We start from the raw sequence: 144,179 nt of genomic DNA, 5'->3' as shown, positions 1-144,179 counted from the left end.
TTTAAGAGCTTAAGTTTTAAAAGTATGCAGCTTGTCCAAATAAAATGTGCAGTCACCAGGTGGCTCCCTGAATTTTCACTGGACCATTCCTCTGCTGAGGGTGTGACTTAGGTCCGACTTAACCAAAGGCCACAGTGCTCTTCCCTGTGAGAAAATATTGTTTGTAAGGCCAGGAGAACCACTCTTGGCTAATTGGTGCGCTGATGATTGCTTGATGACCCTAAGATAAGACATTCATACTTAGCAATCCCAGGGCTCTTGTCTCTAACGCCAAGACAATACAAAGAATTAACACGCTCCAATCTCCAAAGATTTTCATTTGACAAAAAGCCTTAGGCAGGAAAAGCCACTGAACCCTTCTTAGACTCTCAGTGTGTGTTGTGCATCGAGTTCAGTGCAATACATATCTGCCCTGTTTTGGAATTCCATGATCCTAAACTCTATTAAAAACATCAACAATGGAGCTTGAGTGTGACTTCAATGATGGAGAGTGCTTAATATACACAGGGCTCTGGGGGCAGTCCCAATCAATCAATCAATCAGTCAGTCAGTCAGTCAATCGATGGCAGAGCACACTACTAGTTAGAATGAAGATGACTAGCCACAGTATCCCTGCAGAGCTACAGCCCAGCCCTCTGAGTGAGACTTGAGAGACAGGATTTTCACAGAGCTTAGACTGTGGAATGAGACTTCAAGCTCCAAATCCTGGGCTTATATCCACAAAACCAATGTAGGCTGTCATCTGCACCTACTTTTAATAACTGTGCAGCCTTAGGGGAATTCAAGAGAGCTGTTAGGAGTCTGCCTTTCTTTTTCATAGTGCTATGAAGAAGGGAGTCCTTTCTTGCATAGCAGCATAGAGGTTTCCAGACAATGTGGGTAGCCCAGTCCAGGTTGACAAGGCCTATAGAGTACCATTTGCCTTATGGAAGATTGCAATATGTACCCTTAATCATCATCCTTCTATATGCCTACTCTTGCCAAAAGGAGGTGGTGTATATGGCTCTGTGTGTGTGTGTGTGTGTGTGTGTGTGTGTGTGTGTGTGTGCTTGTTTGTTTGTCTTTTGCTTCTACACTTGAGCTTGAGTTGGCAACTTGGTTTGACAATTTAACTGAGCTTGTAGAATGGAAGGACAGCTTTCCAGCTGTTTGCCCGAGGTTTCCAGGATCCCCACTTGTTTCCTCTTTCTCATTCATTCTTCTGCCAGTGACATGAGAGGCACTGCTGTTGGTCCAGAATGGTCCATGAGAAGAAAAGCCACACGTATCCACCACCAAATATACACTGAAGAGCAAAACTCAAGATAGCCCAAGGAAACCCAGACGGGCTCTGCTGTGTCCTGAAGGGCAAACAAATGCATGAGCCTTCACAGTCGATGGCTGTATTATGTGGCTGAGATTGAGATGTTTAGTTACACAGCAATCTGTGTAATATTGGGATGTGTCCATATAAACATATACTATACATAATATTGAAATGTGTATATCATAATGGAATTATATACTGTGCATGTAAATTTTGAAAGCAAAAGATTTCAAAGAAGCATGAGCTGGTGGGTGGGATCTATGGGTAGGAGCATTGAAATGGGACCCCAGAGTGTGTTTCAAAACACAACTGTCAGTGTAGGTAGAAACCATAAAGGGCTTTGATGGCAAAGCTAAGGAGCTGAGCTTTTTCCATTTTTAGAGATGACCACTGAGGGTCACTGGCATGTCCAGGCTGAGCTGCCAGGTGATGACAGGCAGCTTTCATACAGAAGTCATGCAGGGCGACACTTAAGGGTGCCTGTCATACTGTTTCCCATGCCCCCTCGAACACTCCTCTGGCACAGGCCATCCTGTTGTCTGCCTCTTTCCCTGCTAATCTTTTCTTTGGATTGTGACATTTTCAGGGGTAAATTCACTGTTCAGAAACCCCAGACTGTGGTCCACATAAATACAATAGATGCAAGGCACAAGTGATATGTGCTACGTCCCCTGAGTCTTGTGAACCCAGTGTCTTCAGAAGAGAAAGGGGACAGGGATAGCAAGAGAAAGGCAAAGGCATTTTGATGCTGGTGGATGAGGCTTGCGAGTGTCTACATCATCCAGATTTCTCGTGGGCTGACCTACCTGTGGCAGCTGTTTATGTGAAGATGAGCCCATGTGTTTTACTGAATGAAGAGTATGGAACTTAGGAAGCCTAGGACTTAACAGATCAGTACTGTGTGGGCAGCATTCAGTTCTCATGATCCAGCTCTTCCTTAAAAACTAAATAGGAGGGAGCCAGGACAATGAAGCTGAAGGCCCTTAGCATATCACTGTTCTGGCCATGAAACCCCCGCCCCAAGTCCTGCTCAGTTTGAATTCCAGTTCCCATCAACAAGTTGTATTCTGGAGAGGAAAGAAGTCATCACCACCGTGTGCCTCAGTTTCCTCATCCCAAGTCAAGAGTGGAAGTGTGTCTCTTTCTGGCTTTCAGTAATCATGGTGTGTGTGGTTTCGGTCAGTTTCTTAGAGCTGTCCTAATGAAGTATCATAAGCTAGGGCACTCACAGCAATGAAATTTGTCAACAAATCAATCCTTCTTCCGGAAAGAGGCTGCTCTACTGGTTCAGCTCTACAACCCTGAGCAGCCTGAATGCCTTTCTCCTACCTTGAGTTCTCTGAGCATTCTGTCTTCCCATCTTTCCGCTCTGTCCCTCCGCTGCCATGACACCTGCTTCTACCACCATGGTACTGCAGCTGCTCCTTCCCCAGGCTCAGTGCTGTTGCTGCAGCCCATCTCTATATGCTGTCACCCACTGCCTGTCACAGCCCCTCACCTTCCTCCATGCTTGCACCAACTCAAGAACCCTCTGTAGAAATCACAGTAGTGCATTTGTAAACCTGGCCCTGTTACCCCTTTTGGCCCCAAGGTCACTTGCATCCAAAGCTTGACAATCTGCAAATCAGCAAGCTTGACCCTTAGCTAGTTGAGCTGATCAGTCACCTCCAGTCAGGACTGAGCAGTGAGCAACTGTGTTGCTGAGGGGATTTAAAAAGCATTTATGCTTTGAAATCTGGCCTCTTCTGCTGCCAGGAGAGTGAGACCAAGTCTGTCTTCTGGAGGATAAGGGACATGTGCCATTGCCCAAATGACAAGTTAGCTTCCAGCCTTGGTAACCATCTGAGACAACCCAGCATTAGCTGAGGCAATCTGGCCCAAAAGAGCTACCCAGGGGCCCTGACAAATTAACCATGCCTTAAATCTCCATATTTGGTTTGGCTTTTTAGACCTGACTGACTCTTTTCAGGGTTCCAGTGGGATAGCTGTATCTCTGAGCCCAGAACTCACTGCTGTGTTCTGCAGCTCCCTTAGGATGTAGCATCCTTGCCTCATACAGGCAAGAACATAAGCATTTGCCGACATTCTTCCCTGACGTTTCTACTGAGTTCAGGGATCAGTTAGTGACTTACTTCCTGCAGAGGCAACTCTAGACACCCAAGAAAACTAGAGTTGAAACCTGAAGTTGACATCAAGGTTGTCGCACTAAAGCCTTCTCTGGAAAGAGCCAACAAGTTCAGATGCCTTGAAGATGCCACCATCAGGGCTGATTTGCTCCAACTCCAGAGATTTAACATATCTGCAACCTAGGCTCAGATATTGCTGAGAAGTGACTGGAAGGAAGGAAAGCATACCAGTGCAGATGAACAGAGTTAGGGATGGCTCAAAGTAAAATGGGGAAGTTATCAACTAGTTTCCATCAGCTAGTTGGGTCGATCAGCCACCTCCAGTCAGGACTGAGTGGTGAGCAACTGTGGTGCTGAGGGGATTTGTGCTTTGAAGTCTGGCCTCTTCTGCTGCCAGGCGAGTGAGACCAAGTCTGTCTTCTGGAGGATCAGGGACATGTGGGGAAGGACCTCCAGCAAACTTACAAGGTTGAACATGAGAAAGTTAAGATTATCCAACCAGTAAGATGCTAGGAAGGCAGTCATGTGCCATTCTGACATTCTTGGGTGCCATCCACTGGTACTCAATAAAAAGCAGGGGCAATGGGAGACTCAAGGTCTTCATGAATATTTTCAACGAGGGTCTGTGAAGAAAAATAGAGTATCTCTGGTGATTGTGTACTCATTATATACTAGCTACTGTGATAGTAGTACACATAGCAAATGTTTATGATTTTATTTACCTGAAGTCCAACAGAACAAGCCATGAGTGACAGGAGACAGGATGTGCCCTGCACTTCCTAGTTCAGCCCCACCTCCTTCATCACACCATGTCCGTCCACTCAATTGATCAAAAGAAAACAAAGGCTTTATGGGAGTTTTACGTGTATGAACAGCACAGACAGGTAACCCACATCTCATTGGTGGAAATCAATTACACAATTAAGCTGCTGCACAGATCACCATCAACAAATGAGTCCACTCTTGTGCAGGCGTCGTATGACAGATCAGTTGCCATACCCAGCTGGGGACTCTGCATGGCACTCCCTCCATGTGGAAATTTAGTAGCAGAGCCTCCTTGGGTTAAAACTACACTAGACATTCCTCAGCTACTACCAAGAAGCAAACAGACTACTTCATAGCCACATTAAGACACATTTGATACTTTGCTACATTAAACTGTATCACTTAGGGTTTATGTGCCATTGGTAGGCCTACACTAAGAACACATGGCCAGCAAAGATAAATGATGCACTTTGAGGCCAATGGGAGCTTACATTCAAACTGACAAGATCTGCTACACTCACTGGAAGATGTGTGGACAATGCTTTCCTATGCTACACTTACATGTACATCTACATATTTTTATAGAACATAAGCATATACACAGTTGATGCTTATATGATAATTCATACAACATGCTACCTAGCAAAAAGGTGTGTGAAGAAGTCAAACTCCTTTGGGCTCTAGCTGTGGGGAAAGTCTGAAGAGAAAAAGTAAGATTAAAAAGATTGCTCCGGGGCTGGAGAGATGACTCAGTGGTTAAGAGCACTGACTGCTCTTCCAGAGGTCCTGAGTTCAAATCCCAGCAACACATGGTGGCTCACAACCATCTGTAATGAGATCTGATGCCCTCTTCTGTGTGTCTGAAGATAGCTACAGTGTACTTATATATAATAAATAAGTAAATCTTTAAAAAAAAAAAGATTGCTCCGACTAGTTCCATTGTGTTGCTTTCAGTGGAGATCAGATTCTACGAAGCATTATTGTTGATAATGAAGAGCTCATAGCAGCAGGATTTGTGTGAGCATTACCAAAATATAAAGGACCTACTATGTGTAGTTCTGAGTTGGGTGCTGAGAATCAGCAGTCCCCCAAACCTTGCCTGTTCCTATTCCAACACAACACATAGGTCTGTGCTCTATGGCCGTAAGGTGGTATCCAGGTAGCAGCAACAGGAGAGCTAGCTTCTGTCTGGGGTTAAGGTACTAGGGAACTATAGCAGGTTCTTGGGATTCTGAGTGAAGGGATATAGGGCAGTTGATAATTTGGGGTTTAGGAAATGTGGTGTAGTATCAAATGTATCTTAACTTTAACACCGAGGAAGTGGGGAAAGACATCTTGAACCTTGACAGGAATATTTCACTGCTGAGGTGCTCCCACTGAAACACTTAGACACCCCACCCTAACCCACCCTGCCACTTCTAACACAAGAAGAGACTCCTGACTTAAGTTCAGCCAAGACAATGAAAGTTTTTCCTTCTAGCAGGGGCAACCCAGGTGTGGTATTCTGAAAATCTTCATCCAGGTCGGCTGAGAGGAAATTGACAAGTTAGTGGAGAGGGACACACAGGAGCTGGGTGCTTCCTGCTGTGGAATCCACATCCTGCCGCCAGAGTCTCTCCCCTCAGATGCTGTTTGCCCACCTGAGCTGTCCAGGCCCCAAGTCCCCAGCTAGGCCAGAGGAGCTATGGACAGCTGCACTCAAGGTGACGCCAGGAAGCTCTCCACCACCCCTGGGGGCTTCGCATCACAAGAAGGACTTTATTTCCCTGACTAGGGAGGCCCTGTTTGTCAGAGACCCCAGGGAGTTGATGAGGTAGTAATCTGGGTCATGCTCTCAGATTGATGAAGACCTGAGAATGACCACAGCTTAGAGTCACACACAGCCTTCAATTTTTCTTGACCTCATGGAGAGAAAAAGCCAGCTGCTGTTGACTGGGACACTTGATGTGTCAATCTGGTTTCTCTGTCCCCAGCTCCCTACTCTGAAGACAGAGGTGTCCCTAGGCCAGGGATTATTTTCATGGGAAACAGTGCCCTTCCTCAGGAAGACCTCAGTGTAGCATATGGGGACACCATAGAACAGCAAGATGTTGGCACACATTGTAAACACAGGCTCAACCCCTTCCTGATCGGAGTTGACAGGGTCAGAGAGCTTAGGTTTTCAAAACCAGTTTAGAAATGCTGAATGGGAAGAGGCTGGACATGCATCTGGATTACTAGAGGCACAAGGACAAGTCCCAAGCGAGGCTCGCTGTATTTTATCCCTTAAAATGCAAAGGATAAACATAAGTCATAAACAAAGTGCGGTGTTGAGTGTAGTGAGTGGGGAACTTCATATATAGTTCAATTTAGCTGAAAAGAGAGAAGACGGGGAAGCTATCTATGTTCATTTGTGGAGACTGGTCTGAGGTCTGTGATTCCAAGAATTGCTCTGGGGAGCAATTGCGCTGGGGAGTTGCCATGTGCAAACCCAACCCAGATCATGCTTTTAATTTACAGTCTCGGTATTTAGAAAAATGGCTGGGATACTCTCAGCCTGCACTGGCTTGCAGATAGCAGGGACCTCGCTAGTTTCTCCTTTTCACGCTGGCACGCACGCATCAAAAGTCCAATAAATAAAGAAGTTAATGTTATCCTTTTACTGAGAGCTGGAATTTCAGTTTTGGCACTAATGGGACAGAGTAAAATCCCAACTCACTTTGAGCATCCTTTGCTGATCACGTACAGCTGCTCATGAAGGACAGTAAGGCTTATCGCCCAATTCCAGCTTCCTGGAGCTCTTCCTGGTGATACTTGAACATACCAAATAGTTTGTCTCTGGTTCTCGGAAGTGTCAGGACTAGCCACTTCTGCTGTGTTTACACCAGGCACTGAACAGACACCAATCCATTGAGGTTAGCATGTATCATTTTCTTACTATCCTAGCACTACAGTGCCTGGCAGAGACCAATCCAGGGACTTCTGAAGGTCACTCTGAAGAGTGCTGTTGGTGCTGGGATCATGATTGTGATGGACTTGATGATGCCCAGAGAAAGGGCATGATTCTGTCTAGCTCCAGTGATGTTTTGTGTTCAGCAATTTCAATTCTAGAAGACTATAAATCATTTTTCCAGCTGTTTTTCTGGCAAGTTTTGTACTAATAAGGCAAAATCATTTTTCTGGGAGTTTTGAAAAGCTCTGGTAATAGAGGGTTTCAAGAAGCACTTAGGTTTTGATTATTACTCTGAGGTGTTGGCATGGGAAGTGCAGACAGGTGTCTATCGAGGCCACTGAAGCATCCAGAGGAGCTAACCGCAAAAGCCAGTTAAGAGCAGCAAAGAACAGAGCAGGGATCAGTAGTCCCATGTTCTTAGCCCTGCTCAGTTTCCACAGCTCCTTACAAGAGGGGTCCTGGATCTGCCCCAGCACATTCAATTAATGTGAGTGGGAAGTAGGGACTAGCAGCCTTCTGGCCAGGCACTTTGTTTTCTGTCACCAGAGACAAATCTTCCAGTGGACCACTAACATTCACCTCTGAGTTCTGAGGGAGTCAGAAAGATTCTCTCCAGATTCTGTTGCCTTCCAGAGTCATAGTCATGGAGGAGGGCAGAGGAAGTCTTCCAGCAGAGGAGGGCTTGTATGGTCACATAAATACAAAGAGAAATATGGAAGATGAGAACCACTAAACCAGTCATGCAAGAGTTCTCTAAAGCCCCAGCCTAGTACTGTATGTCAACATTTTCAAATGTTCGTTGTCCCTAGGGTCTACTGTGAGTTTTATGCTTTTGTTATTTATTAGAGATTACAATCTTTGAGACTCAGTCATCCAAGTGCTAAGATATAAATACACATGTGGCCATTAAGAATTGCTGATCCCAGGGTTGGGGATTTAGCTCAGTGGTAGAGCGCTTGCCTAGGAAGCACAAGGCCCTGGGTTCGCTCCCCAGCTCCGGGAGGGGGCGGGGGGGGCGGGGAGAATTGCTGATCCCCTCCCCCAGGGTCATCATGTAATTCTGAAGATTCTTGAGAGCTTCCCTTCTACACTGTCTTTGCAAAGCATTTTCTCAATCTCCTCCACTCACAGGAATAGTTTTTGAAATCTATTAAATGGGTCTCTAGCCAGACTTTAGAGATTAAAATGTGATAACGGATGTGAGGGCATTCTCTGAAGGGACAGGATGGAGCCGCATGCTTAAGGAATGGTTCTGACACCTGGCAAAAGGTCATGTGGCCTTTGCTTCCACAAAGTGTTTCTCAGTGCTCTGCTGTACACTGACTTTTCTTTCTTTTTCTTTTTTGAGATGTCATTCATTTCACAGAATAATAAGATTAGCACTGGCCTAGCCCCACTTCCTAATGGAGCTGATCACTTGCTGATTGTCTGTAATTAGCAGCTGCTCCAGGACACCCTGGGAGCCTGCCTCAACCCCCTGAGAGGAAAGGGACTTCACAGGAAGTGCAAGCTGCAAGGAAACCTACACTAAGTTTCAAAGTGATTGACGAGAAAGCCTCTTTCAGGACAGAACACTTGGGATTTGTCATTTTTAGCAACCATTACATAAAGGGGAAGTGACATGAATTCTATAACATTTTGAAATACATTTGATCTGGTTTGCCACTGCATTCACTTGAAATGTGTGGAACAGATTTTATCAGTTCTAAGATCTGTTTGTTTGGTTTTGTAAATTTATATTTTGTTTATTACTTTTGGGGAGTACACATCTGTAAGGGTGGATTTACACATGCTGTCATGCCCGTGGAGGTCAGAGAACAACTTCTGTAGTTGGTTCTGTCCACTGACCCTCTGAAGGTCCAAACTCAGATTTTCAGGCTCAGACAGCAAGTTCTTTCGCCCAGTGAGCCATTTCACCAGTCAGACTCTATTCATTTTATACCTATTACAGTGATGTCCTATTGACAACTGAAGGACCCTTGGCCACTTTCTGTACACTTTCATGTCAATGTAAAAGTACCTAAACAGAATAAATTAATTAAAAATAAACATAAAATAAAAAATAAAAGTACCTAAATAATGCTGGCACCCGAACGTTGATGAGATACCTCCCAGAGGGGGAAGGGGCATCCTCAGTCCACTGGTCATGTTGGATTTGGTTTGAAGGCTCTTAGGTATTATTCTACTCTTCAGGGATCCTGTAACTAAAAGTTGACAAATCATTGCTTTCATGTATGCTAGCCTTTAAGATGATCTTGGATACAAAATGTAGCCAAGTCAAGAGGCTGGAACCCAGAGATATACAAGGAAACATGGCGTCTAGTCTTACTTCATGAAAGTCCATCATGGCTCCAGGCTTCTCCGATTCCAGAATCACCGAATTACTGCTTAGATGAAACAGCAGCGTGTGTTCCCAAGCCCACACACTGTCTTTCTCAGTACTAGAGTCACACTGGTAGGAAACTGTATTTAGGAACGTAGAATTCATCTGACACCAACGTGAAACATCTAGAGGTCACACGGAGATGCCAGCCAAAAGCACCAGGAATTTCAGAAGAGGCAAGCTAGGGGAAGGGAAAGCAGAAAAGCATTGAAAGGCTCTAAGACCTCATAAATGCATCAACTAGAGTTTGGGAGTATAGCGCAGTGGTACACACCCTTGTCTTGCATGGTCAAAGTCCTGGGTTCCAAACAGCACAATAAAATATATTAATTAAAAATAAATCAGATAGCATTCTGTCTCTCTCCCTAATATAGCAAAAACAGAAAAATGTAGAACACTGGTCAGTCCGATGCCCCATCTCTCCTGGACCCTTGAGTTTCACTACTGAGTGTTCCTAATGTTATGGTTTCATCATACAGAGGTTACAGCCCTCCCTCAGTGAAGAGCCAGTCAAGAGTCCAAGGTTAGCCCAGTTCACAGTCTGTGGTTGTCACTTTCTTCCTTCTAAGGGGCCTTAGAAGGATAGTAGGACCCAGTGATGGAAGAAGGATTTCACACGGAAAAGCAATGAAGTCTCAGCTTTCTCTTTCTCTTCATTCATGAAAAAATTAAGCAAGGTTCCTAAACCTCCACTACCTGCCAAGTGGATCTCATGTTGAAAGAGGAGTACATGTGTATGTTCATGTATGTGTATAAGGGAATCCACGAGTGAGGAGGTCTGAGGACTTCAATTTTCACATTCAACCTTGTTTGAGCCTTCAGTTTTACAAAATAGAAAATTCTAAAGGTAAATAATGATTCTAGGTGCCAGCATTGTGAATGTAGTCAGTGCTACTGGCTATGCACTCCAAAGCAGTCATCAATAATCCACCCTGCATTCCCAGCCTCCCTATGTCTTTTGGGCAGCCCAGAGAGCATGATCTTTCAGGGTAGAGCCTGACAAGCTGAGAGGATGCTGGTTAGTGCCAGGTGGTATAAATAATTTCAGTGTGGATCACTTAAAGACACTTGGTGGCCGAAATATTTGGAATGATAAAGAAGATCTGAAAGGCACTATGAGATCAACAAAAGCCTTTGACATGGCTGTGGAGATGCATTTATGAAGAGAATTTGCTATGCAAGCACTGAGAGCTGAGCTTGGCTCTCTGGTATCCCCATGTGTGGTAGCTTCAGTCTGCAATCCCAGTAATATGGGGGGCAGAGAAGGGAGAACTTGTGAGCCAGCTACCTTAGCAAACATAGTGATTAACAGCAAGTAATATCATCTCAAAACAAAGTGGAAGGCTAGGAGAACCAACACTCAAGTTTTGCACAAATGTGTGTGTGCACATTTCCACACACAAAATACACACAGAGAGGGGGGTGAGGGGGGAGAGAAAGAGACAGAGAGACAGAGAGACAGAGAAAGAGACAGAGACAGAGAGACAGAGACGGACAGAGAGAGGGAGAGAAACAGAGAGAGAGAGAGAGAAGAGAGAGAGGGAGGAAATTTTAGAAGTTTGAATGATTGAAAGGGAAGCATTATTACTTTTTTATTCTTGTAAAAAATATTGCATCTTAAATGTTTGAACAATTGAAATGTCAAAAAAATTCATGTTTTCCTCAACAATGCAGACAAGAGTTATTGAGTCACAATCCACATCCAAAACAATACTAAAACACATGTGGGCCAACTGTGGTGGCACTTGCCTTTAATCCCTGTACTTGGGAAGCAGAGGCAGAGCCTGTAGCTATCTGTGAACTGGAGATTTGCTGGTCTATATAGTAGGTTTCTAGATAGCCAGGTAGACATAGAGAGACCCTGTCTCTACAAAAGACCTCAGATGGGGGCACAACTAACTCAAGTCATGCTGATGCCGTAGACACTACTTTTTAAGACAGCTGAGACTAGAGGAGACCCAAGTGGCTCAGATTGTCATTTTTCCCCAGTATTGCATCCTGGAACGACACCTGGAAAGGTGGGGCAGAGAGAAGCCACTTTGCATAAGATAAACTGCAGCTGACAAACACAGGTAACCAAACAGGAAGAGGCAAATGGCACAGTCTCTTCTGAGGATCTACAAACTTGTCCATGAAGAGCCAATGGACTATGGAGAACCCACCCACAGCCCCCATATTAGTTACAGAAGCATTTTGAAGCCCAAGTCCCCATGCAGAGGGCATGAGTGGGACAGGGCAAACATCTCCCCACCCAAACTCAGAGCCAGCATCAGCAGGCATGGGAAGGTAGGATCCCTTGGGAAATGTGTTCTCATAACTAGAAAGGACAGTGACTCTACTCTTTCCACCAGTGTGGCAAAGAACCAGAGATGTCACATTCAGGTGTGAGTGCCGGTGACTACGTGTGTGAATGGGAGAGCCAACGTGTAACAAGAGAGGACATGTATGAGGGAAAAGAAAGAATGTGTGTACAGCAGAAACTTTCCCATGAGTTTGTGAGGATGCGTGCACACATGACGATTAATATGAGTTTCTTTAAGTCTATAAAGTGAGAAAGTGTGTGAAAGTGCTGGCAAGTATGTTTGGTGTGAGTATGAACATGGGTGCAAAAGTAGAAATATTGGGGCTGGAGAGATGGCTCAGTGGTTAAGAGCACTGACTGCTCCTCCAGAGGTCCTGAGTTCAAGTCCCAGCAACCACATGGTGGCTCACAACCATCTGTAAATGGGATCCGATGCCCTCTTCTGTTGTGTCTGAAGACAGCTAAAGTGTACTCATATATAATAAACAAATAAATCTTGTTTTAAAAAAGTAGAAATATTTACACTTAGTGCATATCTATGTATATGAGCATGTGTTTATGTCTATCGTTTAGACTTCTGCATAATATGCAAGGGTATGCATATTACACCCTATGTGTGAGGTGTATGCTTGTGTGTATGTGTGCCTAACTTTACTTGAATATATGCATGTGTGTATGTGAATATGTGTGTGTTTGTATAGAGTTGTACATTGAACATGTGTGAATACCTGAGATGTGTTTGTGTTTCTCTATGAGATTTTGCATGTGTTATGTCGGCATGTAAACTTGAGTGTCTATGTGTGAGCATGCATGAATGGATGTACAACATACCAAGTGCTGTGAGTCTGTGTACTTGTACATAAGTGTACCTGGGTGAGTATGTGTATGCGGATGTGATGTACACACCTGTGCGTGAGTGTCGGTGTGCACTCAGACCTCTGTGTCTACACCGACCCAACCTCCCCATCATTGAAGAAAGCATGCGGGCTGTCGCACCTCCGGAACTGTGCCCTTAACTCATCTCAAGTCATGTGAAACACTCCTGTCACCCTTCTTTCCGTTTCAAAGCAACCCCTTCAGTGTAGCTGCATCTATTTGGAAAAGGTCCCGCTCCTTAGGTGAACCCTGTTTGTCCCTGTGACCTGTGGGCCATGGACAAGTTGTCCAGCCCTGGGCTTTAAAATAGCCGAGCACAATTTCCTCTGCCCACAAGACAATTCTAGCCCTGTGGCTTCTCACATTCGTTCTCAGGTAAACATACTGTGACAGGCGTCTATGGGAGACCAACCCGAGTGGTCACAGCTGTGCCACATCCCGGCGCACCCTGACACCAGGCAGAACAGGAATGTTTGCTGTCACCCCAGGCTGTGGGCAGCAAATACCTTCCGGCTTCACCAAGGAGCACTGCTGTGCAGAGGGCCCCAGCCATTCTTGCCTGCTGTAGCTACCTTGTTCCAGTGTTTATGAACCGCGTGTGCTGAGTCTCTTGGAACACTCAGTTGGATTCTGAGTACTGGATCTTTCCAAACTCTGAAAATACAAAGTCCTCAATCTTCATAAAAATTCAGTCCTTAAAATAAAAATGTACCAACTCACTGGACAGCAAGCTGAGACCTCCAGGTTGGCCAGCTTACATAGGCATAAGCATACAGTCAAGTAGTGGCAACTGCAGTGAAGTCCCGGCAGCCAGGGTGGCGATCTTTAGGATGAGGCTACTCTTGATGCAGGTCAAACCCCAGGGTTGTGCTATGTGTTTCTTGTTCCATGTGAGTTCAGGGTAGAACTTGCCAGAAATCCTTAGTAAGACAAATAAAACATACTCTCTAACTTCCGTTTCCTGGGAATTTGTAGTCAGGGGTTCTCCTGGGTCTTGACATAAGGAATGGTCATACTGGTCCAGCCAGTGAAGAGTAGAGTAGCTAGGATCCAGGAAAATGATTTCAGTTTGAGCAAAAACACATTAAAATGAAGCAATCTCCTCAATGTTGACTTGAACCACTGAGACTTCCCAATGTGAGGCATCTAGAAAAATGGGAAGAGATGGCTTTACTGGGTCAAGCCTCCCCCCAGCTCTGTGCCATTCATGGGAAGAGATCCAAGGAAGGGAGTTAAGATGCAGATCTACAGGGCTCTTCCTCCCCACAGAAGTTAAGACTGCAATGGACTCCATATTCCTGGGAAGTGCAGGGATCACGCCTCCCAGAGATCGCTGTAGTTTCTCCTCTCCTGTTGTATGTGCTGCTCTTCCAATGTATGCCTCACACTTTTCCATGACAGCTAGGGTCTCTTTGTCCTCTCCCTCTGTAATTTTTATGGATAGAAGGTGCCAGATGTAATAACCTCCTTGATCTCTGAGGTTCAGCTCTAAGAAATGGCTTCTTTGCACCTGGATCAATCTCTTAAGATCTGGGGAGTCTGGAACCCCAAGATACAAAACCTGCTAACTCCAAGACCACGATGGTGGAGTGGCCATGTGAAGACAGACCAGCTTCTGGCTATGCAAAGATTCCAGTAAAGGCACCAGACAAGAATGTGAGCTGTATCCATGCTATTCCAGTCTTTCCTCCATTTAAGAGCTAACTTTCAGCGCAGAATCTCCTCCATTATACTTTATGACAAGACTCAAGAGCTCTGGGAGTTTAAGATGTGCCACTGTTTTAAAGCTTTGAGCATGTTTTCTTTTTCCTTACAACCATGGTAACTAGAGCAAACTTGTGTCTGATGGGTTCCAAGGGCTTCATTTCTACCTGCTAGTGGTAACAACACTTAGAAGTTTGTGTCTTTGAGTCAGACATTCTATCCTAGAAGCAGACTGTAAAAAGTCCCCATTGGATGGTTATATGTAGATGGAGAGCATGAGATGTGGGAAGGGGAGACCATAAATATCTCCTGATAAGCACATGTCAGGACTAGGCAGATGGGTCAGGAGTTGAAAGCATTTACTGCTTTATCAGAAGACTTGAGTTCAGATGTCAGCACCCACATTAGGTGGCTCCCAATTGCCTTAGCACGAAGGACTCACATACTCCCTTGCTCTCTGAGGACACACACGCACACACACACACACATGTATGGCTTGATTTGGTTCAGTACTGTTCAGATTTGGAGCCCCTAGGAAGTGATTGGATTACAAGGGCTCTCACTTCATGGGTGGGTCAAATCACTAGTGGGTTCATAGCTGAATAGACTATGGAGAACTGGGTGAAATAAGTAGGTCACTGGGTGTGACCTTCAGGAGTATATTTTGCTCTTCATGTTTTCTTTCACTCCTCAGCTACCAACAGCTTGGTTTTTTAACACCACCACCACCACCACCACCACCACCACCACCACCACCACCACCACCACACACACACACACAAACACACACACACACACACACACACACACACACACACACCATCCATAATGTACTAACTCACTAGCACCTAAAACAATGGGGTCCTGTGATCATGGGCTGAACCCCCAGGAACCACAAACCAAAAGAAACCTTTCTTCCTTGAGGTTCTTGGGTATTTGGTCACAGAAATGGAAAGCTGACTGGTACTGACATTGCAACGTTAACTATAGCTTAGGTCCCAAGTGCATACCAGCAAACAGTGCATTGAGCAGTGTTAGGAGCTGTGATGAAAAGACAAAAACAATCCATGAGAGAAAAATGAAGAGGGAGGGGAGGAGGAGGAGGAGGAGGAGGAGGAGGAGGAGGAGGAGGAGGAGGAGGTTGTCCTGTCTAGCTGGCAACCTAAACTGCCCTTGCTTTTCATCACCTCTTGCTAGCACATCATCCTTTCTCTTTCCCTCCACCTCCCAGTCTCTGTCAAACTTCACTGGGCTCTGTGCGGGTCCCTGAACACGGAACAGATGCTTACATGAGGCCTTTTGCAAAGTCTCCTTCCACTATATTGACTCCATCCTGCCCAGATGTTCACTCCATCTGGCCCCTGTTTAATATGTCACTAACTCAGATATCTTTGCCTAAAGCTGCCTTCCTCCCTCAATTCCCTCCATCCCTTTAGCCTACCTAATTCTTTGACCTAGATGTCACCAAGACCACACCTTCACTGCACTCCTTCTTCCCCCAGTGGCTCTGCTACCCCCTTCTTCTTAGAGTCCCCCCAATAAGTCCCAGGTGTCTGGAGTTCTATCTCTGCCTTAGCCACTGCCTCTCGGAGCCAGCTTTACACTGAGGGAGAGAGAAGGAGAGATGTTCTTTGAATGGCATTGCCTCCTCTATGGATATAGACCCATTTGTCCAGAGCAAACCTCTGTATAATAACCAATAAAACTGTTAAGATACAATTGATTGAGCACTTCAAAAATAATCGGAACCTAGAATGGTCATGTTAATTTACATGATCTTTGCTTTTTAATGCCAAATGTCTGGTTCCGGAGATGTGTTCAGGCCTCCCAGAATCTTGTTTACCTAACTAAATATGGGAGGCAGTGGTATGGAGCCCAAGGAGATCACGTGGACTACAGCAAACAGTCAACAGATGCATGCTCTTTATTTTGTTTTTTAGTCTTTTCATATGTTTTCATAAGCTGTGCAGTCATTTTGTTTAGAGGTTACTCCAAAGCAGACTTCACAGAGGCATGACTCCTAAGTTAACAACAATTTGTTGTCTGCAAGGCAGGGCAGCATGCTTTTGAGGCAAGCACATACACTGTGAGAGCCTCTGACAACAAGGGGCACCATGGTCACTGTCCTTCCTTCTGCACCTCACAGCATCTTCATAGCCAAAATATGGGATCAACGAACTCTGTAATCTCTATGTTACTTTAAGTCACACACAGCTGTCATGCTGACAAATGCCTGTAATCCCAACACCAGACAGCCGAAGCAAGAGGATAGTGAGTTCGAGATCAGCCTAGGCTACATAACAAGACCCTGTCTCAAATAAATTAATACACAGACAGACAAGACAGACAGACAGACAAATGAGCAAGCATGCAAATGGCTCACATACAGTTGGGGCTAAAACACCCTTACCCATATAAAGAAATGTCCCAGTTGTTAAAACTCCTCAAAGAACCTAAATTCTAGGTCCTCCACATCCAGGTCAAGTGGGTCACATTCACCTGTACTCCAACTCCTGGGAATCCAGCATCCTGTCCTGGTCTGCAAAGACAACCACTAACATGTGCACACATATACAGAGAAAGAGATACACAGATAAAAATAAAATGAACATTTCTCTGTGTTCTTTTTCCCCTCCTGTGTTCAAAAGCCTATTCATATAGAAAAAATTAATAAGCATATTCAAAGACTCAGATTTTGAGACAACAGTTCTAATATAACCATGCTGAAGTAATCTTAATTACTGAAAGAGTTAATTCAACATTCAGAATTTCACCTACAGATAATCAGGCAAGAATCAAACATTTGATCCTCTACCGCCTGCCCACTAAAAGGCTCTGACACAATTCAGGCCCCATAGACCTAAGGCAATTACTTTAGCATGTTAATTAATTCAGCTGTAAATGCAACAATGATCACGGCAAATGGAAAACGTTAAGGAAAAAATAAGAGTAATACAAAACTTCTGTTCTTGGAGAAAGTTTTACATTGTGGTCATGAAATTCATGCAAATTTCTTTTTCTGAAAAACATGCTTTCTTCAACGTAAGCCTCTCCCTCCCTGCCTTCCCAGAGTGGGCTAGAATCTTCAGGCACAGGTATTTGAGGACTTCTGTGCTCATAAGCCCCTTCAAGTACATTAGCTCATTTCTACTTCTGGGCAGGAACAACATCAGGTCCCCTGAGAGTCATCCACTAGTGCCAGAGGTGGGTATAGGGCTGGAAGCCAGGGCCTCACATATGCTAGGCAAATGCTTTCCCACTAAGCCGTTTCCCTAGGCCTGTGGACTTCTTTTGGAAGTAACAGGCATTTCATTGCCCTGGAACATGAGTTCTGAGTTACATGTGATTAGAATGAACGGATGTTAGACATGGTGTGTGCCATCCATGAGCATCTGCTGCAGTTCCTCTGTCTAGGAAGTTTCTCTTTCTAGGGTCCTTTGCTACTTCTCTAGGAATCACCTTATAAATGGAGACTTAAACAATAAGCACTTGACCCAACTGCTAATTTTGAGACAAAACCCTAATACTTCTGTCAAGGAGTCAATGTACTTGCAAGCAGGTGGTTCAGATGTTTTATTTAAATCCAGCTCTGGTGATAACAGACTTGTATTCCCAGCACTGGGGAGACAGAGGCAGGAGGATTTTCTCAAGTTCTGAGTCAACCTGTAATATATAGCAAGTTCTAAGACTGTGCACTTATTTTTAAAAATGTAAAATAAAAATACAATAAAGTATCCATCATTTGGCCTTAACACAGACGAGACTTTTAGGAAGAGGGAAGCATTCTTCCAGAACTGCTCGGGGATTAGAAACAAAAAGATAAATGTGAAATTCGTGAAATGTTCAGCTTAGGTGCCTATGCCCAATGTTTATCTAAACATACTGTGACAGGCAAGGTGTGTGTCCTGTCTGTTATCCCATTGCCCAGAAAACAGAGACATCTGAGGCTACATAGTGAGACCCTGTCATGAGAGAGACAGAAAGTCACACAGACACACAGAGAGAAAGCATGCTGATAGTATGTTGGTTGAAATACATTTTTGAAAATTGCCCCGGCACACGGCATACAGACCTTAAGAAACGGCTTCCACATGCCTGACTTATCCAAATGAGAGATGTGCCCGTGGAGTCCTAAGCTTCCCGAATGGCCACTACTCCCAGGCTGAAGCTCTCTGTGATTGCTTTGTGTTTGAGTTTTGATACGAATCTCATCAAGCGAGCTTCTCTACATCAAAGCCACAATTTTATACCTTCAGTTTGAATTGCCTGTGATGAAGCCCCTCTGAGACAAAAGAAGAAGTAATGAACGGCAGCTCACACTGTAACCACAATCCTAGAAATATCTGCTGTCTTCTGCCGGCCTAGGGGCACCAGTCATACAAGTGATCCACAGATATCCATGTAAGCAAAACATCCATATACATTACATACATACATACATACACACATACATACATACATACATTTTTAAAGAGTATGTGTGTAAAAGCACATGATGAGTTGAGAGACAATTGCTCAAGAAAAGGGAACTATCCAAAGGAAACCCAAAAGAGATAGTTTACCAGGTAAATTGCCAGGTCCCTCATGAGGTCAAAGGACTTTTCCATGCCCACATTTTTCTCTCCAACAACATCCAGATACTCCCTAAAGTGGGGGATGGCCCACAAACAACAGCACCAGGAATGACAGGTGGCAGAGTCCAGCTGTCCTTTCTGCAGCATGTGTACCCACACCCCAGCCCCTGCCAAATGCATCCATGCTGTGTTTGATGGTGGTGTGCCAACATTGATTCCAGCAGGCAGAGCTGTAGGACAACAAATAATTAAGATCAAGGCTTATGGAGGAAAGTGACAGACGCATGACACTGCCTCCTCCAAGGATGCTATCCTGAAAAGAGAACCGAGATTCACGTGTATAGCTCAACTTCAAACATAGGCACCAGTTCACTTTTCTTTAGCCTATTTGCACACACATACACAATCAGAGGGACGGAGAGAGAGAGAGGAGAGAGAGAGAGAGAGAGAGAGAGAGAGAGAGAGAGAGAGAGAGAGAGAGAGATGCAAGAAATGCATGTGCATGTAAGATAATCAAGAAAGTTCCAGAACAGGTTGCCTTGCAGCCTGTGAAAGCTGCTAATCAGATTAACAAATGATGCTGCTTTCTTATTTTCTCTCTGACAAATGTCTGCCTTATTATGTAAGTCAGTTAGATGGTAAATTTCATTGTAAAGTTTAGTCAAATTGACTCTGAGATGACCGCCTGTTAGTCACCAGGTCATCAGTCCTAGAACTCAAAAGCTGTGTGTTGTACATGCACAGTAAATATAACTCTGTGTGGGTATTTACCTTGGAGAGAATGCTCCAAATCACCTGTGAAGGCAAAGGAAATGCCTCCAGTCTGGCACCATTAACAACTGTATTAGCATAGAAATGCCTCGGGTGACACATTTTGTACTGCTAAGAAGTGGGAGACTAATGGTGTTGAGGTCAAGAGAGAGAAAAACCCGGTTCTTTCTGGCAGGAAATCAGTAAGTAGTACAAGCCTTCCCGCCCCTGAACACTCAGGTGACCCATACAATGATATAATCTAGAAAGATAGGGAGAAAAGGGCATGCAGCCTCATCACACCGCCCAGGTCAAATCACAGGGTTTCTGGGATGCATAACCCCTTCCTGCAGACCTCCAGACAGACAGACAAAGAGAGAAAGCACTGCATCTCTCTAGCAATGATTATGGATCTGTCGTTTAGCCATGCCACTGTCCAAGAACTCAAAGAACAGGAAGGCGGCAACACCTGTTCTTCTTAGACCAGCCAGGTCTCAAACTTGTCTCTGATGAGATCTGAACAGAAATCTTCACCTCTGCAAAGCATAAACTTGCAAATTGTGTGCAGGCCATCTCTGTTCTTAGTGCCTCCATGGTACTGAGATCCACCTAACAAAGGACAGCACAGCTCTCAAGGACTTAACATGGGCAGCAGGTCATTGTCAAATGACCTGGATTCTTTATAGATCCCTATAACAGCAAAGACATACAGGTTCCCAGCAAGACTCTATTGGAGAAACCTACCTTAATAAAACAAAGCAATTAGATTGAAAAAAATACATCTTTTATCCAACCCCCTGTTCTCCCCAGCACTAGCAAATCTATGGAGAGGATAATTACAAAGTAATACCATACAACCATAAATTAGTACAACAAATTTTTGGTTTCGTTTTCAAAATATTCTCTATCAAGCGCACTCCCTGTTCCTCAGTTGGGTGGCAATACAGACTTTGAGGGAATAGTTCAGGTTTTGGAGGGCCACATGAGGTTCTAGGCCATCTCTCTCTGTTTTTTTGAGGAGTCATTTAAATGTGTGAACAACCCCAGCCACTTCGGCTTGATCCCGACCATTAAAACCTCTGAAAATGTCTATAATGAATTAAGAGGAGTCACTAGGCAGTGAATCTAATTGGAAAAGATTCAGCTATAGAGATCCTCAAATAGCTGAGCAAATATTACCCTGTGTAATTGTTGTAATTCACTCTTATGCTTTATACCCTGTTAGTGCCCTAGGACCAACTAACTTCCATAGGCCAGAGAAAATTCCACTGAAAACAAAGCATTGTTTCCTTAAACATCACTTCCTGGTGCTGAACCATAAGGAGGGATAACTGTCTCTCCCATAATAAAATCTCCACATAGCTGCTCGTTTCAGGTATTCACAACCTGCTCAAATCTGAGGTTCTAATAAATCATTTTGCTGTGTGTTTAGGGGTGATGCAGTATGTAAAATGGAGCCCAGGACCTCCTGTGTGCTAGGCAAATACCATACCACTTACCTACACCCTCAGACTCTTAGTTATTAACCCTTAATAACCTTAGTTAATAACCCTTAGTTATTAAGGATGGAACCCAGAACCCTGTGGATTTGAGGGCAGCCTGGTCTACAAAATGAGTTCTAAGCCAGCCAGAGCTACACAGTAAGACGCTGTCTCAAAACAAAACAAAACAAACAAAACAATCAAAAAAGAAAAGACGCTCCTACATTTTACATTTCCAGTGGAATCTGAAACAACTCCAGATATTTGGAATTTAAAATTCATTGAAATTTTAGAGTTCTTGCAGTTTTCCTGACTTAGGTGACTGTTAACACTCCCCAGGAGTGCTAACTTCCTGGGGAAGTAGGACAAGAAACAATGGAACAGACTGTCTGACTCTGGCTAGCTCCTGCTCCCAGGTGCCTGTCCATACACCGTCTCTCCCTTGCTTTGCAAGGAAACAGGTGTCTCAGCCCTCGGTCATCTAGGAAACGGGCCCAGAGGGAAACTCTCCCCTTTCACACTGCTGTGTCTGCAGAGGCGCTGTTGGATCCTGCAGGGCCCTCCCTGTATCCTCACATTCTCATTGAAGACTTGTCCTCTCCCTACAGCAGAGCCATGTGCCTGCAACTGTGCTCCAGTCTTTAGATGGAGGATCAAGGGGACAAAATTATCCATGAACCTTCTGGAAAGGGAAAAGCTTAGAGCCTAGAGGCTTTACAGGTAAGAAGACTTATTATGTAGATAAGGTAATTAAAATGTCTAGCATTGCCAAAGGTATCAGAGCCAGGTACGAGCCTATACGAGGATCAGGATGGGTACCCAGCCCAAGAAGATGCTTTAGCTTTAGAAATGAGTTTAGTTTTGCATCACCCTTCCATTCTCTTCAGGCTCTCAGCAGACTGGGTGATCCTGACTTTAGCGATCTCTTCTCCAAACGATCTCACAGACATACACAGAAAGAATATTTGCTGCTCTTCACATTCCTTAGCCTTGTTAAGTGAGCACGAGTTATTACTCATGACATCACAGAAACAGACAAACAGGTCTCACACAGTCCAGATATATAGACCCATGCCTGTATGAGAGGGTGACATATGCTCAGGGATGGGACAGGGGGTGCTCGAGAGCAGCAGCAAACAGCAATGCTGTGCTCACAGCCCTCTGCACCCATCTGAGGGCTTTCCACTCAGCAACACACAGGGCTTCACAAAAAGCTTGTGAGCAGTTTGGAAGGAGAGGACTTTAAGAACCTCACTCCCCTGCCCCCGAATCCCTGCTGTCTCCTCCTGGGTTTGTCATCCTTATAATAGTCCCCACTCCCTTAAGTGGGGGGGGGTGCATTTAGCAGGAGAATTGGATGTCAGTATAGAAATCAATATGAAAGTTCCTCAAAAATCTAAAAGAAGAACTACCATGCAATCCAGCTGCCCCACTCTGGGGTCTATACCCAAAGGAACTCGAGTCATATCCATGTTTGCTACTGCATACTTGCTAGAACCTAGAATGGAGGAAGCTGGTTTCCCACTAATAGAGGAATGAACAAAAGCAATGTGGTACACACAGAAAAATCTTATTCAACTGTAAAAAAGAATGAAATTATGGCATCAGGAAAAAAGATGAAACTGGAAAGGAAGAGGAAAGAGAGGGGGATTGGGAGGAAGAAAGGCAAATATTTCAAGTTTTCTCTCTTTTGTGGAATCTTAGTGTACGTATGTTATGAAAGAGGAAGAGAACTACTTGAGAGAAGAAAGGTGGCTGTCAGGAGGAGGAATACAGGATAAGAAAAAGGAGAGGGAGTCACTACAAAGAAAGGGCCATGAGATGCTACATAAAAGATATTTGCAGTTTACATAACTGATAAAAGAAGAGTATCTATGAAATATTAATAAGACAAGGAACAATTTTTTAGAAAAAAAAAAGTTAAGGTAATCAGAACTTCCTTCCCAAAGTGACATTTGTGTTAAGGAAAAATGAGCATGAAATAAGTAATAAGAAGAAAGATAGCATGCCGGTATGGAGTTCAGAGGATAACTTTCAGGGGCCCATTCTGGCTTGTACCTACTTGAGCCAGACTCTCTTGTATTGTCTCTGCAGCTCTGCTCTATGCACTGTACAAGCTGAGCTGTGGGCTCCCATGATTCTCTCACTGGGACTGCAGATGAGCCTACTGGCACCTCACTTTTTGTGGGGATCTGAGAGGGAACTGTGGGAAGTCAGGCTTGCATACCTAGTGCTGTCATAGGTTTTTATTGCCTCCTGCTGTTCCAGGAACACCTTTCTTTTGCCTTTTTATGACATGGAGGTGGGGAGTGGAGGTGTCAGAAGGGTTCAGATTCTTTCAGTCTGTGCTGGAAGTCCTCAGCCTGTGGCTCCCTCTTTTTTTTTTTTTTTTTTTTTATCTGTTAAGCTACATTAAGCAAGTAAGAAGAAAATGCATTGAGCCTTATATCCCTCTTCCTGTTGCCTAGAAACAAAAGATACCATCTTGGGACCCAAACTATCCACTTAAAGGGGATCAAGGAAAAAAATAGAGGAAAATTCATGATGGTCTTGATCTATCCAACTCTATATTTTTTTAATATGAAAAACTGAAATGTTGGTAATTAAGCCACTTTTTTTTGGTTCCTGTTACAGTTCCTAACAACTGTTAATCTGTATACACCCGAAAACAAAATTTCAAAATTATCTATGTGGCGAATAAGCAGAAATATACTTGTTAAAGGAATAGTCTATGCATAGCTCGTCATTCATTTTTTAGTTAAAACAATTCACATCTTATCATCATGTATTTTTGTTGTGATATTGTATTACTCCCCTTCCCCACCTCCCCAACTTCTCCACACCCCATGCACTCCATTCCCAGCCACAGGTGCAGGATTAACCCAGGGCCTGGCACTGTACATGCTAAGCAGATGCTGCCAGTAGGTCATGCTGTTTGATTAGTACCCAAGAAACATAGGTGTTGCTCACAAAGTACGGTTTGAAACCCAATAGAATTGCTATCCATACTGAAACACGTGACAGTCCACTTCATGCTAAGACCTTGGATGGAAAACCATCCCGTTGTGAACAAGTCAGTGTCAGTTACACAAATAAGTACACACTCAGAGGAAGCATGGCTTGGATGAAGGCTGTATACAAGACAAGTGGTGTCATCCCCAGAAGCACATTAGGAAAGTCATATTTAAATTTTCCCTCTGTCTTCTCCCCCTTTTTCCCCTAATTTTTGAACAGTGTTTGCTGCACCATTCCAAAATTTCACCCCATACAAATTCCTTTCCCATTATTGCCTGTGAACTGAGGAGTGTATGCTTTGGCCAAAGTCCAGGGGACTTTCCCAGCAGGAGGCCAGGGGTTCAGGTAAGCACCTAAACCATAGGCTCCCAGGAAACCAACTCTTCCCTTACTTAAGAGAGAAAACTTAAGTCACTTCAGTTTTGGGCAACTTTGTGCTTCCTGCTTTGAACTTACTGGGCAGCTTACAACACCGAACCCTGAACAGGACACTTGTGGCTTGTCAGGACAGACAGAATCTGCAGGGGACAAATCTGCACGAGTATGTATGACATCAGGTCTGCTGCAGCCTAAGTCAATTTAGGTAAATAGAAACTGCTGGCTGGGAATCAGACAGGAGGGTGCAGCACCCAAGGCGTGAGCCCTGTGCTCCAGGACAGTGACCACAGTGGTGTGTGTGGTGGACTGGCTGGTGCGGCCGACAGTGATTTAATACACATCTCTACACACTAAAAGACCTCAATAAATGTTGTTGACTGACTGCCCAACTGGCTTTGACCTCTCCTGAAAAAAGGGTGGGGGCACTAAATAAACTTAAGGTATTATCATAATAATACCTGTTGGCCAAGAATGTCCTCAAGATGAATGAGAGCCTTTTGAAGGGCAAAATGGGTTTCTTTGCAGAATGACACTAGGCGAATACCAACTTCAACCTCATCTGAATGGGAGCTTCTATTGCTTCAACTCTGCCCTTTGCTGTATGGATACCAGCCTCCTAGAAAGGCAAACACTCTCCTCCGACAGCTGAGTCAAAAGCTGACCTATCTTGACACTTGTGATTTGCTCTGCTATGATTGACTTGGAGCCCTAGAATGGAATGGATCTTGGACACTTTGTCATCTACCCAGGATAAGACTGCCCTGGATGCTTCTAGAGGTGGGTCCCGACTTCTCTATCCCTTCCCCCAACCCAGCCCCAGCAAGAGAAATTTTCTACAGTCCTCTACCACTCCCAGGAAACCATGCCAGTCAGCCTCTTTTGTGCTTGACCCTAGTTCTCCAAGAAATGATTACTCAATTCCTTGTTATTTAGTCTTCTTGAAAAATGGAGACCAATGCTCCGAAACTCTATAAGAGTATTGAAATTCACACACACACACACACACACACACAAACACACACACACACACACACACATGCAGGTTAATTTTCCAACTTGGGGCTTTACAACTTGATTGCTGTAATGAATTTCAGATAAACTCTAGTCCTTCATATGCATTTATCTTTTCCTAATCTTATTTTGTTACCTCCATCTTGAGCTAATTCTCAGTTCAAACCGCAATTCACAGCCATTGAAAAGAGCAAAAAAGAGAGGCATGATACAGATCCCATAACTTTGACCCAACACTGGAGTTTCCTTTTTTTCCCTTTTTGCAAGGAGGTGGGGTGACCCTGTCTAGATTGGGGACCTGAAAGTTGAGCTGATCATTCCACCATATGCCTGGTGATTCATAATTCCTAGTCTAGCTTTCACCTTTATTAAGAAGCCTTGATTTTTGTGGCTTTCTACCAAGTCTTGGAAAACAGTTGAAAAGCAAACTTGTTAGACTTTAATTATGTTGCTGAGAAACCCAGTATTTGATTTGTATTAAATTATTTAAAGAGATGTGGGAAATACAGGCTTTATTGCTTTCAGGGTTTTTTTTTTTAATTTTATAGTACTTTTGGGGGATAAGGTATCTTCTAGAAGGAGCTTGAAATATTTGAGAAAGATCACTCTATTAGAGACATCTGATTTCATTTCGTATGGTGAATATACCAAGAAAGATGTCTAAAAAAGAGAAACTTTCCAAACATAAAGATTTGTAACTCCCAACGCTGCTGTGGGACACAGAACCCCTCTTCAACTCTCAGCCCAATCTGCCAAGGAGCAAGGGTCCCCCAGGAGGTTTTAATGACTAGGGCACAGGAGCAAAAGTAGAAACAGGAATAGCTCAATGGCTTCCCTCACTTGCAGGAGACTTGCACAGACAGTCAAAGGGGTCATTCATGTGCTGTTTTGCTAAGCTATTTCACTAAGCCTTTCTGGAACTTTTCTATTAGTATCCCCCACTTTCTCTGCCTTTAATAGACTTCAGAGGAGAGATCAGAAAGTGTCTTCTGCGGACCCTGAAGCAGTCTGGCTCAGAGATTCAGGCTCCTTATTCTCTTCAAACACGCCAGCCTTGGTGGTCAGCTTCTTTATTCAAATGTTTCTTCTGCTATTTTATGTAATCTGAGAGAGCTGCCAATCTCAGTTCCTATAGCAGTTCCATGGAGACCAGGAATTCAGGTCATTTGTGTCCCCCTCCTCTCTAAATACACTCTACACTAAGGAAGAGAAAAAAAAAACTTCACAGACAACAATGAAAACGTGAGTTATTTCTACAGAGTCATAAAGTGTGGGTGTTTGGGAGACAGCATAGTTATGCCTGACATTGTGGGTCTGACTTCAGTCTCTGAGAGCAGACTTCCTGGTTTCAAATCCAAGATAGCCAGCCAAATGTTGTATAGTGTGGGTGAGTCCTCTACCTTCCTGGCCTGTATTTGTCAACTGGATGTAATAACAGAAGAAAGAATAAAGAGTTTAGGAGCACAAAACCCACTGAACGGTGTCTGAGGCCACGAGTAGACAGTCAGAAAATTGGGTTAATGGCAACTTGAAAGACAGCAGTGACTTCAAAAGCAGCCCATAGTCTAGTGCTTGCCTTAGGGAGGTCCAGGTAGATCCACAGCCTCAGAGATATGAAAATGGCTGGGAAGCAGTACAATCACAGTGTTAGTCTTGTACCTCTGAGGCCCTGGACTCAACCCCAGCATCACCACAAAACCAAATGCACAGACATATTCTTGGTGACCAAGGATGTATCTCAGTGGTAGGGTGGTAGGGAGGTTGCTTTCCTACCATGTTCAAAATACCAAGTACAAGGGAAACAAAACAAAACAAATCCCAGTGACAATGAATCCTCCCTAGGAAGAATAAATTGCTCATTTTCAATAGGTTCTGAACAATTACTGTGGTTACTAATATACACCATGCATATACAATCCCACAACACTAGGCATGGGCATGTGTGTGCTCACATGATCACATTTTCACTGCCTATCCTCTAGAAAAGATTTGATTTACACGCAAATCACACAACCAGCCAATTAATTACACAGTTGGCCTAAAATATAACAAGCACAACTCATTTCTACAGTGAGGTTGCTGGGGTTCCAGATATATCAGCTTCCCTTGGATCAATGTGAGTCCCCGACCCTTGTTGTGGAAATAGTTGCATAGAGAATAGGAGATGCAGCTCATTGATAGAGCACTCTCTGGGCACACATGTGCCTCTGGTTCTGTTAGGCACAGCAAAAAGGAAAACAAATAGCCATGAGCAAGAAGCGAAAGGAAGACGGCGCTCTACCTGTGGAACTGAAAGAACTGAACTGAACTCTTTCCTCTGTGGTTACGGAAAACTCATTCTCTAAATCACACATCACTCATTTTTCTATTTTTGAAGTAAGCCCACAATATAGAATTATTAACCTATTCCTTTTGGCATTATCATGATATATATATTTTTTTCAGTAAAAAATGTTCTCCATCTGTGTTTTGTCTCATACATTTTGTTGAACAATCCTTGTACTGGATAGCAAGTTGTCAACAGGCAACCCTGCTGGTGGTTCCCTAGTCTGTCAGCTGTTCTGCTGCCTGGAACCAAGTAGGCAGTTAGCTAATGCTAGCTAAAATTTAACTTTACAGAGCTCTGTATTAACCTATCTTTGATGAACCTCTCCCTCTTTCCCCTCCTTTTCATCTTCCATAAAGTAAACACAGCCCATAAGGTAACTGACAGGAATAAGTGTCACAGATACTCAAGAAACAGAGAGGTAACCTTGCATAAACAAAGTTTTCAGTTCTTCCAAGAGAGGCAAAAGCAGAGAATGGACTGAGACAGGGCAAAATCAGAGGCAATGAAAGGGATTCCAGACAGGTGTGTATGAAAACAAACACCACACTAAATTTTTGTGTTTTGATTCATGTTGGAGCACATGATACACAACAATGTCATTTACTACACTTCAAATCTGTATGCTATTCTGGACTTTAAAGCATTTGTTCTTTCAGTGTAAAAGGAACCATAAATTTACTGAGTTTGAAATTTCAGAGCAACATTAGGAATGTAAGAGAGGGATGTGAGGGCGATCTGGCTGCGACATCTGTCACCCCATTGATCGCCAGGGTTGATTCGGCTGATCTGGCTGGCTAGGCGGGTGTCCCCTTCCTCCCTCACCGCTCCATGTGCGTCCCTCCCGAAGCTGCGCGCTCGGTCGAAGAGGACGACCTTCCCCGAATAGAGGAGGACCAGTCTTCGGTCAAGGGTATACGAGTAGCTGCGCTCCCCTGCTAGAACCTCCAAACAAGCTCTCAAGGAATGTAAGAGAGGACCTGGAGAGATGGCTTGTTAGTTACAAACCTGCATTGTTCTTCCGGAGATCCCATTGCAATTCCCCGCACCCATGTCAGATGGCTCACAACCTCCTGCAACTCTAGTTCCAGGGGCCTGACACCCTCAGCTTCTGGGCACTACACTTACCTATACACACACACACACAAACACACACACACACACACACGATTAAAAATAAATTCTAAAAGAGGAGGAGGATAACCCCTCCCCCAAATCCTGTAAGCCAAGGCAGACGGTGTTAGATGCTGGAAAACACAAACAATACATCTGTGTCTAGACAGAAAGGCACAGTGATGGGTAGTCACACAGCTAGAGGGCAAATCAGAGGACACCAGGAAAAGTCACATCACATTGTGCATGGCCTTTCCTTAGGATTTATTCTAGTATTTCAATCTTAAGCAGATGAAATGACTGGGGACTAAATTTCTGAAATTTTGTCAGATTCCTGAAATATATGTGTGTGTGTGTGTGTGTGTGTGTGTGTGTGTGTGTGTGTATCTATGTATGTATGTATATTCATATAATGTACATATTAATCATCTCAGCCTTCTGTGTCATGTCATGGCTTTAGCCCTGCTCATTGAATCCTTGCTTGTTCCTGTTGCAAGAATAATCCATCTGCAGAATTAGTTTTTCCAGTTTTTAGGTCTTTAGCTTTAAAAACAAGCCCTACTTTTTTTTTTTTTTTTTACCTTTTTATTTTTGAGTTTTTTTTTTTTTTTTTTTTACATATAGTTTAATGTATTTTAATAGCAAGCTTACAGGAATGGCATTGAAGACAGACAACATTAAAAGCATGTACTTGCATGTAAGACAACTCAGAAACGTATAGTGAATGGAGGAATGTACTCTCTGATAAAAATGCTTCAAACACCATTTAGTTGTCGTCAATAAGAAATTTACTTATTTTTAAAAAATCCAAATGCTGGCATTGTCCAGAAAATTTTAACAGGTTTATTTATAATTATTATAAAGTTGAAGTGTTAAAATGTGTTCACCGAAACATTTTGCTTGCATTGACGCTTTAGATCTTGAATTTATATTAAACATTCACACACGAATGAACGTGGAGAAAGTGCCAATACCTGATTCTGTCCCCTATGTTTCCACTTGCAATCATAAACATAGGTACCTTTGACACCAAGGAAAAAATATCTAACATTCAGAACTACTGATAACAGGAAGAAGTGGAAAAAAATTTTTTGAGAATGAAATGTTTACCATCATAGTGGACCCTTAAGCTCGTTCTGAGCGTATACGGCGTGCTAGCTGGATATCCTTTGGCATAATTGTTCCAGGTTTGGCATGGATAGCGCACAGGTTGGTATCTTTAAAAGGCCAACCAGATAGGCCTCACTTGCCTCCTGAAAAGCACCAATAGCTGCGCTCTGGAAGCGCAGATCGGTTTTGAGGTCCTTTGCAAAGTGGACTGATTCACGGAGTCTGATTTCACAGAGTGCCACAGTACCAGGCCTATAACGATGAGTTCTCTTCACCCCTCTAGTAGAAGGTGCACTCTTTTTTTGATGGTGTGAACTTTTTTATTGGATTTTTTTTTTATTTATTTACATTTCAAATGTTATCCCCTTTCCCGGTTTCCCGTCCATAAACCCCCTATCCCATCCCCTCTCCCCTTCTTCTATTAGGGTGTTCCCTCACTCATCCACTCACCTCTTCCCACCTCCCCGCTCTGACATTCCCCTACACTGGGGGGAGGGGTTGAACCTTGTCGGGACCAAGGGCTTCTCCTCCCATTGGTGTCCAACAAGGCCATCCACTGCAGCTGGAGCCATGGGCCTGCCCATGCGTACTCTTTGGATGGTGGTTTAGTCCCTGGGAGCTCTGGTTGGTTGGTATTGTTGTTCTTATGGGGTTGCAAACCCCTTCAGCTCCTTCAATCTTTTCTCTAACTCCTCCAGTGGGGACCCAGTTCTCAGTTCAGTGATTAGCTACAAACGTCCACCCCTGTATTTGTCATGCTCTGGGAGAGCCTCTCAGGAGATAGCTATATCAGGTTCCTGTCAGCATGTAGCCAGTTGTTTCCTGGGTGCTTTACCACTAGTGGACTTGCGGGCTTGTCCGAGCCATGGTACAGGCACCTCCTTACTTAGCCCCCTTCTCCTTTGGCTGGAGCTCAGCAAGCGAGAGGCAGCGCTGGCGTTAGAGAGCAGCAGCGATGGAAATGGCGAAAACTGTGAACACCGAGAAATTTTTATTCTTTAATTTTTCTTTGGAGATAACTTGAGATTTACCAGATAATTACTGGAGCAACACAAAACGCTCTCATATACTCTACACTCAGCTTCCTTAACTGGTAAAGTCTTGCTTACAGAACCACAGACAATTATCAGACTCAAGAAATCAATGTCTTCTGTCCTTTCTTCTTGAAGAAGTTGGTTTTTGGTTTTTTGTTTTTTTTTTATTCAATGTTAGGGCAACACTGTTTCATCTCACCAGTTTTCCCTTTAAATGATTTATAATGATTATAAATGATTATAAATGATTTCCTGGGGCCAATCTAAGATTACACATTAGATGAGGTTTTTGAAATGTTCTTTCATTTTTTCCTTAATTTCTGCTCTCACTGAGTATGAATGTTTCACTTATGGGAGTTTGCCTCTGATCTTTGGTTTGTTATCTTCTAATTTAACTTCCTTTATATTTACTCGCTGAGTTTTTAAAGCGGGTGGCTGGCTGCAATGCCCTTTAGCAAAACTCCCCTTTCTTGCTTCTGGAGCCTCAACCTCACCCAGGATTTTCTTTTCATGCAGATGGGATAAGAACTGAGGGTGTATGTGCTGGGCAAAAACATCCCATCCTCACTCTAGCATCCTATTCTGCTCTTTAACAGAGCTGGTCGGTACCCCACACGATGCACCAGATAAATGGGCTAAAATGGTTTCCTGACACAACCCTACCAAAAATACTTAAATTCTGAACCTTGCTGGGAAAATTCTGGGAAGGGACAATTCTGCAGCATGAAAGTGGATGGTGAGGGAAAGAGGACAGCTTATGTTGTCCTGTCACTGACTGGACTGTGAGGACACGATGCACTGGTCTCTTGTTAGTCATGTAGCAGAAGCCCAAGGCAGAGCTGCAGGTACTGAGCCAGAGCACTGATGTCAGTGAGGCTAAACTGAGACAAGCAGCTCTTACCCTCTAGTCTCCATAAATTAGGAGGGGAACCGCACCGGGGGAAGATGCTAGCCAGATGTTCCAATGGCCTCAGTTGGCCACATCCTCAGCCTGCTACATCTCTCTTCTTTTTCTCTTCTGCTCAAGTCTATCTGCATAATTGCCACTTTTCGTCTTGCTTATATGTGAGTGCTTCTGTCTAGACTGTCTACTTTCTCTGACCTAATGGGACTAAATTGTCCTTGACAACTTTCCCACTTATTTGAATCCAGTGTATCCTTGTCTGGGAGGTGAGGACTGAGATTCCCCTCAAGTTACATTTCTGCCGAGGTTTGAATATTAAGGATGGAAATGATACGAACAAGTTTACGTTTTTAAAGGATTCCCCTGTTTGCTGGTTGAGGGACAGGCACAGAAAGACTAGGCCCACTTCGTAGGTACTGAAATAGCCCTGAGAACCAAAAGATGATGGATGGCTCAGATCATGAACTTCAGTGGAGCTGACAGCAGGTATGTAGGGTCGGCTGGTTGTGCTTGAGTATAGAGTATAGAGAGAAGTAAAGAAGGCTTGGGAGTCTTGGTTCCAGGAAAGGTAGACGAACTTGAAAGGATATACCATTTTATAAAAATAAACACTGGGGGACTTTCAGAGACTGAGCCACCAACCAAAGAGAATACAGAGGCTGGACCTAGGCCCCACGCACATATGTAGCAGATGTGCAGCTTGGCCTTCATGTGGGCCCTGAACACCTAGAGCAGGGTCTATCCCTAAAGCTGTTGCCTATCCATGGGATGTGTTAGTCTAGCTGGGCTGCCTTGACTGGCCTCAGTGGGAGAGGAAACACCTATCCTTGCAGAGACTTGAAGTTGGGGTTGGAGAATATTAAGGGGGGCCCACACACTCAGAGGAGAAGGGAAGCAGGGGATGGGGGAAGGATTGTGGGAGGGGCTGAACAGGAGGGGGCCAGTGAGTGGGATGTGAAGTGAATGCATTAAAATAAATAAAATAAACGCTGGGAAAGAAGGAAGGCAGGGCATAGAGCTCACGCAACAAGACATCAGGAGTTCCTCTAGAGCATGAAAGAGAAACAAGCATGACACAGAGGCCGTGCACAGGCAATGGTCATCTGTTCCTTGCTCTAGGCACTTTCAACTGTAGGTTCTTTGTCTCTTTTGTCACTGTAAATCACAGCACACACACTGTGTTGTCTGTGCACTGGAAAATCTCCCCACTCTTCTTTCTTGCTAAAAGATTCCCAACTTTGTTCAAATCATAGGAAGAGACCAGCCCACCTTAGAAATAATAGAAAGTGACCAGCGAGATGACGCATCCGGTAAAGGGACCTGTTGCCAGGTCTGATGATCCAGGTTCAGTCGCAGGGTACCACATGGTAGAAGAGAGAACTGATTCCCAATATCCTCTGACCTCCACACATACACTATGACGCATGCTCATCTACATATGTACACACACAAATTTTTTTTAATTAAGTTTCCGAGAGTGAAGCAGGATAAGCCAGCACTTGGCTTGGGATAAAGGGGTGTTAGTTGTGAATTTTCTCATCACCTCAGCAATCCCTGAAGACCCTCAAGCTGTAGACAAGGAAACTGGGGCTCAAAGATGAAAACAGCTCAGTGTCATACAACCTAGAAAGGGGCAAGCCCATCTCACATTCGGATTCCATGTGACACGCAGCCTCCAAGACCCTGATGAATTCATGGAAAAGTTTCATTTCCCCAAGCAAAGGCCTAATTACCCCCTTGGCATAACTGTCTGGGACATCTCAGGGCACTGGCAAAATATGCCTAGTGTGGACTTCTTGTCCTTCTCCCCCAGGACTCAATGACAAGGCTAAGTATACATGTTACTGGGCAGGGATGTCCTTCCTTCACCAGAAGCATTTGTAGTGAGCTGCCACCTTACCATTCCTCCCTCAGGCCATATCCACAGATGTCGAGCTTTTATTTATAACTACAGAGAAGAGCCCAATGGGGGGAAATGTAACTCTTAAGAAGAACTTAAAATTTAATGTAAGATATCCACTCTCGCCAGTGAGAGAGAGGAAGCCACCAAAGAACTAAACACAACTGACCAGCTCCAAGGAGGTCTATAAAGAGTAGGCTTTTAGAATGTCCTCAGCTCTGGAAAGAGCCTTTGCTCGAATGTGTCCTCTTGTTATAGTAGTAGGAAAGGTTTTGCCTTAATGACTCAAACAAGGAAAATTTTAGTGGTAAAATTAAAAACATATTAGAAATCCACTTCTCAAAAGCCTACATCAGTGACTTGACAAGCTTAAGTGAAGTCGTTTCAGTTTATGTATGCAGTGCTGAACTGGCCCAATGTAATTTCCCTAAAACTGTGTTTTCATTAAAGCTCCTCCCAAAAGCAAGAATGCATTCCAATTATGTTCACTAACATTCTTTGAATAAGGTGGCTTTGAAGCTGCCCTGGCCCTGGTGGCTGTTTTTAGATGTCATGGTATATCTCTGGAAATAGACTGCACCTTCTATAGGCAATGGGGATGCTGAGAAGACTGACAGAGACACTATTAAGGCCAAGCAAGTAGCTAATACCGTATACCCAGCAGACAATTTGAAACACACTTTACTATTACCGCCATTAACTAACCCTAACCTTCTATCTTTAACTCTGCCACCTCTGTGACAGCAGATACGCAGGTAAACAGAAGCAAGTGTCCCAGATCTGTAGCCATGTCCATAAACTCATTTGTGAGCTGCTGGCAGCAAAGAGATGAGATAAGGTGAGGTGGCGGGGGGAGGGGGGAGCTGCTAATGGCTGGGCTCCCAGAACCCCATCTAGTCACTGTAACCCTTACAGATTAGTGAAGAGGAGGAGGGAAGCTTAGGAGAACCGAGGCAGAGGTCAGTATTTCTGGGCTAGCGAGACTGAGCACACTACCATGTAGCACCCAAGAACTGGTATGTGAGGCAAGGATCGGGACCTACGCCACCATAGTGCTTCCTCCACCTCACACGCTGAGTACACATTGATTGCTCCCTGGCTAATCCAATATTTATTTCGAGTGTGCTTATTAAGAGTTTTAGCATGTGTTTGGTGTCGTTGCAGGTCCTGGAGATGCTGCTGTGAATGAGGACAAATAGATCCCACAGCTCGGCATTTTTTTCCTCAGAAGAGAAGCAGGATAACAAACAACACGAACAAGCAGAGCAGAGAATTTCAAATGGCGACTGCTTCCATGAGGAAAACGGGAGCAACTGAACAAATAGTGAAAGACAGATCAAGGCGCAGAAGGCCAGCTGAGACACGGTGGGAGGAAGTGGGCCCTGGAGCTGGGAAGAAACTGATACACCCATGAATTTCTGTAGGACAGTGCTTCCCTACCTTCCTAATACAGTAACCTTTTAATACAGTTCCTCACGTTGTAGTGACCCCAACCATAAAATTACGTTTGCCGCTACTTCATAACTGTAATTTTTGCTACTGTTATGATCCATAATGTAAATGTCTGTCCTTTTTAATGATCTTAGTTGACTCCTGTGAAAGGGCTGTTAGACACTCTCAAAGGGATCCTGACCCACAGGTCGAGAACCACTGATGTAGCTCAACCTCTTTGCTCCAAGGTCACTTTGTCCTATTCTTAGAACTGGACTAGATGTGAGCAACTAACATGAGAAGAATGGAATAAATTTTCAGCACAGGTTGGATTCGTCTGATGAAAGTGAGGCACACTGATTTGATAGATCAGCAAATTCCCAGGGAAGATGGAAGTAAGAAGAGAAAAGAGGGGATCGCCAGGAAAAATCATGTATGATTACTGTATTTTTCCCATGGAGTTCTGTCAGGCTACTGAAATGTCAATCATGCAAGCTTAAAACTGTGACAAGGCCTCTGGCAAGCCCTAATAATACTACTTCCTAAAGTTCAAGGATTTGCATAGTTCCTATCACCTGAGTAGGGGTAAGACCTATGACTTGCTTCTAACCAGCAGATAGTGATGAGTGTAACGACCATGGTTACACCACATTGCTCCTGAGCTTATACCCTCTTGCTAGATGTTGGGAAGACCCATCTAACTAGGAACCAAGATGGCCTCCAGCCAACAGCCAGCTAGAAACTGAGACTCTTAAACCAGGAGATAAGAAATCAAATTCGGTCGACAATCCCAGGAAGCTGGATACAGATTTGCTCTGTAATGGAGCCCTCCAATAAGTTCTGTCTCTCGAGACTTGAATTCTTCTTGTATGACTGTACCCAGCTGGACCACAAATGTATGCCACAAGCCACTACGTTTGTCATGGCTTGTTGTAAAGTAAAATGAAATAACATAAATGGCACCGGTGAAGGTTGACGAGGGATTCAAGTATGTAAGTAAAGAACCAGGTGAAAATCCCTCAGGAGTGGCCGAGAAGTTGGGGACACAATGGAGAATTTGCACAGTGTTACTTCACACCTTTCTTGTGATGGGAAGACCCGATGAGATGGTTAAGACTTGCCCCATGGTCAAGAGAAACTGAGATAAGAACCAGCTCAGATGAATAGAAAAATGCACAGCCATGGTACCAGATGGAGATTTTGCTTATAATAAAGCATGACTGTAATAAAATGATCCATCAATATGCTATTTTTCAAAAACCAAAGTAATAAGAGAATATAAAATGGTAAGTTAATTCCCCCTCACTTCCCTTCAGACCCTCAGTCCCACTCCTGAAAGATTATACGCTATGGGTCTGCAAAATAGCCCAATGGGTAAAGAATTCAATCCCTGGGACCCAGATAATGGAAAGAAAGAACCCCACAAGTTGTTTTCTGACCTCCAAATCCACACTGTTACACACACACACACACACACACACACACACACACAGAGAGAGAGAGAGACATAAATAAATAAATAAATAAATAAATAAATAAATAAATATGAAGATTTTAGTTATTACAAATGTAATGTATTTTTCAGAAATTTTCTATTTTCTTTCAGTACAAGTTTGATCCCATGCTCAGTCTACAAGGCAACAATTTTGTCCTCCCTTCGGCCAGCATCACTCACTGACAAATTTTAATCTGTACCCATTTACTAATAAAAACAATAGCTAGTCTTGTTGTTTTTGGTTTTGTATCCATCTGAATTTACATGACCATCAAGGATCTGGGATTCAAGGTAACACGTAGACATATTGAATGGACACCAGTACATGAGAGGTAGAGGCAGGAGGATCAAGAGTTCAAAGTCATTCTCAGCTATACAGGCAGCATGAAGCCAGCCTGTAAGGCCTTGCTGTCATCTTGTCAACCACCTCAACAATATTTGAAGTTTGTTTTTTTTTTATTCTCAAAAGTCTCATTGCCTGGAATAAGATTAGCCTTTGTAAGAGCAGGTGTGTCAGGTACAGAGGGAGCATCTCCCAGTGTATGGTGGAGATCAATATCAGAAAGACTGCCACCCGCAGGTCCTTCTATAGATGTCCTCAGAAAGCACTAGCACTTCTCCAGCAACTGTCACCTGAGAGTCTCTGAAGAATAGCCCTTAACTTTCGCTTTCTAGTAGAGGCTCCACCCAGTAAGAACAACTCAACAAGTTCTTCTCATATAAACCAATAGATTGAAGGAAACAAACCTCACAGATTTATAGAAGGGGGGAGGAAACGTTTAATTAGCATGTATTAGTTTTCTGTTCCGACCATGTGTAGTAGCTTTGATGTAGCCCGTGAACTCGCAAAACTGTTGACTCACGGTAAGAAAAACATACAGGGACAGCAAAGGAGCTACTCAGGTCTCTCCCGCCGGGGCAAGACGTTGCCAAAGACTGGATTATTTTTTAAATCTATTTTTGCAGTGAAAAGAACCCACAGGCATCTGAATCCTGGCTTCCCAGCCCAACACCTCATTTCTGCCAGTGCATGGAGAGACCTACTGAAAGGGCTCTTCTGGACTGTCGGTGGGTGTGAAGCGAGTTGGGGGGTGTTTGGGTGGCTTTTGTTTTTGTTTCCTGGCTCTCCGCCTTCCGGGTATTTCTCTTCTCCAAAGGACACTCTGTCCCCACCACAGCTACTCCTGATCATCCCCAAACACAAATCCAGATTCACTCTGTAAAGATTCATGAGTGAAGGCTTGTCCTGTATTTTTGTTTTCCCCGGCTATAGTCTTCCTGTGCCAACAAAAATGAGTGTATTCGTGTTTTATTTTTAAAAAAACCTTTTTACAAATCTTCAGTGGCTCTTTGAGTATAAAATATTCATACCTTGACTGCAAATTATGGTTGGGAACATAACCACTCAACGAGTACTTTTAGTTCAGATTCATTTCGGATTCATACAAGCAAGGGAGGGAAACCTAGGAAACACAAAGTGTCCTTTGAAGGTGAGAAATCCTGAATGAAGAAATGAGAGGAAGGGGGTGGCCATTCCCAACCCAGCTGAACGCCTTTACAGAAGGCAGAGTCAGAGTCATTTAGGGTGGTAGAACGGGCTTTGGCAACCAGCAAAGGTAGCTGCAGTATGGGACACCCAAATTGAGGAACTTCCTGGGCTGTGAGCCCTTGTGGACTCAAGGTAAGCCTGCTCACTCTCCCTGTCTCTGCTGCATCTTCCCCCATCAGGTCTTGGGGAGACTCTTCTGAGCCTCTACCGTAGACAGCTAGGAAGCTGATTTCACTACAGATTTGGATGCTGGGAGAAAATGATCCGGATATTCAAAACCCACTCCTTGGTTTCCGTGAAACGATACCTGTCAGGTCTGGTTGCAAATCATTTTGTAAATGCAAATGCGATTCCCCCAAAGCTTTAGGATCTTCCCTTCCCGGCCATCCTTTGAAGTGCTGTCAGATATTTTCACAAGACTAATGTGGCTTTGCTCTGAGCCTTGAACCTTTTAGAGTGGAGGATTTGCAAATGGGACGTTTCATTAGACAACAGTTGGAAGGGATTATTCTACCATTTCTGAAACCCACTAGACCAGGAGAACTTTGATTGGTATACACATTGTAAGAAGCACTCCTCCAGGATTTGAGCTTGCACTTGCTGACATTTTATCTAACTGGACTCAGCCGTAGTCAGAATGGTTACTTGCGACTGGGCTTCAGAAATGGAAGAGCTTTTGAACTGGTTTGATTTAGAGGCCCAGTAAGTGTCAAGTTCTGTTTAGCCCATCTTCTTGCTGTGCAGTTGCACTCCTTCAAGGTTGCAAACAGGATCAAGCCACTATTACGAGTTTCTCCCATCCCTCTCTGCTTTTCAGAAGAGCACAGCACCTTTCTTCCCAAACCTCCTTAGGGGAAGAGCATGCTTCTGAATTCTCGCTGTGGCCAGAGGCTGAGGTCACACTCAGGAGGTCAAGCCCGAGACCCAAAATAGCTGCCAGAGCTAGAAACCCTGGGCAAAGGCTTCTTCTGAGTGAATATCAAGGGCAGAGCTGTGCTAGCTAAGACAATTACTCCAGGAGAAAGTAAACTTCAGTGGGGATTAAGAAATAAGTAAGGATTGTCCTCACTGACATCAGAGTTTTCTCACAGCGCTTCCTGGATGCCCATCATGTCTCAGTACCCAATTTGGACTTAAGCCCTAACCTCTGATGTGACTATGTTTGGACAGGAGACTTTTAGGAGGTAAACAAGGCTAAATGAGGCCCTGAGGGTATGATCCTCATCTGACAGGCTTAGCAGCCTGACATGAACAGAAAGAGAGAGGGAAAATATCTGCCCAAGTACACACTCGAAAAAAGGACCACATGAGAACGCCCCCTGAAGGAGGAGGCCCCCTCCAAGCCTCCTGCCAGAACCCCATCATGCTACACCCTGATTTCAGAATGTTAATTTGCAGTCCCAGGATATATGAGAAGATGTGTTTTATTCTGTGTAGGTGGTGTGTGTGTGTGTGTGTGTGTGTGTGTGTGTGTGTGTGTGTGTGTGTGTGTACAAATGAATTCATGCATGGGTATGTGTGAGCAAACACAAGCACTTGTGTGTGGTAATAATAGTAATCACACCCAGGTTTTATTCATGCTAGGAAGCACTTTACTATTAAGTTACCAGCCCAGGCTTGGTTTCTTGGAGCAGAGTCTTGCTATGAATCTCAAACTAGCCTTGAACTTGAATTTGCTATATAGCCCAGACTGGTTCCAATTTCACAATCCTTTTTTCTTCCAAGTACTGGGATTGCAGGTGTCTGCCAGCATATCCACTTTTCTTTCTTTCTTTCTTTCTTTCTTTCTTCCTTTCTTTCTTTCTTTCTTCCTTCTTCCTTCCTTCCTTCCTTCCTTTCTTTCTTTCTTAAGTGTAAGGAATAAACAAAAGAAGAAGTGGAGGGAGAAAGAGGGAGGGCAGAAGAGAGGGAAGAAAGGGGAAATGAAGGAAGGTGGAAAGGCCAAAGGGAATTGGTGAAAACAGAAAGTTCATGACAGCTAAAGCAGGATGCCTATAGATAGATATGTGTGAACAGGACAAATAAGGCTGGCATGGGTCTATTTCAAGGAATTAGAATGAGGCTTATACCATATCAAAGGCCCTGCTCCAGCTAGCCCAAGATAATGTAGCTCTTGTTCCTCATTGAGGGTAGTCACCTTTCAAAGGGTTAAGACCTAATGGTTCAGTATCTGAGCCTTAGAACTTCAGCTAGTGAGAAGATAAAATGTTTTCCTATCAATTCAGTTAGCCCATCACTGCATCCTGCTGTGCCAATACTGATAATAGCAGGCAGGTCCATTCTTTTTCATTTGTGTTGTCTCCTCCATGGGCCTACTCATTTCCTACACCTGATAGCACTATTTGTCTTGATTCTAAGGGTTACCGATAGTTCTCTTCCAGCCATCCTAAGTAAAACCAATGATCTTCAGCTTCTCACTCTTCCCGACACTACATAGCACCTCCAAGATGGGTGTCAGACTAAGGGTAGATACCTGCTCCATTTTCTACAGATAGTAAGGAAGAGAAGGAAATCAATTTTCCAGATTCCAAGCTCCTCCTTAGCCCCCTTGCTGCCTTGAACCTAGAATATCCCAATGCCTTCCTTTCTTTTCATTCCCAGTACACTCTGGCGTTGTGTGTTCTTGATGTTTCTAGTGTGGTGATCAACTACTTCTAGTGGTCTTCTTGCTTCCACTCTCAAGTGCTAGGATGACAGGCGTGCACCACTGTGCTCAGATTTCAATTCAGCATTGTTGATGTTTCTGACATGGCAACCCAAATTGCCATGTATGGGTGAATGAATATATGTCCGTGGCTATTAAGGAACCAGGTCACATTCCATGTTTTCAAGGAGCTTTTTTACTTAGAGGATGTGCCCTTGTTCACTTTGTCAACTTGACACAGGGTAGAGTCATCTGAGAGGTACACCTGCATTGACAATTGCCTAATTTAGATTAGCCTCAGGGCATGTCTATGGGGGACTGCCTTGGTTATTAATTGATGCAGGAAGGTTCAGCCCACCGTTGGCGGTACCATCCCTACACCTTGAACTGTATAAGAAAGATACCTAAGCTTGAACCTGTGCAGGAAGGACTCAGCAATCCTACCTCTAGTTTCCTGCTTTGAATTCCTGCCCGCACTTTCATTAATGATGGATTGTGACTTCCTAGTGAAGGCCAAAAACCCCACATTTTTCACTGCAACAGGAAAAACAAGGACAGCCTAAATCCTGAATCCATCAACTGCTATGGAAAGAATATACACACACACACACACACACACACACACACACACACACACACACACACACACACACGGACACTTCTCTGGAACAATTTATTGTAAATACCAGTGTATTTACCTTTGTAAGTACTATATAGTAACTTACATAACAAAAATTTCTTTTCTACTTTTTTGGTGGTGCCGAGATTTAACCAAGAACCTCATACATGTCAATCATGTATTTTACCCTCAAGCTAAAGCACTAGCCCAGAAATGTATTTTCTTACCATTCTTGAGACTACATTTCTGAGGTCATTTATTGGCAAGGCTAGTAACTTTTAAGGCTTCTCTTGGTCTTGTAGATTATTGTCTTCGGTCTGTCTTCATACAATCCTACTCTGTGTTTATCTTACCACCTCTAGTGAGGACACCAATCACACCTGTTAGGACCTGTTTTAATGACCTGTGTAACTTAATTCTTTCTTCAAAGGCCTTGCCTCCAAATCCCCTATCTCCCCATGAAGGAGATGGGTCTTTGGTACCTGAGTTTCGAAGGAATGCGATTCAACTGATAACTATATGCATGCTTATCACTCTAGAAAGGCACAGATGCCCACACATTATGTACAAAGTATGTATGCATAAATAAGTATCTGCCACTTTTCATAACTAATAACAAGGTTGGCAAATGAAAATAAGGATTCAAAACTCTAGAACAATGTATAAATATTCATACGATAAACTTAGCCTTTAAAAGACAATATGCAGCTTGTTGTTGCTGTCTGAGGTATCGCATGTAGCATGAAGTATATGAACTAATGCTATTATGTTGGAAGAATGAGACCTAGTATTATTTAAGTTAGTTGAAGTTATGCACTACTGTTTCTATATGGCAAGAAAGAAGGGGTGCTGCCATTCCCTATAATGAGAGAAACGTCATCCCTGCTGTGGCTATATCCCCACTGTTATTCTCCCTCCTCTGGAGCCATCTTCCTACCCAAGGGGGAGAAGATGTGTCTAGCCCTGCAGAGACTCGATGCCACGGGTAGGGGGATATCCAGAGAGCCATTATCCGGTCAGAGGGAAAGGAAAAGGGGAGATGAAGGGAGGGACTGGGTGAGGAGGGGACAGGAAACAAGGAGGGCAGTGATGGGTATATAAAGTGAATAAATAAATTAATTAATGGGAAAAAGAAAAGGAAGAGGCTGGAGATGGTGGCACACATTTAATTCCAGCTCTTGTAAGGCAAAAGCAGATCTTTATGAGTTCAAGGCCACTCTGCATAGTGAGTTCTAGGACAGCCAAAGCTACATAGTGAGACCATGTCTAGAAGACCAAAAGAAGTAAGCAACAATAAAGAATGAGTCTCCTTCTGCCAGCAGCTAGCAAGCGCCAATAGTTTCCTGTCCTGGAGAGAACCTCTCCCATCTACTCTAAAAATTGTGGCTGGATTATCAAGTGCAGACCAGCAGTGGTACCTGCACAAGACTTGTATGTAATCAATCACTCACCAACTGTTATCTTCAACCATGAACACCTTTAGTTTAAACCACCTGTTAGGCTATATGATAAGCCCCAGGGAGGGGCATTTACTGACAGAGTCCTGAAGAAAGGAATGTCTGACAAAGAGCTGATGAAGGACCTTTGGGGACAGAGAGGCAAAGCTCTCCAGACATCAAAGGTATTGCCTAGCAGAGAGGGTCCAGCCCACCATATTGACACAGTTTCAGGGGAACGATGGTGCAGATGGGCATGACTAATTTAAAGAAAAGCTGAGTTTCCCCAGCCAGTTCCTGCTCGAAGTGATTTCAACATTAAGTACTGCAGTGCCTTGACCTTTTCTTGTAAACGTTTAAATAAGCTAAACCGTGCACTCAGAGATGCCCAGATATACTGTAGGTGCAATACAGACCACAGATTGTTTTACAGTAAATTTTGCATGATTCTGGCAGTGAGAGGGTCCATTCCCAATCCCTTTTCTAGCACATTTTCTCACGGGAACTAACACGGACCGTGCAATCAATGGTTTACATAAAATTGGAAGTTTTTTTCCACCCTTAGAAACAAAGGCCTCCCTACCAGTTACTTAAGAGGAGACACCAACCTCATTATCTACCCATCAATATCTGCGCATGTCCACCTGCCTACCTTTAGTATAATATTCAAGCAGTTGTTTATCCCTCTCTCAACTCCCAAATCCATCCAAAATGGTAGCCTCGCTGTGACGTCTTTTGATTGGCTGTTGCTGGAGGAGGGAGTCCAATCAGTGCTACTTGAGAAGATAGGCTATGCACAGACCTCAGCCATCAGAATGAATAGCTATTTCCCTGTATAGGCCCCTGGAGATTTCATTATGTGAGTTGTTCTGAATGTGGCTTTAAACACGCAAATCCCTTCAGTGCTGCTGGACTCAGAATGGAATAGAATAACAATCAAAGCTCAGCCCCTTCTTTTTGTGCTCCAATCATAACGTTTAAAACATGGCGTGCGCGCGTGCGTGCATGCGTGTGTGTTTCAACTAGAAGACACATTTAAGACTTTACTTACCCAACGCCGTCCTCAATAAACTTAGGGAAGCAGCCCTCCAGTGTCACTGAGTTTTTAAAAGTTACAGTGATTAATGTCTAAAACATAAAACTCACTTATGGGAAAGGCTAATGGAATAGTAATATGAAAGGGATGGGGGAAGAGGGAGGAAGGGAGGAAAGGAGAGACAGAGACAGAGAGACAGAGACGCAGAGACACAGAGAGAGAACATTCTGAAAGGTCTTCTGACTGACTTCAGGTCTCATTAGCCTCATGGGGATCTAATCAAAGGCTTAGGGTAAAAAGTAAATCAGAGACGGGGGAAGTGAGAATTTTTGCAAGGAAGGGAGAAATTCCATCAGAGTTTTATGGAAATGGCTCTGAAAATGGGATGCTCCTGGTCACACATGGAGAGGAACTGTCAGTACTGGTATTGTGGCCTCTCTCTCTCTCTCCCTTTCTCTCTCTCTCTCTCTCTCCCCTCCTCCCTCCCTCCCTCCCCTCCTCCCCTCCTTTCTCCTCTCTCTCTCTCTCTCTCTCTCTCCTCTCTCTCATCCACTCTCCCAGGCTATGGTCTCTGTCTGTTTCCATCCACGCTCCCCCGCTTTCTTGCTTTTGGGGGAGGCAGATCCGGGACTTCTATGGGGATTTTATCTTTAGTTCGCATTCACATCAGACCCATCACCTCACCAAAAGTCTAGAAGCAAGGTGAGAAGCCTTACCTTCTCCAGAGGAACAAGGTTCACCATGGTTCAGATCTACAGTCTGTTCTCTCACCTCTAAGAACTGGAAATGCATCGTTCTAACGGCTTCTGCTTGGGGTAGGCTTTTCTCCCTTTAGTCCGTGAAGGAATTCATTGCTCAGCGGTATCTCAGAGGACAAGTGGTGCTCTCCATTCTGTTTCTTGCTGATGACATTCCAGGGGGCACTGGCCCCACCATCCACACTGCTAACGTTTGAGGAAGATTATTTCTAGGTTACAAAGCTTTCTGGAAAACTTGCTTTAATATACCTAGATGCAGTTAGTAGAAGAATTTTTGGTGGCTGCGGGTGACTCACGAACCATCAATTTAAAATTTCCAGTGTGGAAGTTTGGTTCCATCTTGAAGGAGTTGGAAGGTGTCGAGGGCCTCCACACCCTTAAAGAGTACAGTTCTGAGACCCAGTGTCCGTGATGATATTGGTTTCATTGTATGCCTGCTTGTCTCTCCCCGGCACGCTAGCCATCCTTAAAGACATTCAAGAACCAAAGCAAAGCCACATTTAAACCTCACAACTGAAGGTCAGATGCCTTTGTGATTAAAGAACCCAGGCTTAGAAGATCTTTCTAAGCCCTTTCCATCAGGAAATGGATACCGGGATTTAGGAAGAGGATGGAGGCCCCCATACTTTTCGTGGTTAAGGATATGGTCTGATTACGACCTTTATCCTAGTCACTCAGCACTAAAAAGGTCTAGGAAATTAAGACCCTCAGCACCAGCTGCCAATGACCACAGGAGCCCATATTCCCCGACTCATACTTCTTCCTTAGTAGGGACAGCGCAGGAGCCTACTGACCTCTGTATCCCAGAAGCCCAAGCATAATTTAGCCTCAGTTGTCCATAGTGATCTCCTGCTTGATGCTGGGCCCTTTTTTCATACATTCTACCTCATGTGCTTACTTCTGGGCTAGACTTCCTTGAGCCAAAAACCCTGCTTACATTTGAAGGAGTCCTTATGTAATGGTGTACTTCTGGGGAAGCCAAGACCTTTGACCCCCAGTTTCCCATTTTCATTTCTTTATCTTTTCCTGTCTCTGCTGGTTTGGAATTTTCAGGAGAGACAGTTAGAGGCCTAACCTACCACTTCCTTTAGAACCAGACTGTCTCTATCTGTGCCTAGTGGAAGCCTGAAAGAGTGTTCCATCCAGAATCTCACCTTCTCTATTTGAATTAGTATTGTCCTACATGGTGACTTCTAAGAGTTTAATATGAAGCATATTTATGTGGTTTTTTGAGCTGGGCTGAGGTAGGCAAACCTCTTTATAAGCTCATAGTTCAGAATTGGAAATGGGTCATCCAGGAAGAGTCAGGACTTACCTCTGGAGCTGAGACAATCCCTGAGGGGCTAACAGCTGAGGGTAGCTTGTGGTCTACAATCCTCATGGAATGGTTGCTTGTATAGTAATTCCTCTATGTCCCCAAGCAGTGATTTACCCTCTGTCTAGTTAAGGGTCCAACTTCTCCTCCCAACACCCCCCCCCAAGGAAGAATCTTTCCAAATCTGTCCTGACTTCTCTCCTCTGTTGGTAATTTCAGCATTCAAGAAGAACCAAATCCTCTAGGCACAGGTTTCTCTGGGTGTCCCTGTAGTTTCCTACGAGTTGGGTGACATTCCCAGAGAGCTTAGCACCTAGAATTGAGTTCCTTCCATTACCTTTGAACAGACATTTTCCTCCACATGCGAGGCCTTTAGTCCTTCCCTTTCAGACTGGCAAACTCTTTTCCTTCCTTTAGAGACTAGTTTTCTTACCAGCCCTCAGGCAAGAGGTACCTAACACTCTCAGCCCAGGACTGGTAATCCTGGGCTGCTATCTGAGGGACACATGACCTCCTTACTGGGATCTGCCATCATGTGGTGGTAATCTTTGTTTCCGGTCCACTCCCAGCTCAGTGACCTCTTTGAATGTGTCTGTGGTACTCATGAATCTTAACTTTGTTAGGTTTCATGGCTATTCCACATGTGATGAATGTGGCCTGAGTTACTATAGGAACACAGGCAGATATGCCTTCAAACGAAAGCTAAGGTTACAGTGAGATGAGGACCGGTTAGTACAGAGCTTCTGTGTGGTACAGAGCAGATGCTCTGTGGTTCTTCGTCAGAGATTACTCTTATAATCACTTAGTTCCAAGTGGCTGACACTGGCAAGGCCTTTGACCCCACAAGAGCCTTTAACCAATGATGTCATTTAAGCCTCAGCTACTACCCAGAAACCCCTTTGGGATCAGTCTGAACTTCTCAGTGGGACTTTACTCAAAATGGGTAAACCATAGGCTCCTGGTTCCTCCCCTCATCTTCACCCCTGAGATCCTGACAGAGATGTTAATTGTGTGGCCAAAGAGCTACGGATCATGCATGCTGCAGTGCAATTTAAAGTACAAGGTCATTCTTCACGGCTCTACTTGGAAAGACTCCAAGACACACTTTTGGAAGTAAAGGCAGGTTGAAAAGTGATAGGTGCATTTCAGTTCCACTTAAGAAACAGATGCAGAGAGGGAGGCTATTGGGGGAAAAAATGATTTCTTCATGCTAGCCTTTGTTCTGCAGTCCTGACTTCTGTTTCCAAGCAATGGTCAGAGTAGGTCCTAGTCCTGGGGACTTCTGCTCCTTCTCATGAACTAACAAAGTAGAGATTTCCCACCAAAAAAAATGCAGGATTTATGAAACAGGAGGCTGTGTTACTTGAATAGAGACCATTGCAGCCACCTACAGTAAATCCAAGTGGAATAATTATTAAGAACTGAATTCTTAGCGCAAGGCCCTGGGTTCAGTCCTCAGCTCCGGACAAAAAAAAAAAAAAAAGAACTGAATTCTTCTCTGCCATGTATTCTGTATGAATGTCTATATGTATGATTGTTTGTTTGTTTGTTTGTTTAAAATAGTGTCTCTATATGTAATCAAGGCTGGCCTATAACCAGCATCCTCATGCCTCAGCTTCCTCATTATCTGATGGGTGAATCCTCAAAAAGGTTTGAACTCAGAGAAGGCTCCTAACGTTCGTCTGAAGCAGTGGACATAAGAAATGAAGTCAGCTGACTCTGGTAGCTGAAAGGCTTTCTAGAAAGGTGGATGAAGGACATTTCGTGCAGATTCATGTCCCCTAAAAAGCATCTCTTAAAGGTTGTTTACTATTTGGGAGAATTGAAGATGGGAAAGACTGGGACGCACTGCTGAAACATTCAGACATTTGGCATTCTAAGACCGTATGACATCAGGAATAACAAGAGGGCACTGTAGAATGCAGTGAAATGTTTAGAAAGAGCTGGAAATAGGAGGAGGCTGAAAGTTATTGTCAGAAAAAAAAATGCTGAAGTTTTCAAGCCTAAGGAAAGCAGTGGAATTGAAGACCAGAGCTAGCTCATAACTTGTTTGCTAATCCTGGAGCTGAATTCAGCCCAGGTCTCAGCACAGCTTTTATGTTATCCACAAAGAGAATCTTTTCAAATAGGTAGTGGCATTTTGGTCGAATAAGGTTGTTTTGGTTCCCGTGGAAAAGACAGATTGCAGAATATAGTGTATTTTAGCTTTATGTAACATGTAAGAGATCTTGCATAGGAAACAAAATGTCATTTGCGAGTTCTCGGTATGTCAGACAATGGGCTAAGCTGTGTTGTAAGCCTTATCTTTATTTCATCTTTACCAGCACCAACGACTTCTGCCATTCTTTGTCTCATAAATGAGAAACCTGAAGCTTCTTTGCAAGAACTAACGTACTCTCACCTCTTAGTGTATGGAGCTTCTTAGGCTCAGGAAATGGATTTCAAATTCTGACGCAAATATACATTTATAACAGAAATAGGTTTATTTAGGACTACATATACTTGCCATGCAAGATGAATAGAAACATTTATTCTGCTCCACTTTCCCTTATGTTTAAGTCTAGTGCAGCAATTTGCTATCGCAACACAAATCATAGATCAGCAGGAGAAGTTTCACCAACAGGAGTTTGCAAATCACTGGTCTAGAATTTGTCGCAAGCTGATTCTATCCAACATAAACTAGTGCACAGGAGCAAAACACGTGTTTGTATATCACAATTATATGCATCTGTCCTGCATGCCTTCCAGGATAGATGTATTCTACCCATCATTTATGAGTACACAGAACCAACTTTACACTTGCCTCATCTTGGGAAAGCAACTCTCAGCAACTCTGTGTTCCAAAGAACGAATACAGACACGTGTTCTAGCAAGAAATACAAAACCGAGCCACACAGACGTCTCCAAAGCTAACGCTGTGGTCACACCTTGCTCTTTGTCTCTCTTCTGCTTCGGGAGTCGGGTAGTGGAGGAAAAACGAAGACAACAAAAATATTCATATGCACTAGCAAGTATGCATACATACACACACACACACACACACAATGAGAAGAGTCACTATCAAGTTCAAGCTATTATTATTACTGGAGGGCTCACCCACCATGCGGTATGAAATGGGGAGATGAGGAGGTACCAAACCCTCCACTTGTGTGTCTGGATGTGTTTGGAGCCCCACTGTCCATGACCACAGGCTGTTTAAAACTATACTGCTTGCCATATTTAATTTTCTTCTGAAGTCATATATATCAATTAACTGAAATCACATAGAGCTGCACCTCAGTTGCTTCCCTTCCTGAGGACCACAATCAGAGCCATGGCTCCTGGCCCTTTAAGCTGTCACAGCCACCACTTTTCCTTTCTAAAAAGGGGCCAGATTTACTAACTTCCTGTTTCCTAGTTAACATATGCTTCTGATCTGATCTCTCTTCCTAAAAATAAAACTATGCTTCTCCAGAGAAAGGCTCACTCCTTTTCACTGAAGCAGGACTCTTCAGGGTAGTTTTTGATTACTGAAGGCCAGAAGTACGTATGTGCCAAATAGTAGCTAATCAGGGGCACAGGTCACATTTCTCTGACTTTGTTTACAAAAACAGAAGATGCAAGAAGAAAAAGTGGCCAGACATAAAATAAATAGTGGGAGCGTTCCCCGCTTCTTCCCAAGTCTAAGCTTCTGGGCCTGTCAGGGTTGACACTTTGGCATGTAAACTTCACAATTTTGCTATGTAATGACAGAGTCAAGTTTGTTATTCTTAAAATCAAATTAATCATTTTCTGTGACTATTTAACACTTCATTACAAAATGATTATAGAAGCAGAGCTTTGCAGCACAGAACTTGTCTGGTATGCATAAACCTAGGGGTTCCATCCACAGCACCAAATATAAAATAAGGACAACAATAATAATAAGTAAATAAGGGCTGGAGAAATGGCTCAGTGATTAAGAGAACTGAGTGCTCTTCCAGAGGTTCTGAGTTCAATTCCCAGCAACCACATGGTGGCTCGCAATCATCTATAATGGGATCCAATGCCCTTTTCTGATGTGTCTGAGATAGCTACAATGTACTCATAAATAAAAAATATATAAATCTTTAAAAACATAAGTAAATAATACATTAGATAATAATGATAATAAATAATATATTATATAAATATATTATATATCTTAAATATAATAAGTTGAGGTTTATATTACATGATATATAATGTATTTATTATGTATAATTATATGATACATAGGATATAATTTTTTAAATAATATAAAATAAAATACTGATCTTTCAATGATTTTGTAAACATTTATATAACTTTTTAGAACAGTGCATGACAATACCTCCTCCAAGAAAGAGCCCTAGCATTTGAAAGAAATGAAAATGATAAAAAGAATGCTATATTTCCAAATTTAACATGCCAGGGGAGAGGAAAGAATGAAAGATGACAGAGAAGTATCTATAAAGTCGTGTTGGTCTGACTATGAGGCCTGAGGAGTGGGTGTCCAGTCTTAGACTCCCACCAGGCCAGCCAGGGGCCCTCCACAATGAGCATCTATTTAACGCCTTACTATGAGCTTTGGAAGGATGAACACATGGTTCCCATTTTAAAGGCATAGCTAAACCCTGAGGAATTTGAAAGCAGAGAACCTATTCACAGAACCTTTACTGATGAACATGACCCAGGACTTACACCCCCTCTTCCCATCTAACCATCAGGCCTCTTAGACCAAGAGAAATGGCGTCCTGGGTGATTTAATAATTGAACATGAAAAAGGACTGCTCATAAATAAGTTTACACTTCCTGCCAAGTTCTACCTCTAAATGTCTGAAAAAGTAGATTTCCTGGCTTTGTTAACCGCAATCCAATCATACAGACGAAGTTACTGCTCTAAACTCCTTAACTTGCCTTAGTTGTCCTAGTTACAGCATTGGATAAGAATCTGCCCACAGAAAGGTATTTAACGTCCCTTATGGAGGTTCTGACATGAAAGGAAGGAACTCTTTCCAGAAGGAATTTTCACAATGGGAAGATGGGGAAAGCATATCGTAGCTGGATTCAAGTCCACAACACATTGACACCTTCCATGTTTCTCACCTCTGAAACTTCAGTTTTAGTCCATAAGCTATTCTCTCTTGTTGTTGGTGTTAGAAAATATTTGGATGGGATGCCAAGGTCAATGGGAATTCAGTCACAATGGCTCTCAGCTCTTTTCTCACACACTGGCAAGCAGTGTGTGCTCCATATTGTGACACATTTTCCGGAAGAGCATTCACAGTCTTGGTGGCCTTCAAAGGAGGCCTGGGATTCTTCCAGGGTAAAGAAGCAAACTCCATTGAAAAACTCAATAAACAGGCTTTGTCTGGTCACTTTCTCATCCTTTTGATCCTTGTATTTTGGTTCTTAAATGTATATTAGGATGAGGATTAGAGCTTTTGACCTGGGCTCAGGGTCAGACCTCCACCCAGGGCCCACCTGGATTCCCTAGGCATCTTCCTTACAGAGCAATGGTAAAGGGGTATCTCTGCTGAGGTCTTGGTTTTGCTGTTTCCCTATACTTGGAAATGACCTATCAGTGTTGTAAACTGATAATTGCCATAGATCCCATCCTCTCTGGTCAACCAGGGAGGTCCCTGTCTCCGGGAAACAGTAACAATGCACAGTGGGGGAGCTTTGCCTTGCAGCACTTGCTGCAGGCCTGGATGCCTAGGGGCTATTTCCACTTGCAGAACCCAGTCGTGGCAGTGAACCAAGGTTCCTTGAAGGGCAGGGCGGTAGTGCTGGTACAAGAGAGCTGGCAGAAATTGAAGAGGGGCCTCCAGTTCTCATTTTAGTGTGACATCTCACCACCTGCTCAGGCCTGACTTCAGGAATAGTGAGATAAATGGTCCCACAGAGCTGGGACCACCTGTGGCCAGCGGACCCCCAGCTCTGCCCATCTGGAAGGAATGCAAAATCTACCTGCTGAAGCAAAATCTGCATTTTAACAAGATCTCCAGGGGATTCCTGTGCACATAAAAGGTTAAAGAGTATGTAGGTCCCAACCCTGGTTAATTAGCTCAGTGTTAGCGGGGTAGTGCCACCCCGTAGAAGCTTTTATGAGAAGGTTGGAATTATTTTGACAAGTCCAACTGAAACCGCTAACACAAACACATGTATCACAAATTCTTTTTTTCCTTAATTTATATGTTTATTCACTTTACATCCCGATTGCAGCCTCGCATCCCAGTCCAGCTCTCTCACACGGCCCCTCCCCCACCCCACCTCCTCTTCTCCACTGAAAAGAGGGAGCCCCCCCCCCCATACCAACCCACTCTGGCAAATCAAGTCACTGCAGGTCTAGGCACATCCTCTCACACTTCAGCCAAAGCCTAAACCACCAATCAAAGAGTATACATGGGCTAAACCTAAGTCCCCACACCCTACATATGTAGCAGATGAACACATATGTGCAGGTTCATCTTCACCTTTAATCCCAGCATTTGGGAGGCAGAGGCAGGCAGATCTCTGAGTTCAAGGCCAGCCTAGTCTACAGAGCAAGTATCAGGACAGCCAAGGTTAAGAGATTCTGCCTTGAGGGAAGGGGGAAAAAAAGAGCAGCATCTGTTACACTCGCTAGGAGTACATATACTCAGTGGTAGAAAACTTGTCCAGCATGGTTCTGAGTACAATCCACATCACCATGTCCTTGGCCACCATAACCAAACAGCCAAACAACCAAACCATAACAAAAACCTCAAAAGTACAAACAAAAACTCCCCCCAAAAACCCCGAACACCCTGATCAGCATCAGTAGGTAGTAATGTAGCATCCATTCCACGGAATGCCATATTTGAGGAGGGGACAGAGTTGGAGATGACAGTGCTCTAAGTGTAGCCGATTGGTGTGAGATCTCGTCTGCTATAATGTTCTCTACAGGAGCACTGACTCCTTGTTTTCCCTGCTGGTCCTACTGATTTTGCTTAAAATGGGCAGAACCCATCACCTTGGATTTTAGTCTATTTTTTGCCTCCTGATGGACTAGTTTTAAATGGAGGAATGTAGGTTTTCCCACTTGAAATTTCTGGGATCATTGTTGGAAAGAAATCTGAAAATAATAACAGATTGGAACTTCTGATGGAAGAGAGAAGGGGAGAAAACAAAGGAATCAAGATTGGTCTCTGTAAAGCGGTGACATTCCCTGTATGCGCCACCTGAAATAGAGTAAAACCTCATTCGATATTTGCCAAATGGGTAAGAATGCACAATTCCCCCTCCATTGTCACTGTTAATATTGAGACAAATAGACAAATCGTGTTCAGCTATTCTGTGTTTATATCAAGATCCTGGATGACTTTGAGATGCAAATGAAGATGCTAAGAACACTTCCCAAGCCACAGATTTGAACCCCAGGCCTTCCTGCCCCATGTCAGGTCTCCCCACTGCTCAGCACCTCACTGCTTCTTACTTATTGGGAGGACATTTGTCTATCCCATAGATGATCTGTGGTTCTACAGATCCAACGGAATTCCCTCCAAATCTGCTACCCAGGTAACACAGAGAAAAGAAATAGTCCAAGTCTGTAAGTGGTTTCTCTGGACTTCTGTCTTTCATGAATGAAGTTCACCGTTTACCTGGTTGGCAGGAGTGTTGGTTATTTCTCCCAGGAACACCATGTCAATGAATGAGAAGCTCCCAGGGTCACAGATGCAGGTGTGTCTGCTTTAAGCACCCCTCAACAGAGACCTTCCCCCTCACAGTTCTCTGTTATTATTGCCACCAGTGTTGTCACCTTTTATGCTCATCTCTTCCAATTATTTTAATTAGCTCTTATAAGAGCTTCACATACCAGAAACATGTTAAAAGTGCAAGAACAGTGGACCAGACCAGTGAATGGTATCCCAGAAATATTCCTCAACTTCTCGAACCAAGTGGACAGAATGCTAGCTGTCTGCAGTGAGCAAAACAGACGAGAGTTGATCTGCCATTGCTTATCTCAATTGCCGGGGCAAACAAGATCTAAAACACATTAAATGCGGTGGGGGTGGGGGGAGCCTGTGTGCTGAATTCAGCTGGACCTTAACCAGACTGCAGTCTTCTGTCCCCTGCTCTGCGGAACCGTGCTGGGAATGCCCCCTGCGATGGCCATCAACAGCTCTGCATTTCCTCTCTCAGAAGGGCAGAGTCCATCTGCTGCTACCAGTAAGAAAAAGAAACCCAGTTTTAGCAAAATCAGAATCAGCTTGAATGATGGCTTTTTCCATTGTTGCAGAGGAAGTGGGTGACTATCTATACAAATTATGTTTCCAAGATGTCGTTAATACGAGAGTTAATAAGCTAACTGTGTATTTCACTGTAACACAATAACAGAGGATGCAAGACAAACAATATACCCTTTTGAGTATCACTGTACTGCAGAAAAATGTACACTGAAGACACAGGTCTACCACCCAAACCAAATCCAGTTTTGTTTGGATTTTGTTTTTGTTTTGATGGAAGAAAATGAAACCAAGGCCATGCTCTCACAAAGCACATTCTCCCTCCCAGTTACATCCCCAATCCAATCACCAGGTGTTTCTATCATATTTATCTTACAATTATTTTATACCTGTTCCTTCTTTCCCATAGATCTTTCCACAGGAGCCAACATGAGTTACTAGTATTAAATTCTTTCTTTCACAGACATTTTTCTGTGTTTTTACAAAAGAGTTCAGCCTATAGACTCTTTTCTTCATTCCCACATGTAAATATCCTTGGTGATGTGTTCATGGCTGACTTTTAATACTCCCCATAAACAAGGGTTTTGACATTCAAAAAAAACAAAAAACAAAAAACAAAAAACCTCCACACAGGAGTATTTGAGGTTGTGTACAAGTGCTAGGTAAACAAACCCTGGGGATCTGGTTTTTAAAAATAAATTTCAGAACAGACCAACAAAAAGTGAAATGTTACCTTTGACATACTATATTCTGCCCTGAGATTTAGGATTCATCTAGAGAGTTCCACACCGTTAAGTAAGGGAAACCGAGTTCTATTTATTGATGTCCTCTTCAGCTAGTTTCATTGACAGAAAACTCTGGGGAGCAGTTTTGCTAAGGAACACTGGAATTCAACCTCTCCCCAGCGACAACAGAGATAGCCAATATTTGAGGCCAAATCAGAGGGGCCCTATTGCCGCCAGTGCGATTTCTAAAATAAAAACAAACCTAGGAGATCAGTGGTCATTTGTAAAGAGGCTTTACATGCCGCTGCGGTGCTGGACTGAAGAAAGGACCAAAGGGAGGGCGCAGGCAAAGGAACGCTTTGTATGGCTTGGCCCCGGGTGAGGTTTATCATTTTTTTTTTTTTTTTGGTTCTTTTTTTCGGAGCTGGGGACCGAACCCAGGGCTTTGCGCTTCCTAGGTAAGCGCTCTACCGCTGAGCTAAATCCCCAGCCCCTAAGGAAATTTTTTTTGTTGTTGTTGTTTTTTTGGTTCTTTTTTTTTGAGGTTTAAACTGCTGGGGATCAGCGCAGACATCTGTGTGTAGCCTGGAGCTCCCGAGAACTTTTTCCTGGAGAGAGGCACCTGGGGCAGTTCGCAGCATTCCAGCTTGAAGTTCTGGTGCCAGGGCTCTGAATAAACCTTTAGAAATCGCAGCGGCTCCGGGGAGGACCGGTGTGCGCGCCAATGAGAACGAACGCCTGCAAAGTCTGAAGCCTAGGGAGAGACCCTGGGCTGCCAGATGTTTCCCCTCGCTCCGCAGTCTTCGGGCTCCCTGCTCCCGGGCTGTTCACTGATAGCCAGCCGCCAGTGGTGCTGGGATGGTCAAAGACACCACTACTCCAAGGTCCCAGGTGGCGTCATGCGCAGACCGACCCTTTCTCGGAGCTAGGAGAAGCGGGTTTGGCTTTGTTCACAATTTCAGGGTCCTCTAGGCGGTGCTCTTGGGTGGAGATGGGGCCAGAAGGTGCCCAGAGACAAGAATTGCGCGCGATTAGGAGCCCAAAAGATAAGACAGGACTGAGATTGACCCCGAAATCCTCGGGGCCGACAGGGGGCGCCCTGTCACTGTGGAAGTTGGAGTTTAGCGCTCCTAGATATCCTGAGATCTAAGCAAGCATAGTGTCTTAGAAGACAGTAGGAATTCGCAGGTTTGTCCTACTGAGGGAAGCACTGAATTTTGTTCCGCGGACCCACTCTCCCAGCGCTTGGTAGCTAATTTTACATGTGCAATAATTTCTGGAACAAATTTCAGCTAGGAGCACAATCTAAGAGTAGTGCAGCCCACAAGCTTACAAACTCCTTCGAATTCAACAGAGAGGGACGGGGGAATAGACAGACGGACAGACAGACCGACGGACCGACCAACTGACAGGATAAACCGGAATGTTGATATCTTGAGTTTCACGTCCTGAGAGAACTGTCCGTGTGTGTGTGTGTGTGTGTGTGTGTGTGTGTGTGTGTGTGTGTGTGTGTGTTCACGCGCGTGCGCCTGCGTGCATCTCGGGAGTCCAGTACTTCGGCATTTGTTTAAGGCTCTCTGTCTCCATCTCTGTCTGTGTTTCTGTCTCTCTCTGTCTCTGTGTGAGGGGATGGGGTGGACCTGTCTCTTTCTCTGAGGTTGGGAGCTGTCTCTGTCTCTCTCTCTCTGTCTCTGTGTGAGGGGATGGGGGAGACCTGTCTCTTTCTCTGGGGTTTGGAGCTGTCTCTGTCTCTCTCTGTCTCTCTGGTGGGGGGGGGCTGCATTTTTTCTTTTAATTTTGAAAAACAGCTGCATCTATAAACAGCATGTGCACCCTTCTTTTCCAAGTCTGCAGACATCCTTGTGGGGCCTGGGGGAGATGCTGGGGGTCTGATCTCTCTGGGTTCCCTGTGTTCACTAGATGAACAAGTCAGATTCTGCAGGAAAACAGGCCTTGCCTTTGAGGGACTCGTGCTCTGCACTCCTTCAGATGACTTATTAATGCCTTATCTGTAAACTGTCCATACTATGTGAGTTTCAACAGCAAAGGATACTGGCGACGATGCATCTTCGATCCAAAAGGATGCAGACCCAAGTGGCCTCTTTCTTTACCCTCCAATCTGATCCTCATTCAGGCTTCCACGCTCAAAGCTCACCCCAGTACCTGCCACCTCTAGCTTCACTCTCCTACCACCACACGAAATACTGAACATCTGGATTTGAGCCAGGGACAACTATTTCCTATTGTCTTCATTCATATCTGAGAGAGAAGAGTTCGGGACTGTATCCCTACATCCCCAGAACCAAGAAATACTCTCCACGTAAAAACGCCTGCAAGATCCTCCACTCCAAAATCTAGGCTTACCTTAGTTTTGGTAACTAACAATACAAATGACATATTCTGTTGTTTTCCAGTTTGTTTTGGGAGACAGGGTTTCTCTGTGAAGCCCTGGCTGTCCTGAAACTCACTCTATAGACTAGGCCCGCCTAGTTTGCTCTGAGATCCGCCTGCCTCTGCCTCAAAGGCATGAGACAACAACATGCTCAAATGACATTTTTTAACACCAAGAGACTAAAGAGAAAAGAAAATGGAATTTTTAATTTTTATAAAACAGTCCTGGCCTCGGAGGCAAGAGAACACAAATCCTCCTGAAGTCATCCCATAAGGCCCGATATTGATTTTTTTTCTCCTGCCCTACCCCCACCTACTGCCCTGTTTGTTTTAGTTACGAAATGCGTTGGGCACCTTGGATTTAACTGAAAAGTAACCTTGAAACACCGAGGCCCTCATGTCAGAGGCAAATCCCTGTCTCCCGGGTATTGGCTGCAGCTAAGCGGGGCTTCCTGGGCCGACTGAGGTGGGTAGCCAGAAAAAGGCCTGAGGTGGCTGACAACCAGGGCGGCCAGACCACGCGAGTCCTACGCGCCTCCTGAGGCCTCCCTGGGACTTAACTGTAACGGGGAGGGGCCTCTGGAGCAGCGGCCAGCGAGTTAAAGGTGTGTACACAGTTTTTCTAAATAGGAAAGCGCTTTGCAAATTGGCTGTCACCTGCTTGTTGTTTTGACAGGGAATGTGCACCGAAAGGGAGGAAACCCGAGATAAATAAATCTGGCTTGCCTAGGCTTCGCTGGGCACCAAGGCGGTACGCGCCTTCGGATTGACGAACCCGGTGCTCCAGGCGATGAGGAGGGGCGGGGCGGGAGCAGGAGACCTGAGTTTCTCCAAGGGTGGCCGGATCCCAGGTCTCTGGGTCCACGGAAGACTCCCCGTGGACGCAAAGGAAGGGACTCCACCAGGGCGCCAGCGCGCCTGCTTGCAGGTCCAGGTCTTGGTAGTGCAGGGGACAGCGGGAGATGGGCTAGCTCGGGGCGCCCAGCGGCAGGTGCGGAGCGCTAGCCCTGGCTTCCTCTCACCTAAGTGTGAGCTGATTATTCAAATGGGCTGCCCGGGGTCTGGGGATTGGAGGCCCGCGCCAGCGCACCGCGCTATATCACCAGCCGCTCACGTCATTGCGGCACTTGTCCGCTGCGAGGTCCACACCTCCTCCTCCTCCTCCTCCCCCTCCTCTCGCTCTCCCCCCGCCCGCCCCCGCGCCGCTAGCTTCCCGCCGCCTCCCGGCAGCTCGACACTGCCAGCCTCAGCCTGCACCGGCAGCCCCGGGAGCGCGGAGACGGAGTGCACGCCCGACGGCGAGCCTCGGGTTCCGGCCTCCAGGGTTCTTCGGCCCCGTCCTCCGCCAGCCACCTTCCCGCCCACTCCCAGCTACCTCCCGCGGCAGGCCGCGGGAGAGAGAGGAAGTGGAGCCCAGAGAGGCAGAGAGGGGGAGCGCGAGAGAGGGCGGGAGGGAGGGGACGGTGCCATAGCTGACTTTTTTTTTTTTAAGAGGGTGGGGGTGGGGGCTGATTGCTGGTCGTTTGTTGTGGCTGTTAAATTTTAAACCGCCATGCACTCGGCTTCCAGTATGCTGGGAGCCGTGAAGATGGAAGGGCACGAGCCATCCGACTGGAGCAGCTACTACGCGGAGCCTGAGGTAAGCTCTTGCCTTCGCCAGGGAGAAGTGGGGTGACAGCTATCTCCGCGTCCCCAGCCTCCGCACGCTCCCTTCACCGGTACCCGCCCCCCCACCTCTAGCCTTCCTGGACAGCCGCCTTTTCCGCCCTCCTTCTACTCAAATGGGTCTCTTTTTTATACGACACACTGTTAGCCTTGAGATAATATTAACTTTGTGATCAAATATTGACTTGCGGCGCCTCCAAATCCTCTTCGTGGCCGAGCCACGCACTATCCTAACAGAGTTATGTTTGGCAGCGCGCGGCTGGGGAGGGGTGGGAGGTCGGCTGGTGAGGGGGTGGGGAGCTGGAGAAGAGAAGGTGGGTAGGAGTTGGGGACAGAGGTGCAGGCAAAGAATCAAAGACGAGTGGACAAAGAGAAAAAAGTTTGTCGCCGGGACACTAACAGTTCCTAGCCGAGTTGGCCGTACCTTCCTTACTCCTCCACGCAATGCCTCCAGCTGCTCCCGGACTCTGTGCAGGCACTGCGCTTCACGCCCCTGTGACTAAAGAGTCGGGTCCCAGTATGAAGCCCCAGAACAGGGACACTGAGATGATTTCCACTTGAGACTGCCCTAGTGACGTTCCAAGGGTGGCTTTTGGCGACCAGGGGTAGCAACGGAGATTTCCGGCCTTGGTGCTGACTCAGTGTGCTAGCCAGCTGGTTTGAGGAGCCCCTAGGGAGAGTAAAATGGATTTGAGGCTCCTGACTTGTTGGCGATCCAGGACTCCAAAGTTCTAGAATCAGGGCGAGGCTGAGCCTCAGACCCAGAACGGCAACGCGCTGGCCCTCGGGCTACCACCTTTCCGGGACTCTCTGAGGCCCAGAGGACTTGGTGTTGGTGCACTGGGCAGGGAAAGAGATCCCGGAGGCCTGCACGAAGGCGGGGGACTGGGTACAACCTATGGGTGAGAGGATCGGGCGAGCTCAGCCTAGGTGCTAACCTGTCTCCTCCCCGGGCTCTGTCCGCAGGGCTACTCTTCCGTGAGCAACATGAACGCCAGCCTGGGGATGAATGGCATGAACACTTACATGAGCATGTCCGCGGCTGCTATGGGCAGTGGTTCCGGCAACATGAGCGCGGGCTCCATGAACATGTCATCCTATGTGGGCGCTGGAATGAGCCCGTCGCTGGCTGGCATGTCCCCGGGCGCGGGCGCCATGGCGGGCATGAGCGGCTCAGCTGGGGCGGCCGGCGTGGCGGGCATGGGACCGCACCTGAGTCCGAGTCTGAGCCCACTCGGGGGACAGGCGGCCGGGGCTATGGGTGGCCTTGCCCCCTACGCCAATATGAACTCCATGAGTCCTATGTACGGGCAGGCGGGCCTGAGCCGCGCTCGGGACCCCAAGACGTACCGGCGCAGCTACACTCACGCCAAGCCTCCCTACTCGTACATCTCGCTCATCACCATGGCCATCCAGCAGAGCCCCAACAAGATGCTGACGCTGAGCGAGATCTATCAGTGGATCATGGACCTCTTCCCTTTCTACCGGCAGAACCAACAGCGCTGGCAGAACTCCATCCGTCATTCTCTCTCCTTCAACGACTGCTTTCTCAAGGTGCCCCGCTCGCCAGACAAGCCTGGCAAGGGCTCCTTCTGGACCCTGCACCCTGACTCGGGCAACATGTTCGAGAACGGTTGCTACCTGCGCCGCCAGAAGCGCTTCAAGTGTGAGAAGCAACTGGCGCTGAAGGAGGCAGCGGGTGCGGGCAGTGGCGGAGGCAAGAAGACCGCTCCTGGGGCACAGGCTTCTCAGGTTCAGCTCGGGGAGGCCGCAGGCTCGGCCTCTGAGACTCCGGCGGGCACCGAGTCCCCCCATTCCAGCGCTTCTCCGTGTCAGGAGCACAAGCGAGGTGGCCTGAGCGAGCTGAAGGGAACACCGGCCTCTGCGCTGAGTCCTCCGGAGCCGGCGCCCTCACCTGGGCAGCAGCAGCAGGCTGCAGCCCACCTGCTGGGCCCACCTCACCATCCTGGCCTACCACCCGAGGCTCACCTGAAGCCCGAGCACCATTACGCCTTCAACCACCCCTTCTCTATCAACAACCTCATGTCCTCCGAGCAGCAACATCATCACAGCCACCACCACCATCAGCCCCACAAAATGGACCTCAAGGCCTACGAACAGGTCATGCACTACCCTGGGGGCTACGGTTCCCCCATGCCAGGCAGCTTGGCCATGGGCCCAGTCACGAACAAAGCCGGCCTGGATGCCTCGCCCCTGGCCGCAGACACTTCCTACTACCAGGGAGTGTACTCCAGGCCTATTATGAACTCGTCCTAAGAAGATGGCTTTCAGGCCCGGCTAGCTCTGGCCATTGGGGAGAAGGACAAGGGAAATGAGAGGCTGAGTGGAGACTTTGGGGGAACTTTGAGGAAAAAGTAGCCACCACACTTAAGGCCCCAAGGGAGCAGTCTCACCTAACTGTCTGTGTCCCTAAATAGCTGGGCCACACTGATCTGTCATTCTAAATAGGGAAGGGAATGGAAATATATATGTATACACATAAACTTGTTTTAATGGAGCCTTTGGTTCCCACTATGTAGACTACTGCTTCTCAAGGCACCTGCAGATTTTGATTTTTGTTCTTGTTCTCTCTCTATTGCTGTCGTTGCAGAGAAGTCTGACTTAAAAAAAAAAAACAAACAAACTAAACAAAAAAAAAACTTTTGTGAGTGACTTGGTGTAAAACCATGTAGTTTTAACAGAAAACCAGAGGGTTGTATTGATGTTTAAAAGAGAAAAAAAATAATGATGTAAGAGTCTGGTATAAATGACCAGGAGAAAGGACAAAAATGCATCCCATTCTGGACATGGTGAAATCCAGGTCTCGGGTCTGATTTAATTTATGGTTTCTGCGTGCTTTATTTATGGCTTATAAATGTGTGTTCTGGCTAGAATGCCAGAGTTCCACAAATCTATATTAAAGTGTTATTGACAATTTTACCCCTTGGATCCTTTCCTCTCTCTCTCTCTCTCTCTCTCTCTCTCTCTCTCTCTCTCTCTTTCCCAAAATTAAACGAATTTATTGGTTATTGCAAGGAAATGGGAGAGAGCAGTGGGAGTTCCTTTTGAGGGGGTTTATGGGGAGCTCAGGGGTGTCAGTATTGTTTCTTACCCAACATTTTATTTAAATATCATAGGTGAGTGGATTTTCCTGTAAGAACCACTGCTGCATCCTCCCCATGTTTGTCCACCTAGCCACACCTCCATCTTTCCTCCTTGAATGCTTTTTAGAGTGTGTAGGAGACAATCCCTAAACAATGCAGCAACTACGTCAGGAAACACAACAAAACTGTTCCTAGTCACTTTTTAAATTTTTGAAGTTGATATTACTAAACATGGCAGAACACAAATTCTTGACGGACCATCCCAGCATCTCTATTCATATCACTTATGTTTTATTAAGGTGCAGAGATTGGGGACAAGGTCTCCTTAAATGGTCCTGACGGGCTTGGAACTCATTATAAAGGCCAGGTTTGGGTCCTGCCTCTGCCTCCCAGTGCTAGGATTACAGACCTGTTGTGCCTGGGAAGTGCAGTAGTTTTAATTTTAAAGCCAGAGGCAAAAGCACGCTCTCGAGTGCATACACGCGCTGATGTTGAGGCCCCTTGGGTTCTGGGGCTGGCTATGCCAAGAGAAAGGCAGACGTTTACAGGTTGACTGTTTTGCTTTTTAATCTCAGGCCTCCTTTCTAGTCAGTGAGCCAAGTCTGGATTTAGCAATTTTGGGTTCATGGCTCTTCCCAGCAACTGCAGGCCTGCCTCCCTTTGAACCTTCCTGTGGAACTGAGACTGCCTGGCTCCAGGTGGTGCCCGGATGGCAGCCAGTCTCCCTCTCCCAGGTGTTAAGCAGGTGGGGGGAATCCCTGCTAGGCTAGGGTTTGATGACCTAATCTGGGGAAACATGAATATTGTCCTAAAATTGGTTTTAATTGCACAGTTAAGGGTAACTTCCAAATCTTCTATTAAAAAGTTATGCTGGGGATGGGGAGGTGATGAAGGGTGCCTAGAGCAGCTTAGCAAATGACTCCAAACGTAATGAAATCCCAGTGTCTCAAGAATTGTGTCTCCCTTCTACCAGCCCCCCGCAAAGCTGTCTGTTAGCTCAAGAAGCTCAGATAGAAATAGGCAAACCACGACTGTGGCCCAGGAACTGAATGGGTATTTTGTGAGCCTCCAGGGAAACACAAAGACCCAAAATAAAATCTCACCGGCCATTTCTACCTCTCTCCAGATTCTCCAAATTGACAGGTAAATCTAGAGGAATTTGGTTTTGCAAAGGAGCCTCCTCGCACTGACTTTCATCTAATGCCTTAAAGCTGTCCTCAGTCTGACTTTGGGGCCATTCCCAGGGAAAGGGAAAAAAAAGTTACATTGGTTAAAAACCCAAGCAGGCGTCAGAGGTGTTTCTAATACGAGGCTGCTGCTTAGCGCTGACCTCTCTGCTATGCCTAATTATTCCAATCTAGAATCTCCCACAAGAACCTCACTCAGCCTTACCACCTCCATGAGCACTTTCTAACACCTTGCTCATTTCCATCCCTCCTCAGGCCTGGCCTTTCCCTCTTTCCCTTGCTCGTGTGTGTGTGTGTGTGTGTGTGTGTGTGTGTGTGTGTGTGTGTGTGTGTGTGTGTGTGTGTGTCTTCCCCCCACCCCCATCCCCAAAATCCCATTTTAACAAGCCACATTGTTCCTCCGAACACAAGGAAGAGAAATTGAAGGAGGAGGGATTCGCAGGCCGAGGCCAGCAATCAGGCCTTCTCTTTGCTGGGCCAGGACACACACGTCGCGAGCCCAGCCTGAAATGTGTTTCATTATCACATAAAAGGCTCCCGTAGCGAAGGAGCGGAGGGGCAGGGCCGGGGGCTGAGTGGGGGACAATGGAGACTGAAAGCGCTGCCCTAACCTGCTATGTTTCTTATCGCACGCCCATTGTTCGAGGGTCGTTTTAAACTACTTAGTGCGCCCCCCTCCACTGATCCCTGCCGATAAGATATAGTTCTGTGCGAATACATAAAAAGGTTGTCGGGGAGCTGCGCCCTCCGAGGCTTTTCGGCCCTTCTGGTGTCTTCCTCACAGCTCACGTCAGTACCCCCCCGTCCCCCCCAGTTCCAAGTTTAGGAGCTCAGGGATTCCTTCTCCCACCCAAACTCGATGCATTGCAGGGCGCAGCCGCTCTCCCCCTTCTCCTTTTCTTCTGTTGCCCGCCGCCTTCCTCGCGCTGGGGTTTAAGCAACCGTGATCTGTGAATAAACAAAGTCAGTAAACAACCGAAAAAAACATTCTAGATCCGAATTCCAGGAGGGTAAACTTTTCATGCCACGTCACACTTCAGCAAATTTGCACAGATATTATATTGCCTCCCCTCCTTTATTATTCTTTTTTTTTCCAGGATCCCATTGTACTTAACTGAATTTTATAACGCTGATCGATATCTTGGTAAAATATTCATTTTTAAACTAGCGGGCAGTGAAATCTTTGCTTTGTGTGCTAAAGTCAACAGTCGCTCGGTTTGAGCTCAAATAAATGCAGGGATGCCTCGGCTGGGAGCAGTCCGCCGCCTCCCTCCGAGCGCAGGACGCTCCGACGCCCGCCTGCCCGCAGGCCACCGCAGGTAGGGAGCGCACCCACTCGGGGGCCACGCCCGGGCTCCCCGCACAGAGTCCGCCCCCCCACTCGGGTCCACAGGCCTCCCCTCCCCCACTTGAGCAAGCTCCAGTGCCTCTGAGAGAATTGGGAGGTGCACCCAGCTCAGGAAGACGGGAAATAGTGTTTTTGCAGGGGAGTGGGAAGATTCAGGACTGCACCGCCACTTAGAAGAACGAGGAGTCTGGGAGTTTAAAACTCCCAGCAGTTTTGGAGTTTGGTTTCCGGAGGCGTTGAGAAATCAGATTTGTCCCTGCAGCCACTCGGGCTGGAGATTCGAACAGTGGGCTGCTAGTTTCATAAGAGCTGGGGTTCGCGCAGAGTGTGGGGGTGGGGAGCATCAGGGCGTCCTTGGCCTCACAATCTAGGGTTGGGGACCGCCGGTTTGTGCGTGAAGCTGGGAGGATACGGAGGAGAAGGAGGAGCGGAGGTCACAGAGTGCAGGGAGCTTACAGCTCTGAGTGTGTTCTAATGCTGTTTCCCAGATCCCGGCAGACCAAGGCAGCTCAAAACCGGTGCAGGGAAAGGGAAAGCGCCTTTAGTCACTTTAGTTCGCAAGAAGCGGCGTTGGCTTTTATGCTGTAGAGTTCCACCTGAACTGGGCCGGTGAGGGAAAGTCAAAGCGTACTGCGGGGTCGTCTACCTTCCCACTCCCATTACAACCCAGTCGCGCCGCCTTGTTTCAGGAGCAGGATACGGAGTGTTGCACTTGCGCGTGTAGGGGTCGTAGAACAGGACTTTGGAAGGTAGTCTAGACTCAAGCTCTTCTTTCCGTTGCCTGAGGGAAGTTGCCAACCTCGTCTCACACTAGCTTCCACTGTAGCCTGCTGAAAATTCAGTACTCTACTCTTCTGAGGACAGGGTTCACAAAAGATCTCTTTGGGGACAGAGATGTGGCTCCTCGATAGACGATTTGACTTGTAAGAGTAAAGCCCAGGAATCGCTGCTCACCAGTGGGGTGGATGTGGAGGGGGGAGAAAAAGAAAACAGCCATTATCTTTACTGTTGTCTACCTGTCCCGCCAATTCTTTCTTAAACTCGCGTTCTCCATACGTCTTTGCCTTAAATGCAGGGCTTTGGAAGAATCCCAGTCCTAGTTGGGTTTCCCTTGTCACCCTAACTGGAATCCATTCCAGGTTTCATTGCTATCTGCTGATGGTGAACCCAGTATGCAGAAATGGTCTGCGGCCCTCTGGATCAGTGCTATGAGGGCATCTTCGAAAGTGGAGCCTAGGCACACCCTTTGGTGCTGCCTTTGTATCCCAGGCTGCTTGCCCACGTTCCGGACACTGGAAGCCAACTCGGACGCCTCTGCAGCGCTCCAAGCTGAGGCTCTGCCTAGTGTGGCTGGTGCCTTCCTGGAACGAGGTGGGAAGCCTGCAGGACGCAAGGCGAGGCTAATCGTTTTTAAATAATTAATGCCCCCCATTCCGGTGGTAATGCAAGGCCTCGAATCCGTCAATTACTTGTCATTAGACGAGTGTCGCCCCACGGCCTTCCCTCGAGCCTTTGATGGCGCCGGGTCACCTAGCCCAGCCCACTCTACCGCGGAATTAAAAGGTGCCCGGCCTTTGAGAGCGGGTGCGGACTAGTCATGGCCCCTCAATTCAGTGAAGAGTTTTGAAAGAAAGACCCTCGGTGAAGCGATGTAATCTTTCAAATCGCCAATTTAAACGCCCGATCTTTATCACCCTCCTCCTCCCGCCTTTATACAGAGAAGGCAGTCGGTTGTGCTTTGGGGGGCTTTTAATGTGAAAGTGGGGCGCGGGGGTGGAGCGAGAGCTAAGGTTTAATGGGGCATAGGGGAAGGCGTTTGTCCCTGGATGTACTTAGAGGTACCTAGAAGCCACTGTGTCTTTTTTTTCCTTCTCCTAAGTATGTAAGCCGGGGCGGGGGCGATGAGGGTGGCTCCCTCTCTGGAGGAGCCAGGGGTACAACATCAGGTCAGACCCCCTGCCTGATCCTGTTCTCTCCCCCCCCCCGAAAAATAACGGTATGTGACAAAGGGAGTGCCAAGAATGCCCCTATTCCTCCAGCAATTGAGCACCCATAGGTGCTCTGCAGCCAGTCTGGCAGCAATCTACACACAGGCCTCAAGTCCTGTTTCACAGGACAGACACCAGCACCCCTCAAAATAATAACCCACTCTAGGACCCCTCCCAGACTGTTGTGGCAAAGGAACACCTTGTGGTGGCAGGATTCACACCTGAAGTGTCTGTTGAGGAAGGGATGATCTGGCCCTGACTTCAGTACCATAGAAACCAAGACCAGCCAGAGGGACTCTGGTAAAATGGAAATTAAAAAAAAAAAAAAAGAAGAAGAAGAAGAAAGAAAGAAAGAGAGACAGAAAGACAGACAGACAAACAAGGGTAAAGGCCACCAAAAGTTTGCCACTAGGTTTAATTTCTTCTGGTCACTGACTTGCTGGGTCTAGTAAGTTTTTGTGTTATTTTACTTTTGACAGTGAGGAAAGATGATATATGCTCAGGACCTATTCTGCACACCCTCTTTGAGCAAAAAGCTCCATCTATCCTTCCTAGACTAAGAAGGCATTTATCTTGGCAGTGGCCTTAGACTAGACTAAAAATAATGTTTGTTTCCCTTCCTTCCTTCCTTCCTTCCTTCCTTCCTTCCTTCCTTCCTTCCTTCTTTCCTTCCTTCCTTCTTTCCTTCCTTCCTTTTTTTGTTAAATATCATCTCACCACCCCAGGGCAGGTTTTCCTCTATGGGGTGTGGGAAGGACACAGGATGGAGGAAAATATCTGCTGTGGAAGGAGAAAGGCGGAGAGCCCTTTGTGTCTGGTCCACTCGGGAGCTTCTGCTTGCTTTTGAGGACTTTTTCTCCACTTGCCCATGCTCTGTCTTCCCAAACAGAAATGTCAGCACAAGATTAAAAAATAATAATAATATGAGAAACATCGGCTCTAGATAGGCACCTCCATATCAGAGCAGAGAAAAATAGCAAGGAAATGATGTGTCCCTGACAGAGCTCAGTAGGGCTCTAGCTCCTAGTGGGCCTAGGCTCTTTTCTACAAAACTCCCATACTCTCAGTCACTCCAGGGGTTGCCTGGAAGCCTAAATCCTGGGGCATCTTCCCCATTCTGTTCACAGCCTTCCTGCCCACTCTCTTATCCCTTTTCTTTTCTTCTTTAAAACAATCATGTGTGTCTCTCTAGCTCCCTCCTCTCATTGTATTTGTTGATGACCTAACACGCTCACACCAAAAGCCACACACAGAAAACCAACAACGTGGGATGGGAGGAAAGACCAATTATGACGGAGGCTAACAAGCAGGGAACACCCAAGTAGAAGCTGGCTGTCTCCTGGGAGACTGATGGAGGCTTATTTTACAAGCTGTAATTCTGTCCTGGTCCCTATCTCCAGACTGGAAGTGATGCCTCCACTCTCCTCCCCCTCATCCCTGAGCCCTTGGGGCCCAGTCCAGATCTTCCTGCAAATTCTTCAAGGAGAGTCTCTCTGGACAGGTGAAAAGAGCAGAGGTGCTTTTCAAGCTTGTCTTTAGAGTGGCCTGTTTAATTTTAACTCAGAGTCAGTTCCTCTCAACACCGAGACATCATTGTGACAAACACATGAACACAACCTGGATTCACATTAAAAATCTACCCCTCCTGCTGTGTGTTTATGGTGTGTGTGTGTGTGTGTGTGTGTGTGTGTGTGTGTGTGTGTGTGTGCACGAGCACATGCATACATACTTGAGGGTTTCATTTCACTGTTAGATAAGGCATCCGATAGCTAGGAGTGCTAAAAGGAACACCACAGATTAAGTTAGTTCCATGCCTGGGTTTAACTCCATTTTGCTAGTTACCAAATGCCTCCAGCAAGGTTAGGTAAGGACTTCAGCAACACTGTATTCTTGATGCAACACATTTTTAGCCCGAAGAGAAATGTCAGCCACTCAAATCTGTGTAAAGGAGAAGTCTGGATTTAATTCATCGTTCACCAGGGCTTCTTTGCCTACGCTAGAATTTTGGAACAAGCCTTGCCTTGCGTTGCTTTTAAGTTCAACTTACATTTGCGATTCTGCTCATCTATGCTTGAATGGTTTAGAACCATGTTATTCCCCCATATGTAAATCAGTTTTTTTTCAGTTTCGTTTATCTGAAATCAGTAAGAAAGCTTCAAGAATACACAGAGATGTTGGGGGGGGGGCTGATAGATCACGAGCTATCCAGACCAAAATAGAATTGTCTATGTGACTGTGAACTTGCTAGCTCCTTAGAAATATGATCTGCACTTACAACTCAAACAGAATTGTAGAATGGGTTCCCTTGTCCATTGTTTGCTTCTGTAAAGGAAAGCGCTGATTTCCTAATTTAAAATTATGAATGTTAAATGTGTGGTCTTTAAAAATACAGAATATAATTTTGGGATGTTTGGAGGGAAAGGCTAGGATGAAGCAGAGGCATGAGGAGGGTGGGTGGAGAATTGAAGAGAACCAAAGAATAGATAACATTTTCTATGAAGGAATGGGGGTGAAGTGTCAGCCAGGGCAGGACCTGGGCCACAGGGAGTTCTGTATGGGGGTAAGAAGCATCTTTAAGGAAGAAATCAGAATGTCGGGTTAGAAGGTATAGCTGAGCAATTAGAATGCTTGCCTTACACGAGGCTCTGGGTTCCACCTCCAGCATTTGGCAGAGAGGAAATATAATTTAGTGCTTCATCTTCTAAAACAACATACAGTTCTGCTCAGGAGTGTTTACATTACCTTTTAAAGCTTATTCTAAAGTAAGACTGACTTCACCAAGTGCTCTCTGCTTCTCCTGCTGTTCCGATCTACATCGCTGAGCAGTCCACACACTAAAAGAAATTGTAGTTTCCTTTCCCTGTCTTGGTGGCTGAGAAATTTTGCCTTCTTCCAGGACTATGAAGCCCATTCCTTGGCAGAAATCCCTCCCCTTTGTCCTGTTTCTTATTGTGGCTGCCCAAACCGTGACACCCCCTTCTTGCTTCTTTATCTCTCTATTCAGTCCCGCCCCTACTGAGCAGAGCTTCCCATTTGCCACACACCCGGTGATGTGTTGTCCTCTCCCAGATTGGAAGTCAGAATCTATGAGTAACAGCACTCCTGGGATTTAGAGTTCAGGAACTTCCTCAGCACTGGTCTCTCAGATCTCTGACTAGGCAGGTGATTTGCATTTCACCTCACTAGTCGTTCAACTTCCCAAAGCTCCAGACCATCACAATGCTAGGAGACACCCCAGATCCAAAGCAGTAGAGAGCCTGTTTTACCAGAATACCAGAGTTTGTCTGAAGTATCAGGAGAAGATTGGAAGGAATGAGAAATAAATCTTGGGGACCATGGGTCACGACAGCAAAGATGCTACCATTTGTCCTAGTAGAGATTAGGATAGGAGTGTTCCAGGTTATGCTTGTTTGTAGTTTTAAAACAGGGTTGTTAAAGGAATATGATCCTTCAAAGCCAACCAGGTCTGGGCTATGTTTTCTTTGCACCTAAACTCTGGGACAGCGGCTAAGGCAGGAAGGGAGGTGACAGCAAGAGAATCAGCAGCCAGATAGATGGTTCTTGAATTGTGATTAGAAAGACAAAATGCCAGAGAAAAGGAAAATGTCAGGGGCAGAGACCACTTGCAGGCACGAGGGCGAAAAACAATCCAAACTGGCAAATTATTTCAGAAGTACAGCTTCTCCACTGGCCTTATTCTTTGCCAGGAGATTTTGACAGCAGGGGCCAGGACCCTTCAAAGTCACTCTTGCTTCTGACCTCCCCCTGACCTGCACCTGGTGGCATGATGACACAGGTGACAACAGAGGCATATTTTATGCATCACCCACATTGGGTCTTTAGTATTCTGTCCAGCTGACTGAGAAGCAAGACCCCTGACCCCACAGCACTTGTCTTCCTCTGGAGTTACAAACAAATGCAGATTTAGTGAACACCTGCTTTCCAGCCCAAGCCTCAGGATGCTGGCCTCCAAGCCTAGCTTACATCTATATGGAGGAAAGAAGTGATGCTGCAATGTGAGGACCTGTGGTCTGCAAAGAACCAGCAGCAGGTAGCACCCTACTGCACAGCATGTGGGCATACCTCACAGTGAGGATTGAGAACCTGCTTGCACCAGACCTGAGGACACGGATGGAACTGGGTGATGCTTTCACTCCTCCAAACGGGGATCTCTCCCTCCACTGCTTTTGACCCCCTATGTTGACTGCCACGTCTTCCTCTCTTTCCTTGTGGCATTTCGGGAGGCCCTTCCATGACATGGACAGCTTTTGGAGAAGAACAGAGTTCTACAATCAACTAGACTTTCTCACTCTAAATGGGTGATCTGATGTCATAGTTAAGAAGGGAACGTTCGATCCATGTAAATGGAACCTTCCGAAGACACTGCGAACAGAAAAGATGCCATTTGTGGACTGATCGTGGGGAGGACGAGTGGGGGAAGGGTACCCAATCTATACTTTTTTAAATTAACACCCCTCTCTGACTAGCAGAATTTGACAATTAAAGGCCAATCTCTCTTGATTTCTTTACTTTAAAAGGACATTTCGATTCACCCAGGCAGGTAATTAAATCCCCCTCAAGCCTCTCCCCTCCCAGAGCTTTGAACAAGCTGAGTCCTATCTTCTCTAACATCCAGCGTGATCTCGGGCAGGGAGCTGAACTCAGGTATTCACCAGTAGTTGTCAGAATACCAGACTCATTTAGGGAGATCATCCCTAGACCCCAAGCCAATGCATCACTAATAGTAGAAAACACTGTCTAGATTTTGTTGTGGCTGGGCATACAACTAACAGGAACTACAGAATTTCTCCCTGGAGGACAGTGGGACTCATCTCCCTCCCCTCTGCCACCCCACCTCCCATCTCTTTCCTTCCCTCTCTCTCCCGTCCCTCTTTGTCCCCGCTTTTCTCTCCTTCCCTCCTTCCCTTCTTCCTCCCCTCCCTCCCCTTCTCTCTTCTCCCTCCTTACTCTTCCCCTACCTCTTGAAGGGACGTCTAGATCGCACTCCCTTTACTTTATATCACATTTAGTTAACTCCCTCCTCCAGCAGCCAGGCACTTGAGGGGTAGTAAACCTTCATCTTAAGACTCACATCACTAAGGGGTTCACAAGACCCTCAGTCTGAAGGGAAAATGCCACTTTGCACCTTCTAATCTGCGACCTTTCCTGGTTAAAATACTCACTAGGAATTTCTAGGTTCCTCTCCATCCCATCCCCAGATCCTAGACCCTACAGAATTTTCTCGGTTTGGCTTTTGATAACCTTGTTGCAGAACAAAATTGGGTGTGTGTGCGCGTGGCACATCTACAGTCCCCACTGTATTTGAACAAGCCAACCTCAGGTCTTCCAATCAGATTATTTGGGGAGTGGGGAAGATTAAAAAAAAAAAACGGTAACGTCACTCTCTGTGCATTGCATTTTAATGCTTAACAAGATCCCACTTACTCCTCAGTTAAGAATGGAAAAGAGAGAGAGGTTTGATGCTCAATATTGCCAGCTATCAGCAAGTATCTGAATAGACACTGTTGTCGTGGGGCCGGTCCTTCCGGCTCTACCTTAGGCTCGCCAGAAGGGACTGTGCTGGGGAGGTGTATACACTGCCATCTGTTTGTGTAAAGTAGATCTAATTGCGAGCCAACCAGAGCAATATAAAAATTTAGTGCAAGCCCTAAAGGATTATAACTTAAAATTCAATAATTGTGCTTCAGAAAACTAAGTGTATGAGCTTCCCCCGGTAATGCACAGTTAGCCTGGAAAGAACGATGTATTTTTTGTTTCTATTACATTTGTAAGCTTTCTCCTTCAAGGTAGGCATAATAAAAAATGGATTTTTTTCATATTTATCTAGCCTCCATCCACAGGATAAACGATATTTTTCAAATTAGATCACCTCAACTATATTCATGGGTTGGCATAAACAGTTAGCCATACCAAAAGCACCTTCAAGTCTCATCAGTTTTAAATCAGTTCTTCCCAGGACGATAAAAATCCTATTTTTTAAAAAAGTTAACATTGCTCATGAAATAACTAGTTAACAATAAAAGTAAAATAACATTTTCAACTTATAGATTCCTAGAATTTAAACTAGAAGCAGTTTGACTGCATGGTATATTCCACAGCAATGGACACACACACACACACACACACACACACACACACACACACACATACGAAGAAATGAATGATGAGGAGGCTTAGGATGTAGCTAAGCTAGTAGAGTGCTTGCCTAGCATGGGGAAGGTCCTGGGTTCAATTCCCAAGACTGTAATAAAATAAAAGCAACATATTGTGTTTAGAAAAATAGAAGAGTAGCCTCTGATAAAAACAATTTAAAAAAATTTAAAGTAGCCCTGGAAAAACCAACACATCGAGTTTCTTTGCTCTTTTCTTTTTGAAGTATGGTTTTCAAAGAAGTTACAAAATTGCATTTGGAATTTTAACATTTTGTGTGGATCTATCCGAATGTTTGACAGTTCTCAACTATTTCTTCTCATGGTGTCTGGAGGGTAGCATATCCTGAGGCATACAGAGAAGAAAGGCTTCGCTGCCTTCACTCTGGTGTTTGGCGGCACTGTCACAGCCACTTGTCACATTCTATTCTCTGTGTTGCTGGCCGCATTAGGTACGTTTGGTAGGAATAAAACGAATCACGATGCTGCTTCATTTTATGTCGTTCTCTTAACTGCATGTTTGACCAAACAGGTCCATGATGGGAACTAAACCATTCTTGCAAAGCTTTTTAGAACTATTTCTTAACACTTGTCTTTCTAGGGCTAGAAAGCTACAGTAAGACATTGCTGGAGGCAGCGTGTTTATTTGTTACTTTTAGATTGTTTAGAAAACTCCGGTACAGCATTGAAATGTTTCTTGACAAAACCACAAATGTTATCTATGGGAGGAAGATTCGTTTTCTTTTCCACCTCCCTTCTCTTCCGCACTGTGAGCCGGCTTTCCCCTCGAACCTTTGCTGTACTGATCCGCAGGACTCACCTTTATTTACTAGCCCACCACTCCAGAAGCCCAGGCAAGGCCATGCTACGCTTTGCAAAATAATTTAGGGGAAATTTAGTGATATTTTTAAACTCATGCAGTAAAGTCCCATGACACTGAGACAAGCGGCAGAAGTTCTGTTTGGTACAAGCGGCAAAAAGAACTCCACAACCTATTGGTGTTTACATGTGTATTCAGCCATGAAATTGAATATTATCAGAGTTGAAAAATGCAAATCAAATTAAAAGCAGAGAAAATTGCCTTTGGAATTATAGTACCCAGGAGCTCCAGTGTTTGCTTACTGCATGGAAGCACTATTAAATAAAAAAATCAAAAAACCAACCCTCCCCGCCCCCCCAAAAAAAAAACAAAAAACAAAAAGCCAAAAAAAAAAGAAAAGAAAAAAAGACAGTGTCTAAATTGTCCTCTTAATGTTGTCTCCCATTTCCATCGACTCATTCTTTAGTTTTACCAGGAAATAATGTTCATGCTGAGTTACACACCATCCACCATTACAACAAATCACTTCCACAACATCTCTTTTCTTAAATATCAAATTGCCCTCGTTTAGCCACGAGTCCCTAAAATCAAGCCTCCTTCAGCATCCCCGATTCCCACTCGACCTTAGCTAAACTGAGCTGAGCAGCGGTTGTGGTCACCCACCCGTGGGTGACCGCGTGTGTTCTAGGCGCATGGCGGGATGCTGGGGACTGGGCTTTAGAAGCCGCGCAAAGGGTTCGAAGCACTGCCGCGAGCCAGGACTCGGAAACTGCGCCGGTGCACTGGCCGAACGGAGCCGCCCAGTTGTTCCCACCTCGCGGACCGCTAGCTGCAGAGCTGAGCCAACGTGTCTGAGAGTCAGCGAGCCCAGGTGTAACGCTTCTCTCCCTCTGCTCTCACAACCCATACTGGGACTCTGCAGGGCCAAACGGAAAGAGAAAAACCCGCCAAGTATGGGGGAGGGGTAAATAGAAGAGCTAGACAAGCCAGGACGCGGCAGGTGAGCGAGGTGACCTTTGGGCCCGTGATCCAAGTTCTATAATGTGGGGATCCCACCCTAGACAACCTAATAGCTAGCCTGGAGACACCGGACCTACTCCACTGCCCCCACAGTGGGCACAACACTTTGCTTCTCTCCACCCCTCCCCCACGTCTTTGGGTCTCTGGGAAAACCAAACTTGTATCTCTTTACTTCAGATGCCAAGGTCAGAAGAATTCAGAGACAGCCTTGGGCCAAGTGTGAGCAAGACCGAGGTAGGCATGTCCAACTTGGGGGTGCTAGCTGAGAGTTCGGAGGACCCTCACAGTGGTCAGGCTGTGCTAGCGTGGCGTAAGAAAAACTTGTGTGTGTGTGTGTGTGTGTGTGTGTGTGTGTGTGTGTGTGTGTGTGTGTGAGAGAGAGAGAGAGAGAGAGAGAGAGAGAGAGAGAGAGAGAGAGATATTTGGTGACCTCCGGGGATCTTCATTTTGCCTTTTCGACACTTGTCTGCACACTCTGGGCCCAAGCAGCCTTGGCTCTAGGCCAGGGTCTCAAATGGCAATCTGACTTTTTCTCCCCTCTGGAGAGGAAGACCTGTGTGTCATTCCTTCCTCCCTCCTGCCTATCCCAGTGGTTTATAGGACACTCCCCACCCCCAACCCCATAACAGGATGATAGTTCCTGTCCTGCTATGGGCAGCAAGTGGAAGCCAGGTTTAACTTGAAACCTGCCAGTCTAGTTCTTTTTCAGGAACCATCGGTGCAGAACAGTGCCACTGCACCCAGAAGACATCCCAGAGGCTCCTGGCAGACCCCCGTAAGTCCCAGTTAGGGAGATTCCTTTTTCCAGAGAGAGTTGCGCAGATCGCTGAGCTGATCGCCTGTGTGTTGTCGTCTAACCCAGGCAAAGGAAACAGCAGCCAATTAAAATGAAATATTTTCAGATCCCTCCTATGTTGTCAGTGATTTGCCCCCGGGGATCCACAATTTTCCCAAGCCTGTTAACGGGTGACAATGAATGAGTGCCTCCTGTAATTTAATTTTCCTGTCACACTAAATAGAGCTACATTGTAAACTTCAGATCTACTCTTACTGATAGCATTGGCTTGTTTTGTCATTTGCACCATAAAGACCCCCAAAAGGGACACTGTATTGTGACCACCACTCTTGAATTATTCAAGAACTTAATGACATTTTCCATTTTAGAAAGGAAACTAATTGCCACTGATGCAAAGCATGTGACCTTCTTGGGGTGCCCAGTATGAGAATGTTACCATCTGTACACCCACACGGAGCCACAACACAGCAAAAATAGGGGGAAAATGTATAAACATGATAGAATGAAAAATGGACACTGAAATCGTCCTTATTTAATCCCACCCAAGTCAGAACATATAGTTCTAAAAACTTTCTTTACTCGACCTAAAAAAAATCTATGTTGAATGTGTCATCAATCCCAATCTTCTTTGGGAGAGCAGACATTTTAGTTAGGCCAGACAGCTGCAATTCTGAAACCAAGTATCCTTCTTAAATGTGAAATTACTCCATGTGATGTCAAGCATAATATTGAGTGGCCTGCCCTCACCCTTTGCTGGCTTTCCCACATGTATTTACTTATTTAGTGGAGAGGAAAAAGAACTCCAACTGTGAAGACACTTCACCTCAGTATTTGCTGTTTGAATCTATCTTGAATCCACTGCAAAGTCAAGGTGGCAATTCTTCATTAGCACAACGTCATTAAATTATTGAAATACATGCTTATTTCTTTTTCGAAGTAGAGAGGACAACTGTGTGTCTCCTGTTGTTTTTTCCTTTCCCCTGAGCTCCCAGGAAAGCAGAGGGCGTAAGTGGGCTTCTGCCAATATCCTACGACTTCATAAATCCACATACCATCTATACAGAGGTCCTCGTGCTCATGAGCTGATCTATAGCCCCTAGGAACCATTTGAAAGGTGTAGAGAGCGTTTTAAGTCCCAGAGCAAAACACTTGCCTGTGCTGGGCTCCATAGGTCTTTGAACTTTTACAGATGCTTGAGATGCTTGAGATGAGACGTGGAGATTTTTGCAGAGAACCAGGGTTCCCTTCAACCAACACACCCAGCTTATCAGAGAGCCAAAATAATCTTCCTTAGGGCTGCGAATCCGTACCTCTGTCTTGCAGAATTGCTGGGAAGAGGACTGAGGTACTTGTAACATGCAAGTAGATTTTTTACGGATATCACAGTGTAGCCACGCGTCTGATACAAGTGCTGCTCAGGCAGCTTGGAGTCAGCTGTGAAACAACACCTGGCTCCCGTCTGGGGAAGTAAATTAAGTGCTTTTAAAAAGAGGATGACTGTAAAGTTGTCACTACCAGAGCTACCTAACGGAGTAACTGTTTTCATTTTCCTTAGAAGAAACCTGTTCTCTCCTTGGTGTCTCCTGCTCTTGTGTTCAGTAATGTGAGAGAAGAAATGCGTTAAGGATATATAGGTTCTGGATGTTTGGCCATTCACTTTGAGGTACTAAGGCTGCACACCAGGCTTAGTATATCGAACATGTACTCTGATACCCAGCCGCACTCTCAGTCCGGAATACATAGCTGTTACTGTTAAGTAAGAAAGACTTTCTAAGAATTTGATGAAAACAACACTTTATGGATCACATGTTAAACATCATTTTACAGATTTTTTTCACATACTCTTTATAGTTAATTTTTTTTCTTGAACAGCTTGGAGATTGTAAGACTCGAATAAATTATTGAGCATTTCATGTCTGAGCTCTTTTGCATTCTATAGTGAGATCCAGGAAATTTCTCTACAGCAATAGTATGCTATCAGTAAAAATTCATTTACTTTTCAATTCTTTGGGTACAGGGCCACTTGAAAGGTATTTAAGTGCTGTGGAAAGTTCTGGGAATCTACAGGATACAGGGTCTCTTGTCTGGCTCCATATCTAGAATGCACCCTACCCTGGATGAGTATTAGTGGTGGCATTTCCAAGAGCTGGGTACAGGGAGTTCATCCTTATTGAAATGAATGGATGGTTTTAGAGGGGCGTATAAGAACTTCTGATAGAGGACCATGCTTAACTTGGTCCCATCTAGTCTCTACCTTGTGCCTTCCAATAAAAACCATCTTTGTAAAGTATTCCTATTTGACTTTTATGAAAGAGCAAACTAAATACTTCTGCTACATGACAGAAAGAACCATCCAGTTCTGCATTTGTGAAATGGACCTCTTATTACTCCACTCAGCTTGTTGTGAAGGGACTCTCTGGGGCTTTGCTGTTTAGGGAACCACTCTTGCTTCTGTTTGGAATTGCTGGAAAGTTGAGTGAGCATGCTCTTGTCTTCGTCGTCGTCGTTGTCTTCTTCTTCTTCTTCTTCTTCTTCTTCTTCTTCTTCTTCTTCTTCTTCTTCTTCTTCTTCTTCTTCTTCTTCTTCCTCCTCCTCCTCCTCCTCCTCTTCTTCTTCTTCCTCTTCCTCTTCTCCTCCTCCTCTTCTTCTTCATCTTTTTTGTTTTCTTCTTCTTTTCTCCTCCTCCTCCTCTTCTTCTTCCTCCTCTTCTTCTTCCTCTTCCTCTTCTCCTCCTCCTCCTCTTCTTCATCTTCTTTGTTTTCTTCTTCTTTTCTCCTCCTCCTCTTCCTCCTCCTCCTTCTTCTTCCTCTTCCTCCTCTTCTTCTTCCTCTTCCTCTTCTCCTCCTCCTCTTCTTCATCTTCTTTGTTTTCTTCTTTTCTTCTCCTCCTCCTCCTCCTCTTCTTCTCCTTCTCCTTCTCCTTCTTTTCTTCCTCCTCCTGCTATGCACAAATAGGGAAAAAATGAATAAAGCTATTATTTTGGAAAAAGTAATTTCAGCTAAACCTAGGCAGACATGCCATCAGACCATTTTCCAGATTTTAAAAGGGGTTCGAGAATCATACTATGTAAACAGATGGCTATCTTGTCTTTGTTACTTTTAAGTCCAGCCAAGTTACATGCATGCTTTCTGTCCAGCTTCTTATGTTCTACCTTCTGTACTTGTTCTTTTAAGTATCAGAGATACTAATGTATGGCTTTTAAAATCTAGAGCTAGCAAAGTCAAGGGCAACTTTCTGCCTTGTCATATTTAATTGACTGTCTGCACTTAGGCATATTTACTGGACTTCTAAGTATCTAATTTCCTCCTCTGGGAAATAGCATCAAGATAGCTTAGCTGTGACATGGTTACGAACAATACCTTTAAAGAAAACTCAGTTTTTCCTGTTTTGTAAATATTTGCTTTATAAGCATGGGTTGTGTTGCAACTCTGGCTCGGGATTCTGATTAGACAGGGAGCATTGTTTCAGCCAAAGATAGTTATCATATTACTTAGCAAGGAAAGCTTCCAGCTTGAGCCGACGGAAGTGTGGAAATGGGAATACCCTGCCCATTCTAGTGAATTCTTTTCCTTCACGGGATTAAGGTGGCTACAGAACCCCTACATGATTTTCTGTGTACTAGGTGGTTTTGTTTGTTTGTTTTGTTTTGTTTTGTTTTTTACTTGTTCTCTTTGATGACATTTTTAGTTGCTATTTAAATAAAATACACCTGAATACTTTAGAAGAGATCATTTCTATAGTAAAAATATAAAAAATATAAAATAAAAAATTAAAATATAAAAAGTTTCAAATGTGCCATCAGGAGTTTTTTTTTTTTGTTTTTTTTGTTTTTTTTCCGGAGCTGCGGACCGAACCCAGGGCCTTGGGCTTGCTAGGCAAGCGCTCTACCACTGAGCTAAATCCCCAACCCCTAGGAGGTATTTTCTCTTTCCCCTTTTCATACAATTTCAACAAGGCCACTTTTCTTTTACCTTTCTTTGTTCCTTTCTTTATTTCTTCCTTCTTTCTTTCCTTCCTTCCTCCCTCCCTTTCTTCTTTCCTCTCCTCCTCTTCTTCCTCCTTTTTCCAGTTTTTCTAGACAGTTTCTCTGTGTAGCCCTGGCTGCCCTGGAACTCATTTTGTAGACCAGGCTGGCTTTAAATGCAAAGATCCACCTGCCTTTGCCTCCCAAGAGCTTTTCTTGCTGCATATTTGGGAGGTGGGGGAGAGGGAGGCTCTCACTCTATAGCTTAGTCTAGTCTTGTGATCCTCCTGCCTCAGCCTCTGGAATTCTGGAATTGTAGCTGTATGCTATCCAACAGGTCCTTTTTAGCTGCATTCTTGTTTTCTCTAGATTTGCTTATTCACAACTTCTGGAACAAAAAGATGGGCCAGAGGAGGGAGATTGGCAGATGTGTTTGCCTAAGAGCACCACGTGATGTGACTGAGGAAGCACACAAGCTTCTCCCCATGCTGAACTTCGACCCTCACAAAAATGTCCGCAAAGGCCATGACACTACAGTCAGATGACCCTGCATACTTTCTTCAGTGTTAGCTACATCTGACCAGAGAAATGAAACAAAACAAGGCTGGCTTGTAGAAAGGTAGTGGTTGTCCTGCCCCAGATGGATGCTGTGCCGTGTGCCACCGTAGATAACTGGAGGGTTAGGGACACCAAGTTCATATCAGAGCAATGGAAAGATCTTTAAAAAAACGTGTTGATTTGCTCTCCCTGCGCAACTGAAGTTATTCAAGGTATTCTGCCTCCCCAGAGTCTCTCTCTCTCTCTCTCTCTCTCTCTCTCTCTCTCTCTCTGTGTGTGTGTGTGTGTGTGTGTGAAGTGTGTGACTCGCCGTTACAACTTCTTGTCCTAAGACTCAAGGTCCAACCTGAGATGAGAGTCCCCATCAATGGCCCAGAAGTGTCCACCAACTCAAAAGCAATGATTTGTGTTGGAAGCTGGCAGGCTATCCATACCTTGGGTACCTTGGGGGCTTTCTTTGTTGGTCTGGACAATATTGGGAGTTAATCCATGTTTCTCAGAAAGGTGGCTAGGAACAGGAGTAGAAAAGGCTCCTGGGGGACTATCTTGGGAGGTAGAGCAGGCTAACCAAAGAGCTTCTGAACCCAGTAAGACTTACCAGGCCACACTCAACATCTGTCGACTAGTCAGGGAATTGGTATGCTATATCTACAGTGATGCGTTTCCTTTCCTTTCTTTCTTTCAAATAAGGACTTTATTTTTATTTTATGAACATTGATGTTTCGGCTGCATGTATACTCGTGAGGGTGTCAGATCCCCCTGGAACCGGAGCTACAGACAGCTGTGATCTGCCTTGTGGGTGCTGGGAATTGAACCTGGGTCCTCTGGTAGAGCAGCCCACGTGCTCTTAACCAGTGAGCCATCTCTCCAGCCCCAGGGATCCTTTTCTGTGTGGCAAATGTGGAGAGACTTTTAGTGTTCCTCACTCCAAGGTGATGAAGGACATACAGAAAATAAAACACCACCTGCTTAAAATAAAACACACCAATCCCAGGGTGCATCCCGCCACCTCCCTTCCCTTGTGAAGGCCTTTATAAGCTGGGGCACTAGCTGAGTTGGGGTTTGTATATGTAAATTTTCTGGGTGCTTTGTTTCTAGGAAGAGGATTCCAGAGGCCCTTGAAGTCCTCAGCCTGAAATCCATGTTAATAGGGGAAGTCTTCTTCCCCCCTTGGGGAGGTTTGGTTGGGAGAAAACTGACCCTGAGTGCACGCTGGGCAAACTAGGTCGAAAGAACTGATACGGTCTGCAGGGTACTTATTAACCACCGTTCATTTGCAGGATCGATATTTCCAGCAAAGGAGTCAACACTGAAGATACACCATTTTGCCTGGCTCTTTCCTTGACACAACAATTTATTTAATAAATGCATCTGCTGCAGAAGAAGGCACCGGGCACTGTGTCTTTTATCTGCAGGATATGCAAAGCGCATTTATTCAGCTTTTATCTCTGGAATTGTATGCTGATCCCATACATATAGATTGATTTTGTTCAGGTAGATAATGAAAAGTCAAGTGGAAAATTACACAATGGCACTCACGATCCCGGTCTTATATCGGTATATAAATTGGTTTATTATTTCATTCTATTAAAGGGGCTCCCCTCTTCAGGAAAACTTAAAAAACGCACTGTATTGTCTACCCATCTGGATTTTCTTGGGAGAAAGAGCCTGGAAGGAGAGAGAGGGCGAGATGATTTCCATTTTTTCCATTCTTTTGGTTAATTGTACCAGATAAGTGAGCGCACCCCAGGGTGTTTCTGGGGACTATTTGCTTCCCACAGCCCACTTCAGAGTCAAGTCAGGGGCTTCTGCGACTTAGATCATTATGGATGAGAATAAATCTGCCCCTCACAAGTACCCCGTTACAAAGGTGAATATTTTTACTAAAGGCAATTTATGATTTTGTCCCAGTGACTGAAAGTGGCAACTCCCTCTGGACTGCGTGGAGACCAGGGGTGAGAGGGTAGCAGCAGGAAGAGGCCACCACCCAAGGACAGCTCTGAGCTGGAATCCTGGAGGAAACGTTATTAATAAACATCTTCTGGACATTTGGCAGCCCGTGGAGCTTGCTCCAGCTTAAAGCAATTAATTCAGGACACCGACATCAACTCTCCAGGTCTTTGACAGCTTGGAGCCGAAATAAAAATGCTAGTTCTCCGGGGAAGAGGGGAGGAGGGCCCGCTCTTTGCTGGACTGTTTGCTTATGGGCCCAGCGAGCAACCTTCCCTGCAGAATGAAATGCAAGGTCGCACACAACGAACCGGCAGAGAATAGAAGATGGGAACGAACAGTTTGAACTATTTGCTCAGCAGAAGGGCACCACAATGCTGGGGTAGTGGCTTTCCCATGCATCCACTGTCCCTTCTTTGGGATCTTTTGTTGTCCCGTCTCCTTTGGCCAGATAAGAACACAGCTGCAGCCTTGTGGCTAAGTAAGGCTTCACTTATCCCCTTAAATCTCGGGGTGTCTTTTACTGTACCAGGCATAGATCAGTTCTTTCTTTTGACCAGGGGACTAGGGGGGAGGGAAGGAAGAATTGAGGGGGAGGGGATGGAGGGAAGACTCTCACATTGCTGATGTCTGGTTCATGCTTTTCTTTCTCTCCTTTTTAAATCCAAGCTGGGCTAAGATGCGATCTTTGTGGGCCAGTTTTATTAAAGGGTCAGTGTTTTGTGCCAACGTGTTGCCTCTGGGGGAGAGTTGTATGTGCCTGCTGTGTAGGGAAGAGTAGTTTTGAAACAGAGTGTTTTCAGAGTCCCTCAGCTGCTAAAAAGGGGCAGAATCTGAAGGAGTTAATTTTAAAATTGTTCAATTACAGTATTAGGTTTCTGAATATCAGTTTGGCTCTTCCTCTAACCGTTCATTTGTTCCAAATTGTGTAATGATAGCATATCATATTTGAAAGAGACCTGGAGATGGGGGGGAGCATAACGTGCTTTTGTATTTGCTGTCAATTGTACTTATAACTTTAGGTGTAAATTCCACCTAGAGCATCAGCAACATGCACTCCCGCATGCATCCTCTTAAAAAAGCACAGCTTGTTTTAACCACCACAAAAGAAAGTGCACACCGGCCTAACCTTTAGTTTATATCCAAGTTGGTGTTTCTGAAGTTGTTTCCAAGTCACAATCGCACCGAGTTTTTGTGTCCCTGGATGTTGTGTTCTGACTCAATGGATTTTACCACAAGTTGGCTTTGGGAGTCAGGCTCCTCCGATTCTATTGTAATAAGGCTGATTTAGCATGAATGGTTTTACAAGGTGAAAAGGCAAAAAAAGGTTTACGCCAAAGAAAATGGTTTGCTATGAACACATCAGACATTCGCCACCCAAAGTACGTTTCCTCCCAGTAAGTTTGGGGGCTTGGAGTGCTTGCATGGCTCTCTGTTTTCACACTGACAAAACTGATAGGGAAAACCCTCTTCCCTATATTTTTCCTGCTGGGTGGTCAGAGGGAAAGGCCAGGAAGCCAAAGGCCTCCCATTGAGACACTCTTCTGTAAGAGGCGACCTCACATGGTGCCTCCGGGACACCTGTGCATCTCTGCTCACTGTGGGGGTGTGCTGTGAGCAAGCAGTCAGAGGCCACGTGTCACCTCCCACTCCTGCTAGAGGGCTCTCCTGCAGGGAAACTGCCACCTACAACACATTCACCACACACACGGCCTCTAAAATGTCCACAGGCAGAGCTGGGAAGTGATTTTGATGGCAGTGAGTATTGTGTGTGTGTGTGTGTGTGTGTGTGTGTGTGTGTGTGTGTGTGTAAGAAAAGAGATACCTAGACATTTGCAAATGTTTAATGACACTTATAAAAAGACCAAAATAAAGACTCCTATCGAACGTGTCATCTTTTGCTATGATTTTCTATACACGTGTAAGAAATGGATAATAATCTTAAAAAACGGATTACATATTTAAGGCCTGTTCCAGTTTTTCTGCTTTTCCTTTGTAAACAGACATCTCATCATATCCTCTAATAAAGGTACTTTTTTGTTTTTTCCCTCTGATTATATGCTTAGGCGACACGCGTTCGTTTCATCTCTCCAGAAACAGGCTGTAGCAGCGATGTTAACCAATCCAGATGAATATATTCGTATTTCTTTTTCTAGCTTTGGTCCAGGGATTTTTTTCATTGTGGCATTTTAAGATATATCTAAAAATCATGTTGAATCATGATGGATAGTTTGAAAAACAGGTAGGGAATCCTCTTCTTCGAAAAAGACTCTCTTCCTCCCGAGTCCAAGGCTTTCCTCGAGAGGGATACTGGGTTTTTATTTCTAATTTCTGGAAGGGTACAAAGCTGCACGTGTTGGGAGGCCCCCAGGGGAGGAGCATCACCAAGGGGGAGGGCAAACTCACAAATAATGAATTGAGTTTAAAGACTGTGGTCAAATGCAAGGAACAAGTGATACTGATCTTATATGTAAGGGGCCTGGACATCACACCAGCTGCCATGGGGTTTGATTAATGAGGCATTAAGGGGATCGAGTGACACTTACAGCTAGTTACTTATGGTGCTAATTTCAAAACACTTTGTGATAGACGAAGAGACTCTGCTCATAATGCAAAGTAATTTGTGGTGTGTTCCTGGCGAATGCATTTAGTGAAGCAAATATAGTTATGCAGAATTTAAATTAAGGTTGACACTAATGTAAACAGAGCCCAAGAACCACTGTCCAATAATTTGATGAGGACACAGGTTTTAATCAAGCCTCTTCCACTAAAATAGCGATTTAAATCCCCATCGTTTAAACTGGATAAAATGCTTAGGCTGGGAGAGCTGGGCATGGGAGTGGGTGGGTGGGTGGGGATAAAAATTTACAGGGAAAAATATTTTTTAAACAGAAACACAATGTTTCTTAGGGAAAGTCTGACTCTGCAGTAACCCAGCAGAAAGAGACAAACATCCTTTTAAATTGCAGGTTGATTTCAAGGCTAGAATCTGGGTATTGATCACATTTCAGCTCCAAGTGTTAAGTTAGGATTTGATTATATTCTAGTAGTATTGATCTCTGGATAAAAACATTCTGGAAATGAAGAGGAGAAAGTTGAGAGTTAGAGGTTCCAAAGCACTTGTCTATTTTTTTTTTAAGCGAATGTAACTCCCTATCCCATTCTTATTTGAACTGAAAAATTCCCTGTAGACTGGGAGAGTGGGGGAGGGGCAGCTCACCCAGCCCAGGCAGCCTTCCTGAGAGGTTGGCTTTTCCTGGGTACCCTCACTCACACATGGCTTTGTCTGGAGTTGCCAATTTATCTTGGAGTCACTGGGGGAGGGTGGGGGTCAGCCGACATTAACATTAATTAAAATGCCAGCAGCCTGGGGTCGGGGCCCAGGAGGTTTTGTATATGGGAAACAAAACGAAACGAAGAGCAATTTATTCTGTCACTGCTCTTGCAAGGACAAACAAGTAACAGTTTGGCAACATTTCCTAGAGCCTCTGGACTTGACTGCTGGCTGAGGAATGGAAGTTAGCTGCTCCCCAGTTCTCCAAATCACATTCCTGACACATCGTCCTGGGAAAAGAATTTCTAAATTGGAGTTTGCTTCTATGCTTGAAAGAAAGGACCAAAAATTATTTTGGAGGCAACAAGTAGTTCCAATGTGAAATATTCTGAAGAGACTTCCAGAGTTCCAGTTCATGGCCACTCACCTTCAGTCAATAGGGGACATTTAGGGGTCTTTAGGTGAGCTAGGCAGAATAGACCCCAAGGAGATGTAACCATACTCATGGACGCACTCACGGAGGAATGGCAGGGACAGGTGACTCCAGCTCCCTGCCTGTGTCCTCTTTAGTTTAACCCCACAGAGGATGTCAAAAGCTTAGATGTGTGATTCTTTGTGGCCACCTCCGGGCTATGGTGGGACTTCACTGTGTTGAGCTACCATCCCAGACACCCTCTCTGTGAACATGTAAGAGAAGAAAAGTGATCTTTGGTGACGTTTCTCTGATGTTAGAAAAAAACAAACAAAAAGCCAAAACCATACCAAACTCAGCCTATGTTCATCACAGCCTTGGGGAAACCGTTCTGAATATCGTGGGTCTACACAGTGCTCTCTGATGCTAGAAAACTCTGACCTTGGAACACTCAGAGGCAGGTGGAAGAGAACATCACCACTTTGAGGACCCGTCTAGAGGTGTCTAGGGAGGTAGGATTCTGAGAGCTGGCTAGCTTCAACTTTGTTCTAGGTCAGGATCAGAGGCACGGGGGAGCCACATGTAGACTACATTTGGGATATCAGAGTATTTTCTAGAAAGATGGGTACATACAATTTTAACAATCTGCTAGGTGATGATTCTGGGAACCTCTTACACAGAAACTCGCATCCTTCCTTTCTTTCACGGGGTTGAGAACAGCCTCCTTGGCTGAAGAGCACTTAGCACACAATATTGACTCTGGCCATGGGGAAGGGCCGCCTACATGTCCTATAGGCCCATTATGCCCATGTACAACTGGATTATAGTGAGCCCCTGCTCACAGCAGGTACCAGTCCTAAGGAATAGATCTCATGTCACCCCTTACCCAAGTTCCCCTACTTAGCCCAACTGGAGGTTCTGGTAGACAAGGAGCCTGCTAATGAAAACCCAGTAAATCTTTCTTTTTCACCTTTGCCTCCTCTGCAAGCTTCATCATCTGACTCATCATCCTAGGAATTGACATATATTCCCCTTCTGTTTCCAACTGGAACACTGTCTTCATGGATCTCCACAGAGTCACAACATTGGCAACTCCAGTCATACTGTAGGAATTGCATGACAGAGACATTTGACTGTTCCCTGTTTTTGTTTAAGCCATGGTTTTAGAGGAGATAACTCTCTGGGATCCTTGTCATCCATTCTAGAAAGTGTTTCTCTTGCTTGAGCACAGATACCTTCTCCCTGCCCCTGATGGCCACGAGAAGCTTGGAAGTGTCAACTCTTCTCATTGGTCTGTCCATCTTGCTCTCCCTTAAAAGATAAAAACAAAGCAATTCCTCAGACCATTGATTGAGGAACACGGTGTGCTTCCCAGTCTTCTCTGGAAATAACTGATGAGGGCAGGTCAGTCTCACATCTTGTTAGAGTAAACCAGGTGGAACGTGACGTAAGCAGCCAACACTTGGAGTCAACCAGAATAGCTCAGGTTCTCCTGATAGCCATTTGAGAAAAATACAGGCCTGTTTCTTCTGTCCTACCTCTAGATGCAGAGTCTCAGTAAAAATACCAACATCAACTGAGTTGCTAGGGGAGTTTATGGTTATCTGAGGAATTTGTCTCAAGTGGGGTTCAAGGGCCATCACGAGCAGGTGTGGGATCCCAGCCTGCACACCTGCTGCTCTCAGGCTAGGGTGCCTCACCCTCGTCCCTCTTTTCTAGGCTCTTCTTTGAAAATGTCCCCTTCTCAGGCACAGAGCTATCGTCTTTTAGCCATGTAGCTCTGGGCCTACAGACCTCCACAGACATTCTCTGAAACAGAGAAGAGAACTAATTTCCTCTTATCAGTTTTAAAGCACAGAGTTTTAAAGAACGGAGGTTCATAGGATATACTTATCCTTCTCATGTCAGACCATAGGGCACTCCTGTACAGTACCTACAACGTCTAGAGAGTTAGTGATTAGACAGGGCCTGGGGTTGTCTGGGAGAGGCTCTTGATGGGGCCAGCTTCCTGCCCAGTCATTCCAGTTGAGCCTTAGCATGGTGTGCTCAAGTAGGCTGGCCCTTGTCACATGGCAGCCCTGGAGGCTGGGAGTCAGGGGTGGGATTGGAAGGTTAGGACTGGTGAGGTCCTAGCTTATTCAGAATTGATGGGAAGAGTGCACAAGTCCAGGAACAGCCCGTGATAAGTAGGTGGCAGGACCTGGGCAGTGGGTGTGGGTAGGGATGGAGATTCTCTTGGAATCCTGAACAGAAATGCTGGGGCTTAGATATTTTTCTTTTGTTCTTCTGACTAGCATTTTAGGTACTCATTTTCTGTAGTGTTTCTGGGTTTTGCTGTCTCTTTGTCCTTTGTCCTCTTCTTCCATTGGGTACCCGGGAGTCACTACCCTATTGACTGCTATTTGGTGGATCATTATCTACCTCATTCCATATAAGTCGCTCTCTGTGTAGCACATTAGACATACCTTTACTCCCAGAGTGTTGATAGAACAATTCATTTTGTGGAGGTGGATGCGTCTGAGCATCCAATGAGTAAGATACTAGACTGTCCTTGGCAAAGCCAGTTGGCTTTCACCTCTGCCTTTTAGGGCTTCTCCAGGCCCTGGGTGATTATAAATGCATTGGTATTTATCAGACATGTTCCAAGAAGTATGTAGAGATTCTGGTACAAATTCTGACAGCTTAGGTACATTTTTAGAAGGTTTCTGGGCACATTGAACATGTGTAAAGTCCATACAATTCTAGGTGGCCATCCACTGGCCTAGGCCAAAATGACACGGTTTGTGACCACAAGGAACTGCCAATTCACACTTTTAGGTTCCATGAAGGTTTGTGGATCAATGTGTCAGTGATATCTAGACTCTCTCTAATTACTTAGCAAGTGCTTTTAATTTTTCTTTGGCAACACCATGTTGACACTTTCCCATTCTGTCTGCCAGCAACATTTGAGTGCAGATGCTTTATAGCAAGGAAGGAAGGACCGTGTCACTGTTGGGATCACTTAGCAGCTTCTGGCACTACCTGTGCTGTTCACAGAGTCCCATTAATGTCCACAAGGAGGAGGAGCTTCTAAACTTGCTTCCTGCCGGTTATCACTTAGTACTTACTTTTTTTTTTTTTTTTAAATGCCATAGCATTTCATACCTATCATTTCAGTTTCAGTGATGGAACATACTGTAAACTTTGCTTCTATTTTATAAAAATTAATTATAGATTGTCATAGAACAACCACAGAAAATTTATATTAAAAAATATTAGTGGGGCTGGAGAGATGTCTCAGTGCTTAAATGTGCTTATGTCTCTTGCAGAAGCCCTGGGTTTGAGTCCCAGCATTCACATCTGCCTAACATGTCTATTCAGGGAATCCAATTCCCTCTAGATTCCCAGGCACCTACATGCATGTGGTATATACACATGTAGACAGGCAACCATGCATATACATAGATAAACACAATAAATAAATCTTAAGAGAAATGTTGGTGGTTACTATGTTTTGATCTATTGTATCTTGAATCTTAAGTTTTCAGTTGATAAAAATAGATTGAATTTTCTTAAAGAAAGGTAGCCTAGTTGGTAGAGTGTCTAACAAGGATAAAACCTTGAATTTGTCGCCAGAATCACATAGACAATGAGATGATAAATGCTTGCAATCCTAGGACTGAGGAGGTAGGGTCAGGAAGGCAAGAAGTTGAAGGAAATCGTCAGTTACATAGTGAGTTGAAAGTCTGCCATGCATGAATTTAACGCTGTCTTTATGAAACAAAAACAAAACTAAAACCACAAACAAATAAAAAAAGCAGCTCGCATAGTCCTGCCAGCATCATGACAGATAATTGAGAATCCAAAGTGGACAGGTTAGGTAGATTGTCTTTAATCAGTATCAGTGTGAACATGAGGAAAAGACATGCATAATTGATGTAATGCATTCGGAAACTGAATGTTTTCAACAGGAAGTCAAATGAGAATTGCAGCAGCCTTAGGGTCTCACTCTCAGACGATTGAAGACTCAGAGGGCAGAGGAGTATACACGGATACCACCAACAAAGTCCAGATGGCGGGAAGTTTCAGGGCATGTGGATTCTTCAACAAATCACAGAGAAAAAGAGCGAGGGACTGACATATACACTAGCTCAATATATATGGGGTGTTGTTCAGGTCTTTTTTTTTTCTTTTCTATTCTTTTGTCCTTTGCGTTTTTCTGATGTTTGAGAGAGAGTCTGGTTATATAGCCCAGGCTGGGCTAGAACTCTAAATCCTTCTGCTTCCTTGAAAAAGTGTCCTGTATTGAGCCTACTTCTGCCTCACTGCTGTTCAGATGCCCCTCCTGACTTCCTTTGGTTCATTTCCTAAGATAACCTGCCAGTGGGTTCTGTTGGCACGCCATATCTTTGCCCACCCTCCGAGAGAGCTCTAAAAGTGCTGCATTAGAAAATAACGGGTTTACGTGAGACTTTGTGCTGTTCTTGACTGTAAATTTTATTTTGTGCAGATCTTGCGTAGGGAACCATAGTTTGTGTGTTATTGATTGCAACAGGCATGTCATATCCAAAGGGTGGCATTTTGTAATAGTCTTCTTTCTTTTGTGGATCTCCTAATCTTTCTGTTCCCTGTTTTGTGATGTTTCCTTAGCCCTGGAGGTGGTGGTATTGATGCCCTGCTTAGGGTTGAGCACTCATTTGTCCTTTACTCTTAGCATTTTGACCAGCTGTGAATCTCTATAGCAACCTTTGCCTGCTACAAAAAGAGCCTTCTCTGACCAGACTGAGGATAGCACTGGTCAGTGGGCATGAACATAGAACTACATGTCCATTGCAAAGCATCTGTAGTAGATTTGTCTAGCATCTTTAACCTTGCCTCCAACCCCCTTCAAGCCACATGCTTCTGACCATGTGTACAGTACCAGACATATACCCCCGTCCTGTGAAAAAGGTTTCAAATCCAATTTTTGTTCATTTGTTTTTAAAGTGTTTCTTGTCAGGAGGGTGTGAAGGTTTATGCCTTTAATTCCAACACTTAGAAGGTAGAGGCAGGCAGATCTCTAAGTATGAGGAACATCCAGGGCAACATAGAGAAACTTTGTTTTAAAACAACAACAACGACAACGACAAGAACAAGTGGTCCATTACCTTCTAGTGAATCCAAGATGTGTGCTCACAATAGGGTCTTAGTACTTAGTTCCAACTGGCAAACAAAAGGCAGCCCTTATATTCTATCTTCTGCAGCTTCTCCGTACTGCTTTTAGTATCCTTGTGAAGTTTATTTGAGCCCAACCAAAATTCTTTAACTATCAAATGCATGTAAAGGGTTTTCTATTGCTGCACCACTCTTAGCCCTCCCATGAGGGATTCTGAACAGGTGGGAAAGGGGGCTCTGTGGAGCTTTGATCCTTGTCCAAGGCCTTGGCATTAGTGGAAAAGCCTCAGTTTCAACTTTAGCCAGTTCAACCCTCAAGGCCAGGCCGACCTTTCGTGTCTCTGCACCCCTTCACCTGCTGCCTTAGTCCAGTGAGCCAGGTAGCCTAGGTATCTTACTGAATAGTGTGACCGTCCCCTGGAGTAAAAGATGAGGCAGGAAAACTGTGGGAGACTCCTCTTTTTTATCAAACTCTCATCATGAGTAATGAATTTCAGCAAAGATAAGTTGCTTCATTTTATTCATTTTTAACTTAACCAATGTGACACTGCTGATGGTTTAATCCAATAACTTAAAAAAAAACTATCAAAAGACATTCACAAGTTCTCTACCGCCCTCCCTCTTTCCCTCCCTCCCCTTCTCTTTCTGTGTATGTTATATTGGTATATTTGTGTGTGTGCCTGTGCAAATAGAGCCCAGAGATGAATACCAGATTATCTTTCCAAATTTCTTTCCAACTTCATTTTTAAGTCAGGGTCTCACTGAACTGGGCTTACCAGTCTGACCAGCAAGCTCCAAGTCTAAGTCTTCCTAACACTGGGATTACAAGTATGAACCACTGCAGTTGTTCATATGTCTGTATACTGGGGTCCAGAAGGCAGGGCCTCATGCTTGCATGGCCTGCGTCCTACAGAATGAGTTCTCTCCGTAGCCCCTGAAGGCTCTTGTTAAAGCTTTTCTTATCCTCTTGATATCCCAGTCAGTTGTTTCAGAGAAGGAGCCAGGAGAACCAATGCTGGGGAGTCAACGGTGGTTTTGAAGCATGAGTAAGCGTTTTCTAGATAAAGGAGAGGAGAGGAAGGACATTCCAGGCAAAGAAAACCAGTGCGTCAGCTCCTAGTTTGGAATCTCTGTGGCCCCTTCTCCTCTGGCCTTATCTGTCATGCTTCCTGACCTATCTGTATAGTCAAAACCACTGCCTGGTACCAAGAACTCACTGAACAAATACCTGTGATTGTTGAGTAACATTACAAGCACTATGACTGGCTAGGGGAAGGGTCATGTCATTGTTTTGGGTTTCAAACTGTCAGCCAGTTATGATACCATTTTTGCATTCAACCCCAGATTCTTTCTTTCCTGAGAATTATTTATTTTATGTATATAAGTACACAGTAGCTGTCTTCAGACACACCAGAAGAGGACATCAGATCCCATTATAGATGGTTTCGAATCAACATGTGGAATTGAACTCAGGATTTTTGGAAGAGCAGTCAGTGCTTTTAACTGCTGAGCCATCTCTTCAGCCCCTCCCCCAAATTCTTATCACTGAAAATAGAACAAAACACTGAAAGTAATGTTCCCACTTGGTATCTGTGATTTCTCCATCTAGCCTACCCAATGATGTCACCTTGATATTCTTGAAGAGCAGTTAAAATACTTTTTTCTTATACTCAAGAAGCATTAGTGACTTCGCTGTACCTCTTGTGCTCAGTATAAATACTTCCTCCTGACTTTTAAGACTTATCTCAGTATGAGCACTTAACTTCTTCAGGTTCCTGACTCATTTCTTACCACTTTACTCTCTACAGAATAGTAAAACCAAAGCATCTCCTACACTCAGAACATACTGTTTCTTCACTTTCAGATCTTTTCTTCATGTGGTTCCTTCCCTCTTTATAGAAGAGTTATGTCTCCCACATGTATCTGCTACCATGTTTCCATACCCAAGCCCAATGCTGGCACCACAATTTTTAGGAGTTTTCTCTTACCCAAGGTCAAACCAAGGTACTACATCCTCATCCTCCAGGAGTCTTCTCTGATCAAACCTACCTACCATTTTGTAGCTTGCTTATGGTATTGACTCTGTCATCTTATAATTTGATTCTCTACACTCATGGTCCTAGCACAGAGCCTTAGATATAGTAGGTACTGTACAACATTTGTTGAAATACCAAGGACTAGTTATGTGCCAAGATCTTGGTTACATGTAGGAGCTACTGCAAAAAAAAAAATTCTGAAAATGATAAAATAGAAATATGAAGACTAATTTTTGTAAATTCAAAGGATCGTGGAATATAGATTATTATATGCTGATGATGGCATATTATATATGATGATGATCATGGTATTAATAGTGAAGATAATGGTAATGATGATTATGATGATGATGATACTGATTATGATGATAATGATGATGGTAATGATGATGGTAATGATGATGTTGAGAGGGGATAATATGATAATGGCAATTATGATGGTGACAAATGTGGAGGGTGTCTATATTTCTGAGTCTTCTTTCCTCCTTTATCATTTTGTTCTGTCCCCTAGGACACTGATCCTAATGGCTTTATTAGCCAGGCTCCCCACTACTTTCTCTCTTTCTGTTGTGTTAAGCCAATCAGAGTATAAGATGGGAAAGGAGGTTTGGGTATTGTTATAGTTTGTACATGAGATATATGCTGTAAACACATTTGGTGAAATCTTGGCTTTTAGCTATTAGTTCAAGTGAGAATCGATTATATCACAAGGCTGCTAATTTCATGAATGAATTCATCCCCCAATAAGCTCATAGCTAAATGAGCTTTTAAAGCCCGAGACCTGGTTAGAGCAAGTAGATCATTGGGGTCCCCTAGCCCCTTGTTGTTTCCTTTCATCCCTCACCACATGCTCCTCCTCAATATCCATGGACCCACAGTCAACAGATCCAAGGGACTGTAGACAAAAACTTTTAAGACCATAAACTAAACTAAAACAGAACCTTCTTCCCTAAGCTGTTTAAGTATCTTGTCTCAGCAATGCCAAACTGACTGATACAGACATGTGTTTTCCAAGCCTCTGTTCCATCTTGGAAGGTCACAACTCCTTTCAGACACCTATCTTCCCTCCCACAATTAGAGATACTGTCACTATGGTAGCAATTTAATAATTAGTTCATCTGGTTTGGGATGGCAATGCCTCCCTGTTATTGCTAGTCTCAGAGAACTATTTGTACTCTTTGTTGAAACCTTGATAGAGGCAATGACTGATGGCAGTGGCAATGAAGACAGTGAGGGTGGTAAGGTCTTCTCAGCTGAGAGTCTGAGAATTCCATTAAGCACCTCATTCAGGAAGACTACAAGATTACAATAGACACAGGAATCCCAGTGTATCATTTAGCTATTCATGTGTAACAAATGATCCTAAATTCCATGGATTGAAACAATAATGACTTCTTATTTCTTCCCCTTTGCAGGTTAGGAATTGCACAGCAAGATGGCTTTCCCAACTCCACCATGGCTAGAGCCTCCTCTGCAGGGGCTGAATCCCATTGACCTTGGCTTCATTTGGATACATTTCAAGGGTGAGCACTGACAGAGAGGACAAGCCAGACTCAAGTCATACTGCCTTATAGCTCAGCCTTCAAAGGCATATGGAGTCCCCTCCACTACATTACTGACCCCTCATTACAGAAGGAGAGGTATAAGCTCCACCTCTTCCTTATGTCCTGTTGGGGGTGGAACACAGAGCTCTGATTCCATGCATAACAGACACTCTACCACTGAGATACATCTCAAGGCAATTGACCGGAACTGTTGGTGTCTCGTTGTGTGATGTGAACTTAGGCCATTGTAGGATCTATGCAAGTATCTTTCTGTATCACTTCTTTCTTGCCCAGAAGTGCTTACTGTGTAGAGCACACAATGATAATGACAATGACCCAAATCCCAAGGGACCTGAGTCTCTTAGTCACCACTTGGGGATACCTGCCCAATCTTTATTGACCTCCATGATGTACTACTTAATTAGTGTTTTGGTCCTATCATATTTGATGGTGGCTGTACACGTAGGAACTTACCCGTAGCTGTATACCTTAAGCTACAGGATCCTTCTCCCTGTTTTGGCAGCACATCTACAATGACAGCTAACTACTTGGATTAGTTTCTCTTTCTTAAAAGCTATACACTAGCCCCAAGTATTAGGGTGCAGTGAGATAAATGTGAGAAAGTGAAATATTCAGGGGTCATCAGGGTCACCAACTGCCAGGACCCTGGTGATATGCCCAGGCCAACAGTGAAAGTATGCTTGTCAACATGAAGGTAGGCCATAGATATTCAGCTCTGGTTTGGAGGGTCTCAGGGGGGCGAAGATTTCTATGCTGGAAATGATAGGCAGGTTTGTGTCGATGGGGGCCTTGCTCCATGAAGGAAGCTATCTGAAAGGGAACTTGGTTCCATGTCCATCCCAATGTAAAGCGAGGGAAAAACATCTGTTGAGTGATATTTAGAACTGACATTTTCAGAAGGAGTCAGTCTGTAGAGAGTTTTCACAGGGCTTGGAAAACCACATTTTCCTTTCTTTTCTTCTGCACAATCTGCAATTAAGCAGAATTTTAACAGTGTGTGTGTGTGTGTGTGTGTGTGTGTGTGTGTGTGTGTGTTAAAGCCATATGATATACATTGTGGCTTGATTATAGGATTCATTGCACTTAAAAAAGGTTTTCTATTTTTTGTGGGGCAGGGGTTTAGATCACCTCAATACAATAAAATTTTCAAAACAATAGTTCAATCAAATGTTTTTGATAAATAACATTTCTTTCTAGAGGCATTTGAGAGTAAGCTGAATACATCTGGCTCCTAAAATACTTCAATTGTTTTTGTTGTTGTTATTATTGTTGTTGTTTTTCACAGAGCTATTTCTACCTAACTATGACGCCATTGTCAATCACAATCAATTCATTTCTAACAATATGCTGTTCTAACCTTACATCAGCATTCCTACTAGATGACCAATTTGACTCAGTAGTGGTCTGCTGCCCTGACTCTGTGGCCTCCTTCAATCTGGAACCTGTACACCTCAGACCTCCATTTGTATACTATGACATACATATTTTTGAAAACTAGAGCCATTTACTTTTATTTTTTCATTTTTTTTGTATATTTGTTTCCGGGGATCAAACCCAAGTATTTATGTATCTTCAACAAGCACACTGCTGGGGAGTTCTGTCCTCACCCAAGATAGCATGGTATGTTCCTTGTGTTCAGACATGTTCCTATTCTAGTAGCACTATAAAAAGAAATCTCTATAAAATGGACTGGGCAGATATCTCAGTCATTAGGAGCACTTATTGTTGTTCTTATAGAGGACCTCAGTACCCACATGGCACTCTAGAGTCTGTAACTCCATTCCAAAGGATCCAGCACTCTCTTCTGATCTTTGAATTCAATAGGTTACACACACACACACACACACACACACACACACACACACACACACACACGCACACACACACACACACTCAAGCAAGGCACTCCTACCCATAAAATAAAAACAAATAAATCTTAAAAACAAAACAAACCTGAAAATCTCTATAAACAGAAGATAGCTAGCTGATTAGAAGAAAATTGTATATTTATGTTTACCAGTTTATCTCTTTGTTTTGTTTCTCCTTGCTATTGGTTCCATACAGGAATCCACTCTTCATTGATGTCTACATCTGCTGAAATCTATCCCTTTTCTTGAAGCATTTCATGAGTGTAGCAATGCATCTAACCAACACCATGATTCAGGCTTAGAAGCCTTGGCCCTAAGAAGACTATCTTGTGTCCCTTTGGTAGGCAAGTGTCTCCCACTTGAAGTCTCTTTCAGTCACTGAGCCGTTTTCTATCCTGACAGTATTGTCTTTTCTGAAATGTCATGTAAATGAATCATATTAAAGTAGGCTATGAGCCTGGCTGGTTTGCTTAGTGAATACATTTGAAGGTAATTTACCTTGTTGCATGGATTAACAACAGTCAGTTCCTTTGTGTGGCTGTGTAGTATTCTAATGCAGGAATGTACTACAGACTGTCCATGCATTCATCACTTCAAGGACATTTATGTTGTCTTTATGTTTGGGTAATCTTGAATACTGCCATCATAGACAAACAGATTTAGTGTGTATGTGTGTGTGTGTGTGTGTGTGTGTGTGTGTGTGTGTGTGTGTGTGAAAAGGAGTAAGAGCACTGGGTCACATGTAGGCAGATTTGTGCTTAACCTTAGCAATATAGGAGACTGCTAAACTGTTTTGGGAGTTACTCTCCCTGGCAAGGAGTGCTTATAAGTTCCACATATTGGTATTTGTAGTATTCAGGCAGCATTCAACTGTTCTAATATAACCACATTAGTTTTGCTTGGCTGTTCTGTATTCCATAATGACAAATGGTGTTGAACACCTTTGCTCTGCTTATGTATACAAATGCAATGTAAGTAAAGACTCTTTTTTGATCTTTACTGAGTTGTTTTCCTGTTATTGAATTCATGGTTATTTTAGACAGCATCGGCTAAGGTAGTCTAGGCTGTCCTTGAATTCATAATCCTGCTGTTTGCCCCCACAAGTACCAGGATTACAGGCTTGTACCACCACAAAAAGGGAGAGTTTAATATTTTTATTTTTTAAAAAAGCCTGGGTAAATTCTCCGATGCCTTACAAATTTTTCTTTACCCCCTACTAGAACTGTAACTTCACACTGACTTAATACAGTCCTTTTAGAATTTAAGTGTTTTTTGAAATCTGAAATTTGAAATCTGACTTTTCAATGTTTTCTTTCATGTTCTGTGTTTCGGATGACATGTTAAGGAGTATATGGCCCGAGGGTGTGGTGACATATGCCTGGAACCCTCAGGAGACTAGGGCAGAAATCTTGTAACCCTCAAGCTGAGCCTGGGCAACACCCAGACTCTGTCTCAAAAGCAAACCTGACCTCCAAAATTAGAGCTATCTTCTAATATGAGGTCGGAGAGATTTTCTTCTGTATTTTCTTCTAGTCTTTTTTTTCCCATTTCATATGTTTGTCCATATAGACTTTGAGTTTGTTTTTATCTATGGTGTGATGTAAATACTTAGTTCATGTGCATGTATATGTGTTGGCTTTCTAGGACATATAATATTACTGTAATTTATAGTATCATTTTACAAATGAGTATTTGTCTTAAAAACACACACACACAAACATACACACACACACACACACACACACACACACACACACACAAGAAATAGAAGATTTGGTGAGTCCTACATCACTTTTTGTTTTTGCAAAGTGGAGTAACCCAGAGCTTGACACACACAAACGCTGCACCACTGAGCCATGCTCCCTGACTTGGTTCGTTGTTGTTGTTATTGGTGGTGATGATGATGATGATGATGATGTTAAATACAACTATGTAGTTTGGGCTGGCGAGAAACATATTCCATGGCTCAGTTTGGGATTTCAGATATGACCTAATATTCCCAAGCCTGGCTCAGGTGTTATGAGAATGGCATGGGAGTTAAGGGGAATTTCCTGCTCACTCAGAACTAACAATCCTGTCTAAGCTGTTAAATAGGTCAGAGCTGTGAGATTCAGATCAAAGGAGGACTGGCCCTGCTGTACTAGTCAGGCCGTGGTTGGATTACAGCTAAAATTCCCATGTAGTATTTTACAAGATGTTAATGGATAAAATGTAGGATTAGAGCAGTCTTGCTGGGCTAGACCTTGTTGTATAGGAGAGGAAGTAGGGAGGTGAGGACTTGGGTATCAGTTCATTTTTCATTGTTTTGTTTATGGGACAGGAGGCTGTGTCATCCAGGCTGGCGTTGAACTCACAACAATCTGCCTCCTTCAACATTTTTAGTGCTGGGGTGTACTACCAGAGCTGACTACTATCATTTCCAAAGAGCAATAAAGAAAGGACAGCCTGGAATGAGAGCCTTATATTGAAAACTCCAGTTCTAATCATCAGTTTACTAGTCTAAAATTTCAATCCCGAGTCACTCTAGCTGTGGGACAAATGAATTGTTATCTTCTTGTTTTTCTTTTTACTCTTTTAACTTAAAAAGCTAGATATGTGGGGACCCCCCCCCCGCCCCATCTCCTAAGGTTGTATTGTGAAGGTCTGACTGCCCATAGTGGTGCATACAAATTATCCTATACTTTAGAGGCAGAATTTCACTTTAGAAGGGGCTCTGCCTGGGGACATCAATGTGACAATTGTCTACAGGTTGGTAGGCGGAAATTTCATTGGAATGGAGACCAATCAGAGACAACGAGGACAAAGCAGCTGGATGTATATGCCTTCTACATGTGACTGATCTAAGACACCCAGGCTGATCACTTTAACTAAGGCATAGAAGTCCAGCCAGAAACACCCCAGATTCCCTCTTAAACAAAACCAGAAGCTGGAGGTGATGGTTGGTAGGCACCACCAAATTTCTGGCTATCTTTCCTGGGACCAGTCACCATCCACTCAGGTTGTGTTCTTCCACTATGTATCCATGATTGGAGGCACCAGAGTACCATAACTACCCCCAAAGAAGCTTCTTCTAGAAAGCTGGAACTTAGATCAATTTAGCAAGGTGAATAGAAATGGAACACAGGGCTTTGCTGTGTACATAGGAGCTTTCTTATCTATGTGTGCATGTGCTGTACATAGAATGAGACAGGTACTGAGGTTGCCTATGTTTATGATACTGGGCTTTTTACTTTCTGGCAAAAAAAAAAAACCCATATAAAGTTAGTATGCATCCTTGCCAGGCATGGTGGCCCAGCACTTAAGAGGCTAAAGCAGGAAGATTACTCTAAGTTCAAGGCTAGTTTGGGATCAAGAGAAATTTTCATTCTTAAAAACCTACAACAACATCAAAAACAAATGAAAATAAAGCAAAAATGATGTACCCTATATATAATGATCTTTTAACTCAAAAAAAAAAAAAAAGAATAGAGCTTCCAGGGACTAAGCCACCACCCAAAGACTATACATAGACTGACCCTGGGCTCCAACCTCATAGGTAGCAATGAATAGCCTAGTAAGAGCACCAGTGGAAGGGGATGCCCTTGGTCCTGCCAAGACTGAACCCTCAATGAATGTGATTGTTTGGGAGGAGGGCGGTAATGGGGGGAGGATGGGGAGGGGAAGCCCATATAGAAAGGCAGGGGGGTTAAGGGGATGTTGGCCCTGAAACTGGGAAGGGGATAACAATCGAAATGTAAATAAGAAATACTCAAGTTAATAAAGACAAAAAAAAGAATAATGTATCAACATCAGGACCAAAAGTCAAGTACAGCTTTCTAGAGGGCTGACCCTTGAACTAAGACCTGAAGGAATGAGCCAGCCAACATGGGGTTTCTGGGGAAGACTAGAAGGTGGGTCATACTGGACTATGTGCCATTTCCGTAGAGCATGGAGATGAAGAGCCAGACTTCTAGAGCCCACAGGCTTCTAGGAACTTGGCTCTTAGACCCATTGCACCTCAGCTGCCTCCCCATAACTATTATTGATTTTTGGCAGCCTCAATGGTGAAGGGACAATGTCATGGCACCCGGTAAGTGCAATGCTAGTATGCAAAGAGCTCAGGTAATCCAGTTAGTCTGGAGCAGAGGGTGAAACAGTGAGGTGGCTGTAAGACTTCAGAGGGACTCATGACAAATAGGCTGGAATGAGACAGAAGGAATGTGGAGGTTATCTCTGAGGCAATGATTAACCAGCAAGGGTCTTCAGGAAGGAGCTTGGGGTTTTAGAAGGAGCACTTGAGCACCAGACAGGCCAATAAATTGCAGGAGGTACAACTGGAGGCAGGCAGAGCAGTTAAGAAATGTGCAAGAATCAGGTAAGAAAATAAGGCCAAGGAATGGGGGAGGGAGACAAAGACAGCAGGAGGGGTGAGGAGAAAAGGGAGTGAGGAAAGTCCAAATGTAGCAGAGTTCAGTTAGCTATGAGAGGCAGGTTGGGTGGAGGGAATGACCCAGGTTTTAGACTTGGTTAAAAAGGGGAGCCAGGTGGCAGGGGTTTCCAGGGAAAGAAAAGAGAGAGTGCGTGCATTCATCTGTAGGAAGTGGCAGGTTTTCCAAGTTAAGAGGCTCCAAAGCTGAGAACAGATTGGCTTGGAGGCCAGAGGAAGAGGGGCCAACCTGAGATGCCAACATGGTGGTTGTCAATAGGTTGGGAGGCTCCATTGGGATGGAGGCCTCTCAAAGGCAACAGGACAGAGCATCTGGGTTTATGAGCCTTCTCTGAGTGAATAAACTGGGGTACACACATACACACACACACACACACAGCATGCACACACACACACACACACAGCATGCACACACACACACACACACACACACACACACAGCATGCACACACTCATCCACATACAGTGTGCCTAACACAATGAAAACTCAATGGCTTTTACCATCAGCACTGTAGCCAGAACAAAAGGAAAAAGCTGAGGAGGGGTCCTAGGTGACAGAGGAAGGGTAAAATATCTCCTTATCAGATGTGGCGCTTGCTGATACCTCATCTCACAGCAGATAAGAATGAAATCGGATATTGGATTGTCTTTGGCTTAAACTCTAAATCCAATAGGTGGAAGAAGAAAGAAGCAGATGAGGACTTAAAATGAGAAAGACCAATGCAGCAATCACCGGTGCCTGACAACTGACTGAGCCACAACCTTGCAAGGAGTTTCCTCTCTGGAGTGTTGGAGTGCAGTCTGGGTGAACACAGCTCCTCCAAGAGGCTCCATTACTCTGTGGCAAGAAAATGTCTGTGTGTCACTGTATTGGCACCATCAATAGAGTAAAAGTTTTTTGACTCTTCATTCACTTCAAGGCCATGTGTGGGACAGAGTGGGCATGCTGACCAGCTGCCTCAAGGGAGAAGATTCTCCTGCCAAGGGAGGCCAGCCAGATGTTGTCTCAGACTCTCTACTAAGCCTCCAGGAGTCTGGATTTTGGATAGGGGCCATAAACCTTCTAGTGAGAATCAGTGCTGAGTCCTTGAAGCTAGAGAGTGGAGCTAGGCCACCAGCAGCCAGATCTAGACTAGAGGGAAGAAGGATTTGGAACCAAGGCCAGGAGTCTAGCTCAGGAGTGAAAGAACCAGAGGCTGGGTCTGGCACACAATGGGTCTACAGGAAGCCTCTACTTTTCAAACCAAGTCCCTGTAAACAAAGGCACAGTGCAGCCTCGTGGGTGACACTGCTCACTAGTCTGAACTTCCAGAGGCTGGGCTACCTTAGCCACTACTCCAGTGATTTCAAGTGAGTCCAAGTGTTGGTGACCTTGGGAACCTGGAAAGTAAGTGAAGGTGAAGGTTGGAGAATAAGGTGAATCCTTATTTAATGAGTCAGGACTAAAGCACCTTTAAGAATCATGGCAGAAATGCTTTGGAAAGCAGGGTCATGAACAAAGCTCAAGGTTTGATTTCACTATAACCGAGCGTCCCACACAGTCAACAAGTATTACGATTCTGACTGTGCAAACAGAATGTAACAGAAGCCTCAAGAGACTGACCGTCTAGGGCCACCCAGCTGGGAAGTAGGGAATTTTAAAGTTCTATTTTGACTTCCTAGGAGGTTCTGAGATCACATAACTTCTTCAAAAGGATCCTCTGATCCTTGGAGATGGCAACTCAAAGGCTGGGGAAGCCATGGAGAGAAACAAGAATTTGAGTGTGGGACAGTGTCTTTGATTGGAGATGCATACCCGGAAATCCTGGTATTTCCCTGGGTATCACCAGGATCATTCCACCAGTCACAGCAATGGTTAGAGGGTGTGTGCCATTGATCATGGAGGGCTCTTGTTTCAACGTTAGGTGGCAATCCATAGCACCTGAAAGTGTGTGTAGTCGCTGGGTATTTCTTTGCAAGGAGCACTATAGAGAACTACCAGGGTGGGAAACACTGCAGCAGGCTCCTCACCAGGGCAGGATTCCAAGTTCTCAGATGGCTGGTGCCCCTCTGCTTGGATATTTAAGTTTAGAGTCCCATCTAAAGAATCGCCTCCAGTTACATTGCTTGCTACCCCACATTTTTGCTTTGCTACCCCCATCTCCACCTTTGTTCTTGGTGGAGCTAATTAGGCTCAGTAGTTAATTAGTAAGACCCAAAATTCAGGAGAACAATGGCTGAGCTTCCTCTCCCCAGCTCCTCCCCTGGTAGGGCTCGAACAACCAGGTAAGAGGTTTCTGCATTCCTAGACTTTCTTTTATCTCTCCATTCTTATCAGGCAGGATTCTTTTTCCTGAGATAAACTCCCCTGCTGGCTGAGGTCAACATCTTTGTCCCACATTGGACAGCACTATGACATCCTTAGCAAGTCCATAGCTCATTCCTGCAACTCTCTATCTGTAAGGAAGCTTGAACAAGTTTGTCTTTGGTTAACAGTCTCTGTGTAAGGGAAGCCAGTTGTTCAGAGAGCCTGCCTGTGTCCCGTGGTAGTGTCTCACAAGCTTTCAGGCTGGGGCCCAACATGTCCATGCTCAGAAGCCCCCACCCCCACCCCCAGGACTGTTGAAAGGGTTTAGTCTCTGGGCTTTGCACTGCATTACAACTCTGTAAAAATGCCACTGTGATCTCTGCAGATAAGCACACAGCTCTGACTTCAGCCTAGCCTCAGATAGTCACCTGATGATTTTGTTGGTGAATTAGTCACCTTAAGAGCTGTTCTAATTTCTGCAATTCATTTTTACTATCATCATCATTTACTTTGGGGTGCAGTGAGAACAGAATATTTATGGGCACTCCAGTGGACAACTGGTACCTTCCTTTTACAGAATTTGAGTAGAAATCTAACTCACCCTCAGCCAACTTACAGCTACAAACATATAGGGTGGCTTCCAGGAGCTCTAGACAAAACCACACAGGAGCGACCCACTGCTGCTTCTTACTCTCCATCACACTGTGTACCACTCTTCCAGCCCCATCCCCCTGTGTCCACCATTTCTGGTGTTCATCTGGAGGGTTCGCTCTACTTCACACAGAGTAGCCAATCACAATATACTTTCAGCTTCAAAGAGGGGTGGATCCAAGAAATCACACTCACTAGGTTGGGTGATCACTCACTGCTTACAGGACACATGGTGGCTTTGTGCCTCAGTTTTCCCCATCTGCAAGTAAAGATAATAGTGCCATTCTACTAATTCTGTGTACAGCCCTCTCCTCATTTCCTTGGCTCACTCCTATAGAGACCCCCTCACCCCAGCTCACTTGCCTTTTAACACTCCTTCACCCAGGCCATTTTCTCACTCTTCCCACCCTAGAAGATCTGACCCTGTAGCCTCTGCTGATTCCTTTGGGAAGGTTCCTATAATCTTCAGAGTCAAGGCCATGTTCTTCAACACTGAATGTGAGCAAATCCTTTCCTGGACTCATCTTCATTTCTTCCAGTTTTACCTCCAGACCACTATTTCTCCTCCCAGGAGCTCCATGAGATTATACTCTGTCTAAAATCTCCCTTCCCTTATGGACACATACATACATATATAAGCATGAACATAGATGTATATACATCTACATAGACACACACACACACACATATATATATACATATATATATACATATATATATAATTCATTGCATTATACATTCTAGGCAAACACTATCACAAAACTATATTCCCAGATCTTCCTTATATTTTATCTGTCTGCATATTTAATTAATTTCTAAAAGTTCTATTTTACACAATATCAAATAATAATAAAGCATCCAGCCTTGTTATTCGTACAATTTGGGGTGAACTTTCTATTATGCGGCAAAACCTGTTTTCTAATCAGTTGTCCATCTGGTCACAGCGATGGCTATATGATTGATGTAGGAACTTTGTATTTGCTGAAGTTTAGGTGATACAAACACAAGAGAAGCAAATTATTGTGCCTTATTTATTCTTGCTAAATATATGTCCCAAAGAAGATCAAATTGTCAGCATGTTTGCTTTGGACCATTGAAGACAGATTAAGTGGGATGGCCAGATGTCTCAGTGGAGAAAGGCTCTTGCTGCCAAGCATGGCAATCTGAGTTCCATCCCTGGGATCCTCTTGGTGGAAGGAAGGAGTCCCTACAAATTGTCCTCTGATCTCCACATGTGTGCTATGGCATCTGCAAGTACCCCCAATAAATAAATAAGTTAATAAATATTATTAAGCCAGGCCTGTTGTCATATACTTATAATGTTAGCCCTTGGGAGTCTGAGTCAAGAAAAAATTTAAGGCCAGCTTATGCTATACAGAGAGACCCTGACTCAATAACAAAACAGAGCAAAACAAAATAACAAAATAAACTTTGTATAGATGTTTTTATTATATTAATATTGGACAAAAGCATTTTTATTTAATGTCACTTTAAGTTATGAAATAGGTAAGTGAAGCCTTTATTCTCTAAATCACTAATCTGGTAATATTGAAAAGTCTGCACAAGATTGGCAGACTCTTCCATAGGTCTGCAGAAGGTCTCTGACTTGATAAGGGGCTTGTGGTCAGGGATGGGTACGGTCCCAGGGAGAATTTCTAGGTGGTTTTGTTGCTTTCCTGGGTCCACGTTCTTATAGCACATATGTGATAAGCTTGACTGGGAAGCCCGGGGCCTTGGATTTTAACCTTGGCACTGAAAAGAGAAGAGAGGAGGGCAGGGAGAGAGAGAGAAGGATAGAAAGGAAGCACTACAACATACACATATACATACATACATCATACGTGTATATGTATGTATATGTATATTATATATGAGTATCTGTCATTAGGTGAGTGAACTCAAGAAAGCATGTAGTGAGTTCCTACACATTATTGACCGTTATCATTGTCGCATATGTATATAGTTTGTGCTTCTGTGAATTCCTTGAAAAGCAAGAGGCATCCTATCGTGTTTCTAATTCTGTATACACATAAAAATTCAAACAAAACAAAAACAAAAACAAACAAACAAACCTATTGCTGAACCTTTTTTTGGAAAGACTCTCGAGTTTTTTTCCAAATTCACAGACAAGGCTAAGATTTCTCCTCCAGTGCAAAGCTAATCCAGGAACAGGTAGGGGAAAAGTCTCAGGTCTGCAGTCTGGGCAGCTCACAACACAACAGCCTGCTGCCCTTCTGCTGGGGCTCCAAAGTTGAAAGCAGATTCTGCTGGGAAAACAGGAAATGTAGCTGTGGTCATCTGAGAGGTGACCCTGACTCTCTCTAGCCTAGGAACAAAGGGCAGTGATAGCTCTTTTGCAAGAACTAGAGTGGAAAGGAAGGGCTGGTTCATCAAAGGCTGGGACTTATTGGCTTAGTTTCTGCTCTAGATGACCACCTGTGCTCAGTTTCCTAACCTGTAACATGGTAACCTTCAGCTGGTGGTCTCCGGTTCTTTCTGATGTATTTCCGGGGAGTCATTTTGATTTAGATAAATTTTTGAACCATCTCATCCTTCCGCTCCCACCCTCCCCTCCATCAAGTCTCTCACCTAGACTTCACGCCTTGTGACCCCAACTTCAAAGCCAGGTGATGTGGGATCCTTGCAGAAGTGCCAGAGGCAACAATGAGGACTTGGACTGAGGCTGTGTGGGGGCTGCCCAGTTGGCATTCTTTAACCTGGTAACTATTGTGTTCAAAGCCACTGGCACAGCCACAGTGAAACAATAGGTTTGGCAGTTTTTGCCAGCAAAGACAAACAGGCCCTGAGCATAAAGGTCTCAAAGAACACTCAATAAAAAGAGCGTAAAAATATAACAATCTTTTTTCCTTGCTTTAAAATGGAGAAATAAATGTAGTACAACCACACGAAAAGAAAAACTAACACAATAAGAAGTCAAGCTCCTGCTAAAACCCTGTCTATCCCCTGTCCAGACAATTAGTTCTTTGGGGTGCTAGAAGTCTTATCTTCCTTTGTACTTATGACCCCAGAGCCAATTCTGTGCCTGTTGTTTGCTTTGCTTAGCACCTCGGGCTCTGGTATCTTCTCTCCTGAGTTTTATCAACTGTCAAGCATCGCAGCAATGTCAGGTGCCATAAGAAATCGGAGCATTAGGCTGGAGAACGATGTGCTGTTATAAACAGTGCGAAGATGAACGTTCCTGGGGGAAACCCATTCCATTGCATCAGAACTTTTGACTCTGTTTTCTTGTTGTTTTTGAGACAGGGTCCTCAGATGTATCAAACACACTATGTATCTGGGATGCCCTTGAATTTCTGATGCTCCTATCTCCACTTTTCAAGTATTGAGATTACAGGTATTAGCTGAAACTGGTTGATTAATTTGGTGCTGGGCATCCAACCGAAAGGACTTCTTGCATGCTAGACAAACCTTCTACCAACTGAGCCATACTCCCAGCCCTTGACTTTTTAAAAAAATTTTTTTTGCATTTTGATAATTATATACTTCTATAAAATAAAGACTTTAGATCCCATGGGGATACTGCAACTTTCACTTACGATGATATTTTCCTGTATTATCCTATTATAAAGACCTCTCTAATGTAAAGCACAGTTGGGAAGAATGTGTAATGTACACCCATGTATTCATGTAAGGTGACTTTGGTGCATTAACTCCTGTCTCCGAAATGCTGAGTAGAAATCAATTCATGAAGAAATGCTTGTCAGATTTCAACTGGTACTCCAGGGACTTAACAATCATAGCAGTTCATTTTGTATAATAATAATAATAATTATGGCTATACTTTATAGGATTTTTTTAAAAGGTGTCTTTAAGTCTGCTTTCTTGTTCAGTTATCCTCAGGATATAGGAAACTCAGATATTAGTTGTATGCTTGTAGATGATGAAGCACATGGTCAGAGAAGTTGGGGGCCTGGTTAGGTCACACAAAAAGAAAGGGGATGCTGTTGGCAGTACTGTGCTGGCTTTCAGCTGAGCCATGCTTTTGAAGAAATGGTCCCCACTCCCTTTCCGTAGGAGAGTGGTTTGAGTTCCACTATCCACTGGGTGGTGGAACAAGCTCCACTATCCTGTGAGCCAGTTTGAGTCCGCATCCACACTGTTCTCTTGACTACAGAGTTTTATGGCCCTTCCAGCTCCTGATCGTATCTATGATTCCGCACTTTTTCTAGTCTGCGAGAGCAGGAGCATGCGTCATGGTAGCTGGGAAACCATGCCTGCTGATGGAGGATGTGGAACCAGCTTCAGGGCTGCTTTAGTATATGCTCAGCGCACACAAGGTCAAGCATTCGATCCCTAGCGTGCAGGAGTGTGTGTGTGTGTGTGTGTGTGTGTGTGTGTGTGTGTGTGTGTGTGTGTGTGTATACACGTGTGCACACCAGGCAAGCTACAAAAGGGAGTTCAAAGGAGTGGGACAAAGCTGAACCATGACTGGGCTTTCAAAATTCCAGCACAAGTTCTGTGCTTTCCTGGAGAGAACAAACCAAGGCAAATCTGAAGGTTCTGGGAGGCTGGGTCTCACTCTGAAAAGGAGTTCCAGTACAACTTATTATGGACGCCAACTTTCTCTCAAAGGCTTACATGTGAAAGGCCTGGTTCCAGAAGCCATTAGGAGGTGGTGAGGCCCAGAAGAGGAGGAAGCTAGTGAAAAGAAGTCAGGTCCTTGGGTTGTATTCTTGAATCCATATTCAGCCTGCCTCTTCTTGTTTCTCTCTTTGACTCCTGTCCATCGTCAAGTGAACAGGCTTCTCCAACACTGCTATGAGGGGCTGTGCCACCATACAGTAGAAGTAGCAGGACCAAATGACCATTGACTGATACCTCTGAACTCCACAAGTCAATATAAAGTAACCCACAAGACTTATTTGTTTATTTTATGTGCATTAATGTTTTACATGTATGTTTATCTGTGCGAGGAGGTTGGATCTACTGGAACTGAAGTTACAGACAATTGTACGCTGCCAGATGGATGCTGGGAATTGAACCCAAGTCCTCTCTAAAAGAGCAGCCAGTACTCTCAACTGATGAGCCATCCATCTCTTCAGCCCCATGCTTTCCTTCTTTTAATTTAATTACGTCAAACACTTTGTCACAGTAACAGAAGCAGATTGACATAAATACCCTAACATCTCATACTAATACTGACAAAAGCAAGAGGGCTTTGACTGAGGTCCTGTGTGAACTTTCACCTTTAACAAGGTGTTTCCCTGCTGTGTGTATGTAAGCTTCAGGGTGGTATAGAGAATCAGGCAGAAGTGAGATCTGGGGAACAGAAGCAGGGGCATTGTTAGGGATTCTCACAGGCTGCGTTTTCCTGCTTAGATGTCTTCTGTCCTTTGCCATACAGTAGGGCAACTCACAGTGTGATTCAAACTAATAGTGAACTCTCCATCGTCCTGCCCACTTCCTTCCAAATGTTGGGATGGCGGATAAGTGCCCTACACATCACTTGGCTAGGTAGCCATTCTGCTTGACCAAGAGCCCCTTTCTCCTGGCCACTCCTGGCTATGGTTACCACCTTGCACAAACAAGGAGAGGCTATCTCTACCAAGTCTGGCATCCTTCAGCCTGATTTTGCTTTATTCTCTGAGACTATTTGCATTTTAAGTTGGCAGAACTGTCTTGGTTGCAGTAATCATGCCCATACCAAGACATCAGGGTCTGTCTTTTTGTCTTTGTTTGCTCTCTGTCTCTCTCTTTTTCTCTCTCTCTCTCTCTCTCTCTCTCTGTCTGTCTGTCTCTCTGTGTGTCTCTCTCTGTGTCTCTCTCTCTCTCTCTTTCTGTTTCTCTCTCTGTCTCTCTCCGTCTTTCTCTCTGTTTCTCTGTCTCTCTGTTTCTCTGTCTCTCTCTCTGTCTCTCTCCATCTCTCTCTGTGTGTCTCTCTGTCTCTCTCTGTCTCTCTCCATCTCTCTCTCTGTGTCTCTGTCTCTGTCTCTGTCTGTCTCTCTCTCTCTCTCTCTCTCTCTCTCTCTCTCTTTCTATTTCTCTCTCTATCTCTCCTCATCAGGGTCTGTCTTTCTGTCTCTGTTTCTGCTTTCTCTCTCTCTGTCCTCCAAAATAGCAGGTGTTGGATGTGTAGCATAAAGAATGAGAGTTGGAAAGTCATTCAAAGTCTTCTGAGCAGGAACATCTGCTTGTACTTGCCCTTTGGGGAAAAAAATCAATGAAATTTGATTTTTGGATAGTTGGTTCCTTAAGCTCTAAAATATTCATTGGAACACCAGAGGCAAGTGAAGTCCACCCTTCTAGCCCTCATTGATTTCTCTGAAGCCAGCCAATACAGAGGCTAATTTCCCAGAGCAGGCCTGAGGCAGTTCTCTGGAGTAACAAGAGGCCTTGGAGCTTGTATGAGCTAGGTGGGCATGTCTCAAGAACAGGAGCTTCAAGCCGGTTCTTTAGCGCTCCCATTCCTTTGTACTGGGGATGGAACCCAAAGACTGGCACACGCCAAACACATGCTCTACCCACACAGCTACATCCCCTTACACTGGCCTTTGAGGTCAAATCTCTTTCCAGAAACAACAGTTCTTCCATAAGCACCATCAATCTAGTGGAAATTAAACAACTCTCAGAATTTGTGAAGCTGTACTTACCACATTTTCCCAAGATAGGTGATGGAAAATTCATTTTTGGATTGGTTATGAAATGCATGCTAGGTTGACTTCCTTCTCTTACTTGGTAGGCTGTACTTCTTCTGTGGAATCCACATGAAATGGAGACTGACATGGTAGAGACTCAGGAAGAATTTGCCAGAAGCACTTTTTGCAGGCCTGTAGAAGTCTAGTACCTGTCCAGAGAGTTGGATACAATGAAAGCCTTTTCTTTTCCTCTATCCCTTTCTCTACTTTAACCTTCTTTCCTTCTTGCTCCCTACCCCTTTCTTCTTCTTCCGGTTCAAGGTCTCTTGGTCACCTATCCTTACCTTGAATTCTTGGGCTCTTAATGCTTTAGCCTCCCGTATCCTGGAATTAGAAGTGCTCACTATCTACCTTGTTCCAATTTCAGTCTTCATGGAAAACCGGGTTCCCCCAAGTGTTTACCTAGTTCCTTTTGTGCAATCATGGGCCAAGGCTGTTCCTTTAGTAACGGGACTGGGCTTAATCTTCACCACATCACTTTTACTGTGACTCAGACATGGACCTTCTGTCAAAAGAGCCATGACATAGGGTCTGATTATGAAACCTGACTAGTTTTGAACTCAAAGTTCTATAATCCTCTTGCCATAGCCTCCGCAGTGCTAGGATTATAGACATGTTACATTTAAAATCATCTTGATAAGAACTTTACTTGGTCACAGAGGAGTATAGCTAATTACACACCAGGTCCACTTCCCCCAAGAAATCTCCTGCAGAAGAGAGTCAAGTCAAATACCCAAGCAAGGGGTAGAACTCACTTTTATTGTCCCTCCAACCCCATCCAGACGCTTTAAATAGATTTTCTGAGACAGTTAGTCTTGGGCAACAACACTGAGGATTGCCAGTTAGCAGACAACTACAGGGAGATAGAAGAGAGCTTGAAATGACTTACTGGACACAGCTAAAGAGCAGAGCCACACAGCAGGCAGATTGGGGCCAAAGTCCAGTCTTTTGACTGCTGTAAAGGGCAGAATTCCAATAACTCTTGGACTGATGGAGGCCTGCAGATGCCCAGGAAAAGGAACAGCTGGAGAGAGTTCGTACCTGGGGGATCTGTAAAGTTTGCATGGGAAGTCTCTGCATGCAGCCTTGAAACTCAGGAACCACTACCAAGATTGTTATCCTGCCTTACTCCTAGGTACAGGGGAATTTGTCTTGACCTGGGGCTACAGCATGAAATATCTCCCCCCATGGTGGCTGAGAGCCCTGCCTAGCTATTAAGGTATAGATGATGACTTCTTACCTATACTCTGCATTGGGGAACAGCCAGATGGCCTCTGGGCTGATGCTGTGCGTCAGTCTGACTAATCTCTCCAGGTACAAGAACAAACACACAGTCTGGGACACCATATGTCCTTGACTCACAGCCTTTACTACTCAGAGCCATGACCATTCCATCTGACATATGCTCTCCTGGGGCAAGGTGGGAGATGGGCCAATGGAATGGAGGAAACATCCTATAATTGAAGACAGAGCCACTGAAAACACAAAGAGAATGTGTGTGCCCAGTAGCTATATCCTAAAAGTCGTTTATTGAAACATTTTTATTTTGTTACCCTGGGCATTGAAACCAGGACTTGATAAACAAGTGTTACACTACTGAGGCAATGCCCAGTCCTAAAGGACATTGTTTTTATTGTGGTATTATTATTATTATTATTACTTTGTATATTTTATTTGGTTTTATTGATACAAAATCTCTTTCTGTAGCTAGCTTACAAGAACTTATGGTGTGGCTTAGGTTTATCTCTAATGTGTTATCCTCCTGCCTCTGCTTTCCAAGTCCTGAGATCACGGGACTTGGTTATCATGCCTAAGTTATTTATTTACTTACTTATTATTTTTTAAAACCCGCTGTATTTTACTGCAGGCACTGATCACCTTCCTCAGTCTTCCTAGCGTTCAGTCTCAGAGTGGCGCTTGCAGGCTGCAAGTGGGGAACTGTGGAGGAGGGGTGAGCTTTGTGCATCCCTTTACTTTGTTTGATGGCTTGGAATTTCACCCTAAGTTAAAAGTTAAACAGTTCCTGGGTTAGTTTAAAGGATCTCTTGTTGAGATTGGGAAATGACATCCCAACAGGGTGCCCATTTCTCTTGTTCTCTCCAGGGACACCAGCAGAAGAACCTAAAGGGGTCACCTGTAAGGTAGATTAGGTTCTCAGGGGCAAGGACACTGAAATATTTCTGAGTGGATGGTTAGTACCCGCTAAGAAAATAATGACTCTTGAAGCTTCCAGCACCTTCGTTCTTTAGTCAAGCAGAGTAATGGGATGACGTTAACTCCTTTAAGTGCAGGATCATAGATGCTTTGAACTGGAGGAGGAGGAGTCAACCCCCTCGTCATTCTTTCCCTAGATATATCCAACTCAGGCACACAGGGTAAAGCCATTCTATGGTGCACTGGAAAGAGGGCTAGGTGGGACTAGAACTCAGAGGCTCTTAAGGATCCAGGTTTTTTCCAGGACTATAAAATACAGTGATGGGGGAACTGAGAGTGCAATGTGTTTTCCACACTGCAAGTCGTCTGTGCTTTGCAGTCCATGCTAGGAGGAAGTTAGAAATGCTCTCAAGTTCTGATAAGAGCAAAAGGCTTTCTAGAGAAATCTCATCTAGGTGAGGTCAAGAGCTTCTGAATGTTTGTGGTGGTTTCCTGTTCCTTAGCTCCACTACCTTGATAATTGGTTAGGCGGGTCTTATCATCTGCACTGATAAAGAAGTTGGTGCTTCAGTGGTCAAAGGGTCTTTCTCATGCAAGGACTCGCTGCTGCTAATACATAAGACAGGATTTGAGCCCAGTGTGAGATGTTTAAAGGTTCTACCCTGAGGTTTGGGAAGACAGAGTTTAGATCTAGGCACTCTTACAGACATCCGAGGCAGAATACAATGTGTTTGCTGAAAGTTTCCTCTTCTAGGTCAGCAGCCAACAGGTGGGGCTGGGCAGAGGGGGTCCCTAGGAAAGTTAGAGCATATTTACTTCTGCTTAACATTGCATTTCCAAACTCTTTCTCCTAATGAGTCCTGCTTTAAACGACAGAGTTTTCTGAACTTTTTTTTAATCTCCTATTTTCTCTATAGGGCTTTGTCTATAAAACAGCTCAGTTTCAAGAATGCCCATAACAGGGACACAACATAGAACTTTGTTTCCTTTGTACAAAACTGGACTTAACTATGAGAGGCTCGAGTTTAATAGAATAAGATTGCTTTTAAGGGAAAATTTTGTAAAAATATTCTTTCGGATAAGCATAAAATCTCTACCCATTTATCTCTTTATTATTATTTAGACAGGGTAGCATAATATAGTTCTGGCTAGCCCGAAACTTTATGTGAAGTTGGGGCTAGCCTCAAACTCACAGAGATCTGAGTGCTAAGATTAAAGTTGTGTGCCACACATGAATACATTTTGAGAGAGAGAGAGAGAGAGAGAGAGAGAGAGAGAGAGAGAGAGAGAGAGAGAGAGAGAGAGCTGACTCACCAGCTCAATCTAGTTTCATCCAGTTGCTCTTTCAGGGAAAAGCAGATATATGTACTTGTTACTATTACACCTGGAGGTATCGTTCTTGTTTGGGATATTTGGAAAACCCCATTTTGAAAAGATCCAGGCAAATATGAACCAAGATGTTAGCAACCCCGTGACTTCTCACTACCCTTCATGGGATGCACCTTCATAAGATGAGAATGTCTCAACAGACATCTGACTGGGACCCTCGGGGTACACACTAGGAGCTGCCTTTCAGTTTGTATGCACACTCTGCCAGCTTCCTCATGGTAGCCTTTCCAGTATGCTACATCCAAAAAAAAAAAAAAAAAAAAATCAGTTAAGAAAGCCTTCCTGGAGTCCCAGCAGGACGAGCCCCAGAGGGCATAGCAACAACTTATGTGCATACCTGAACAGGTGACTTCCCTCCCCTCTCCTGCTTCCCTTCACCTTGGTTCTTGATGTCTTCTTCCCGCCCTCCATCCTGCATCTCTGTAACAGAACACCTGAAGCCCTGTAATTAAAAACAAACATTTACTTCTCACACCTTTGGAGGCTGAGAGGTGCAAGATCCAGGCTCTGTCATCTAGCGATGACCTGGTTGCTGTGTCCTCACACAATGGAAGGGCAGACAGAGGGAGAAAGAGTGCCAAACCCATCCATTCTTTGTATGGAAACCACACCTACAGTCCTGAGTTTACTTCAGCACTAATCCTTTACAGAAGGCGCTACCTCCAGAGCTTAATAGTTCACCTCAAGCAACATATCACCAAACTAATAGTTGAATTTCCAAAAACAAATAAGCTTTGGGGGACACATGGAAATCTCAGCATGGCCCCACTCGAAAGGGAGCTTCTGGAGGAATCCAAGCTAACATTTCCCTCAACTCAGTGTGCTTAAAGCGGGCTTTCCCCTTCCTTTCTTCTCCCAAGATGCAGCTCTCAGCAGAAACCACAAGGATCATTTTCATTTCTCTTTCCTTTGTATCGGAAAGTCTACCTTTCAATTGGGTACTAATTTGCATGAAGATTTAAAAAAAAATCTCTCCAATCAGTCCTTTCCTTATTTTTAATTTTCTTAAGTCAAAACCTTCAACAGCATTTTAAGTGATTTTAATAAGTTCCTAAGGCTTCTAGTCACCATTTTATCCTCTTTCTAATCCATTCCTCATGTAACCACATGCATCCTTCAAAGATGACCACATACTACTCTTGCTACCCCAAGCTGTAGAACTCATGACTGCCGGGAAGGAAGAGATGCGTGCTCCAGAACTCCGTGAATTCTCAGGAGCACACCCATCCTCTCATGCTCTCTGCCAGTTGTGCCAACCCACTTTGTGTCTTCAAAGAGCCTACCATCTTTGTTAATTCTGGGTTTGGCTATTCTTTGGCTTTTGAATGTGTTTTCAACCCGTTTTCATGAGATTGAGATTCCTATTATCCCCTTAGGGCTACCCACCCTCTCTCCCAATCTCAAGAGCTCCACGCCCACCATGCTTAGTTATCCAGAGGATTTACCACCCACCCAGGCTAACAACCCCATCTCTTCAAGTCTGCCCCATGCTTCTTTGTTAGTGAAAACACCAAATGTTAGCCTCCCACCCACACCTCTGCCTGTTTTATTCTTTTCATAGGCCTCACTGGCTTTGGGCATGTGCTGAAATTCACTCATCTTCTATTGGTTGTTTCTCCCCATGAAAGGTGAGCCACACATTCCTTGGAAACTGATAAATGTCTACAACAGCTTCTGGTACCCAGTGTTCTCAGTCACTTTACAAAGGTAATAAATGGATGAATGGTACGAGTCCCTTGGCCAGAGTGACAATTAGGTGTGTATGGATTGTTTGCAGAAGACATACCTCAGAAATGTAGGTTCTTGTTAAAAGTCTGGTTTAAAATTTCTCTCTCATTAAACTAATAATATATGGTCATTTCTCATTGGGCCAAAAATGTGTATGTACTTCTGAGGTGCAATATAATTATCTAAATCCATCTAATCTACATTTTCTTCTCTTCAAACACTTATTATTTCCATGTGTTAAGAATTTATTTTTCCTTTTGGGGAACAGGCTTTCACTTTACAGCCCATGATGACCTAGAACTCACTGTGTAGTCCGGACTGTCCTTGAACTTATGGAAAACCTCCTGCGTCAGCTTTACAAATGCTAAGATTACAGATGTGAGACACCACAGCTAGCTTGTCAAAGAACTTTGAACTTAAAAGTAGCTATTTTAAAATATAGATGACTATGGACACCAGTCATTCTATTGTGTCACTGAGCATTAGAAAGAATCCTTCCTGCCTGTGTGCTGATTCTCATTACCTAAGCTTCCTTTATTGCTTTTAAACCTTTTCTTAATGTCTACAAAACAACAATGAACCATGAGGAACACAGCTGCTCTCTTCTATGAGAATGGCATCTTTGCTTTTTACAAAGGAGTGAGAGTATTTGCTAAAGTGATTTACATCGCTAGCTTCTTAGAATTAAAATAACACTGATTTAAATAGTTCACTTTCTAGTATTTCTAAACATATCAATATCCAGTCTAAAAATATTCAAGAGCTACCCTACATTCTCCTTTTATATCATACACATAATGTACATTTCTCACTAAGGCACATCTCAGAGTGGACATGGGACAGTGCAGGTTAAGAGACAATTCCCAAATTAGGGAACAGCCTTGTTTTTTTTATTAAAAATATTTATTCATTTTTATGTGTATGGGTGTTTTGTCTACATGCATGTCTATGAACCATGTGGCATCATGATTCTCTGGTATCATGACGTAAAGTTGAGAAGGAACATGAGAATTCTCTTGATCTTCCCTCCTTCCAGTCTGTAGATAGGCATAGCCATGGGTTAAGGAGAAGCTGGGTTTGGTAGAGCATCCCTGTAGAACAAACATTTGGGACATGGAGGCAAGCGGCCCATGGGCTTGATTTTAGCCTGAGCTACATAACAAGATCCCTTTTCAAACCAAAGGTTGGGTTGTAGTCTCATGGTAGAGGCTTTACCTAGCTTGAATGAGGTTCTGTGTTCATCCCCAGAATTTCAAAAGTGTCTCATAGGAACTTGGAGAAAATTGCCTAGCTGCCCTAAGTTAAATAATTATTTTCCTTCTTTATATTCAGTTGTGAGCAACATGGCTGAGCTGTGAAAGGTCGAGTGTTGTCAGAGGCTCAAGACATTGATAAAAGTGTGGCTTATGTTTGGTGGTGGTGACTGTCATGATGGTGAAGGCTTTGTTTTCCAGAAAAAAAAACAATTACTGTATCAGGCATAGAGCTTGGTGTGGCACAGGGAGTGTGTTGAGTTCCCCAAGAAGTCAACGTGGTTAAAGAAATTGAGGTGGCTTTCCTTCTCTCTCCTCTTCTTTCTCTGTGCCCTCACACTTTTTCTCTTTCTTCCCCAACGCCCATGGTGACTCCCCTGGCCTCGGTCCTTGGGGCCAGTGAGTTTGACAGACAGCAGCTTCCCAATAAACCTGCATTTAATATAATCTAAAAAAAATGAGGTCATAGTTTCCAGTACCACATTTTAAGCAGAGCTTTGTATGCGCTTCCTTTTATTTACTAGTTCCAACCTTTGAAGATGAAGTACTTTGATTTTTCTTCATTTTGCTAAAAATGTTTGAGAATGTTAAAGCATTTAATAAGATCTCTTTGATTATTGCTTAATATTGAGAACTTGTGGAGTATCACCATCAAACTAAAGAACACAAATTGATATAGTACTAGATAATTTAGACATCTTGACCAACTTTTTTTTTTTAATAGAAAAAGTTAAACACTTTTCATTTTAAAAGGCAACATCTCTACGTTTCTTATTCCTGGGCTGAAGCCATTCATCTGCTTCAGTTTTCTTGGTTTATTTTGAGACAGGCTCTCACTGTGTAGCCCTGGCTGGCCAGGAACTCACAGTGTAGACCAGGGTCTCTCTGTCTCCCTAGTGCTGAGATTGAAAGCATGCACCACACGTCTTGCCCCTTTGACATTTTTATACTGAGTATGTAGCAGAAACTTGCTGCTTTGGATATGTTGTGTTAAAGTAAATATATTACTAAGATTAATTTATTTCATCTGTATCTTCCTATGTTTTAATATTATCACTAGAAATAAGTTGCTACTGTTTCTAATAAGTTGAATATGTTGCTACTAAAATATTTGTTCAGCCAGCAGCCTGATCTAACAGACGGACCCAATGCTTGTACTGATTTACAAGACTTTTTAAAATTCCTCCAGAACAAAGAGCTTTGAGAAGTGTCAGGGGATCAATATCCATAAATATACATAATGAAACCAAATAAAAAATCAATACAAAAATGACGGACAGTGCTGAGGAAGGGTTATCCCCCCCTCCTCCCATGTGCACGCACACTCAAAAATAATCATTGCAGTGATTACAAAGTTTCAGCTATCTCTTGGCCCCAAAGTAACTTTAATATATAATTTTATAAAGTCGCTGGAGTGAGAAGGAAAAAAATAAAATAAAATAAAATTTAAAAATATTGCAAAATACTCAGCAAGGAAGGAACTGTCAACTGTTGAACTTTTTGATCTGTTGCTAAAGTAGTCCTTAACATTTTGAATAACTTTGAATATATTAACATTGACTAAGATATAGTCAAAAGCAAAGTCCTAAAGGTATAGTAAACACATTTGGGGGTTGGGGAAGAATGAAGTCCAGCATAGCAGACAGATCTTTAATCCAAGCACTTGGGAAGCAGAAGAAGACAGACCTCTGAGACTTCAAGGTCAACCAGGTCTGCACAACAAATTCTAGTATAGTCAGAATTTTACACCATGAAAATCTGCCTCAAAAATTAAATTATTAAGTACAATTTAAATTTGAAAAGGAAAGAGACAAAGGAAAGGTAAAATTCTATCTATCTATCTATCTATCTATCTATCTATCTATCTATCTATCTATCTATCTATCTTTTAAATCAATGCCAGAGATCAAACCCAGGGTCGTAAGTATGTTTTGCATGCCCCATCTCCCATCAGGCTTGGCTGTAGGGAGGTCTTAGGCCTTGGTCTTCTACATAGCCCAGGCTGCTTTCAAACTGGAAATCTCATTGCTCATCTGCTGAGGCTGCGATGGCGGATGTGTGCCACTGTACTGGGCATACGATACATTTTAAAACTAGATGGTGTGATGCCTGACACAGTTCAAACTCAGGGGGCTGGAGGAATCCAAAGAAAAGATGACAGGAAATACAAGAATCTTACCCCAGCATAGCATCCGAAGATCTACCCCAAATCCTAGCTGAGCAGGGAGGACACCCGGGAGCTGTCTGTGTGACTTAGAGACCCAAAATGTTAAAAGGACAGTAACAAAATAAGACATGGAGGGTGTGGGTAGTTTTCCTGAAATGGTGTAGAACATGCTGGGACGTGCTTCTCAGCCTCTGCTTTCCTTCTCTGTTCCAGAAATTCTGTAACACACAGATTTAGCACTTCACTTCTCCGCTTTGTTTTGTTCAACAATTCAACCAAAATCTCTTTAGAGAAGAAAAGGTCTTGATTTCCTAGAGACATGTGCTCAGAGGTTAGCTGCCCAGGAATGATGACTGAATTGACTCTGTGTCAAGCGCCCAATGACAAGTAGGGATAAGCAGAGCAAGGCCAGGTCCAGCAGGATGAATCATTTTTTTTCTTTTTAGTTTTAAAGGTGTGCGTGTGAGCGTGCATATGTGCGCACGCGTGTGCGTGCATGTGCCTTTGTTCGTGTTCAGGAGCTTACAAGCATCTGCAAATGTGTAAATGGTCTTGTTAAAGAGGAGAATGTCAAAGGTAAACTCAGTAAGATGGATTGCTAGCTGAGCATTACCTATGAAAAAAGATAGATTCAGCTGCCTGGTCGAAATTGCCTAAGCCATCCATGTTATTCCCTAACATTCCCAGATCATGGATGTACCTTCCAGTTTGCTTCGGGTTTGCAGCCACCACTCAGGAGACCCTGCATTCCCTACTTGTCCCCCTTGCCAGCAAACATCAGAGAGGAGCAGGCTGGAGCCAGAGGTAGCAGGCCCTGTGCCTCAGCAGCTGACTGGCCAGGTGAGTTCCATCGGCTGTGAGGTGGCTGGGATCTATTTTCTTCTGTACATAAAGATAAGCCGAGGGCTCCTTCCGAAAGCAAACACCCTTAATTTGAGCCACTGCCTCCCCATGATTCACCGGATGGAATTTACGATGGGGCTTTACCCCTTCCTGTAAGAGTAGCAAATGGGTCAATCCTAATAGGAAATATCAATCCATGACAGGTGCATTTTGAAGACCACAGGACAAGGTTTCCTAAGAAGGCCCCTGCCCTTTGATAGTGTTTTGCCTGCGTGAGTGAACGAAGACTGGTTCTGATGGGTTGAAAAGTCTTCCTGCTGGGAGCAAACCAAGTCTCTGCGTGTGCCAGTATCTACACTGCCCCTTTCAGCAGTGAGAATCCAGACAAGACTTCACGAATGCCTTGCCGGGCAGCTGGGGTGCATTCAAAGCTGAGAACCTACCCTAATCTTTGCAAAACCAACAAAGATAAGCAACAGCTTTAGCCGGCTGAACCGAGCTGACGCTCTGCTGCACAATGCCCTTGTGACCATTATCCCAGCTCTGACCGCCGCATGGCACTGCTCGAGCATGCTGGCAATATTTAACAAGCCATCTGTCTTGTACCTGTTCCCACCGCAGAAGAGGCTTTGTCTGAAGCCTGTCCTTGTCCTCTTCCAGAAGGCTTGTCATCTGCTCAACGGCAAGTGAAGCCCTCATCCTGTTGTATCAGTTTCATAACTGCCCTAAGCGTGGTGTGTCTTACCGTGCAGCTTCAGTCACAGGACATCTCTGAAAGGGGGACCCGGACTGGTGTCTGCCTGTCTCTCTACTGTTAGTACATGCGAAAGCCAAGCTCTTCCTCATCTTCTTTGGGGGAAATGTTTTCAAACCTTGCAACGTGCTTTTTTTTTTTTTATACTTCATTCTTTCTTGGTTAGTCATTGTTAAATTGGGATTTGCTCTCTGACTTCCCTGCTTTCTCTCATATATATATATATATATATATATATATATATATATATATATATATATAACATTTCCTGTAAAAATTTGTAATTCAGTCCTTGTCAGGAGTTTATAGATTAAGTTATCTAAATATTTGGCTGAGCCAGTTGAATGTAATGTTTCCATAGATGGAAAAGAGTCACATACCAGCATTTCCATGATTTCACATGTTTGACCTCATGAAATTGCCCACTGCTAGAGTTTTCAAAAGATAGATATGTAACAGTTAAATCTTTGTTTAAAAGTACATTGTGAAGAAATTGGGGCTAAAGATGTGACTAGTGGTTAACAGTGCTTACTTCTTTCACAAAGGACCCAGGTGTGATTACCAGCACCCAGTATTGGTGGCTCGCAGCCACCCATGACTCCAGTTCCAGGGCTCCAATGCCTTCTTCTAAGACTCCACAGGCACCTGTGCTCACATGCACATCCTCACCCAGAGAAACACACACATACACATAGTTAAAAATAAAATTGATCTTCAGAACAATAGAACAACATTCTCATTAAGGAGTCCATTTCTCCCTTTATGCCTGACTTCGCATACCCCAGCTTCTGTTTGGAGATGTTGAAATGAGGATGAGACTATGGCTGTCTCAGACACCTCCACAATGTTATCAGAAGGCATCAGCTCAGGCGACAGAGACATCCTTGAAATGGACCTTCAGTCCTTGCCCTCAGACAGCAAACTGGGATGACAACATAGTTGCTTCCTGCTGTGGCCTCCCTGGGACTGACTCCCAGGACAAGACTCTCATTATCTATCCAGAAAACTGGGTTTGACCAGAGACAGACAGCAGGTAGACTCATTGATATGGGTGAAGTTGAAAACACTTTGGCTTAGAGCTTATAGTTTATTCCAAAAGATGTATCCACTGCCATTCTTCCAGCCAGTGGTCTAGCTTGATGGCCTGCATTCACTAGAACTATACAGTGGGCGTGTCCTAAACACAGTCTTACTTAAAAGTAGACAGGGTGAATGGAAGGAATGTATTAATAGGTACCCAGATCTTTTTCTAGAGATTTGGAAGATAGTCTCCTTTTAGAGGAAAGCAGCCCGAGAAGCTTAATTCCAACTGGGCATGAAGGAAAGACTTTAGATAAAACCAGACGTAGGGGAACCTCTTCAGATTCTCCCATTCATAATCTCCAGGCAAAGGAAATTCACTTTGGACATATATTAGCAAACTGAGGGTCACAACTGGGAATGCCGGAAAAGTGGAATTTGTGCATGGTTTCCTACCATTTTTTAACGTTAATTTTAGCATGCAGTATATGTATAGCATGCAATAGAATGTTAAATTCTATTATGTACCTTTGTGTGTGTGTGTGTGTGTGTGTGTGTGTGTGTGTCTGTCTGTCTGTCTGTCTGTCTGCCTGCCTGCCTGCCTGTCTGTCTGTGCTTTTCATGGTCATATCCATCCATTGGTGCTTGTTTTTTCACCATTCATTTCTAGTGAACAATGGCCAGAAGTAGATTTGCAGAGACATATAGCAATTCTATGTTAAAACCTTTACGAAATTGCCCCACTCCAGGGACTAAGCCACTACCCAAAGACTATACATGGACTGACCCTGGACTCTAACCTCATAGGTAGCAATGAATATCCTAGTAAGAGCACCAGTGGAAGGGGAAGCCCTGGGTCCTGCTAAGACTGAACCCCCAGTGAACGTGATTGTTGGGGGGAGGGCGGTAATGGGGAGGGAGGATGGGGAGGGGACAACTCATATAGAAGGGGAGGGGGAGGGGCTAGGGGACTGTTGGCCCAGAAACCGAAATGTAAATAAAAAATACCAAGCTAATAAAGATGGGGGGAAAAAAAGAATTTACACTAAAAAAAAAAAAAAAAAAAGAAGAAGAAGAAGAAGAAGAAGAAGAAGAAGAAGAAGAAGAAGAAGAAGAAGAAATTGCCCTACTCTTCCCACTATAGCTGTCACCATTTGCTTTCTGTCTGGCATGCTTCACTTATTCTAACATCTCCATATTCTTGGTAAGACGTTCCTTTCAAACACCCAGGGCTATTGTAGTGGGAAGGACGTAGGACTCTGTTGTAGTTTTGACTTGTACTTTCCTGGAGTCATCACTGTTTGCACTAAACAGTGGGAACCTTTAAAGACAAGGGCATATCGTGGCCTCTGGTATTGTCAGGAATGACATGTCAGTTTGGGTAGGCCCTCATGGCATCTCTTAAAAATCTCCATATGCCTGAGAGTACCCAAAAGTGTGGTTCCTTCTCCCTTCTCGTCCTTATTTTTCTTTTCTTTTCCTACTTTCTCGTCCTTCTCCTGCTCCTGCTCTGCTTCCTCCCTTTCTGCTCATCGTCTTCTTTTTGCGACAGAATATCAGTATATACAGCCTACACTGGCCTCAAACTCACCACCCTCCTCCTGTCTCAGCCTCCCAAATGCTGGGATTACAGGCCTGGGTCACTATGTGATTTCATGATAAGCGAGAAAGGATTATACATTCTAACACGGCCTTCAAAATTAACACCAAAATCATTTATTGTCTATGAGCAAATCGAAATTCTAACGGAATAAAGGAAAACCATGAAGTTGGTAGCAAAGGCTTTAAAACAATAGAGTACCCCAAGGCCTGGCCTGGAATTATTTCCAAGGCCCTTACTTCCGTTGGGGAGGATAGGACAGGGTGGGCTGGTGAGCACCTTACACTGCAGGGAACAGAATGAAGACTGATCTCCAGGCAGAGACTGAGGAACTGGATCCCACGCAATAGGGATAGTTAAGCTCTCAGAAGTCACAAGGGAGAGAGAGTGCATTTCAAGGCAGAAGGCTTCCATGGTGGGCTAGACAGGACCATAGCTTCTAATTGTGTTCTGAGAACACCAGCAAAGGATGCATCTGAGGTCCAGAGCTCACAGGAAGGTATTGAGCCAAGTGTGGTCTTAAATTCACTGCAGAGAGCAGGTCGGAAACATAGTTCAGACCAGGAGCTACAGGGAGATACGGGGACGCTACAGGCAAGCCCCCTCTTCCTGCCTCCTGACCCCTCCCCCACAAAACAGACCTGAGAATAATCCTTGCTTCTGAGCCTGGAGCCCTTTGTCCTGTGTTGGGTGTTTCCCCCACCCTGGACCCTCCCCTCCCAGGCTCCAGTTAGAGCCACCTAATGAGGTTTTAGTAATCTGTTTTTAGGAGCCCCTGTGTGTGTTAGTATCTTGATGTTCCCTAGATGATTCAAATGGAGCAGCTGAATGATGGGGTAAAAATAAACTGAGGTTAGTAGGCTTAGAAGGAAGAATCTATTAGATCGTTGTTTAAAGTGAAAACTGAGTGTACGTACATAGAAGTGTGGAGGAAATGAAGGTGGTGATGGAAGACGACACCACCTGTTGCCTTGTGGCTTTCTGGCGGCTGCAGATGCTGCAGCCTGTGCCTTATTTAGGGATCCATTGCCTAGGATGGATGATGGCTGACAGCCAGGCTGGGTCATGCTGCCAAGGACAGGGAGGTGATATGTCTTGTGTCCTCTGCACTGTGGCAGACCCAGCAAAGGCTGCACTCAATAAATGTTTGTAGGGTGAGTGAATGGAAGCAGGAAGGCATGAATTCATGAAAAGCAGCCCACGACACGGTCCCTGCCCTCTAGGAACGTACAAAGGGGCAGCTGAATAGACATTACAATGACGGTAATCGGATGGCAGTAATAGTTCCCGCATGGGTGGCTCTGTGTTGTCTATGCACGCAGCCCTGCAGCCAGGGAAACCAAGGAAGGGCTTTTGAAAACTCTGTTTGGTAGCCATGGCCTCTCTTATCTTTATTAATGTCCTGCAAAGCACTGTCACCCTGCCCCCTCCTTGATAGAGCAGGTAAACAGGAACATTGCAAAAGCAGCCAGTTGCCAGAGATACCCAAGCTCACCTGGTGATCACAGAGAGGTGAGCAGAGGTGAGGACCGAGCCTCTTAGATGGGAGTCGGTCTATTGACTTTGCTTGACTGACAAAGTCCCCCCAAGATCTCTAGCCCGCAGATAGATGAAGTTGATCAAGCTAGAGCTCATTGCCAATCAATGATTACTGCTCATAAAGGTATAAAAGGCGATAGAACACCCACAGACCATGGAGGAACTGGGACTTCCTCTTCGGTTATCAGTCGTCTACCGAACCCGCTCTTTAGTAACCCACACAACTTCGCTGGATTGCAAAGGGAGGCAGCAGGCTGCCTTCTGTTTTCCGGGCCTAATGATTATACACATTCAATAAAATACAATTATTGACTTTGAAAAGCATCCAGGCAGACAGACATTTGTCTGAAATGGTTGGGTCTCTCAAAGATTATGGATTTTGGTCGTTTTCAGCTTCCTGCCTCTGTCACCGGGATAACCTTCTAAAAAACACAGATTTTGGAACTTGAAAGTGAAGAGTGATCAGTCCATGCCTTTTGATCTGTAAGTGTTTTTGGTGTTTTAATTGCTTTGTCACTACAGGTCCCTCAGGCACAGTCCATCCTACAGGCTGGGGACATGGGCACGGCCAGCTAAACTTACATCTCATGCACCTCTCATGCACTGGGAGCAGCAGATCATAGCCATAGACCAGCAGCACCAGACTTCTATAAGGATACATGTCCCCTCCTGCTGCCCCTCCCCACCACATGCCGAGCTTCAATCATGCTGGTGCTGTGTGAGTCCATGCCCTCCGTTCCTGTCCACTTTAAGGAACCACTTCCTTTGTTTCTAAGTAAAACAACAGTCTTTTCCCTCATGGCCTATGACTAGTTTACAGATTACAGTGTTTTGGGATGACCTTAGATCACTGGTAGGCAGTGGTAAATATATTGACCCTCAACTGCTAGCCAGAACTGTTGGCTCTGAGCCCAAGGGGCAGCTGTCCCATGGCTTCCCTGTGTTGTGGAGACTTGGTGGTGGAACCTAGCCCCAGCCAGCCCGGCCCCAGTCAGCCTGGCTCCAGACAGACTAGCCCCAGCCAGCAAGTCTTTAGGCCTGGCCAAGCTATCTCACTTAACCTCCATAGTGCTCTTAAACTACAGTCAGCTGTGTGTTCTTTCCTGGAGAAGTAGATGGCCACAGGAGTAGATTTATTCATTTTACCATTGAGATTTTACTCCTGTGGCCTGTCCTCTTAATTAAATGACTCTGTTTTCAAACGAATTCTTATGCAGAGACATCCATCTTTAAAACAAGAAAACGCTTGGTAAGTTATTAGCATCTGTCTCTTGGCTTAAAATTATAACCCGACTTGTCACCAAGTTAAAGAGAACAAAACAGTGATCTTAAGGTTTACATCTAAGCACAGCTTCTAAATAAAGCAGAGTCAGTGTGCTTATGTTATGGAAAATCTAATCATGTGACTTCACCATACAGTTTAAACGAAATTACTGACTACACAAACTGGGTAGAAATGTGGTTCATATGTGAATCCGATCTCCAGATAAATCAAGTGGCTTACAACCATTAATAACTCCAGTTCCAGAGGATCTAATGCCTCAGGCCTCTGAGGGCACCCCACTTATATAGTATACACTCACATAGACACATACCCAAGATTGAAAATAAAACAAATCTTAGACATTTTAATCATGGAAGTGAGCATTTATGAAGGATGCTATTCTAAAAAAATTCTTTCTGCAATCTTTCTGCAGTCCTCCACAGTGTTCAGGAAAAGGCAGTAAGGCTGTGCTCTGAGGTTGGTACCAGAACATTGACCTGGTGGAGTCCCCTAGAGTGTCTCAGCGCAGTAACTGTCCTGGAGTTTGCAATTCCAGGCTTAAAATCACTCCAGAATAGGTAAACTATTTATATACCCCACCCAACCTATTCTTTAAAAAACCCAAAAGGCTATACCTCGATATATACCATAGTGATAGGACACTTGCTAACGTATATGAGGCTCTGGCTTCATCTTTGGCACCTCCAAAAATTAAGCAAATGCCTTATATCCCTTAAAATGCACATACAAATACAAAATCATCTGAAAGTCATTAAACCCTTGAGCTGTCTTAGACAGCAAGAGTCTGGATGAAATAAAAAAAGTGACTTTATTTGAAAATGATAGTCTATCTTTACATTAAATTTGAAGTGTGAAGACAATGCTGTCTTTTTAAATTTTAGCTTAAAAAAGTTAAAACAAGTTATGTCTCTGTGGGTCAGAGTGTGGGTTTGTATACATGAGTGCAGAGAGCATGGAAGCCACAAACGGGCATTAGATCTATTTTAGCTGGAGTTAAAGGCCCTTGTTAGCCACCCCATGTGGGGTCTGGGAACCAAACTCAGGTCTGCTAGAAGTACCTTGACTTCAAAAGTTTTTTTCTTCAGGATCATGCAATACTTGTAGCTGTGTGATCCCATTTCTGATGAGATCTGCTAGATCCACAAGTCAGTGTGGAACCAACCCCATGCCACCTCTTCCTCTGTACTCTGGCTTCTTTGAAGTTGTCATAAAAAGAAAACTTCCTTCCTCTTTCTCTTTCTCTTTCTCCTCCTCCTTCTCTTTCTCCTTCTTCTTCTTTAAATGCAAAATCATTTACTTTAGGAGCCATATCTGAGAACATAATAAGGAAAAAACTTTAAATGACACTCTCCACCTCTTGTGCGTATTCCACACATACAACTGAAAGCAGATACATATTATATGAATATTTTCCTTTATTGAAATAGATTTCTTATTCAATCTATTCCTATTACAGTTTCCCCTCCCTTTACTCCTCCCAGCCTCTCCCCACCTCCTCCCTCACCTGGATCTGTACCCTTTTTTAAACATTTTATTTTATTATTCCTTAGATCCCTCTTCTTTTTCTAATGAGAAACAGAAAGAAGACTTTCAGTCACTTAAGGATGCCCAGATGATGTGTCTGGCCCTAGGATAACCATTGCATCACTTGGCACACTTTCTAGGGAGGTACCTTTTCTCAAGGGTAGTTGCTAGGGATTTTTAGTTCATTTTAACAAAATACCCCCTGTGAGTGGAATCACCGAGAGAGAGAGAGAGAGAGAGAGAGGGGGGGGGGAGGGAGAGGGGGCGATCGAACTAGGGATATGTTAGAGATAGAGATGAATATTAATCTCCCTTTGGGTTGACTGGGCCATGTGCTGAGGACAGGGGCCACATATGAGCTCTGCTGCTGGTGTGACTCAGGTCTCCATCTTTTCCTCTCAGCCTATGCATCTTTCCCTTGTAACAGATGGGGTATGTGAGATCTAAAACTCCAGCCATTCCTCTATGCTGGAGGCAGGATCATTTTCCTCAGACTCTTGAGTTTCCAGGAGTGTTTTTTTTTTTTAATAAAACCACACCTATTGCAGCATTCACAAATGGTAGGTCCACTAGAGAGGTCCTAGGAAAAAATCACAAGCACACCCCAAACCAAGTGTCATAGTGGCAGGTGGACCGGCATCAACATCCAAGATAGTACCCTCAAGTGTGGAGGGCAGGAAGTTTCTCTGCCTTACTTTCCTGAGTAAGAAAGAGGATTCCCACTTACCTACCCCTTCCCCACCCCACAGCAAAGGAAAAGAATGACTTCTTTGTTCTGGGACAAACTTAGCTTGGCCTGCCCCCCTATTAAAAAAAAAAAAAAAACCCTTATCTTCACTGCTGGTAGGAGACATTTTATTTCCTTCCTGTTTGCTGATCCTTGTTCTTCAAGGCCCCTCAGCCCAGGCCCTTTCTAGTGTACCAGGTAACATCATCATTACCAGGAGTGTTGGAGCCCATCTGTCACCTGACACACTGTCTTTATAGCCACAACAGGCTTGCATGCTGGCCACCAGACCTGGGCATGGCTTCTCGGTAGTAGTCAAACCTACTTCTTGGCACATCCACCTACCAGACACTTCTGCACCTGTCGCTCCTGGTGGTCACCCAACAGCATTCAGAGGACAACAATCTCCACTTTGTCACTGAAGTTCAAACTTCTGCCAACCTCCCTTCCGGCCTGCTGGAAGCTAGAGTCACCCAGAGAACAAGCTTTAGGATAATTTCATTTCAGGCGTATCCTGATGGCAAGGGACGACCCCACACAGATGGGTTCCATTTCCAAGTGTGAGGATGGAGCTGGAAGCAGGCAAGAGGGGCTGCAATGAGGGTGTGGAGGGGCACCTACAGGGTGGTGATCCCTGTAGGCATGGCACCTGTAACAAGACCAGAAACACGTATACCACACACGAACCCTGTTGTACCTTGACCCTACTCACATCATCCTTGTCTTCAGCTGCTCTGACAGGTGAGGTGCACCTCAGACAACACAAATACAAACTTGCCCCGAGATGGCAGTTCAGGGATGGAGAGGAAAGCTTTGTGGCACCGAAGGGGAACAGTGGCTCAGCTGTCGATTATATGGTTTCTCATCAGCATCTGTGAACCTGATGGCCTCCTAAGTTGCTGTTCTGGAACACTCCCTGACTGGGTACCATATATCCTCTGATTTTCCTGAACCTTTTGTTCCCAAAGCAAACACTTTTAAACAAAGGTGCTATCAAGCTCCTGTAGTTGCTCGTAAAGGTCTGAACCAGCTGGGACAAAGATATTAAACTGATACCACTCAGGCCAGAGGGGGTGGCTTAAGTATATGAGAAGTTTTTTCTCCTTTGGGGTAAAGTAAGACCTCTTGAGTACCAGAATTGCGCTGTGGAGGGAAAAAGCAAAGGCTCCCTGTAAGGGGCAGTCGGAGCTTTCTAAGTTATTGTGGTATCAGGAAGACATCTTCAGCTCTTCTTCCATGGTACTATCCTGAGTGAGGAGTTGAGGTCGGAGAAATGGAGGGAGCATCAGGTTTGAGCTGAGATGTAGACGTAAGCTGGTATTTAAGGAGAAGTGTGTTTCTTGGAAGCCTAGCAGACAGCTGTTTGGGCATCCTTGAAGGACATATTAAAAAAGGTGTGTGCGTGCACGCGCGTGCACGGTTTGTGCGGTGTGTGGGAGGGGGAGCTTTATCTATAAAAATAGCACTGCAGAACATCTGCTGGGCACCCAGAGGACTCCCAGTCCTTGGTAGAGGAGAGGAGGAGATGTGTAAACAAGACTAAAGCAGGTGTGGCCAAGTGGCCCCTGCTGAGTAAGCCCGGTGCCTACTTACACTACCTCAGGATAAACGAGGACAAAGAAGGCACTTGGGAAAGACAGCTTCTGCCACCAAATCAGTCACCAAGTCAGTGAGGTGCCCCTCCAATCACCCAGCCATAGAATATGACTTCTCTCTAAAGAGGAACACGGTTGTGGATACGTTTGGAACTTCCTGCCGCTGAAGGAATAGAGTGGCAAAAGAGCAGCTGGGGGTGGGGTGGGGCTCTGCCCGCAGGCAGGCAGGTGTCTCTTGTAGATCCACTTAGCAGTTCATTACCAAGCTCCATCTGCCTGGATAACCATTACTCATGCCAATGAGTGTCTGAGGCTGTAAGGCCACTCCATCTGGGGAACTCTTTGGTGAGAGGCCTTTGGGCCATGCCTGGGACGCTACCACCTGGGGAAAGGATGGCCTCTCTTTTCTAGAGCACAGAACAATTGCAGCACAAGTTTTCATGACCAGATCGTGGTTTCCTTGGTGTCTTCATTTTGCTGAATTGACATAGCACCCAGCACCCAGCACCCAGCACCCAGCACCCAGCACACAGCAACCGCAGGCAGCAGTTCTGTGTTGACCGTTGGAGATGCATGGGGTGCTAGTGTGAGGAGTGGAGCGTGGGCATTTGAGTTGTTAGACCGACAGTTTGTTCTTATCTATGAGTTCGTTTTTTTCTTGGGTGGTGACCAAGCTTTTGAGCATTAAGAATTGAATAGGAGCTGGGGAGATGGATCGGCTGATAAAATGCTTGCTGTGAAAAGCATGAGAATCTGAGTTTGATTTCTCAGAACCCACATCAAAAAGTTAGGTGCAGTGGTGCACCACTGTAATACCCATGCTAGAGAGGCAGAGACTGGCAGGGCCCTGGGGCTCACTGGACAGCCTAGGGATCTAGCTTAATCAGTAAGTTACAGGTACAATGAGAGGTCCTGTCTCAAAAAGCTAGAGTGTGACTGAGGAGGACACCTGACATTGTATTTTGTCTTTCTTAGCATAAACACATACATGCACACTAGCATATACAGATGTGAACACACACACACACACACACACACACACATACACACACACACAATTGAATATATAAAGCTCCATTGATAGTGTGCTTGCCCAGCATGTGGGAGTCCTTGGGTCCAACCCCAGCACCACATAAGCCAGTCATGCGGCTCACACCTGTCATCCCAAGCAAATAGAGGCAGGAGGATCTGGAGCTCAGAGTCATCCTCAGCTACAAAGTGGGGTTGAGGAAAAAAATTAAATGCAGTTTCTAAAGTGGCACCTGGCACCAATAAGGTATCACATGATACAGATCAGTGTTTGCTTTACCATGCTGACCCTTCCACACTGAGCCTTCCAAGGATATTGAGAGCACTATTTACCCCCTGGACCTCTATCTTAAATCCAAGTTTATGGTATTCCTCTGCAATCTTCCTCTGCAGGCAGTGCAATGGTCAGTGCCATCAGAAATCATTCCTGCAGTATCTCTGGCAAATAATCAGCCGGACACTTCTGGGGTGTACCAGGACATATTCTTTGCCCTGATCACCACTCTGCTTTCATACTAAGGCCATTTAGGGAAGTCAGGCTTCAGAATGAGCTGGTTCATTGGTTGTTCATGTGGAACAACAAAATTGGTCTACCTCTTGTCCTAAAACAGTGTGGGCCCCCTTGCTCCACGAAGCCTTCCCAGCCACTAGTGTAGAGAGATGAGGGCTTTGTGTGTCCAGAGTCTATGGAAAACCTATGGACTTTAGTAAGAACCAAGGTGGAGGCACAGCCTAGCCTACCAAGAGCACCACAAAGCTTGATTCTGGTTCAAGCTGAACAGCCCCCTTTGTGACATTTCCTGGGTATTCTCTGCTTGCAGATTTGAAAGCCCTCAAGATCCTTAGTTCAGCAGATAAGTCTTCAGACCAGGTGGCTCGGGACTGTGAGCTCCAAGGGGGAGGGTTGTTTGGATCTGGAGAAGTGTAAACTTATTTTTTAATGTCCTCCCCCAGCTTTATATTATAAAAAACTTTGAACACTAGAAAATTTGGATAAAAGGCTGGAGAGATGGCTCAGTGGTTAAGAGCATTGGCTGCTCTTGTAGAGAGGACCTAGAGTTGAATCCCATAACCTGCATGGTAGCTCACAACTGTCTGTAACTCAAGTTCCAGGGGGATTTGACACTTGTCTTATCTCAACAGGCATTGAACATAAATGGTATGGGATAATGTTAAGTTTATCCTGAGGATCCTAAATGGTGGAAGAATACCTCTCAAGAGATGGAAAGATTCTAAGAGCCAGAGGGAATGGATGACTCCAAGGAAACACAGGACTGATGACCACATGAACTCTCAGAGACTATAACAGCTTCTACCAGGCCTGTATAGGTTCAAGCCGGATGGGTTTCCAGCACTGAGAGGAGAATTGGACATGGGCTTCTACTCCATACTAAGAAGCTCTCTGCAACTGATGTTGACTTGCAAAGGAAAATAGTTTTCTCCAATGAAGTATCACTAGGTATATTAGCCATATTTCAAGGTAGGCCACCTTCCAGTAGTAATTGGCCAACAAGTTTAATAGTACTTATTTATATATTGTATTTTTTGTAGAGTTTATTTCGCGTATTTTTTTCTTTTTAAGAGAGAGAAAGAAAGGATGTGGAGTTGGCTGGGGAGGAGTTGGGAGGAGTTGAGGAGAGGGGAAAATTGTGATCAGAATTCATAGTATAAATTTTTCAATTAGAAAAAAAGAAAGAAAAACACCTCTTAAATTTATCACAGCCAAGATTTCAAATCTGAATGTGGGAAGAAGTTGCCTTTAACATGCATCTTTTACTTGAAACATCACCCAAAGGGAGGTAAGGAACTAGAAGGGAGATAAAATTAGTGTCCCAGAGAAAATAAGTCACCTTTATGGAAAATAATCACCGCTGCAAAAAGCATATGGGCATATTGCTGTGTTCAAAAAATACAAGCAAAGCAAAGTCTTACATTTCAGAGTTTCCCAGTAAGTATAGAAAGTGCAGAGTTTTTGATAGTCTGAGCAAAATCATAAGTGGAAATTGGAAGTGTAAAGCTACTGTCTGTTTTGGTTTGTGCCAAAGTCACCAGATGAGCAAGTCTATTATGTCAGACACTGGGTAGAATGTGAGCATTTATTCATCTGCTGCTGCTGAAAGTCACCTGGCCCAAGTCATGTGCCTTTCCCGGAGTATCCAGAATCCGAGAAACACTAAGGAGAGGAAGCGTGGGGACCTGACTAGCCCAAGCACTTGGGTCAGTTGAGGTTTTAGGGGTGGGACACACTCCTTCCTTCCTACCCTACACCCTGGTTGTTTCTGTCTTGGTGCCGGCCACATTTGCACTGTCAACTCTGCCTCTAACAACCCCTTGGGGAGAATCATCCTGGAGAGGAACACACGGCTTTCAGTCTAGCTTTGATTCAGAGTTACCTTCTAGTCAGGCCAGATTATAATAGCTCTTAAGAAGCAAGAGGAGCCACATGGATGCATTTAGGGACACTGTGCAGATGAACAGACTCCCGGGGTGGCATGTGTGTCTGGAGAGGCCAGAACGGAGACAGAAGTCATATCTTTCCATATGGGGACTGGGTCCTACTTGGAGGCGCAGTGGTCAGTTAGAATCAGAGCTACCACCTCACTGAGCTGTACTTTATGCCTTTGCATTGGAGTTTTCTCTTTTTTTGTACTATTTAATATATTACTTTTATTAATTATTTGAGAATTTACTATAATGTATTTTGGTCATATCCACCCTCCTCCCCACACTTCACCTAACTCCTCCCAGGTCCACCCTACCTCTCTGTAACCTCTAAATTTTCTTTTTTAAAATAATCCACTGAGTCCAATTTATGCTACCCATATACTCATAGATATGATGGGTGTGAACCCATTCATTGGAGCGTGGTTAACCTATTAGGAGTGAGATAGGGTGGCATTTTCAAGTCAAGGACAGCCTCAACGTTGTACCTGTCTCAACCTCCCAAGTACTGTAATTACAGGATTTTATCATTTCTCTTTGTCCTGAACTTCTCAGTTTAGCATGAGGTCAGAGAGAGCCAAGCGCTGTCAGAGTCAGAGAAGGAGAAGAGAATCCATTCCAATAACCTTGGGGTTGGAGTCTGGCTCCCAACACGTGTGTTTCTGTTTCCAGAATGAATGCATTTCATATTTTCACAATTTATGAAAAAATATTTTAGATGCATGTAATACAGATCAAGATTAATCAATCTCTGTTCTGGAAAATCAATCTCTTGATAAGATTCCTTAAAACACCAACATTTAAAACTGAAGAATGTGGTAAGAAGATCTAGAAAGCTGAGAATGGGGGAGGGGGACAGAAGTTCTCAAGAGAACTATGATGGATACCCTCTTGACATCTTTAGCATCTCTGGGGGCTTAACTCCTGGGGTTCCACTGGGAACATTTCTGTTGGCTTGAGCTTGAGGTTTGCCTCCCTCTTGATTGAATTCCTATCTGATAGTGATACTGGTTCATGACCACAGTTGGAGAGACATTGGCCAAAGGCATGAGTTGCTGTTGCAGGGTACAGGATCAGCTGAATGAAATGACTACATGTGACGTCGGGCAGGCAGGCTGACAGGCAGGCAGGGCAGGCAGGCAGGGCAGGCAGGCATGGTGGAGTATGGCTTAATCCCAGCACTTGAAAGGCAGAAGCAGGCAGATCAGTGGGAGCTTTAGGTCATTCTACTCTACGTCATGAGTTAAAAGGCATCCAGTTAGGTGATATGAAGACACAGTGAAACTCTGTCTCAAAAAAAAAGGAAAGGTGACTTTGGACAAAGAGTCCTTAAGGTCCAGGACTTTGTGAATGCTGGATATCCTTACTCCACTGCCCAGTTCCCACCATCACAGGCATCACCGTTGCCAAGCTCCTGTAACTACAGAGAGTTGGGTGCCAAAGGGAAAGTTGTGTGGCTCCCAGGAAGCATACACAAACACTTTGCAGTGAAACATTCTGAAATTGATGCTCGGAAGACCTCTGAGTAGGGCCTGTCACTCCATGCTAGAGAATGCTTGCTTTGTAAACAGCAGACACCAGAGTGGCTGGGAAAACAGCTTAGTCAACAGAGTTCTTGCTATGCAAGCAAGGACTATCTCAGTTTGATCCTTAGCACTTATGTAAAAAGCTGGTCAGGGTGGTGAACTGGAAAAGGGGATGCAGGAGAGTCCCTGGGGCCACTAGAGAGCCAACCTAGCCAACTAGTCAGCCCTAAGTCAAAGTGAGAGACCTTGGCTTAAAAAGAAAGCTGGGGCATGGAGAGATGGCTCTGCCGTTTAAGAGCACTGACTGCTCTTTCAGAGGTCCTGAGTTCAATTCCCAGCAACCACATAGTGACTCACAACCATCTGTAATGGGATCTTATGCCCCCTTTTGGTGTGTCTGAAGACAGAGGTGGTGTAGTCATATATGTAAACTAAATAAATAAATCCTTACAACAACAAAATAAGCAGCGTTGGTAGGTGTGAGGAACAAAACTGAGGTTGACTTTTTTGACTTTCACACACACATGCACACACACAAACATACAGATACATTCATAGAGATACACACAAACATGTATATACACACATATACATGTATTCACATATACACAACAGGGAGACCTGGTAGAGGCCTACATCATCTTTCCTTCCAGGTTGAATTTCCATGATTAAAGCTCTGCTTATAAGTTGTGTTCATTGGCTGAAGGTATCTCCTAGATGGGTCAGTTCCCCAACACTCTGGCTACCTCACCCATGAAGAGCAGCACCTCTCTGTCTAGAAAATGCTCTTGGGCAGGTAAAATGATTCTGCCCGTTAGCAGGCACTTTGATAGTTGTCTGAACACCCCTGTCGATTGCTTTCCTCTGACATGCTTTGGGATCATTTTCCATATAAATAATGGACTCTTTCAAGGTGTGGAAGTGCAAGCACTAATTCCAACAGAGGTAGTTTTATCTTTGTGAGTTTGAGGCCCAGTCTAGTCTAGATAGTGAGTTCCAGGATATCTAAGCCTATGTAACAGACCTTTCTCATCTCCTTCCCTCTCCTCACAAAACAAAACAAACAAAACAAAACAAAAACAAACAAACAAAAAATGGTCTTAATGTGGGGTCGAAGTTTGGGATATCCTGAACTAAGACATGTGCCTTCCTCCTAGAAAATGGGATGATACCCAATACAATCTATCTTTTCCCTCTTTACTCACTTTCTAATTATAGGAAATTATAGATATGATCGTATACTGGGTATAGTGGGTGAGGTCATTACCATCAAGTCACTGAGTACTGTCTGACTTACATGGCCATCTCCTTGAGGCCATGACACCAGGTCGCAAAGCATAGAAAGTGACACCCACTGGCAATCAGTAAGGCTACCTGAAACCCCTATCCACATGGTCGAGTCCTCTCAGGGTCCTACCCATCAGTCTGTTGCTTGAGTTCCTAGTGTTAGAGCTAGTCAGTTAACTTTCACTTCCTCATCTGCTTTAAAAAAGGAAGCTAATAAAATCTGCCTTCACTCCAAATGCCCTTGGAGTAAAGATAGCTGGAGAAATCTCTCTAAGGTTTTTGACCCAGGCCAAAGGGAGTTGGATGACTACAAGGGAGTGGACCTAGCCTGTGAGTGTGATATCGTCAAACAACGTATTTAATCATAGCCTACGTTGCCGATGATGCCCTCATTCTCACAATTCCCAGAAGGACATTTTGCCCTTAATAGCTCTAAGCTTTTAAATCCCTGTCCCATGGCAAACCCATTTTGAATGAATGTTGCCCTTTGGTTATTAGCTGCAGGGAAAGACCATGGGGTGTCATGGTCTCTATCTTGACAGCCAGGATGTTTTCTTCTCAGAAGACAAGGTAGTGTTTTGTGTTGTTTTGTTTTGTTTTGTTTTGTTTCCAGCCTGTAGGGGGCAAAACCTCTTGTCGATGGTTTTAGAGAGCCAGGGAGAAAGCTTCAGGAAAAGACCAGGGAGCCAAGGGTTCGCCCTAGCAGCAGTCATGTGACATGTGGGCTACTTCCCTATGTACTTCTTAGCCTGTGAAGAAGGCTAAGGAGGTGGGTGTTCTTTCTGTAAAAACTGCTGTCAGCATTCCCTGAAGCTGACACAGAGAAAGGGACATCAGAATTGTTCAGGTGTGACTCTAAAACCAAGTTTTAGGAAGAAAACACTCTGGCTGTTACATCAAAATGATACTCTCCTGGTCTCCATTCAAGCAAGCAGGCAAGCAATGTTCATTTTTGTCCCTCACCCACCCCCTTTTTTTTTCCTGTTAAGCAAAGCTGTGATCCAGGGAAGGGCAGACTGTGGACAGAAGCCCTTCTCTGCCTTGCCCATCTGGGCTCAGTTATGTACTATGCACTAGGGTTCCAGGCCGGGGCTGTAGAATCTGATGGAGGTACAGGATGGATGGATGGGCAGTATGACAAAACGGTGCTAGCCAGGGACTGGCAGGATTTGGTGGAAAGGTTACAGGCAGGTCCAGTAGGGCTCAGACACTATGTAGAGATCCTGGAGCCAATGGGCCCCTTAGTACCTGGCTCTGCCTGCAGCCGGCCCATGGCAAATACTGGCTATCAAAGCCTTCAGCACTCCTGAATGGGACAAAGAAAAGGCGCATTAATGATTAACTCTGCTAAAAGCTCCGGCTTTTGTATTCCCATGGTGCCTGGCCTATCTGCCTGCCATGTGACCGGCTCTGGCCATTTTCTCGCAGATTGGGGAAAGCTAGTGAGCAAACACAGGTGGTTCGGAGTCGCCCGGCTGTCAGGGACAACCGCGGGCAACAGCAGCTATGCCTGGCGAAATTAGCTGTTCTGTTTGCCTCCAATTTTGCTTCCTGGTGCTCTTACTTTCTAAGTCGAATGTCATTTTGCCCTTATTTTCCACTATTCACAGGAGCTGCAGAAAAAGGCGGCAAAGCCCCCGCCCCACAAAAAGGGAAAGGGAGGCACACAGCCTCGTGTTCTTTGAACTCGGCAATAACATTTGGTGATCAAATGCAAAGGCCGGGTAAACTAATTAAAACCCCTCAGGTCTTTAACTCCCTGCAAGAGCAAATTGATTCTTCTCAAAGGGAATTATTTTAGTGATCCTGACCAAATACGCAAGCCACAGAAGTGACGTCATAAGCCTGCTAGACAGGACCCCAGCTGAGTACCCTGTGATGCAGGGGCCATGGCAAGCACCCACTGGTGAAAACTCAAAGCTGGATAGGGTGCCATTGGAGCCTCACCTTGTCAATTTGTGGTGGTTCAGTGTCAAGGTCCCTCTAGTGGCATTTTGTTTTGTTTTGTTTTGTTTAAATTTATTTCTTCCTTGGCCCACATCAGATAGACTTTCTTTTTCTTGTTCAAATATTTATATGCGTGTAGTATTGCACACCGCTTCCATTGCTCACAATCGCGGCCATAAAGCATAGATTATCAGCTCAATGTGATAAAGGCCCTTTAAGTCAACACCAGAAATGAGCAGAAAATGAAATAAAGTTATAAAAAGGAGAGCATCAGTGTCTACAACGGGTGTGTCAGTCTGCAGGGACTCAAGCCATTAGCTACAAGAAGGAAGCCATCTTTTTCACACCAACAGTACCACTGAACCTGTTAGCAGCCTTTCATATTTAAATACAGCATCCAACTGTTTCCCATTTAAAACAGAGGATGAAGAAGAAAAGGAGGAGGAAGAGAAGGGAGGAGGAAGAAGAGGAGGAGGTGGAAGAGGAGGGAGGGAAGAGGAGGAGGAGGAGGAGGAGGAAGAGGAGGAGGAGGAGGGAGGAGGAGGGAAGGGAGGAGGAGGAAGAGGAGGAGGGAGGAAGAGGGGAGGAGGGAAGAGGAGAAGGGGAGGAGGAAGAGGGAGGTGGAAGAGGAGGAGGTGGGAAGGGGAGGAGGAGGAGAAGGAGGAGGAGGAGGAGGAGGAGGAGGAGGAGGAGGAGGAGGAGGAGGAGGAGGAGGAGGAGGAGGAGGGAGGAGGAGGAGGAGAAAGGTGATTGGAGTAGAGGCATCTGTTCAAATGTTTCGCAGGTGCTTCTGTGCTGCCCTCTGCTCCCAGGTTGGTTGACACAAAAGAGACTTTTGGAGCCTCAAGCTTATCATTGTGATGTTTTCACGAGGGACCTGGTGGTGTTGAAGCTGCACTTTCCCATAGTGCCTAAGCTTTTGATTTTTTTTGTGTGATGAAGATTGTATGGCTACAGATCTCAGTTGCAGGGGAGACTTGATTATTCTTATATGCATGATAAACTCAGTGTGGATCATTAACAACTACCACAATTAGATAATTAATTCTGGGTTTTGTTTGGTTTGTTGTCATTGTTGTCTTGTGGATGGATACTAAAAGATAATTTATTTTCCCTTGTAGGTGCTTACAGAATAATGGTCATGCTACAGAAAGAACTGTAATTAAACAAAAGTCATATTTATCCAGCAGGTATGTGGAGCCTGACTGTGAAACTCGCATATAAGGATAATCTTATGATGTTGGACTAAAAAACTCAGCTTCTGGCTTCTTATTCCCAGGGCATCTCTTAGTTATTTAACAAAACCAAAAGTTGGTTGCAAACAAAGACCAGTGCATAGATAAATGTTTAACTAGACTCAACAAGAAATTGTGTGTGTGTGTGTGTGTGACAGAGAGAGAGAGAGAGAGAGAGAGAGAGAGAGAGAGAGAGAGAGAGACTGTCATCAAACAGGATCTTATTAACGCTCATAAAAAGAAACCAACCACACCTGAACATTTTGAGCTGATTCCTAGGCTGTATTCCCACTCCCTATGAAAATTGAAAGCAGGATAGGAAATTCAGTTCAGTGGTATCTTGCTCAAGACCTTGAGCTCCCTCCACAAAGTAAAAGAGAATTGAAATTATAAAAAGTATTCACTGACCATGATAGAAGAAAATAAACAACAGAAAGCCAGTAGGGAAGTCCTCAAACACGTACAGACTAAACGATAGTCCAAACAATATATTGGTCCAGTTAAGAAAAAAAATCACGTTAAAGAAACTCAACCTAAAGTAAAAGAAGAAGAAAAAGTAAACACATCACATCAACATTTATTGTGCACAGCTATTGCATTGTGAAGATAGAAATTATAATCCTAAGTGTGTAAGTTAAGACAGATTAAAACCACAAATCAGTAGTGCAAGCTCTTAGCCTCCTGAGCCTAGAAGAAGAAAAGCAAATAAGCAACAACATGTACAAGAAAAGAAGTTCAGCGAAGGGAAAAGCAATTGGGCTTTGCTAATTTTTATTAGCAAAGCAGAGAACTTTTTCTTGGGAAAGATCAATTTAACTGACAGACCAAGCAACACACAGACATAAAAAGAAAGCCATAAGTTACTTATATCAGGAATAATACAGGAGAAACTACTATAGACCTTGCAGACACAAAATACACACAGGAAATACTTAGTATAATTCTGCACATCGACAGAGCAACTTCAGTAAAATAGACAAGTTTCTTGAAAAGCACAAATGGCCATAGCTTTTCATCCTAGGACATAATTTTAAAGCCTCATAGTGATGAAGAACACTGGGATTTTTACTAACTGACACCCCCCCCCAGAGAAATCTCCACACCTGATAGCTTTACTGCAGAATGGGACCAGATATTTAAAGAAGAGATGGCATATTTTCAATCTCTTCTAGAATATAAAGGAGAGGAAATACTTGCCAATTTCTTATATGAAGTTAATTCTATCCTGACACCAAAACTAGACAGACAACTTAAAAAGAAAATTAAAGATCAATATCTCTACTAAATACAGGCAAAAGTTCTTTAGCAAAAGGAACTTTAGTAAGAGGAATTCTTTACTATATCGAAAGTTATATACCATGGCCAAATGGGATTTGTTTTGTAGCTGCAAGGCTGGTTCAATATTGAAAATCAATTAATGTAATTCATCTCTTTAAATGGCTAAGGAGAGAATCCACACAATCATATAAATCTACAGAGTAAGTACTTACCACAATTCCACACCAACCCATGACTAAGAACTCTCAGAAAGAAGTATGGAAAGTCAGCTGAGCGATTAAAAGTGTTTGCTCCTCTTGGAAAGACCAAAGTTAGAATTGCAGTATCTACCTACCTCGTGTGTCTCGCAGATGTAAGTCCAGCTCCAGGGGATCCTTTCCTGGACTCCAAAGGCACCTGTATACACAGACCACCCTCCCAAGCACGTGCACACACACACAAACACACACTCACATACAAACACACAGACACATACACACACACAACCCCCATACACACAGAGCACACACACATACACACCACACACACACACAAACACACACCACAACCCCCATACACACAGAGCACACACACCATACATACCACACACACACACACACACACACCACAACCCCCATACACACAGAGCACACACACACAGAACAGAGAGCCAACAGAGAAAACAAACACACACACACACACACACACACGCACAACACACACAGAGTAAAACACAAATCTGAAAAAAAACCTACACACAGAGAAAAGGGTACACACACCACAAGTTGAAAAAACAGACTACACAAGGTTAGTAAACACTATTTGCAGAAACACACACCTGACACTATGTTCGATGACAAAAGTCTGAGTATCTCCCCTGTTATTGAAAACAGTGTGAGTGTTCATGTCCCCATCCACGTCTACCATGGCACTGGAACTTCTTGCCAGTTGAATACGGCAAGAAATGTTAATGAAACTCATATTGGCCAGAAAAAAAGAGCAAAACCTTCTGTTTCTTGCACACAACACCATCATTTCTATAGAAGATTTCAAGGAATTTACAGAAAATATTTTAGTGAGTAAATCAAGGCAGGTCACGAGAAACATATGCAAGGATTAGCTGTCTTCCTCTATTCTAGCAATGGGCACTGAAAATAAAGTGATAAACATTTATCAGTTCTAGAAAGAAGGGAAGAAAAGGAAGGAAGGACAAAAGAAAGAAAGAGGGAAAGAGAGAAGGAAAGAGAGATTGATTTATGTACATCAGGTAGAGTGGCACTTGTTTGTAATTCTAACCCTTGGGAGATAGAGGTGAGAAGTTGGTTAATTTGAGGCCAGCAGAGGCAGCAAAGTGAGGCTGTTTAACAAAAGGGAGTCAGAAAGAAAGGAGGGAAGGAAATGAGGAATTTAATTAAACAAGTATAAGGTATCTATGCTGCCAAATCCATAATGCTGATATGAAGGAAGCGGTGAAGACTTAAAAGAAGTAGAGAAAATATACTATGTTCATGGATTGGAAGATTAAATTTATAAAGATGCCAATTTTCTCTAAGTGTACATAGAAGATTAGTATAGTCCTTATCAAAACCCCAGCGAGAGTTAAGTAAGTAGTATTTCTCTAAAATCGACCTGGAAAGGGTAAGGGAACTAAAATAACCTAGATATTCTTTAGAAAAAGAAAAGAGAAGGGATCAGTTTTTCATGTCTCGGTAACTTACTACGTGACTGCACTTGACACAGTTACAAAGGTTATCAGTGGGGGAAGACAGCACGGAGATAACTGGACACCCCAAGGCAAACTGCACAGTGACCCAAGTTTCGAGTCTTAGACAAAAATTAACTTGAAATGGATTATGGACTTACATGTAAAATTACAACACTTTTCGAAGAAGACATAAAGCAGCCCTTTAGAGATGAACCAAAGGTTTCTTAGATTTTGTACCCAAAGTATAAAAAGAAAAACATCATTAGACATAGTAAAGATTGCTTGGTGAAAGACCCTGCTAGAGAGTGTATCACAAACCACCTATGTAACGATGACTTAGACAAAGAATATATAAAGTCTCAGCAGAAGAAGCTCCCCAAACAATCCTGTTTAAAAAATGGGTGTGAAGGGACATTTCATAGCCGAGGCTATGAATATTAAATACAAGCACAGGACTGAAGGAAATCATCAGCCACCGAGGATGCTAATAAAAACCAGAGTGAGAAATAGTGACAGTATCTAACAGCAGCAAGGAAGTTGGGAAATGGTGTCTGAGATTGCTGGTAAGAAGGTCAAGCAGTACAACCAATCCGAAAAACAGTTGGATCGTTTCTTTTAAAATAAGTGCAGGGCTGGAGAGGTGGCTCAGTGGTTAAGACCACTTGTTATGTTTCGCAGAAGACCTGTACAACCATCTGTAACTCCGCTTCTGATCCAGTGCCTTCTTTATGACCGCCATAGGCACCAGGTATGTGCATGGCGCACTTACATACATCCAAATAAAACAAGCACACACCAAAAATAAAATAAATCTAAAATAATAAAAAGTAAACATGTTACCATCTATGATCAGCAGTTGAGTTCTTACACATTTCTGCCCAAGGGGATGAAGGCTTATATTCCCACAAACACCTTTGTGCAAATTACAGTTTTAATCATGACAGCCTCAAGCTGATACAATGTACATGTGTTTCAATGTCACTCAATGTTCATGAGTGACATTAGATACAATGTGATAAATCATATCATAGGATACTACTGGGCAATAAAAAGGAAAACCAGGACTGAAAAAATGTCTCAGTCACTAAAATATATATACATATATATTAGCATATATATCTAATATATGTGTATATTATATAAACAAAAACTATTGATGGTTTCCAGATAACTGTATTGAGGCAGAAAATTTTGATCTTCAAATGTACCAAAATGTGTGACTCCATATATGCAACATTCTTCATATGTAAATGAAAGAAATGGAGGACAGTTTAAAAACTCCTAGTAGTTAAGGAGAGGGCAGAAAGGGAAAGAAACTAGTGGCTGTGACAATTTGTAGTGTCCTTTGTTTCTTACTACGTCTTCTTTATGCCTCACCCAGGTATTGTGCATTTTCTTCTGAATTGCTACCTAAGAAGTACATTTCTTAGTATTCGAAGCAACTTGTGAGGATGGTTGATGCCTCTTCTAGGCACAGGGCGTCCCACACATTCATAGCCAGTATAACAGTGGGGCTCTTGTGAGCCCCACAAAGGGTTGGGTTCCCAAGGGGAGCCTGCTTCCTTTGTGAAAGTGTGGGGAGGGAAGCGATATGGTGTTAATCAATACACCCAGTGATAAATGTTTATCTTGAGCAGAAAGCAAATAAAGGCGGGTTAGCGAGACCTTTATTGCCTGCTGTGGAGACAGATCCACCTACAGCGGCTGGCGTCTTTTCTAG

At 44.3% G+C, this 144,179-nt stretch overlaps 1 protein-coding gene and 1 long non-coding RNA gene across 4 annotated transcripts; both read left to right on the top strand.

The window, feature by feature from the left end:
• The first annotated feature begins 57,997 nt into the window (after nt 1-57,997).
• On the top strand, nt 57,998-62,189 carry Foxa2 (forkhead box A2). Of its 3 annotated transcripts, none has more exons than XM_032904359.1 (3): nt 57,998-58,180; nt 59,145-59,214; nt 60,207-62,189. In XM_032904359.1, exons 2-3 carry the CDS (start codon nt 59,146-59,148, stop codon nt 61,515-61,517), a joined length of 1,380 nt encoding a protein of 459 aa, XP_032760250.1. In that variant the 5' UTR covers nt 57,998-58,180; nt 59,145; the 3' UTR covers nt 61,518-62,189. The 3 variants fall into 3 exon arrangements, with proteins under 3 accessions (XP_032760250.1, XP_032760251.1, XP_032760249.1); XM_032904360.1 differs by lacking the exon at nt 57,998-58,180 and adding an exon at nt 58,425-58,503; XM_032904358.1 differs by lacking the exon at nt 57,998-58,180 and having other exon boundaries at nt 59,071-59,214.
• Nucleotides 62,190-64,779: 2,590 nt separating this feature from the next.
• On the top strand, nt 64,780-120,609 carry LOC116902069. The gene is made up of 5 exons (XR_004388038.1): nt 64,780-64,850; nt 94,416-94,523; nt 115,625-115,703; nt 119,832-119,984; nt 120,191-120,609. It is a non-coding gene; the product is annotated as an uncharacterized LOC116902069 (long non-coding RNA).
• Nucleotides 120,610-144,179: the final 23,570 nt, after the last annotated feature.

This window comes from Rattus rattus, chromosome 5, assembly GCF_011064425.1.
Source record: "Rattus rattus isolate New Zealand chromosome 5, Rrattus_CSIRO_v1, whole genome shotgun sequence".
Classification (NCBI taxonomy): Eukaryota; Metazoa; Chordata; class Mammalia; order Rodentia; family Muridae; genus Rattus; species Rattus rattus.
This window is presented reverse-complemented; position numbering and strand designations above follow the sequence as displayed.

Bases quoted from the DNA above. Each gene is read 5' to 3' on its own strand.
- Foxa2 (XM_032904358.1), top strand. From the start codon at position 59,128: ATGCACTCGGCTTCCAGTATGCTGGGAGCCGTGAAGATGGAAGGGCAC. The intron at 59,215-60,206 runs GTAAGCTCTTGC...CTCTGTCCGCAG, and splicing joins GCTACTACGCGGAGCCTGAG to GGCTACTCTTCCGTGAGCAA.